This window comes from Clarias gariepinus, chromosome 25 (assembly GCF_024256425.1).
Source record: "Clarias gariepinus isolate MV-2021 ecotype Netherlands chromosome 25, CGAR_prim_01v2, whole genome shotgun sequence".
In the NCBI taxonomy this organism is placed as follows: domain Eukaryota; kingdom Metazoa; phylum Chordata; class Actinopteri; order Siluriformes; family Clariidae; genus Clarias; species Clarias gariepinus.
In genome coordinates, this window is record NC_071124.1 from 20,406,851 (window position 1) to 20,528,092 (window position 121,242).

At 39.9% G+C, this 121,242-nt stretch overlaps 3 protein-coding genes and 1 pseudogene across 5 annotated transcripts; 1 reads left to right on the top strand and 3 right to left on the bottom strand.

Annotated features, from left to right (window-relative positions):
- The first annotated feature begins 4,484 nt into the window (after nucleotides 1–4,484).
- On the top strand, nucleotides 4,485–26,950 carry LOC128512773 (voltage-dependent calcium channel beta subunit-associated regulatory protein). The gene is made up of 10 exons (XM_053486186.1): nucleotides 4,485–4,530; nucleotides 9,203–9,274; nucleotides 14,394–14,539; nucleotides 15,845–15,906; nucleotides 16,073–16,238; nucleotides 17,495–17,660; nucleotides 18,885–19,037; nucleotides 19,863–20,103; nucleotides 21,118–21,337; nucleotides 21,613–26,950. The coding sequence occupies exons 2-10, from the start codon at nucleotides 9,227–9,229 to the stop codon at nucleotides 23,240–23,242; spliced, it is 2,832 nt and encodes a 943-aa protein (XP_053342161.1). The 5' UTR covers nucleotides 4,485–4,530; nucleotides 9,203–9,226; the 3' UTR covers nucleotides 23,243–26,950.
- A 914-nt stretch (nucleotides 26,951–27,864) lies between these two features.
- stk11 (serine/threonine kinase 11) lies at nucleotides 27,865–55,259 on the bottom strand. 2 transcript variants are annotated; one of them, XR_008356350.1, is made up of 11 exons: nucleotides 55,096–55,259; nucleotides 52,800–53,713; nucleotides 45,808–45,891; nucleotides 42,839–42,928; nucleotides 41,853–41,985; nucleotides 40,684–40,820; nucleotides 38,419–38,546; nucleotides 37,342–37,399; nucleotides 31,500–31,696; nucleotides 31,101–31,418; nucleotides 27,865–28,574 (listed from the first exon to the last, which is right to left on the bottom strand). XR_008356350.1 is itself a non-coding variant. In XM_053486700.1 (10 exons), exons 2-10 carry the CDS (start codon nucleotides 53,081–53,083, stop codon nucleotides 31,192–31,194), a joined length of 1,338 nt encoding a protein of 445 aa, XP_053342675.1. In that variant the 5' UTR covers nucleotides 53,084–53,713; nucleotides 55,096–55,259; the 3' UTR covers nucleotides 30,359–31,191. The 2 variants fall into 2 exon arrangements, 1 of the variants encoding a protein (XP_053342675.1); XM_053486700.1 differs by lacking the exon at nucleotides 27,865–28,574 and having other exon boundaries at nucleotides 30,359–31,418.
- Nucleotides 55,260–63,793: 8,534 nt separating this feature from the next.
- On the bottom strand, nucleotides 63,794–86,427 carry LOC128512860 (GTPase IMAP family member 9-like). Of its 2 annotated transcripts, none has more exons than XM_053486332.1 (2): nucleotides 86,321–86,427; nucleotides 63,794–65,606 (listed from the first exon to the last, which is right to left on the bottom strand). In XM_053486332.1, the coding sequence occupies exon 2, from the start codon at nucleotides 65,602–65,604 to the stop codon at nucleotides 64,243–64,245; it is 1,362 nt and encodes a 453-aa protein (XP_053342307.1). In that variant the 5' UTR covers nucleotides 65,605–65,606; nucleotides 86,321–86,427; the 3' UTR covers nucleotides 63,794–64,242. The 2 variants fall into 2 exon arrangements, with proteins under 2 accessions (XP_053342307.1, XP_053342306.1); XM_053486331.1 differs by lacking the exon at nucleotides 86,321–86,427 and adding an exon at nucleotides 69,800–70,298.
- Nucleotides 86,428–105,325: 18,898 nt separating this feature from the next.
- On the bottom strand, nucleotides 105,326–113,966 carry LOC128513465 (uncharacterized; annotated as a pseudogene).
- Nucleotides 113,967–121,242: the final 7,276 nt, after the last annotated feature.

Sequence of the window (121,242 nt, forward strand, 5' to 3'; positions counted from 1 at the left end):
ATTTCAATGGAAGAGAACAGCAAAGGATTTTTAAAATTTGGAATATTCATACAAGTGTGTTTGCTTTCCATTTGTATTTATGTTCCAAACACTGACAGTAATGGTTTAAAAAGGCTTAGCGTAGGGTTTTCGGTGTGTATTTATGGCTTTCTCGGTAATGTAATAAATATGCGATATCTGTCTTATATTGTGAAACTTAAGTAATTCCCGTAATATCTGTTCGCTTTGCATCAGCCCACCTGGTTTTTCTTTTTCCAGACAGTGACAAAGCAACTTTCACGACCTCTTTCTCACCTATGAAAACTGCCTGCCTCTCTCAGTTCCTGCTGAGTTTGAATTTTGGCTGAAATAACAGCAAAAGTCCGGCAAACATCAGAGCACCATGAAAGCAGCTTAGCATCATGCTCAAAAATAGAGGCGAACTAAATAAAAGAGAGAAACAAAACGTTCTTGGATGTCTGCAGTGCTTTTTTTCCTTCTCTTGACCCTTACCATCTGTTCATTGTACAGTGTGTGCGTGTATATGTGTGTCTGTGGGTGATGTGTGAAAGAGACATAAGAAGAGTTACAAGCCTGTGTGTGTGTTCTCAGCCGTAACATCTCATATTAGACAGTACAGTCAGGGTGACATCCAAAATGACTTATCTAAGGAGTCCAAGGCAATGAAAATAAAAAAAAAACTGATAAATAATTTCTGGTCTTTATGATTAAGCCAAACAAACAAATCAATTATATAACCTTGTCCTATAAATATCCACATTACGTTACTGCCCTTTCCTTTTGTTACATAAAAATATTCAAAATCCTGTACAGGTCACTGGCTATACATAAACATGTTTGAAAAATGTGTTATGTGCTCTGTCTTCATGCTTGGAACAGGAAGTTCACAGGAAACAGCCTAATCTAACAGATAGGACAATTTCCTGGAATCATCATATGGCTGACTGATTAACAGAACACACACTGATTAGCACCTGTCATCAGCAAAATGGGTGCACTGTGAGAACGCTATTAAATTCCCACTGGCTAAAGAAGTCATGGACCAAAATCCTAAATCACAAAGTGGAAAAAATTATTCGTCCTAGTTCCAAGGCTACTTCAAAAACTTCCATCCTACACATTCATGACTTCACAGGATAAAAAATATACTAAAAAATATTTCTGTGATGAAAATGATCTTTGTCTAACCACAGTACTAAGAAGCCTTCTTTTGGGGCATAACTATGACTCTAAAACAAAATGCACAGAGTTGTGTTATTTAACCTATAAATATGGCTCATAATTTCCCATTAGTGTAATTTCCCCCTTCAGATCAGAATGAACAGAAATAAACAGGACAAGTTTATGTGGTAAAACACTCATCACTACTCTTCAATATACATATCACTTTATCCTGTACACAATGTCGCTGGGGCCTGGGGCCTATTCAAGGAGACTTAGGGCACGGGGCGGGGTACCTCGGACATGGTGCCAATCCATCACTGGGCACACACGCTCACTCACAGACTATGTCCAATTTGATTTGTGAACGCCAATTAGCCTAACCTGCATATCTTTGGACTGTGGGAGAAAACCGGAGTACCCAGGAGAAAACCCAACAAGATGGGTTTTTGAGACCCAAGGCAAGGATTGAACCCGGACCCTGGAGGTGCAAGGCCACAGTGCTAATCACTAATCCACTGTGCCGCCTATGGTAAAATAATAGCTGATTTATTAACTTATTAATTTAACATGATTTATTTTTACTTATTTTTACAAGTTTCTGCAAGTTTTATTCTTTAAGTTCGTGTAACTGGGAATATATATATATATATATATATAATAACACGAATAATCGTGGAGACACTGCTATCCTTTATAATTTGGCTTATACTGTTTATTATTCTAGCATGTGGGATAATTCAGGGTAAATGGGTGGATGTTATAAAAACGAATGCAACACTGACATCATGTGGTAGGATGAGGTATTACACAGAGAGCTACAAACGTGCTTCATTATAGGTTTGAATGAGTGGTTATTAGGATTTATGCTCTAAATATATATGTAAAATAAAAATCATAATCTTTTAGATATTTTGTTGTTCGGATTGTTTAGAGAAAACAAACATAAAATAATGTAGGCTCTTATAAAGTACATATTATTGTTATTTTTATTATTAATGTTTTTTGTATTATGCTTTATTTGTAACATGAATTATGGAGTAGAAAAAAAATCTGTTAAAAAGTGTAGCAATGTTAAAATAGTATTAAAATTTAAATAGAGCGTTCTTGTTTTTCCTTTAATCCACCACACGATGGCGCAAAGCATCCTTTAGATATCTTAACAGACTTCTCTTACGTAATGTGCATAGCCTATTTTTTTTCCTCATGTCTAAAAATATATCCAGAACGGAAACAAACAATTAGATGTTATCAACTGTTATTATAATAACAACAATAAAAATAATTTTTATTATTATTGTAATATGTAATATATTAAGAGAGAAAGAGAGCGTGTGTTCACACTTGGCTCGTCCATTTGATCTTCCTGATGAAAACATGCATTGCACGGTTCTGTCCTGTTTTTTTTTTTTTCGTGCGTAAAAGGTGACGCACTCTGCACAGCACCGCAGCCTCTCTCCTCTCTGGTAAAGTTTAATCTGTGCACCCTGCATGCAAAACACAGCTCCATTATTATTATTATTATTATTATTATTATTATTATTATTATTATTATTATGTCATAAACATCACATTCCTAGACTAGAACTATAATAACTTCTCAAAGTCACCAAAGTGTGAGTCATCCTCAAACTGCATCCCTCAAATTGACTCGTAACTAAATATACCCAGGTACAGGAAGGAATTCACTACAGCATCAAATTCCTCATTTCCCCCCTTAACTGAATATGTTTAAATTAAGTGTCTAAAATAATAATAATAATAATAATAATGCTTTATTCGATTTTTTTGCTGTGATAATATAATCCTGCAGATCACCTTGAACATGCTATAGTCTATAAATCTATATTTAGTTTACTGGGAAGCAGTTTTCATTCAGACCGATTCTCCTTTTTGAATCAACCCGAACAAAGAGGCGACGGTGTGTGTCATCGTTTGACGAGTGCGGCTCTGCTCTCGCGCTCTGACGCACATGGCGCACCGAGGCTGCGTCCCGAACCGAGCACTAGGGCACTACAGAGTAAACCTTCTCAATACAGCAGCCTGCCTGTTTACCATTAAACTCACTAAGACATGAAGACGGCATGAGGTATAGCGAGCTGTCATGCATCTATCTATCTATCTATCTATCTATCTATCTATCTATCTATCTATCTATCTATCTATCTATCTATCTTCTCCTGAGTAAGGAGTGTAGGGTGGGGGGTATCCCAGGGAAATTAGTGCACAACGCAGAACACACACACACACACACACACACACACACACACACACACACACACACACAGTCTCACACTATGCTTGTTGGGTTTCCTCTGAGTACTTTGGTTTTATTCCACAGTCCACCCAAAATATTCATGGTGTATAAGTGTGTGTGTGTGTGTGTGTGTGTGTCTGCATGCACTTGTTCTCTATTAAATAAACTTATTAATGACTACAAATTAAAATTACTTTGAAACACCATTAATTTTTGCACTATTAGCACCAAAAAGTAATTATATTTACCATGTATGAAAAATAAATCTAAATGTGATGGGTTAATTCGTATTTAATCAAAGGGCAGTGAAATAAAAATTGAATAGTTTACCAACATCAAAATCAAAGCAACTAACTTATATCTAATTGAACAATCAATTAAACAAACAAACAAACAAATAATGAATAGCCTAAATAAATGGGCAAGTGGATGAATCAACAAATAAATATTTCTGCACAGTGTTAGTTAAGTAATAATATAAACGCTGATTTTTAATTTCCTGAAATAGGCTATTAAATTAAAATTAAATATGATGAAAACAAAGTATTAATATTATACATTTCTAGAGTGCATCTATGATTATTATTATTATTATTATTATTATTATTATTATTATAAGTTAGAAAGATAGATAGACTTTATTGATTCTAAAGGAAATTCCATTATTTTATTCCATATTTTATTCATTTTAATTTTGTTCCATATTTTTTTTTAGATTTCATTATATTTATTTCCTATTATTATTATTATTATTATTTTTTTTTTTATTAAATTGTTCAGTAAATTCAGACAATCCTTTCGCTGCAGCACTTCCTTTGTGTTTAAGACCATTAGGTTCATGTTTTAAAGATTGAAGACATTCTGCATTAAATCCTGGTCCATGCGAGCAGAATATTTAAGAAGTGTCGACTTTCATGCGGTTTGGAACACAGCCCGAGTCTTCTGGCGCGGAGGAATCCCGCTGCTCGCGCCGCCTCCCCAGGTCACGTGGTGTCCATCCACAACCGGCTGGTGGGCGTGTCCTAACGAGCCCGAGGTTCATTCATAACTACGTTGAGCTTTGGGAGGAAAATTAAAGGCAGCCAGTGAAGAGCCGCATGAATCCCCGCTAGGTGAGTGATTCCCTCCTCATCTCGGAGCTCAGGTTCTGATCACAGGTCACACGTTTCACTCGCCGTTTACGGGCTGGTTTAAAAACTCGTGCGAGTGTTTGTTAAAGGCTGCATGGACGTCGGATTTGGGAATGGGTCAGACATGTGCATGTGTGAGACAGATGTGTGGTGCTGATGCTGCAGATGTGTTCCAGTGATGCTGATGCTGCGGCCCGATCGCGTGCACGAGGCGTGATTCGGTGCTGATGTTAGGGGGGGGTGGGGGACACACCAGAAGCGGTGTGATGTGAACTATAATAAGGTGGTGATGGGACTGAGTGTGGCGGTGAGAGGCTGGAGCTGGTGCGAGGTTCAGATCATCGCTTTCTCACCCTGTGCGCTGTTATGGCGGGTTTGGGGATGCGCAAGTGCTTCTCTCTGTGAGGAACGGGGATCCTCATCCTCCCTAATCCGGGGCGCGCACACACGCACACGCGCACACACACTCTAGTGACGACGCACACTGACATTTCAGTGTGTATATTACACATAAGATTTCTGCATGTTACTGGATGGTTCGAGCTCACTCCCAGAGACCCATCCAAGACAAGATTATTATGATTTCCTGTGTGTGTGTGTGTGTGTGTGTGTGTGTGAGAGAGAGAGAGAGAGAGAGAGAGAGAGAAAAGTTTCTTAGAATTTAACACATAATCCTTTTCCAGCTCTGATGAATCTATAGGTCTGTATTTTTGCTCCATGTAAGGAGTTCCCAATCAGCAGTGAAACCCTGCGCTCATCACCAAATTCATTCCGGCACTATAGCAATCCCTACTCATTATTTATTTATACAATTATATAAGGAAATCTGTGCCGTGCTGATGGATTGCACTGCTTCAGGGTTGCTGGTTAATCCCGAGCTTTGGTTTAGTGCCAGTGAAGGGGTTACACAAGTTCTCCACATGCCTGCATGTTCATATCTCTGGTTTCTTCACTTCCCAAAAACCTGCTAGTTGATGGATTGATTACAATTAATCTCACCTAGGCAGCATGGTGGCATAGTGGATAACATGTTAACCCTGTGACCTTGCACCTCCAGGGTCCAGGTTCAATCCCCACCTTGAGTTTGTGTGCATGGAGTTTGCATGTTCTCCCTGTGCTTGTTGTGTTTCCTTCAGGTAATCTAGTCCCCTCCCACAGTCCAAAGACGTGCAAGTCCCAAATTGCCGGTAGTGTGTGAATAAGCATGTATGTGATGGATTGGCACCCTGTTTATGATGTACCCTGCCTTGGGACCCAAGTCTCCTGGGATAGGCTAAAGGTGACCCTGTATACAGGATAAAGTGGTATAGATGATGAGTGAGTAATTCTACCTAGGTCTGTATTCCTGTCTCATGCCCAGTGTTCCCAGGATAGGCTCAAAATCCAGAATTATCCTGACCAGAATAAAGCATTTATTAAAAATAAATTAATGAACTTTAATATGAAGATTAATATTAAGAAAGTTAAAAAAATACACTGGCAAAAGGCATAATATGAGACAGATATGAGCGAAAGATTTACCAAAGCTGTTTCAGTTTTATTCATGTTTTCAACACTTGAGCGATACATTAAAAAATATTTCATGTTACTTTATATTTTTTCCAAAGCTTTTAGTGCCTTCTTGAATAATTTGTTGTTTTTTTTTAACTACAGCCGTACCACAAATTCTTTTTATGAATGAGAATTATAAGAATGAAATATGCAGCTTTAGAGAAGAAAACTCTAATAAACAAGTACAACTTGGTTGGACATGAAGACATTACGGAGGATCTCTGACAAGGATCTTGGTGACTTTTCTCTAATCCTGTAAGCATAGACACTTAAACATGACCTTCAGAACCGTAGTCCAATTCCATCCCAGACCCTGGAACACCTTCAGCAGCGACCGCATTTCCCCTCTCATCTGTTTCAACCACTTAACATTCAGCATCACTAGTGTACTAATCACCAGCCTGATCATCTCTCATCATCTGCACCTGTTTCTCACTGGTTCATGCATTTAGTTAGATAGATTAAATGCTTGATTGGCAAGACTTTGAACAGAACCGTATACATATACTCTATACACACAGTAGTTTTTGGAGAGCTAAAAAAAAGTGAGAAAGAGGTGTGTACTTGTGTGTGTGTTTGTGTGTAGGGGAAAGACAGAGAGAGAGAAAGAGAGCAAGAGAGAGAGAGAGAGAGAGAGAGGCCCTGGAGGTACTTTACTGCACCGTAGAGATTTCCTTTCCTCATGAATACACATCGGCCAGAAACAGGCCACTCAAAGTCCGGAGCTGCCGTACATTGCTCATGTTCAGGAGCCATTACGGCTTGGGCTTAATGGAGATTGTATGCACGGGGGTGAGGACGGGGACATGTTAATGCCTGTTAATGGTCTTGCCTGAAAATGAATTGGATGTGTGATGTGAATTGTTTGTTTTGTTGCGTGCGTAAAGTCGTGCAGCTGAATCTGTCTTTTTTTTTCCTTTTCCAGATTGTGACATTATGTAATGTGATATCAAAGCCTTAAATGGCAGAATGAAAGAAAGATGTGTGAGGCGATTATAATCGATACAAAGCAGATTATTATCCATCGTAGTACCAATCTACGGCCTGACAAGATTCCTTCGATTATAACAAACACTGCTTGGTGGTGTGATCCTGCATCATGTTTTTATTTTTTTTTGTATTTTATATTTTTATCTACCATTTTATAGTGTAAATTAAATGACGGACCTTTTACACATTTCCTGAGCTGCAAAGCTCGAATGTATGTACACAAAAGCAGAAAGGCTGTGATATAGATCTGGAAAGGTTACTAGAAAACCACAGAAGGGCTGCTGCCTTTTAGGATTTCCTCAATGACTGGTTTCACAGTAATGGTTAAAACCAGCCAACCAGGAACAGACTTATCATTAGCGATCTCAGAGCACTGCAGCCTGCCTAACATCTCCATGATGATAAGAGAGATGGCAGGGGTGGAAAGACATAAGGCAGAGAAGACAGAAACACAGAGGGGAGAGAGTGCATTTGTGTTTTTGCTAGAGATGAGAAAATGACGACGAGGGCAATCAGGACAGGTGGGCTTTGAAGTACTCTCGGTGGACAGAGCTTTGTTCTTTTCCATTTGCTCCGTGTGTGTGTGTGTGAGCGTGTGAGTGTGCAGACACATTAAACAAACTCCTACACAGAACGAACCCAGCAGATGATTTCAGCGTGTTTGCCGTGGTTGGCGTGTGCACTGCGGTACAGCATGGTAAGCACTGTGAGATGTAGGACTGTCACAGATGCTGTCGCTTACAGCAGGGTCACATTCCCATGAACATCACATGACTATAAAGAGTGTGTCCTTAAACACTTGACTATTCGCTTTCATGATGTACTTTAGAGTTCATAATATTTTGGAAATATCTAACTATTATAGAAATATGACACTGCATACACTAGGTTATTGTCAGGTTTGTATCTGGAGGTTTGTATCCATAGACCCGAGTTTCCTTTGGGTTGTTCGCTTTTCTCTCACCACCTGCTACAGTAGATTAGTGACTTTAGGTAGGAATGAGTGTGTGCACGGCATGCTGTAACTGATATCCCATCCGGAGTGTATTCCTGCGTCAAGACCCGTTCCCAGGATCTTCACAGGATAAAGTTGTTACCAGCAATGGATATTTTTTAATACCTAATTCTGCTCAATTTTATCTTAAAGGTGCAATCTTAAATATTTGAAAATGGTTCTACTTCAGTCTTTTTTTTTTACATTTATTAAAAAAAAAAATTCCTCAGATTTTTTCCCTAATTTAGTCGTTTAAGTGCTAAGTGTCCCCCATCCCACGGCACTGTGAGAGCTCGGCCAATCAGCTCTCTCCAGGCCCTCGCTTGCAGGAGGCTACAGCATCACCTGGGACTCGTACTCAAGATCTCCGGATGATAGGGCGGGCACTTTACCACTGCGCCACTCAAAAAAATGCACCTTGTGCAAAAGAAGTGAAGATTTTCCATTAAAAAGGGAACTCATGCTGAGTTTAAACTAACCGCAGTTCAGTTTTCAGGCAGCAGAGGGCTCTCAAATATACAAATCTCTTCTTTAAGCTTAACCATAATAACCAGATGAAGCCCTTTAAACTTAGAATTTTCGGACATTTCTGACACTACAGGGACATTTGGTCCATAAAGTCAGTAAATAACGTGTCCAAGCACATAGCTGATCACACAGAAAATAAATGATAAGAAGGGAAAGGATTTATCAGACCCTCAAGGTTAAGTCAAATCGCCTCACTGGATGTTTTGTCTTCACCTCTTGGTTATCTTATTTTCCATATAGTTATACCCGCTCTCATTGCCATTACGTTCATGTTTTATCACCACAACTCATTCTGCGCTCAGAAGGCCTTCAGTAGGTGCGTTGTTTAACCAAAGGGGAAACCGTGTAGACCACAAAGCATCGCACGTATATCTCAGATGGTTTGGCACTTTTTCACATCCGTGTCCCTGAAGTGAAGCCAAAACTGGGGGAGCTGAGAGAAAGGAGAGGAAGATGCGAACGTCCGAGCCAGCTCGCTGTAATGCAGCTGCTCGCAGATTAGCCGAGTCAGCAAGACTCTCGGTGGACCTGCTGAATGAAAAGTAGCTGTCTATCTGATTGCCTGTCATGTTTGTGTCTTCTCCGGTCCAGGAAGTGCACACTCTCGCCAGGACCATGAGCGATGAGCCACCTCTGCTGACCACCCTCACAGAGAACGCTACTGTGAGTATCCCCGCCTTCGCACCACACACTGGCTAAATGACTACACGCTCAGGAAAAAAGGAAGCCGTTTAAGTTTTAGTAGAGTTCTGGGTTAAGCATTTTTCTCAATGAGCACCTCCCTATAACCAGGACATTCTATGATCTCAAAATCTGCACTTTCCACACCCTGCCTTATATCAAGAGCCAAAACAGATTTGCAGTCTCAAAAGAAAGTCCATGTTAAGCAGTTTGCATCTGTATTCTGCTCTGCTCTCGGCTTTCAAAACCCTGATGCCGTGTAGTGCTGCATCACTCCGAGGTAGTGTAGCTGAAAGTGCAGAAAAACCGGCCTGGAAGAATTTCTCGCTTGCTGGCTGCTTACTGAAAGTTCCCTCAGAACTGCTCATGATGAGTACAGACTAAATGGTGTAATGGTTTCCATCACGCATTAGATTAATGAGTATTGGAAAGCATTAACATAATGGAAACCATTAGCTCAATTTTCGGTAGTTATAGCGTCTGGCACTGAGAGTTTAAATGCCACCAAGCGTAACGTTATAGTAGAGCTTAAATAAGGACGACACCCAATCTTTTTCTGACCTGATTGGATCAGAAGGAGCTGATTTTTTTTTTTTTACATAGTAGCATCACTGAGGGAACTTCCTGCTGCAGGACGAATGGCAGCTTTATATGAACGCATTATTATTTCTGTAACAATGTGCAGGTTTTGCATCATAGACGCTCCAGATAAATAGATTTTAAACACGTGTGTCAAAAATGTGTGGAGTTGGTGAAGCTTTATGTAAGGAGACGTTGGAAAGGAGTCTCCAGTGTCAGTGTTATTCAACCATCTTCAACAAATCTTTAAGGGCTCTTGCATTTTGAAGTTGCTCCCTGGTGCCCCTAGTGGTAATAAGGCATAAAAAAATATTAATGGTATAATACACACTGCCATAACACGAATTGTGAGCAGCACATGAATTACTTGCACTGATTGTAACTTAAATATCTGTTTTTTAACAAATTATCCCTGGGCACTCTTTAGATAACTGTTGTGTTATCAGAGGAAGAAAAAAACACTTTGTGCTGATAGGAAAATAATAAAAGTATTCACATTGTCTTGTTTTATTCCTTAAAGGGAAAATATTATGAAAAATTTACTTTTTAGTCACGTCTCCAGTGTGCACGAAAAAAAAAGGAAAAACATTTAACATACATTAAATTGTGACCTCATATAAGAAGATACCCCTCCCCCGGCTTGTTGTTCAGCTCTGCTGTTCTCTGGGGGGCGGGGCTTTAGAGACGTTCTTTTATATAAACACTGAAACAGCGTGTTCAGAGAAGGAGTGAAATTAATAGCTTAAAAATCTGTGGGGTATTTCAGCCAGAGCATGAACACAAACTTTCAAGGACCTCTGCACCATACGTTAAAGAAACCTGTTAAAGAAATAGTCAAATATGGGACCTTTAAATATTATAAGGAACTTTTAATTGGTACAGACCAATGACTATATTCAATGTTTTACTATATGGCACTTGTCTAATAGCTGAGTTCCTGCTGCGGATGTGTACGTTCATACTGTATTAAAGGACAGGCGTCCATAGGGAAATACTGTTGCCTGGAGACTATCCCATGTGTTTATGTCGGTAGGTGAATAGAGCAGTTTCTGAGAAGGGATGACGACTTTTTTTTTTTTTTTTCCACTGCAGCACACACACACACACACACACACACACACACACACCCCGACGTCATTTTAAAATCATATTTTATATAATAGAGTCAAAAGCCCATTGAATGCTTCGGTAGCAGGAGAAGAAAAGTAGTCTTGAATATGATGAGAATTCTTAGCATTCTCATTGTTGTGTGAAACAACACTAGATTCGTGCCTAAACAATCTTTTACCGCATAGCAGACAGATTGATATTTTAGTGAGTATATTCACAACCTTAATCATAACAATGTTTCTTTTTTAAGCTTATCATCCAATGAAGTGCTTACACTTCTAGTGATTAAATTTTAAACCTAATCTTCCATGGTGGTGTGGATTTTTCTAAGGTCCTCTAAGATTGTATTATTCTTTTGCAGGATAGTCAAACTTAACAGAGTATAATGCTAAGCGTAATACAGCGAGTCTCTGTAAACGAGCAGACCGCTGCTATCTTATCATTCAAGGCAACCGTTCCACGAATTCCCCTTTTCCAATAGTTTGTGTTTTAAAGATCTTCTAAGAAACACTAACACGAAGTAGAGAATTAGTTGGGATTTTGACGCGGTGAATCCGAGCACAAGACATCTGTGACTTCTTGGCTAATTACGCCCATGTGCACACCCTGAAGTAGGAAAAGAACATTGAGTACTGATGGCTTAAACTATCAGTGACCAGCATCCTTCAGATGAAAGCTTCTAATTCCACAGTTAATATTAAAAGAGCCTCTGCCCTCATTTTCCATTCAGATGAGCTGCGGAATTAAATTTAGTCTGTATTTAGCATTTTGATTATGGACGCTTATGAGCCAGAACTTACTAATCAACAGTCTCATACAAAGTTAATTGTACTTTTTAGTGCTGTCAAGATATGTTGGGCTTCAAGCTCATTAAATATACGACCAAATAACAGTCCTTATAGTAAAAAGGTTCTTATAGGTTTAATCATTCTGGATTTTTCTTTACTACTTAAGGAGCTTTTCGGTTTGACAGAATATGCATGAATATACTTGTTTTCTCCTCTTCTTCTTGCTTGCCATGGCATTATGTTTGAAAAGAAGCACTGTCAACAGCATAGTTGCATTTTTGTTTGTACCTTACTCAGCTCTATGATTAATTACAGACTAGGATCTGTCCACATTGTCGCCAATTTAGTGGCAATTTTGCACTACAATATAAAAAAATACACAACATGAAGAACATCAGTTGCAAATTAGCTACTTGTTATTGTGTAAGCTGTTCCATTGTCTTAGTAACCTCAATTTAAAAAACACCTAAAGTATAGTTTAGAAAGCTTGGAATAGTAGTTGTAATATTTTTTGAGGGATTTAAAAATATTCTTTACCATTTATTTTTTACTTTTGGCCACCTGTCCGCTCCCATGAGAGACCCCAAACGATTTTGCCTCTTTGGCTCCAGCCTATGGATGATGCTCCCAACGTTGGGTTTCAAACTCATAATCTTCCAACAGTGCTGAGTCATGCACTGGCCTTTAAGCAACCATACTACTTCAAGTCGAGAATATAATTTATAAATTCATAAAGAAATGTTAAATATAATTGCTTAGGGGCAGCAATCGGTATATCATTCTATTGTTTGCAACTTAACCTTTGAAATAAAGAAAAGTAAATGATTTCACTGCTGATTAAATCCCTAGGATTTATTTCTTTATTTAGCCACGCTTAAGCTTTTTCGCAATAAGACTTTATCTTCCATAATGACCAAAAGTAACATTTCTTTACACACCCAGGGACCAACTTCATCAACAAGATCATTAGCATTAAGTGCCAGAGTGGGAGATATTCCGAATACTTTTTCTGCTAATTAGGATGATTGGAATGTATACAGCCATGTTTCATGCCCTTGGGATAGGCTAAATACTGAATATACCATCAGATTATATTGTTTAAAAATAATAAAGAATGGTACTGAATTGTGGCGGATTGCTGACCAAACATGGGTAGATTGCCATATAGTTTCTGGGACAGGTCATGGATCCAATTCAACCTTTTAATCTTTTGTGCCCTTGGTATCTATGCTGTACCTGGAAACGTAGATACAGCGTACACTCTCAGCTTTGCTATAAAAGCTAACTCCCTGTTCTTAATACTAATACAGATTCACTTTTGTTTTATACTGTTGAGCAGAGGTGAGACAAATCCTGTACTGGAGTAAAAGTAGAGAATCCCTAGGACAAGTTTTACTCAAGTAAAAGTAGAAATCCTCAGTTTATACTGTATGTGTCATTGAGTAAAAGTATAAAAAACACTTACCTTCAATTTTAATTAAGTATCAAATGTACAGAGCGAACGATTCGGCCCAATGCCTCAAAGGTAACTACTCAGTTCTGTTTCCTGTACATAACCTATGGGGGTTTTGCGATGCTTTGCACATCCAGTAGAACATAAACGAAAGATACTCAGTACACATAATCCTAAATAAAGTTATGTGTACTCACCGAGACTACTCGTTCTTCCGAGTCACATTAAAGACTTGTTCAAAAAGAACGAATCTTTCATGAACGACCCATCACTAGTTCATATGTGTTTGATACTCAAAATCCCTACAACCACATTCCAACATCTAGCTCAAAGCCTTTTTAGAAGATTAGATGCTATTTTAACAGCGAGGGGGAACAAATCTAGAATTGGATGTTCATTAGTAGCACCCCAAGTTGAATTTAGTACACGCTTTCCACCTTAGAAAACTACATAACATGGCATGGAACATCTGCCCAAGCAGATATGATGGCAGCACGACAATGGGTTGGATAAATGGAGGGGATTAGGTTGTTGCCAAAAAGAAGGTTGTTGCCTAAAGTCATGAAAAGTTCAGAAACACCATTGCCTATGCTGCAGGTTTTTACTCACACTTCTCTCTCCAGTTTCAGTTTTTCGTCTGTTTCTGCCTTCTGCCACATGAGCGACTACCTTTAGACCACACAGCTGCTTCTGTCCTCTCCCCTTTCTCTCTTTCACACACACACGTTTGTAAAACTACTCGTATATACAAGTTCCATTGAAATGATTATTAATGCAACCAGTTAGTGCTATGTCTATACCTACATTACATCCAACCCTCACCTTTACCTCAGCTACTGGTGTACCTTAATAAAAGATGAAGTTTTTAAAACTAACCTTGTGGAGACATTTGGTCTCTGGCAAGAAATAAAAACAAGCCCACACACACACCATACCTGGAATGTGTTTCAACACACAGACCGGTGCAATCACAGGATGAGAGTTGAATAGGCGAGAGATTGGCACTGTATTATCATCTGTTCTTTGGTATCAAGGACAGCAGGGGAAATTTGTGCGGAGGTGGCAGAGGGACTTTTATCCTCATCGGGCCTCATTGTGTTCGTATCTCTTTTATGCCATCTAATCTGTCATTTTACAATTCATCACATAAACCATGCACGTACGTGTGTAGGATGTTCCAGTGGCATCAGCAAGGCCGGATAACTATGTGCTGCTGTTGGTGATGCTGTGTGTTTTCGCCGGAGGAACGCTGGTTCTGCTTTCTGTTCTCCTCATCTTCTGCCATCGCTGCTGTCAGAGCGGACGCCGTTACTCCAGGTGAGATCTTCTGATCTTACCATGCGGAGACATTCACACATTTTGTCCGTCCACACTTTACCTAGACAGGTTGTATAACTCAACATAGTCACGAGCACTCCACAAATAGATCCCCTAACCTACGCGGGTACGTGCTTGAAACTCAAGCAGGTGTGCTATTCTGTTGACATCATAAGGCTCTTTTGATGTTCGAGAAATAACCATCAAACACGCACAATGAAAAATAAAGCTGCCTTTCATACAAATGGAGAAATCAAAGCTCAGTTAAAACAAGTCATGAGCGGAACTGGATCACAGACTAGGAGCCCTGTGTATCGCCACTGGCATGAAGAAATCGCAATCCGATTTAGCTCTTATATGGACGAGGCTGATGTGACACTGTGTTTATGATTACCGGAAACCCATCCTGACAGGGAGAGCAAAAATATGACAGTTACATGTATTTCAGTCTAAGCGAAAATAACACATGTCAAAATCATTATGATCAACTGGATTATGTGTACTGTTTGGTGGAATATAAATCTACATCACCCCAGGCTTTTGCTTTATTATGAAAGAGAATCAAATAGTGTACAGTGCCGGCCCGAAGTATTGAGACAAAAGTGAGATTCAATGTTTTAATGACGTCCTTAAATTTTTTAAAACAATGACAATCTAAATAATAAGGATAAATTATTTTTCTGCAATAAAACTGTTGTGATATTTATTTCACATCCAATAGAGCTGTCAATATAAACACATTAACGCATGTAATTAATCTAGAAATTTTAACGCATTATTTTTTTTTTTGTATAAAAAAATTGTAATCATTTGCCCCATAATGACGTTCCATAATTGCAGCATGGTTACCCGGCTGTGTGTGATAATGGCACACTTACCACAAATAATAAGATGCCATCAGGTGTGGTGAACATTAAGTTTCCTTATAAGAAGCTTTTAAATTGTGTGCTCAAGCTGCCTACAAGTGGAACTCTTTTTACGTGAATACATTAAATGTAAAAACACAGAAAAAGGCTATAAAAGTGAGGCAGTTGGTAAAAGCTACTTTTGAAGCTACTGTTTGACTTACTAAAGACCACTGGATATCAGCAAGTAACCATGACTACCTCGGTGTAACAGTACACCTAATTGGTGACAAATGCCAACTGCACTCATTCACTCGCTTCAATAATCATGGGGAGTGCAATCTTTTGCACTCAACCACATATGCACTTATAACACACAGTTAGTCGTGCACTGGTTATGAAACATATTTCTACAGTTTTTCCTACAGTTACTTTTATTTCACATTTTTCAATTTCTTAGGGCCAGCGATGATTTGGAGAAAACCAACACCACATATGTGGAAGAAAGTCAACCTACTCAAGGTAATTAATCAATTAAGTTTTTTAAGTAACTCTTAATGTTTTCAGTGGTATTTAACCTTAATTTCTAAAACATTGGCGAAAGCATTGCTTTTTCTTTTCTAACAAATATGACTGTATATGGACGTGGTAGCTGGTTCTGGAGTAGTGGTTTTATGTTTTTTGACAGACATCAACATTAGGATGGAAAGCACAGAAACACTGTCCACCTCCAGCTGTCAAGGTGATGAGAACACGGAACGCTTCCAGTCCTCGGTGTACACAGGACGGCGGGTCTCCTTTAACGAGACGGCGATCTATGAGCAGAGCAAGAAAAATCAGGAGAAAGGCCGAAGGTCAGGGAATACAGTAGGTGGGGTTGAGTGGACTGGGTTGTTTTCTGTCACAACCTGAAGTCAAAGTAAAATACAATTGGTCCATTTCCACAAACCTGGTCTAGTGTAGCAGGGGTGCCAATGCTGCTGATAAGAAAGTCCTAGCAGGCAGAGATAAAGGAATCTTTAATCACCAAATGTCAATCACACACACAAAAGAACCTAGATTAAAATTCAGTTATTTGTCACATGTACCTTAGCACAGTGAAATGAGTTCCTGTAAGGAACCCGAGGCAAGAGCAAGTGTTCAGCCAGGATACAGCACTCCTGGAGCAGATGGGGTTAAGGACCTTGCTCAGAGACTCAACAGTCGCAACTTGGCGGCATTTGGTATTGAACCCCCGACCTTCTGATCCGTAACCCATAGCTTTAATCATTTGACCCACCACCGCCCTAGCTTATGTCAATAGAAAAGATGGCAATTTTTAACTTCCGAAATAAAACAAAGGCAAAAGGGTACCAAACTGTCTTTTTTTTTTTTTTACCCGGACTAAAAATTAAAAAATCCGACTCATTTGGTTCCTTCTGCATCACAATACTGAGGCTCATGAATATCATCCAGATAAAGCCAACACAAAGCGAAAGCAATTACTACCAGAAGTAACTGCGCATCCTTCATATACTGTATATTTCCATTTCAGTGGATTGTCTTTTGTCTGACTGCTGTTTAAACAGAGAAATCAGAAAAGCAATGTTTTCCACTCATTCTCACATCAGTGTTACATGGGGTCGAAAATGTACAGTATGGCTGGGAACTGTAGAGATTTGAACCTCCAACAAAGCCATGATCATTTCCAGTAGGATGGTTCTCTCTGATTTAATTTCTTTAATTAAGCTATAAATGAAGTAAAACCAAGCGAACATAATCTTATTTTTAAATGTACATATAACCAGCTTGGCTGATGACTTTCAATATGGTACAGTATAGTATAAATAAAAACTCATGCTGTCGGTTGTCATAGGGAATCAAAGTACTTGTCAGCATATGTGCTTAACATATGACTCACAACAGACTTGAGATATATTCATTTCTTGTTAATCATCATGCCAAGTTTGGTTTTTATTTTTTCTTTAATATTCTTTACAATTGGTTTGGCGTGTTGTGACATTTTGCCGATCTTAAAATAGCACTTTAACCTACAACCAGAGATTCAAGTTGAAGTTGAATCCTAAGCAGTTGGCATCTGTTGGACACTCGCTCTCTTTCTCTTTGTCAGGTATACTCTTACAGAGGGTGATTTCCACCACTTGAAGAAGGCCCGTCTAACTAATTTGCACATTGCACCTCCAGCACTGAACATCCTGACCATAATGGAGTGTGACTCACCTGAGAACAGCGTCAGTCTGAGAGAACAGCACAAACCGTCCCTGTCGATATTTCAGGTAATGCAGATACTGTATCGCTCTCAGGTCATGCACATAGAATGCTCTGTTACAAACCATTACAAGTAAAAAAAACATTTAAAATAAAAGATGTTTTGTAAAAGCTTCAAAAGAATCATCGGTAAAGCTTATGTCATGCAAAAGACATTTTAATAAAACAAACAAAGTTGTCGCAGTAAAATTTAGGGTGATTGCGCAATGTCAGCTCCTGCATTAAGAAACACACTAGAGTATATTCCACCTTAAAAGCTTCTGGGAGCCAAGAGAATGCATCGGTCTTGCCAGCTTCTGCTAAGAAACTGAATAGAACTGAGTGAAGCTAATAAATTAGAAGACACACAAAAACATGAACTACTAAACCACCGAGAAATTCAAAATGACAAATAAAAAACAAATCAACCAACACAATAAAAACAAATGACTATTTGCCTGGTCACCATTTCACTGGTTTGCCATTTCCTTAAAATTAAAATCCCTCAATCTCTCAATCTGAACTCAGTGAATAATTATGATCATACAGATGATCATTGACTTTAATAAATTTAACAGCATGTCCTTTTGTTTCTCAAACGGTTGCTCTTTGGATACAGGAATCTTACCCACAACAGACTCTAAAGTTTAATGAAGTCAAAAACTGATCAGCAAGATCTTCCGTCACAATGATCACAAGCAGATCTTCAGTCATTGTGCTAGCAAGCTAACAAAAAGTATCATCTTATTAAACACTGCACACTAACTACAACAACTCCTGCATTGCAATAACAATAATGTAAGAACTCATCTGAGCTACTATATAAACTGGATATTTGGAAGGTGTATTGACATGTCTATCTAATGAATGAATACTTCCCCAATGATCACCAAAATCGGAATGGCCATTTAGTTAATCAAATTTGTGCATTCATTCAGTTACATGGTAAGAGCCTAAGTCCAAGTTCAGCAAGGCGTTAGAGAAAGCCTCTAGAGTTCAGTAACCACATAGCAATAGCAGAGAAAACAGTTTGATTAAATAATTTTTTTCTCACTTCTTCAAGTCCTAAAGACACAGATTTTAAGTTGGATTAACCATGTTTTTAAGTAATAGAACAGATCTCTGAAACCTGGGTACTGGTCTTGCTCCAGCCATGAATGGCCTTTTCTGTAAATCCCCAGACCACTGCGTGTTACATACAGTTTGATTAACCACAAAATACTCAAATCTGGTACGGATCTTTTTGTCCGTAGCTTGGCGAGGGCACCCTGCCTGAATCACAAGTGCCCTGGAGAAGCCAGAGCCCAAGCTGTGCACTGCCTGGAGATACACTAAACTCTGTCCTGGACAACAGATTTATTTCACACAATAATGAAGGAAGCGCTGAACCACCTCGATCAAGGACAGTGAGTAAATCATGAACTCACCAGTACTAGTAGTACAGGAATAGTACAGTGCCTGGCCAATAAAAATGTCACACGCTAATATTTCGTTGGTTCACCTTCTGCTTTGTTTATGACACACATTCGTCAAAGCATCGTTTTGATAAGCTTAGGCAATGTCACAACATTTATTTATTTCCAGAGTCACATTAATTTCTTTCCAAGTTTCCCTCCCATTGATGATGATCCTTTTTCTATTGCTCTTTTATTTATCTATATTCTTTTTTAAGAAATGAGTTAGAGTTAAATAACTTCTTGTTGCTGTCAGCTGAACCATATTATTTATTGTAGTAATTATCCAGTTGACGACTTTCAACCATCTACTTAATTACATCCAGGTGGTGACACAATGTTCAAAAATGGTCTCTTTTTCAAATTCAAACCAGAGGCAATGTTTTTTTTTTTTTTTCTTTTTATATAATAAGTGCGTATAAATGTATTCCCATGAAGTTATAAATCGGCACTTAAGATGCCTACCTATTAAAATCCAGAGCCTTTTCAAACCTCCTGCTTGACACCAAAGACATTATATTACTCATGAGCCATCACTCTCTCAGGGGTTACATTATCACACCCTATCATTGCATGAACTCAGGAAGACCCCAGTGTACATGTTGTATTCTTGTGGTTGACCTGACTTTTCCAACCATATTTTACTAAGACAGAGTGGACCTTCCTAGAAAGCAAATTGAGTTGAAATGGTTAAATGATGGAAAAGCAGCAGCTAAACAATCCTTAGTCATAAAGTCTGCTAAAAAATAAAATCCTGCTTGTTATTTTTTGGCTCAGATTGAGGCAATGGGAAGTGCTGGTGTAAACACGGAAGGTGACTCAGGATCCTCCCAAGTGGCAGGAGCATGTGAAGCGCCTGGAGGAGGAGGAGGTGGCTCAACTTCGGGCCAGGGCACCATGTTACACTTCCTGTCCCGACTCAGGCGGCATGCGAGTCTAGAGGGAGCCAGCCCCTATTTCACCATCAAAAAATGGAAGTTAGACAGCAGTAACAGAGCAGCCAGTCTGGACTTGAGAGGTGAGAAGTTAGCAGAGCTTGTCATTAAATTTATAGATGAAAATTAAATCCATGCTTGGTTTAAAAAGTGATCTTTATGACCTTCCCCCTCTTAGCTTTGAGATATCTGTGCTAGAAGTGGCAATTTATTGCATAGCTGTTTTTGTTATTATTAAATAAGCCAATTATAAATGATAAACAGGCATAAACAAGGAAATTATTAGACCGTGCAAGACATGGTTATCTAGGATTTGATTAGGAAGGAATGAATGGCCAAAGAGCAATCTGAATCCAAGAAAACTTAATTCATGTTGAAGTTCTGCTGGGAACTGGAAGGAGCTAAAAGGTCTAGGGGTCCTTGCTGATTTGTTTAGGTCATGTTGCTCTTAAGCAACACATGTCAGCTACAGGAAAGGCAGCTTTAAGCACCATGTAGGGCTTAATGAACAGGCCGTTGGAGACCAATCAATCATGGATCAATAAATGTGTCGTTAGAGTAGCTGAGTGAAGGCTGACTGTGAGCTTAGAAATGGCTGTAGAAAGAACAGGGGAAGATGAAGAGATTATGCCTGCTAAATTAATGATGTAATAATCGTATTATCCTTCACCTGATGTGAAAGGTCAGCAAGTGTGGAATGTTCATTTCCTCGTAATGAGGCCTAGATCCAATTACATACATTTTTATTGGAGCACAGGAGCATAGCATGACCACAAAGCCTGGACTTAGTGAGTCTTTTGGTACATTGTGCCAATATTTTTTATACCTGTCAGGAAGAAAAGAATTATGGGGCTAAAAAAAAACCTTGTATGTGTTTGGATGTGCCTCCTGTTGGTCATCCCATAGACCAGCTATGCTACAGGCCACTTTATAGCTTCCTGAGGGAGCTTTGTGAACATGAGCAGGAAACGGGGGATGGTCTAAATAAGTAAAAAAAAAAACATTTGAATGTCTAACCCATGTACTTAACCATTAGAGAGCTAAATTTAAATAAAATGAACTAATTATACCTAATACCCAACTTCCTCCTTTCTCAGGTTCTCCACGAAGGCGAGCATTTCAAAGACAGCGAGCAGCAAGTGAGACTCTGGAACAAGGGGACGAGGACCTCCAGCAGTCAGGAGCAAATCAAGAAAATGATTTTTTGTTGCATGTAAAACCCCTTCAGCCACAAGCCGACCCCCCGAGACGACTCTCTGCTGGCTCTTTGGAGTCATCAACTACAGGCTGTCCTCCCCCACCAGCCCCACTCAGGAGGTACAGTACAGTCATCTACTTATTGTGTGTTCACATTGTGAGTCAATTGTTTACTTCAGGTGCCCCAGGTCCTTACTTACGTTACATACCCCCTTACGTTAGCCGCCAATCATGACATTACAAAAGAGTTTATTTCTTATTTATATTTCTTCAGAATAGACATAATGTTTCTGCAATATTATGGTGGAGACAGAAATGTAAAATAGAAGTAAGATGTTTTTGACTAAGACTGTTGTGACTCAGTTCTTATTTTCTTTGACTTTGGTCCCCTATAGGTTGGAAGTAAAGGCCGTTTTGGAAGCAAGACCAAGCGTCGAAGAAAGCATGACTCAAACAGCCGACAGTTTATTAGATTCTATCAGGATTCAAGGGGAGGATGAAGTAGAGGAGAATGACAATGGTGGAGAGATTATACTAGGAGCAATGGGAGGAGAAGGGACTGGCGTTGAGGGAGCCTCTGAAATTGGTTTGGTGAACAGACAGGAAAGCCTGGAGCAGCCCAACATGTACCGGGACATCTGGAGCCTGCGAGCATCACTGGAACAATATGCTTCTTCTGACCTAAGCAGCAATGACAGAGACTCGACGCGCAGTGATGCTGACAGTGTCTGTTCACTAGGGGGCCTTGGTGCATCCAGAACAGGTATGGTCAGTTACCAATCGCAAGACATAGATGATGAGATTGACGGGGATGGTGAGCTTCCATATGATGAAGTGGTCAGGGACGTTAGTGGCAGAAAAAATGGCAGGGACAGTGTGGACTCAGAGAGAGGCAGCGACAGTGAGGCTGGAAGCAGAAAGCTTCTGCAAATGGACAGCGGCTATGCTTCCATTGAGGCTCCATGCAAAGCTCCAGAGGAACTACGTCTGTTTGGAAGCACGTCTGGCAAGACAGCATCAGAACGGCGACGGTTCTTTACAAATGCTGGACGCAAGGGGACTGTGTGTGAGAGTTTTGAGACTCGGCTGTTCAAGGAGGAGTTAGAAGATGAAGCTTCAGAAAGCAGCATTGGCATGGAGCTGGAGGCTTCCAGTACAGTACCCCAGGGGGAACCAAGCATCTCACTCAGTGACGCACCAGAAAAGCAGGCTGAAATCAAACCCAGACCACGCTTTCGTCGCAGAGACTACAGTATCGATGAGAAGACAGAAGCCCTGTTCAACGAATTCCTGCGTCATGATCCACAGTTTGATCAGCAGGGTTCACCCTCTCTACGGCACAGACATCGCTCACGAATCCACCTGCGCAAGCAGTGGCAACGCACCAAGCAGTACAGTGACCCTGGAGCTGCTCGCTACTCACCGTCCCTGGAGAGACAGCGTAGTTATGCACTGCGGAGGGGAGACAGTGCCAACTATCCACTGGACACACGGTACCACAGCACCCTACCACGTATTGCTAGTGCGGCGGACGAGGAGGCCAGTGAAGGAGCAGCCAGTGAAGGCACTGAATCACCCAAAGCACAGGGCTCTGGTCCAGCTCCTGAGGACAACTCTAACAACAGCAGTAACAACAGTAGTCCAGTGGTAAAATCAATTGGGGATCATCCCACCCTGCTGTTTTCCACATCCTCAGTGGACAGCACAATGGGGGACTCTGGCATTCTGGAGGGTTGCGGGAGTGCTGGGGAACCGACAGAGATACGCAGATGGTCAGTTACAGACCCAAGTCCTGAAAAGACAGGTCTATGGAACACAGGTATTCACATTCCAGAGAACAGGTATGACACAGATAAGGACACTATAGACAAAGGTTACATGCATAGTGTATTGGAACCCAGTCCAACTGATAAACTGCTGAGCAGTCTAGATGAACGACTATACACCAACCTGAGGAGGACTCAAGGCAGTCAGGAATGCATGGTGACCATGACCCGCACCTCCCCAGACCTCAGCCAGGACTAAAAGCATGATGAACAGCAGCATTCAAAGAATGCAGAGATCAGGAATACAGACTAAGAGTGAAAAATTTAACGGATTTGTGATGTTGAGGTGTTAATACTACCCAGTTACAGACTATGGCAACCTCAACTATTTTCGGATAAAAAAAAAAATAAATAAATGCATGTCTGCTCCTTAATAATGAAGGGGTAAAGTAGGAGTGGTGCAATCTCAAACTAGGGAAATGTCTGAACATGTAGTAAAATTCCATATGCAGATTAAAGTAAAAAGATCTTTTTCTGAACAGGTTAGTGTTAATACCACTTGCAAATTGCACTGTGAAAACTAGCGAAACTAGGGTGCTTTATGAAACACACATTTACAGGGCAGTTCAGAGTAATAACCATCAGAGTCAACTGCACTTTTATTAATTAGAAATTATGATAAATGATCAGCTTTCTTCTGTCAAAGAAAACAATATACAGAATTCCAGAAGAAGGTATCAGACTCTTGATAATTAAATTATGATCGAATTACTGCCAAATATAGGTCTCTAAATCCTATACTATTTTGGATTTGCAACTCTGTTCTAATCCCAGCACTTCATTCATTTCAATCATGGCTTTCATATAATGATGATTCATAATCCTCTTTCCTCATTCCTGTTTGAGATTAAAGAGAAATTTTAGGTTCATATATTAAGTCAAGTTATTCGCTTAAATTGCATTGTTATGCAAAGTACAATGCCATGATCTTGTGGTTTCAGACAAAAATCTCTAATTTGTAACATAAAAACTGCCCGTTTAAATTCAATTATTATGGCGTAGTTTGCAAGTTTAGCCTTTCATCACATATACATTACTGCACAGTGAAATTCTTCATCCTTCGCATAGGCTGGGGTCAGATCGCAGGGTCAGCCATTATACGGCGCCCCGCTCACTGGCCTGACAGTGGCAACCTGGTGGAGTCGGGACTCGAACCGTCGACGTTCCAATCAGTAATTCATAGCCTTAACGAACCACTGTGCCACTACCACCACCCCATAAACTTACAAACTGCAGCAGAATGTCAGAAACTTTGGATTAAAAGAATGCAATGCTGAAACAATACTCTTTTAAAAAGTGACTTTTCTAATAGAATCACTATTAAAATTGACAATGACAAAGATTTAATTATCGTCAACTCATACAGTGTAGGACAAGACCTCATTTATCACACAATGTAAAGCAGGAAAATTAAAACAGCACGTTTGGTTAAGGGGTACTGCCTTCATTGTTTATTTCTGTTAAATCTGTTCATCTTTCTTTTTCCAGTATTCTTGTTGGCATGATGTATAGGTTGGCATAGGCATCAGTCCTGGGAGATGAGCCAGTGATATCAGACCAAACATCTTTCAGATCTTTGGCTAAGACACTTTATTTTACACCTTAATATTATTTATTGATCCGTTTTCAGTTCTAATTATATTTATCAATGTCATATGCTATATAAAGAGACCTAAGCAGAGGTTAATCATGACTAAGGGGATGGGTAAATGGCCCAGAGCTTGGAGTGTGTTTGTGATATTGATTGTCCAGATCAAAGATGTCTGGCATTAAAAATATCCTTAATCGCATATCTTTAGAAAGTTTGATGACCGAATTAGCTTTGCAAAATTTGCCCAAGAACTAAATTACAATAAAAGTTCATTGACGAGGAAGGCTGTTGTATAACTGATTCCACATGGGCTTCTTAAACATGCCTGTTCATTGCACAGAAGTCCTTGTGGACATAAAACCATCAAAGATCGATGACCACTGCATCTCTTATTTTATTCCTCTTGGAGCTCTTTGTTCTCATATTACATATTGATTAGCAGCAAAGAGAGAGACAGCCCTTAAACAGTAGCGATGAAATAGAGAGTAGCATGTTTTCGCTGCCCTAGGTTAGACCATGCAGTGATAGAAACCTCATAAATTTACATTAAGCGGACCGGAAGCAGTCACGTAATAGCTAATAACAAGATGTATAACATCTCACTGAACGTAGTATCATCAAATATTAAACCTTTTTTTTTTTTGGTTGTTAATCTATTTCAATTCTTTACTCAATTACTGCATATAACTCAAAGTGAAGGTCCAGGCACTATAAATATTCTTGAGCTTAAGTACTATATTACTTGTAGTAGTGTAGTGCTGTGTGTAATATTGAGGTTCGAGGTGAATCTAGGTGCAGCACGCATTTGAACATGAATATACAGTCGATTAAAGTGTCTGTAATATTTGGCGGAGTCAGAAAGGTAGAGATATAAAAGTTTGAAGTATGTAAATACTCCCAACTAGATACTAACTCACAGTGGTCATGCGTACATGTACTTCATTCAACAACTGCAGAGCCGTTTTGCCCTTTTATAATTTCTCCAATAATAATTTTTTAATGTCTTCATCATTCCTCCACGAAAAGATGTCTTTTACCAATTAAATAACATGTTAATCATTTTCAGAAAGTTATTTGATTTTCAACAAGGTTTCTTTGAAGATCATCATGCTCCCAATATACTTTTAAACTGACTCCATCAGATATAAACAGTAAACTTCTTTTTTTGTATAATTATTAGGAATTTATTTTAATTATGAGAAGTTATGTTGAACATTATAGAGTGAATATTGTAATACGCAGAATATTGTATAACTAATATGAATGATTAAGAAAATGTGTCTTTTAAGCATGAGATGTTTAAAGGATTCATATCTTGTAAATTCTTTTAAAGCCGTCAACCCCCCTCCCCTTATATATTAAATATATTTAAATATAAATCTGGAAACCCCACTTCGGAATGGTACCTTTACATACATAATCTGTAAGTGTAACACAAATGGAACCCTAGTTATGCAAATATCTCTCCAAAAGGATAAGTGTAGGATAGTGACAGTAGTCCTTTCCAGTGAAATGTATTTTTTCCTTTCCCAAAATATCCAGATAGAACACTGTCTGATGTAACCTGCCAGCTACAATACAGTCTGCAGTACGGTTTCTGTTTTATTTTTAATTTGAAACTTGATGTTCATTGACATTGTAGGAAATACAACAAATACCCAGGTAGATATTTGAAGCAATACACCATTTATACCATGTGCCCTATCACTGACCACGCCATCCCCCCCCCTCTCTCCTCGTCCTGAATGGAACAAATATCTGATGTCTGTGTGCAAATTCTGACCTGAACCCCATGTAGGAGCTTGAGGACATGTCAGACTAGCAGCTGGTCTTCGTGCACACGGATGACTGAACCCACTGCTGCACTCCTGTGCAGTTCTGCATGTGAGATGAAAGGACACAATGGCATTGAGGTTCTCTGTACTTTCAACGCTTATCAAAAGCATTCTTGATCTCTTTTCATTTTATCAGAATAAATGCTCATTCATTGATCCTTTGGTTGCTTAGAGGGTTTTCTTTAAGACTGATCTCCTAACACTAAGACTCCTAATTTGGTTTGTGAATATGTAGGGTTTTATTTGGTAGGAGGGAATACTTACCATTTCAGAATCTAGTATTTCCAAGGCATCAACTGCTTCTAAATATACTGAGCAAGATATTATAGTGTAATACAAGGGTATTTGCCTAAAAAAAAAATTGGTACAAAACTTTGTTTTATACTTGGTGCCACTAACCACTTTTGACTTATGCCACAGACTCTAAACATTGAGACCCTGGTTCGAACCTTTAGCACAAAATAAATGCTTACTTCCCTGTCAAATCATACTTAAATACTTTACTTACTTTATAATTTTTTTATGCACTTTTCTAATTATATTAAAGGGTTTACAAAATGAAAGTCTGTACAAACTGTCATTTTTCATATACACCCACAATATACATTGCAATGCATGAGATTCATCCCAAAGGATCAGCTCCAGAAGCTGCAAATGTTAATGTTTAAGGACCCTGAACTACGACAATTCGTATATCTTTTCAATCACTGGTTCAGCTACAGTATTTTTGAGTCCTTGGTTCGATCTGTTTAAATACTTTGCTGGTTTAACATCCAGAATGAATTCAATCTGGTAACAACCCAAGCATAAAATTATCAATGAACAGAACGTGTTTAGACTTTAGGGGATAGGGTGGGAAATTAAATATATTGACCGATATTGATGCATCAAAGTATTATGAGGAAAAGACTGTCCTGTACATTTGGATTGCACTAATAAACAGCATATCAAATCCTACAGTGTAGAATAAGGCAGAATATGATAGAGGCTTGTGCATGTATTCTACAAAAACATCAGCAAGCTCATTGCACCGACAAAATTCACTCGGTGCGAATGGCTTAAAATGGAAGTGAGTCACCATGGCCTATAGGCACGAACGGGAATTTTATATAACGCTCAAAACAGCAAAAATGTCTGCTCCTAACAGCATCAGCAACTAAAAAAATACCAGGATCTAAAAATGGAGAGCTGCACAAGAGAAAAGGGGGCTGCCAGAGGCTCCGGAATAAACATTTCCCCAAATAACGCCTTCTGCATTGACTCCAAGCTTGAAAATGGCAGGCTAATTAACCTTTGCTTCCTTCTGTCAGTGCGTGTCAAAATCTCCTCTCAAACCCCTAAAAAATAAATAAATAAAATAAATAAAAAAAACACGACCAGCACATTTGGTTTGGTTGGGAGGTGTTTTATATAAATAATAATTAAAAAATATTTATTGAAAAAAAGAAAAAAAAAAAAGCCTAATGTAAAAGAAAAAAAAAAATTAACCAAACCATCCTGCACTATACAGGCGTCAATACATTTGACTGTACAGATCATACCACTTTTTCCCACCAGAAGCTCTTCACAGCATGCAGTTTTTTTTATTCTTATGGATATATTTATCTTTAGCATTCTCGCCATGGCTTCTATCGAACAATAACTGCTATTTTTAGTCCATTTTGCAAATCTTTAACATAAACTCTATGTGCACCTTAAACTGCAGTTAATTACTGTCAAATTAAAAGATCACCTAAAGAACTAAACATTGAGGTCAGAGTTGATGGGCAGCAAAAGCCCGGCACGAAGGAAGGAAAAATTGGTGGTGATGGGAGATAAACAAAACAGGCTACAAAGCCTTTAGGTGTAGATCGGAAGGGGGGGAAAAAAAGGAGAGGGGTGGGTAGAGACAAAAAGATTGAAAGAAAGGCAGAGAGTTTCCTCTCTTATACAGCATCCCCAAATCAGTCAGTCCTTTCCAGGGAAAGAGCTTGAAAAAATACATCCACACATCCTGCCATCGTTTCCGTTAGGGTTCATAGTCCAGGGTAAAGTGTGTGTCAGCAACTGTGGCATGTTTTCATGGCTGGAAATCCAAAACAGAGGATGGGGGGAAAATAACAAACCTGTACAACAGAGATAATTGATTAATGACACATTTTGGATCCCAGTGTACAGAAAGCAAATTCACTAATCAATCCTCCACACCACTAACAAAACGCTTAAAATTTTTTCTTTTTTTGGATTTTGCTTTGATTTTATGCTATTTTTTATGTTATAAGATTTTCCTTCAGCAAGCGGGAGGCACTGCAACATTACTTATGGAAAAGCCTAAATAAAATCTGCAGTGACCCTGCAGCGCTATTAGACATGATGCTGCTGTGAAAGAGGCATAATTTAAAAAGGGATGGGCTGGCACATTGTCAGGCATTTCGTTTTTTACATATTTTTGCATCACTAAATACCCCAAAGTGGCTAAGACATTGGACTACTGATCCACATGTGTTTACCTCAGGACAACCAGGCTACCACTTTTGGCCTTTAAGAAAGACCCTAAACCCTCAATTGCTCAGACATATAATGAGAAAAATAAATCGCTCTGGATAAAGGCATCAGTAAAGATTTACACTTCCTAAGAACACTGTATCTCCAACTCTCACCTGAATACTGTGGAATTGCTGGTGTATTTATAAAGATTGTCCCGTTGCTCACGCAAATACTCACAATCTACTCAAACTAAAAAGCCTCCTCATAAACTTACAGTACATGTTGGTGAAAGCTTAATGATTTTAATTTGTAGCATCTGATGTCACCCAAAAGAGGATGGGCTGTTTGACTCGTCTCCTGATTTCTTCCTCTTATTAACTCAAAGTCTTTCCTCATCTCCATGAGCTCTGTCTTTCTCATTAATAAAATAATTCTACATCTGGATTCTTAAAGTTGCTTTGTGACGATGCCTATTATTAAAGCACTAAGCCAATAAAACGGAGTTAAACTAATACAGACAAACGACTAGGGTTTTGCTGTTGGTTTTTTTCTTTTGTAACGGCACGGACATTAAAACGAGCTCTGGCCTTAATTCACTCTCTAGCCAAGCAATGAATAAACTGAGCAATTGGAAGACCGTGATTAATCGGACCTTAATAGACAGCGTGATACAAAAATCTAATCGCTCTATATGTGTGTACCTTAATAAAATATATATGGGTGTTATGTTTTTACACTTCATGAATGAGGCATTAATAGTAATAAGAAAAAAAAAATCATTATGCCTTCACTTGTTTGCAGAAGCCCTTGCGCACATGCTGCTTAGAAAACTGCTTCAAACCGGCCAACTCTGTACGGTCCAACAAAATGAAAGCTTTTTTAAAAATTTATTTATTTTTTTACACATTATATTTAGCCTCGCATTTGTGAAGCAGGACCCCGAATGATAAATTCCTGCCTTTGTCCTTTCCGTCTTTCTCTCACTCCCACTCCCAGCACTGTTTATCGCCAAGTGAAGAGTCTGAGTCATCATCAGCAACCACGTAAACGTTAATACTCTGCCTCTCTGCAGGGTGTGTGTGAGGAATCAGAACATCGTCGTCATCATCATCATTTTGCCCCCCCCCCCCCGCCTGCCTAAGGGAGAAACCCCAGGGAAAGACGGGAGAGGCGGAGCTGATTTGACAGATGGAAGGAGATAAGACAAAACAAAAGATGGGTAGAAGAAAGAGGGAGGGAGGGAGGGAGGTAGGGGAAAAGAAAGAGGGTGGAGTGCGAGGAAAGGGAGTGAGTCATAACGACGCACTGCTGTAGCTCGTCAGTGCGAGAGTTGGCATGACACACTCCGCTTCTCATTTAAGCTTGAGTGACACTCTCTCTCAATCACACACAGACACAAACTCTCCCTCACTCACTCTTTCCCCCCACCTCCTCTGGCTGGCTTCATCTATTAAACACTTTCTCTTGCTGGCTTATCAGTGTACAGATGCACACATGCAGGGGCATTTGTGTTGGCATCCCGACGGCAACCGGCTAGGTTTATAGGAAAGGACATGTAGCATGAACAGGCGAGTGTAACAGCAGGACGTTCACCACCTCACCGCCAGCAATGTGATGAGTTCAGTCACAAACATACAAAAATGAGTCACTATAGATGGTGTCGGCTCCTTGAAAAAAAATAAAAATGAATCAAGGTTCATATGGGGAGCAAACTTCTGCTGCATATGCACTGATTGACTGGCGGCTCCACCAGAAGCACCAATTAAACAGTTTGGAATACGAGTATAAATTATTTCACAATAAGTTATTTAACTGAACTTAGTCAGATAGATTGTGTAATTCAGTGAGCTAACAGTTGGGTAGAAAATTGGCTCGCTAACGTAAATAATGATTCTTTAAGTAACTGTATACAATAAAAGCACAATCTAATTCCGGATACTGTTGTTTTTTTCTTATTTTTTAATTGAAACTTTTAAAGAGAGTCCTGGCACATGATCTGCTTTCCCCTTGCTCTTAAATTGGGAAATGCAACACGACTAAAGCGTATTGTTTTATGAACGAAAAGCCGAACAAACAAACGGGTACATGAAGAATTTTTATTCGGACACGTTCTACATCTGATAAAAACAAAAAGTCAAAGAGCAAATCCCCCGTTCTGCGCTCACCTGTACAGAGAGAGAAAGAAAGAGAGAGGGGGGAGGTTGGGGCAGATTTGCAGGGTGGGGTGGGGTGGGGTGGGGGTTGTGTGGTGTGTGGTCATTGCTGTTTGCAGGTGGAGAGTTTGCGAATCTTGCTGGCTGTGGACATGCCCTTGCGGGAGGGGTTGGACGAGGAGCTGGAGCGCCGGTCTGATTTCGGCTTCAGTGCTGCCGGTTCTGTCCCGTTCACACAAACCGGTTTGACTGGGGCGCGGCTTCGCTTTGCGCCACACTCTTCCTCCTGCTCTTCTTCCTCCTCCTCCTCCAACTCCTCTTCTACTTGACCTGTAGACCGGAAGGCAGACGCAGGAAATTAGTCACTTTTCATTTTTATTTATTTGTTTTAGATCTTGTGTGCGTTATTACCTGGCACTGTAAAATCCTGAGTATAAATTATGTCGTCCTCGCCGTCAAACATCTCGTCGTCTTCCTCCTCTTCACCGTAACCATGGAGATCCTCCAGGTAGGGCACCACAGTCATGCTCCTCCAAATGTCACGGGTCTCAGCGCTGGGTGGGATAGGCACGGGGTCCTCCGAAGGTGGGTGTTTCTTCCTCACCCAGCTAAACGCAAATGATAATAATAATAAACAGTTTAACACGAGAACCTAATGTGCTCTGTGGGTTGAAAAACATTTTGGCTTGTAAAATTTTCATTTTTCCCCCCACTTTTCATTCATTTATCTTAGTCAAAGAATTGCCCCACATGCAAGCTAATCAATCGCTGAGAACCTTTAACGAGACAGATTCTCAGCATGCCTAGGCCAAAGGTGCATCATTAGACGTTCTCAACTCAAACCACAAATTGCTCATACTTAACGACCAAGATGAGGGTTTAACATTTGTCAAAGACATACTGGAACAAACCTTTGTAAATGTAGAATTTCGAATGCAAAGCTATTTCTAGAGCAACTTAAATGTTTAACTAAAACAATCTAATGATTTTGTTGTCATTTCAGAACATTCAACACTGCCAATGAATTAATATTTACCAAGGTGCGATTAATAAAATCTTCCCCAAGCTGAGATTTGAATTTCATGTTTGTTTTAGGATTCAGATGTCTTCAGAAAAAAATTGTATTGTTGTCTATAAAAAAAATTTCATTAGCGTTCAAATAATGTTTGTCAATTGCCAGCAACAACGTTAAAAACATGTGGACAACTTGAACTCTGCTCGCTTTGGAAATTTTCTTTATAACGATTTTTTATCAATCTTTAGTGAATCTTCATTTACACGCTGCTGGACTGTAACTAAATGTGAACGGACTGCTTTGTCATACTGGGCTCTCGGTTTGGGTACTGTACACGCCCTCACCTCCGACTGCTGCTAATATTTATTTGGATACAACCCTGTGCTTCATTTTCGCAGTGGTGCTTCACATTACTGCTTTTTGTTATCACCACGGTTTCAGAAACACATGAGACAAACTGGGTTTAAACCTCTGCAGGAAGTTTAAAACTGCAGAATGAATAAACATATGGATAGGTTTTCATACTCTTCTTTTTTTTTTTTGGAGGAGGAAGCCATGCTTTGGAATCGTTTTTGTTTCCTCACCACACTTTGTCCATATCCAGTTAACTATTGCGTTGAGTGACGCGTGCAGCCACACCGAGGTTAAAAGGCGTTAGAGATTAGACTGGCGATTAAAGAAAGCATCAGGCTCTAGATAGAACTGTCACTGTGCGGATCTGCCATTCGGTAATGCCTAGTTTAGTTGCTACTGACTCACCAACATTCATCTACTGGTAACAAAAACTATTGTAACTGCTTAGAAGTAAAAAGAGAAAATAAGGAGAACTTAATTATCTTTTGGTAAAAAAAACAGCACAAATAAATTGATTGACCTTTATTTTTATTTTTTTTGGCCAAATCATCCATTGCTGTTTAATCCGACAAGCTATCTTCAGTGGACAGATTTCTCTAATGTGAAAAACATCTTTCCCTAATTGTTATGCTAAAATATTCAGTAGCAATTTGCTATTTGCCGTGTTCTAGATTTGACCTGGTTTGGACAAACATTTCAGTTAACAGCATTTTTAGTCCTGAAACTTGTCTTAAACATGTTAATACTCCCCTACACTATTTTTCACTCCTTTTATTCCCCTTTTCTCTATTTACTCTCTACTCATTTCTTTTTCGCTCTCTATTCCTTCTCACCTTTTTTCCCCCCCAACTTATTTTCTCACTTCTGTAAAAAGATTTCTGAAGGTCAATCAGCACTGCAGAGCGTGGAGGCCGTTATTAACAATCGTGGAAATCAGAGCTCATGACTTTATTTGAAGCAGTGCGCCGAGCTGCATCTCTCGTCCCTACCTCGCTTATCAAGATGCTTATTTTCCACTTTCTCTGACGCCCGTCGCCCCCCTCACCACCACCTACCTCTTACTCCTTTGCTCCATCTCAAGCCTACATTTTACACACCTACGCCTCTCCTCTTTTAATCTTGACCCATTTTCTCTTTCTATATATTCTTTATTCTGATATCTCTCCTACTCTTCTCGTCTATTCTGACTACAACATTACGTAACTCGCTCTCCCCCCCGGTTTCATCTCCTGCTCTCATTCCTGCATAAAAACGAATGGCGTCACAGTGTGTCTGCTCTGCTCTGCTTACACGTAATCTAATCAGAAACTGTATTTTCCAGTCCATCTCGAGACTACCAGAACGTGCTACTACACGCCTCTACGTACTATCCACTTCAAGCAGATCTTCAGAAGTGTTTAAGTGCTCGTATAGAATTGAATCATATCCACCTCTTTAAATGCTAAGAAATGGGGAGGGGGATCAATTCTTGGAAACATTGGGATTCTCTTTTAAATAGATCTGGGTCTGTTTATGCTTAATTGCCAGTGCCATACAAACATGCCTATTTCAACCATGCAGTTAAGCAGTTTTTTTTATTTATATATTAAAGATTCAATTACTTGTCACATGTACCTTACAGCACAGTGAAATGATTTTTTTTTTTCATATCCAAGTTAATAAGCTGGGGTCAGAGCGCAGGGTCAGCCAGGATACAGCGCACCGGGAGCAGAGAGGGTCAAAGGTCTTGTTCAAGGGCTCAAGAGTGGCAGCTTGGCGGTGCTCAAGCTTGGACCTCCGACCTTCCGGTCAGCCTTAACCAACTGAACCGCCACTATCCAATTATGATTTATGATTCAATCTTAATGCATGTGTTTCTAATTGGTCTGACAGTGTTGATTAATTCTGCATCATTATTTTCTGAACAGACAAATTCACACAATCTAACCCTAACCAGATTTAAAATGCACATGCAAATGCACGTAAGGAAAAGTGTATTACAAGCTTTCTGTTTGGAAAATAGTTAAATAAGATGTAAAATGTCTCCAATATCAGAAATTTCTAACTGCACCCAAAGTGAAGGACATTTTATAGCTCTTGCAACTGTTTATTCATTCATTGTTGCATTTCCTATACCGCTTGTTTACACCGTACAGGGACGCAGGAAGCCTGGAGCTGATCCCAGTAGACTTTGGGATCAGCGTGGTACACCCTGGACAGGATGTTGATTCATTGCATGACACTATAGGGAAATTTGGGAACATCACTTAGCCTAATCTACACATCTTCGGACTGCGAGTGCTGATCACTACGCTACCACGCTACCTTGTACCTGTTTATAGCTGTTGTAAGTGTTATGCAAGTGTTGCTTAAATGTTACATATAACCATAAAGCAGAAAAATAATGACCAGCATTTAGGGGGAAAAAGGCTTAAACTGAAGCAAAAATAAGACTCAATAATAAAGTATAAATAAAGTATAACATTATTTCAAACTGCTTTAATAACGATAAAATGGTAATTATAGCCACTGTAGACATAGAACACCTACTGACATGGTCTGATATCCTTAATATCCTGTAAATGCTTTGGAGTTTATTATTTGTTAACTATTTATTCTTAGATGGCCTTAGAGAAGACAAACCACATCTAGTTAGAATTCGAAACACCACAAACACTAAGCGATACACATTTAAAGGGTTATTGTGAATTCTACTGCTGGATGGTGAACAAATAAAACATCTTTTATCTACACCAAAGATTAAAAAATTCTCTCATACAGGGAAGTATAGGATAAGATGCAATACATCAGATTTGCTTTAATATACCATGGAATAAAAAGGTTATATAAATAAATATCAGAATTAGCTTTACGTGCGAGTTAGGAAAAATAATAAAAATATTATCTGGTAGTCAATTTTCTGCTTTAAGTGCCCCCTAGTGGACCATGTTTACCAAATTGGGGTATGTCCTTACATTCTACAAATTAATAAAGCGCACCAAGTTTGGTGAAATTTTTCTGACATTGTGTCCACAAGATAAAGCTCTTCGGGTCTCTATCTGCCAAGAGGCTTGGCACATCAAGGCTCTTTTAAAAATGTTTGATGAGAATATTTGACAGTGTTTACAGTCTAGAAAGAGTTAGATTTTTTTTTCGTCCCAGAAGTTGAAAACTACGTCCATTTGACAGTCAAACATTTTGAAGTAATGATTTCAGCAGAAACAATCTCTTAACAAATCAATATAATAATCTTTTTAATTATAGCTCATTGAGTTTATGTGCTTGATAATTAGTTATGATAATTATAAGCTGTGAAATTTTGAGTCGGCTGCTGGCAGCCATGACTGTTGATTGGTCAAACCGATACTTTAGCCAGTGGTGTGACGTTCTGCTACACAGGAGATCAACACGTTTAAACATCTTTAGCTCATCAGAAAATTTTAAATGGTGAAAATTTTAACTCAATAGGTGCAGCTGCTTTAAGTCATAGAATATTTAGATAAAAATCTTAAAACCTAAAAAAAAAAAAAAAAAAAAAAAAAAAAAAAAATCGCACCACCGTCAGGAAATCAGGGTCATTTTACTTGTGAGCAGTTGGGGGTATTAAGCATCTGTTTGACAAATTTGTGTGTTTCAGTGCAACAACCCGCAAATAGTAATAATAACAACAATGTCCACATTAGTCCAACCTTTTCCATTGCAAGCATAAACTAGTTACAAAGGCCGTTAACACACGTCGCTTTGTGATCAGACAATCAGTCTCAGATATAAACGATTCTGTATTGAGGACAGGATCTTCCAAATGACGCAACAGGAACACATTTTTATGCTGTTAGATTATCTAACATTGCATGCGTTTAAAGCCTCTGATCTGCCTTTTTCTTCAAACTCTAAGTGAATTTGTCTCAGACTTACATTACACACACTCACACAGGTCTCGAAAAAACAATCCCAAATAGTCGAAAACGTTGCGTACATTAGAAGTCCTATGTGTGGGAGCGCTAGAAGACGTATACACCTCGTGTCCTCAGTCAAGTTGACTTTTGAGACTACGGAGGCATATGAGGAGAAAAAAAAGGCATCCCTTCAAAATCATACAGGTGGTGCACCCTGAATTATTTACACATTTTCATTCCATGTGGCAGGACTAAATTGTTTGCCAAGTTTGTTTAAAAATAATAATTATGGCAGATGACAGCGATACATGCTGTTCAGTTAAAAGTTAAACCTTTTTGATTTCTATTCGAAGTTAGTTTGCATTGTTTAAATGCTGCGATTGGTTATTATGTGAGAAAACTCAAATACTTACTACTATGTAACTAAGGAACGGGCTACATTTAATTTATCATTAAACAAAATTAGGAGAAAAAGTAATGTCGTATCAGGATATTTATACAATAGTGATACTTATAAAATCATAATTTTATTTAGATCGGCACCTAGATATTGTGATAATGCAGGATTGAGACGTGATTCTCATCCCCAAATACGTGAAAGCTTTGTTAAATCAACAAGGTACAAGACATTTAAACTCGGCACAGTTGATATATTTATAAAGATACTATCCATCAAATTAATTTTACACACTCATATTGCCCTAATTTCAAAAAATGGTTTTGGCTCCAGAAGCGAACAGAGCAGGATGTTATAAAATGTATAATAATAATAATAAAAATAATAATAAAAGAAGGTTTGTGGAGCTAAGCTCTTAAGACAACTAATATTAAGCCTAGAGTTTTGATAATGAATATAATTATATGTTTGAAAAGCGGGAGGTAATTATACTGAATGTTGGATGTAATCACCAAAACACAGTTGAATAAAAAGGTATTAAAAGGATGCAGGAATAAAATCAAACAAATTATTCAGCAAGTTGTCATCAGTTTACTAAGCCGGCTCACTTACTTGTGTTGCCTAATTTGCTGTATTGAGAACCTCTTTACTGGATCGTATTCAAGCATTCCTGCAAAAAAAACAAAACAAAAACAAGCAAACAAAGTGAGAGCATTTTCTACCCCAACTCCACAGGAAGGAGTAATTTAATCAGAGACACAGCTGTAGACACTCTGAGTCATTATTAGCCATATGACCAGGTGACTTATGTAGCCTCTGTGGGTCCCGATCAGACTCAGGGGCGAGGGAATGTGGAAGTCAAACACAGTAACAAGGAATGACACACTGAACAGAGAATAAAAAGAGCTTGTCTAAAGTATTAAAAGGTCAGAACGTGTAATAGTAGGCATTATATGCTACGAAAATGTATCTACTGGTGTGAAGGGGAGAGACAGAAAAAGTCTGAAAGAGACAGAGAAACGATTGGAGACAGAGAGAGAAAGAAATAGGGAGAGCTAGGCAGACAGAAAAGAGAGGCAGAAAGTAAAAAAAGTGAGAGAAGGGTGTGTATGTGTGTGTGTGTTGGGGGTGGTGAAGGACACCTTCAGGGCTCCATTCTTAATATAGAGCTGAAAAGGAAATGTGTTAACTCTAACACAGAACAGAAGATAAGGGGGAGAAAAAGGGGTGGGGGGAGAAAGTACCAGAGACAAACTGACGACAGCAAGGGATGTAATTTTTAGTTTTTTTTTTTTGTTTACTCTATTGAACTGACTTCTAAAGATGTCAGTTTTAGATTTTAATATACATATACAGTACATGCTGACTTGATTCCAGATTTCAGTGTTACAAAGTTCCCTCTCCTCAGAGCCAAGCATCAACCAGCAATGAGAACATCTTCCACAGGGAACACGCTCGGGCTCAGCTATGACTCATCGAGGGGAAAATAAAAAATAAAAACTCGTATTGAGTCGTGATGGCAGAGCACCATCTACTGTTCCAATCTATGAAGTGCAGCTTATGACAGAGTCATGCGGTCCTTAAAATTTAGAAAATTATTTCCAGCTAAGGTAAACCATGACAAATGAACCTACTCTACACCTGTGATCAGAAAGAAAGCTGAAGTGGTGACAGGAACTAGCTGTGTACCTTGCAACAGGTCAGTCAGCAGCGGCCCACACTCCTCTGGAATTGTGTAATCCCCCTTCCCAATGTTCTCAAAGAGCTTATAGATGTTATCCCCCTCGAACGGATACAGGCTCGTCGTTATGTTGTATCTGTGAAGGAGTAGTACATGGATTACTGCTATAGACTCAATGGTCACAGAGTAAATCCTTTCTTTTACTATTATTTTTTATATATTAACTGCAATAACAACATTAAATGCAACCATAAATCTGGGCTGCACGGTTAATAAATAATAAATAAACTACGATCGCAATTCATACATACGCGTGATCTTGTTTCTATATTTCCCCCAGTGCAGATCACACGTGCATTCACGTGTTCGCTTATTTTATTTGACAACAATCCCAGATTGCTATATCAGTTACACTCATTGGTCTGACTCACTCAGTGTAAAAACAAAAACACTTAATTCACCAATCAGAGATGAGAGAATCATTTAGTCGTACAATTAGACCTCAATCACTTCTCTCATCTCGCTTTATTAACTACGGCCTGCCAATATTAGCATGTCTTCGATTTCACAATGCTTGCTTAATTTCAGCCAATCAGAGGCTGGAGGAATGACGGTACCAGCCAATCAGAATCTGGACAGCGGTACATAAATGTTTCTCACACACATACACAAAACAACTACAAAAAAGCTAAAATTAAATTAGTGAACAGAGATAGTTCTAACTGGGAAATCCTTTACTGCATTAGTTAAATAAACCTTTTAATTATTATTTTGATATTACTTAATATTATATATTAATATACAATTAATATTGTAATTATACTACAAGTGTGTCAAGGTTGAGCAAAAAAAACCTTTGATAAACATTAAATTCAATAGTAACTTTACAGTTAATTACAAACTACCTAATAAACTCTGAGACATTTACCTCAATGCTGATTAAAAAATAAAAATAAAAAATAAAGAACGCATGTGTTGAAGTGCTGTAGTTGGCCAAGTGTCCAAAACTCACAAGCATTATTCATTTATTTTATTTATTACTGTTAGTTATTATTATAACATTTTACTTACGGTCAACAGCTTTTAAATTTTTATAAGGCTTAAACCGAAGCAAAAATAAATCACTTTCAGGGCTCTAAAATAAGGCAATTATGCAATAAATGCTTTGGTGGAAAAAATGAGAATCATAATCTCAATTCCTATTGAGGAAAAATCAAGATTCACCCTACTGTAAATACAGAGAGGCCCAAAAAGGTAAACACCCATCACTGTATCTACTTTATGCCTTTTTTTTTAAACTTGTTAAATTATGGCATCATTGTGTAGCATTATATTTGCTCTTAAGATGTCAGTAGTTGCACCATCATTGATGCTAATACAACACCATCAGAAGAAAGGCATATATTTTTATGGTAAATGTGTGTAGAATTCGTTAGAAAATCAGGAAAATTAATCAACATTAAAGACACTTAATCAATACTACCAGTCATTAATTAATGTCCAATAAATTGTTTTCTGTATCATGGGATGCATTTTTTTTAATCAGTATACTTTCATTTTACAAAATGTGTATATAATTTATTCTAATCATCTGTTCCAGTCGACCCCCTGGAATTTGCAGGGGTTACATCCCTAGAGCCTATAAATGCCTGTTTTTATAGTTTAAACTCTTAAATATTTTTTCAAAACACTTTAATTTCATTCCAAACTCAGCCTAATACATAACCCTTAAAAAAAAAAAAAAAAAACACCACACACAATGTAAAGGTAAACCTGTATACAGCACTGTACTGCTGTGTCTCCCGTAGTGCTAGAATGTAAAATACAGATGTTACCCCTATATGTACTGTAATACATGCAAGCGCGTTTCTTTGGTATGTGCTGCTGTTCACAGTTCCTCTATAGTTGCTTTGTGTTCTCTCTACAGTATTAAAAAAATGTATGCAGTATTATTTTATATGGAAATTTAGCTGAATTTATGTTAACATTTATGTTACAAAATTAGTAAATTATATTGTTCCTAATAGTTAAGTGTTCTATATTCTCAATAATACAGGCTTGTCGTTATGAACTAATAATTTAGTTCTATATTAAGGCAGGTTAAAAAAAACGACAAAGGCTGCAAACTTTGAACCGCTACTTGGCAGGGGTCGACTGTATTAGTAGATTTATGTGCCATGTCTAAAATTGGAGTACAGGATAATATTGACGTAGGCTTAATTTTAACATCAGACAGTCAACACCAGCTGCCCATGTGTTTGTACGTCACTTACAGTGTGACCCCAGCTGACCATATGTCCACTTTAAACCCTGAAAAGGTGTCCAAGCCGTTGGCGATCTCAGGTGGCTGGAAAGCTGGCGAGCCCTGACTCGTTCGACATGTGTCATCCTCCGCGAATGGGTGGAGAGCCTAAAGCAGGAATTTACAAAAAGGAGTTAACACAAAACACACACACATTCACAGCTCAGATCCAACAACTCAACGTCAATGACATAGCAGCCAAAGCTCAGACGGAAATGATTCATACTAGCGTTAAGAATTTTTGAAGGGGTTTTAGAAGTGCAGCCTGCAATTAACAGTAAATGAACATTCCACTGGTCACATACATTTGGGCACAATGTCAGCTCTTAAGTTCTGTGGCTTTAACAATCATCATTTGGCTCTGTGACTCAAAGGTCACACTGTTACAGACGCAAAGGCTCGACAGGGCTCTCAGCCCAGAATCAGTATCGTATCAGTAAAACAAAACAAAATAGTCTTCTAAATCACTACCACAAGCTTCATCTTTAATTTAACATTTCGGGATCACAGAGATTCTTGAGTAGTGTGGTGCGCCAGTGCATGTTGTGTGGTTAATCTGCTTTTAATTAGCGCTGACATTTTTTTGGTCACAGCAACGCATGAGTGATGGTATTTGAAGAGCTTTTTTTCTTGTTTTGAAATTTCCTGACCAATGAGGTCGCAAGTTGGAAAGGGGCGAAGAAAAAACAAAGATGGAGATCAAAACAGTTTTTTTTTTCAAAGATTTTAATATGTATTTATTTTGGGAAGATAGACATCTATGCAAAGTAGCATCTCATTTATCTGTAGCTGCACACAAACAGTTGCTTCTTAATCTTAAATAAATCTTCATTATTGACTAGTGATATTCATAGTTTATACACTTCGTGAGCCACTCATTTTTTCACCCCTTTATCTTTCAATGATCACAAAACAAACAAATGAAACCAAGACAGGCAAACACAAAGCACTTTTTAACAAATAAATTTAACACATATTTATGGATATTAAATATCTTTCAAACCTTTTTAAGCACTACTCAATAAAATGGACCCATTTATGTTTTTCTACTATTTAACTCACTTGAATTAGTTTTTTACCCTACCTTTGTCTTTAGCCCTGTAATAAGACACAATAATAAAGCAACAGAGTTCCTCTCACCTCTGCTACGCCCAAGTCAGAGATCTTTAAAGCCCCATCTGTAGTCAGCAGCAAATTCCCTGGTTTAATGTCTTTGTGAACGATTCCCTGGCTGTGCAAATATTCAAGGCCATCCAAAAGTTGGCAAAAGTACCTAAGATGAGAAGAACAAGAAAAAAAAAAAAAAAAGGTCTAACACATGGTCTCTTCATAATTCAAGCTCATGCTAAGACATGCGTGCGGACACTCAAGGGGTGTTCAAGTCAAACCGGGACTTTTGATCGTACAGTAATAAGCGTGTTTATTTATTTATTTATTCATATAATCTCCTGCTACACTTATCCCAGCATTACTCTAGTGCTTGGATACGATCAAGGTAGAAAGTTCTCTCAGTACGCCGGAGCTGTGATTGGACTACCTGCTAAATGTCTGAAACGCTGGCCTCCCAAGAGCTCCTGTAACAGCTCAAACATGTTAAAATGTCTTGGATCGAGGCCATGACTGTACGGGGGATGTGGCAACAACTCCCAGACAAGTTTCTGTAATGTGCAAGTGGCGTTTTGAATGATTGTGTGTACTGTTTTCACATACAGATGGGTCTCTTTCGCAAGTTTTAGGCAGTTTAAGAATTAGGCATTTCGCTCGATGAATGCTCAAAAGAATGACTGCAGTGGGCCCTGAGCCAACTCGGCTGGGATCATCATTCTCAGACAAACAGCCTTCTTTAAAACTTTTGCACCGTTCAAATGTTTGTTTTTTTTTCTTCTGCAGCTAAGAAACTCATCACTGTACTGTGCTTGACGTCTTTTGCAAATCAGTTTTACACCTCCATTCAGGAAAAATTTCCATTACAAGTCCCGGTTTGATCTGAACGCTCCTCGTACGCGTTATGAACAACACCAAATGACGAAAAGCATATTAATCAAAATGACAAATCATATCATGCTGAATATGTTTTCTGAAGCAATAGCTTGCTGTATTATCTGAAATATAAACAGAAATCTCACCCGTGAGCTTGAAATACTGGAAACCTTTTCTCAGGAACACTATCCAACATCTCCTGCATGCCACAAACGCAGTACTCCATTACCATATACGTATCAGGGCCGTCAAGGAAGACAAAAGTCCATTACAGATTAAAAAAAAAAAAAAAAAGGTTAACATGTTTTACCTTTACCTCACTTTACTCAAAATATTTTAAGCCTACACCAAAATGTCAGGACACAAAAGAGTTTTGCAGTAAGAAGTGTGGACAAAACAGCCATGGTAAAAATACATAAATAAAATAAATAAAAATGAGTCTCTGCAAAAAGATTATCTTTTATAAGCTGTAGCCTGGATGAAAAAACCCTACTGCAGATCATTTTATAAGGGTAATAAAGTACAGGCTAGAGCATTTACTTAAATCAACTAATTAGATTTACGTAAAGGTACATTTCAGTGCTTTAGTCAGCAGTGAAAGGCTATTAAACGCCTGAAACCACAACGCCTACTGTTTCACTTTTGAAAGTACGTCATTTAAAGAAACTGACTGCGAAAAGGTGCTGTCGAAAGGTTAGAGTAATTTATTAATTCTACAGCATGTAACCATCAAAGAACATGACATCTAATCTACCTGCAGCATAGACATTTAATTCACTGCATGGGCGCTCCCCTTAATTGCTTTTTATGCACTACACTAATAAAGAACAACGACGGACGTCAGCGAAACTGTAAAACAAATACGATGTTTAACTAAAGTCATTTCAAATGTTTTTTTTGTTTTTTTTGCATTTAGGACACATGTGGGAAATGACAAAAGATTGATTTATGCTTCTGTGTCAAGTATATGCAGAAATTGTATTGTACTTGTGCCTTCATGGGTCTGTTTCACTCTGCCATTAAACCGCTAGTTGGCGGTGGAGTTTTTATGTCGCTCTGCCTCGTCTCTTTTACATTTTGGTTAGTTTATTATTGAGACGAGATTGCCACAAATATATTTTGTTAATAATTTGTTAACGTTACTGAATACATACTGAATGTTTTTTCTTCATTTTTGTTTTTTAACATTGTATATTAATACTGAAGGCTCTGAAATTATGACCGAACTAATACGGAATTATATAAACAAAAACATGATAAATAACCCAGAATGTGTTTTATATTGACAGTGTCTTGGAAATTTTCTCAGTCAGCCTCATGAGCATGAGGTCTTCACCTGGAATGGGTTTTTTTCTTATCGTGAAAGAGGTGGCGAGTACTTGTTGGCTACTTCTCCCTTCACCATCCGTTCTAACTCATCTCAAACTAACTCAATTGGACGTAGTTTATCAGGTAATTGTGGAGGCCAGGTCATCTGATGCAGCACTCCATCACTCTGCTTCTTTACATAGACCAGAGGTGTGTTTGGAAAACAAATGATAGTCCCAGTAAGTGCAAACCAGATTGGATGAGATGACATGCCGCTGCAAAATGCATTGGTAGCCGAGTGTGCTCTCAATCATGCATCACAATGTGAACTACCTATTAAGGAACCATCTGTTTACCCTCCCTACCGCTAATAAAGACATGGCAAGTTACAACCAATTAAAAAAAAAAAAAAAAAAAAAAAAAGACTTTTGACTCATCAGATTAAACTATACCAGTTTTTCACTAATCTCATGTTTCTTGGGCCAAGCAAGTCTCTTCTGCTTGTTCTTCTTCCAAAGTAATAGTTTCTTTGCCACAATTTGACCACGAAAGCCTGACTCACACAGTCTCCTCTGAACAGTGGATGATGAAATATGTTTGGCACTCTAACTAATCTAAGGTGCTGTAAATCAGCTGTTCCTGAGACTGGTCATTCTAATAAACCTAACTTCTGCAGCAGAGGTATCTCTTGGTCTTCCTTTCCTTGGTTGGTCCTCATGGGAGCCCCTTTCATCTTGGCAATTGTTGGTTTTGTTGCACTTGGACATACATTCAAAGTTCCTTAAACTAATAATGAACAGGCTTTTCTCTTTGACTATCCGAGTGTTTGTCATAACATAGAACTGTACAAAAGCTGTAGTAACACTAATGGGGCTGTTGACTCCATACCCACCCTTCCTCTGTACAAGACAATTGATGATGGTCTAAAACATATTAAAGCATGAAATGTCACAGATTAATTCTTGACGAGGGACAACTGTGAACTTAAACACAATTCCAGATGACTACCTCGTGAATCTGATAAGAGAATGCAATGAGTATAACAAGCTGTCATCAAAGTTAAATGTAGCCGCTTTAAACCATCTAAAAAAATAAATAAATAAATAAAAAAAAAACATTCTGGGTTGTTAAACACTTTTTTTTGTTTACTACATAAATACATGTTCTTTCATAGTTCGAATAGTCTTCAGTACTAAATGTATAATGTTAAAAAATAATTTTAAGGAGAAGGCATGTCCAAAGTTTTGACAGATGAACTCTGCTAGTGTTTGACACTCCTGGTAAAAATGCATGTCATTCTACGACATAGGGTACACCGTAGGTATTCAGCTATGCAATAACTACAGCACAGAAGCGTGAATCAAGCTTAAATGGTACTGGAGGTGAAAATTACTTAATCCACAAACTCTGTGTATCTTTATTGGGATCTAAATGCAGAATAAAGTAAAGAATGTTATAAATGTACAGTTTAAGAGGTCAGATCATGGTGGAATGGTGTTTATCTATGGGCTGTAAAATTGCCAACTATACAGCCGACTTGTATATCCGTCCATGGATTTCAAACTCTCCAAGTCTTCTTGTTTTACAAACGCTAATATAAGGAGGGATGAGATCAAATATAAAACAAGTACGAAATCAAGTTTACTTTCTGGCACATTCTACACCACAGTGCAGACCATATACAGTATGTACTTCTCAATAATGAAAACAACGTGTGCGTTTTATACTATGCAAGAAAAGCAAAGATCCAGCAAAGATCCAGTGTGATCCAAAAAAAAAAAAGTTTTCACTACACATAAAAGGATATATTTTCTGCTTCTCTTCATTATACAACACATCCACCAACTGGATCACATTTTTATGCTGTAGTCTTCTTAGCAGCTGAATTTCCCTAAAAAGAAACACAACATAAACGTCATCAAAATACTGCTTTGGAAACATGCACTGGAGTTGGACAGACAAATCAAGCTTTCACCAGTGCACTTGAATCAAGCTTTAAGAGGTTTAATCTAATGTCCAGAAAAGCAGCCTTAAGTATGTACTCAGAGAATTAATTCCAATTAGTGTGGTGAGAATTTTAAGCTCATTAATTAATTGATTTGTAAAGCAGGCTGTTTAATTCCTCAGCAAGCATACAGCACAAAATAAATCACTGAAAACTTTCCCTCTGGAAAATAAAACGTTTTAGGCGATTAAATAAATGTGTGTGTATGAAAAGCCAGCAGTACAGCAGTGCTGCAAGAATGTCAGCTTTAATATATACATATACACAAACTGTACTCTTCCTCCTTTAAACTAGGCTTTATGTTTCTTATGCTTTTTGTTTCATAGTAGAAGATCATTTCCTTATATTCCAGATTTTAAAACTACAACCTCACAACCCAATGAGTAAGTACTTAAAATGTTTGTTGTACACCAAGATTTAAATTTTAAACACAGGTAGTATTCAACTTATGTACATTCAAGATACGAATTTCCACAGACACAAAAGGACTGCGGTTCCACAAACGTTTGTAGATGCGAACAAATTAAAAACGTAGCTTATGTGTATTGTACAAAAAAAAATAGATACGGCAGTGTGTAAGTAAATGTATAAAATGTCTGAAGTCCAGTATATTGTATGTATGTGCGTGAGGAGGTGTGGAATAAATGAGTCGGTCTCTCCGAGTTCAATGAATCAGTCCAAGAGCACAATGATAGAAAGTGGCTCTCTAGTAAAGCTGCCCTGATAGTGAATAATCCTTATTTCTTAAAACCCACAACAAAACAGACTTTACAGACCAATACAGTGGGAAAACAGCTCTCAGCCAAAATGGCGTCCGGGATTCCCCTCGCGATTTAAAAGCGCAGAGACAACACTGTTGTTACATTGGACGTGTGAGATTCGTTTGCTTAGGCGCGGTTATGGTTTTGGCCAAACGATGGCAGTTTGGGCAAAGGGGACAGATTTATTGGCAAGCTTCAATTCGAATTGACTGGTATACTTTACATTGTATATTCGTGTCAAAGGCGTATAAGTGCTTTGTCAGACTTACGAGCAAATCCTATTTACAAACATGCTCCCGGAATAGAACTTATTCTGGAATCACCTGTACATTACAAATTTAAAGCATCCATTTAAGACCCTACTGTTTATGGTTTCTTTAACAAGTTAACACAGGTCTCAGAGCTCCCTCAAAGAGTGTTTGTAAACTCTCTTCATCAGATAATGCATGTTCTCAAATGCACTTTATTTCACTTCTCCTCCAAACAAGCTATTGCTGAGCCACGCCTGTGCTTGAGAACAGAAGAGCTCAGAAACAAGCCGGGGGAATGGTTTCCCCCTCACATTTCATCACATTACCTGAAATACAATACAAATATAAATAGAGAACAAAAAACAGGATTTTTCCCCCACCCCACACTCTAGTTTGTACCCTGGAGACAAATTCTCATGTCTAAAAATAACTAAAAAGTGAACATGTCGCCTTTAAGTACAATGAATTCTATTTACAGGTTTATAATATTGTAAAAATTAATCAACACCTTCTGACTGAAAAATTCAGAGCAGGTTTAAGCCATTAGGACAGATGTGTCAAAATCTTTGCTGTGGAATGTGAGAACAGCTTGAGGGCTTAATTACACATACAGACAGGTGAGAAATTAAAAAAAAAGTCAAAATAAAAGCATCTGGATAACCACCAGAACCCCTTAACACAGGTTAAGATTGCTTAATCTTTAGAAGAGCACTAAAGCAATAAGCACCATTCTCCATTAGTTGGTGTTGGAGAGAAGTGTCACTCCTGAATCCATCAAACAGAGAGCTGCAGTAATGAGAATTGATAAAGAGGAGGAGGATAAACACCACAGCTGGTGTCACAGTTGCACCATTTGAACAAAGACTGCTAAAGGAAATGACTCAACACATCTACATTTCATCACTGCATCGCCTTCGCAGTGTCACCTTGGCCAGTCGCAGATGAGTCACAGGACAAGGCAATCAAACCAAAAAAAAAAGAAAAAAAGATATCGTTAAACTAATATTCATTTATATTCCAGTTTCTAGCTTCTTGAAACATGGTTGCAGGTGGCAAGAGGTCATCCGATGCACCTCATTACTGAGTTTGAAGACATTTCTGTGGCATTTAAATTTCTGCCGCACTAAAGAGAAGGCCAGGCTTAACGCCTGAGGTCATCGTGCTGTTCCTGTGTAATCTAATGCAGTGGAAAGTGTATACAAATGAAGCTAACGATATTCCAAACAAGACAAGAACGCAGTGGGATCATAGTGACATTTAACATAATTAAAACAGTCTAGGGCAAATTGCTAGCAAAATAAATGAATGAATAAAATCTCACACACTTAAATCTACAAGGTGATGACCGTACCACTTGTTCGGTAAAACCAGTTTGTTTCTCTTTTTCTGAAACCGTGGTGATAATAAATAACAATGTGAAGCGCCACTAGGAAATACGGGTCATTTGAGCAAACCAAACATATCGCAGCAGTCTGTGGTGAGGGCGTGTAAAACACAGAGAGCGAACTGAGAGCGCAGAATGACAGAGCAACCTTTAACATTCATTTACAGTCCGGGAGCATGTATGTTTAAGGTAGTTAATGAAAATTGTGATACTTCTGAAATGCCAAAGAATTTTTTTTTACAGACAATGACTATAGAGAATCTGAATCCTAAGACAAACATAAAATCCAGACCTCGCCTTTAAGACAATTTTATTAACCAGGCATTATTATATTTTAATTCAGTAGCCCTGCTCTACAAGGCTTTATTATTATTATTATTATTTTTAGCCGACTAACCAGTGGAAAAGCGGTTCTGTGTAGGGACCTGTTGTTGCATCACCTTTCTTTCCTTTAAGCCAACGTGCAGGACAGAAACTTGAGGCTGTTTTCTCCAACGTGGTGGAGGGGGACAAACGCCTGGTGCTGTACACCAGCAGGAAACTGTCTGAGAGACAGGGATCAAGTGTAGCACCATAAAGAGAGTGTCTGGCCACTTTGACTGTTTCACACCATAACAAATATAAACTTTGTTACCACAACATGAAGTACAATACTTCAACTCTTTTGTATTCTTATGTTTCAGCAACTTGGCCAAGAATAGTAAGGGGAAACCAAACTTTTGATCATTTAGACAGTTTTACACCTACTATGTGACACACGCTGTTGTAAGACCTCTCAAAACACAACACACATAAACTCAGTCTTTTGAAAGGCCCTCTTTTCTCCCTCATGACAAGCCATTTTTCGAGAAGAGACAGCACTAATGGAATTCTAGTGGAGTCGAAAAGCATCGTAGTTCACGACCCAGCTCTGTCAGTCCAACATAAGAGGGAGCTATTGATACCAACCCTAAAGATTATCTTGCTAGAACAGCACGTCTCAGTGCTGTATTCCTTCAATACATCACAAGTACGGATAATGAATAAGGTGTTGAACTTTTAAAATCCATTAACAATTGCATTTAACGTTGTGGAAGGTCTGCAAAACAAGGTCCTACTGTTAGTTGTACAAATTCTCCAACAAATCTTCTACAGGTGTCTGCTGTATGAGCCCCTTCAATCAACTTGTTTTTATTAGTTAAGTTTCCTCTACAATCTTCTAGTCCTGTTTTTTGTTTTTAGGACACGTCTCTTGACTGGTACAGCAAGATATGTTAATAATAATAATAATAATAATAATAATTATTATTATTATTATTACTACTACTACTACTACTACAATAAACCGTAGAGTACTGATTCAAGCTGATGTACTGAAGTTATTTCTGAATAAAAGGCTTTCCAGCTACTGACCTCGTGCCTGCACGGCTCCAACTCAACGCTTCTCCAAAACCACATTTCAGAGGCTCTGGGATTGCATAACAGAACCCATTTTCAAATCGCGTTCGCACGTGCGTGCCAGTCAGGGCATGCTGCCTTTGGAAAGCAGGAATGCTAATTGTTGCTGTGAATGAGGAGACTACTACGGCATCCCAGCAATCCATATAAGGCCAAGCATAGCTCATTTCTGCTTCTCTCACTACGCCTTATCCTTTTATTGGCTGCATGATGTTTTCTATTTAAATGTTAGAAACTTACACGCATTAACAGCTATTCAGCTTTCCACAAAACTGATATTTTCAATGCTGCTGAAGATTAAAACCATGTAAGCGTCGCGATTCAACATGGACTCTTCTAATTACCAGATATAATCCGTCTCTTGCTGCACTGAGACACTAACGCAAATGTTTTCTGATCTAGGTCTAAACCCTCAATGCTATTTAAAGAAGCACCCGAGGCTCCAAGCTGCAGCATTTTAATTAAGCCTCATAGTGTGATTAAATGCAGAAAACTCCACTCTAAAGAAGTTTGGCTAAGAACATTTAAAATAAAATAAAAATAAACTAGTGAGGAAGCCAGGAAAGAATTCACCATGTCATGCTGCAAACAAATAAATTGGGGCAAAAAAAAAAAAAAAAACCTGTGAAGCTTCTTTTGGATCCTGCATGGTCAGAAGTTAAAAAGGGAAAGAATGCTTTGTGAGTAAGCTTGAAAGTAAACTCAGGCATATTTCAAATTACTCTAATCTTTATCTCCCGCATCTGTAGCTTGTGTGTGGCGACCACATACAAAAATTCACATCTTTCTATAACAGGGAACAGAAGATGGAAAAACAAGGAAAACTAAAGACTTTTTTGGAATATTTAGGGGGGGAAAAAGTGCTTGTGTTTCAGATCAATCTTGTATAAACATTTTAATGACTGAATATTTAAGCACGAAAATCCATCTAAAATAAACATTTAAGAAAGAAAAAAAAATTTAGCATTCCAAATTCTCACGAATGTTTCAGAAACGGGTAGTTAGTTACAAATAAAGATGGGCTCAGTATAATATCCGAGAAAGAAACATGCCCAGGTTAAAAAAAAATAATAATAAAAAAAATACACTAAAGCATGCAGTAACAGATTTGGCAGCGAAATGACGTGAAGTAGCTTGACACTTTACAGACAAAGAAGAATTTATATATCACAGCAGTTTGAAAGATAGACATCATGCAATTTTATGCACTTCGCATTTATTACCCTTTTCAGCAGGAAATTCTATCGTTAGAAATACCATATTATGAACAAAAACTATTAAATATTTATATTAGGGAGGGGAATCACCAGGGACTACCTGATGCAATATCACGGTACCTCTGTGTCGATTCGATTTGTATTGTGATTCTGTAAGTATCACTAATTCAGTATTAAACTATTTAGATTTAGTTACAACTCTTTTACAAAATTAGCAAATAATTTGCTCCTAGCATACAGGATGCTGTGCTGCCTGCCTACTTTAGAGCAGTAGGATTTTAGAGGAACAGCAACATTGCACCACCTCAAATGCAAACATGTACACGTTAAAATGAATTTAAAAAAAATATATGTCTTGCAAGTCACAGAAAAGCCCTTAATGTCCATATGAAAATCTCAAAAAAACTGACAAGATATGGCAAATACAACTTTAATAAAACAGGTAGGATTTCATGTAATGTTTACTGTCAAGGAAATACTTTGACATTGAATATTTGAGGATTAATCAACCTATATTTGTAGGCCTGATAATTAACATAAAATGCAAAACCTGTTCCTTTATAACAAGACTGTTAAAGTTATTAAAGGAATTTAATATCTGAATTACATGAGGCATATTTTGCTTTGAGTCTAAGTGCATTTATGGTCTGGTGTTCCCTGTGCGTGTTCCAAAGCACAGACTGATAGCTGTTTTTTTCCCTAAATACCCGGACCAATCATGTTGCAAATTGGCTAGTAATTAAGAAAATACAAACTTGAAGTTTAGTAGAGAGAAATAGTGAAAAACATTAATGAATAAAATAAATATATTGTACTCGGGTGACCCGAGTTGAGTCCAAAGTAACTAAAAATACCAGGGTGGTTATTTTTAGGGCCTTCACCCGTATGCAATGTGACATCTCACTTTAATTGCAGATTCATGGAGTTGAGCTGCACATATAATTCAAATTCACCTCATTTTTAATTTTTGAAGGAAAAAAAAACCCACAATAATAATAATAATAATCATTATTTATAAATCTATCCCAGATAAGTTTGGCTTGTAAGTTAGCAGATATTAGTTATGGTTACAATGAGGCACTTTTTTTTTTAGCAGAAATAAATAAAAGCGGTTAATGTTTGTTTAAAAAAAATAATAATAATAATGTCTGTCTCATCACAAGGCCCTTAGTTGATAAAGTTGTAGATGTAAACTTGCATTTTATGACGACATTTTATTGATTTATATATAATAAATTTACCCATGCTGAGGTCAAAATTCTCTTCTGGGAAATAATTCTTTAATTCTTTAAGCATTAATTTCTAAAACCATTAATGTATTCCTTTAACTGTTTTTCATACTAAATCATTCTATTAGCCATATTCTAATAATTTATGCATGTTTATCTCTCAGGGCTATTAAATATAAATTATATTAAATAAATGCCGGTATATCACCACTAGATTTTGTCTAAGCCTCTAAACGGTTTCCAATAAAGTACGCCTCCAAACCTGCTTAAGATTCTGTTGATAATCCTGGTTAAATTATACGGTGAGCATAAAACTGATCAAGATACTGTTATTGTTTCACCTTCAGCCTGCTGTGTTTCTCCAGTGACCGACAGTTACGACTCTGGTGCTGAAACGTGCTTGTGTTTTTTCTCTACTGTCATCAAGAAGCATACTGCAGCAACATGAGCCAGAGAGAGAGAGAGGGAGAGAGAGAGAGAGAGATGGTGGGCATCAAATACAATTAACAACTTACTTTTTCACATTGGCCTCTCCATTAGGGATTCTCCTCAGCTTCTTTTTCTTGAGGATCTTGACAGCTCGCCGACACAGCGTCTCAGAGTCCAGCATCTCCTTCACCTTGCCGTAAGATCCCTCGCCTAGCAGGTCGCCCATCAGGTACTTCCCGATCAGCTTGGCACGCTTGCGCCGCGGCTGGTAGATCACCTCTGTGGAGTCAATGCGGTGGATAAAAGTGTCCATGCCCATGAGCTCGTTCTCTGTCATGTAGCCCGCATGCTGAAGCTCCCCGACACTCATCTTCTTCTGCAGTCTGCCTTTCCTTTCCTTCGCTTACTCCTTAAGCGCTACCAGGAGATGTGCTCTGCAATTCTGATTGGCTTGGAAATGAAAACCCTATTAGCGCAGCATTTGAACTAATTGATACTTGATTGATACTGCAACAAAGGTGCTTCTCTTAGGTGGGCTCAGGTACAACAGGGATGTAAACATCAGGGTAACAATAACTCGTGCAGGGTAAAGGGACAAAGGTCCAGTGCAAATAAAATAAAAATAAAAAAATAAAAAGGAACCAAGGGAAAGGGAAAAAAAAATAAAAAAAATCACCAGGCTTTACTGAGCACTGGCCTTTTGTATCCAAAACACGTTGTCCAATTAATGCCAGACATTAGCCTACATTTGGAATGACTGGACCCCTACCCATCTCTGACAACATGTCCAGTACAAAACAAATCACTTTAAAAAACGAGAAGCTGTCCGTCTTGGGTAGACAGGCTTTTCCTGTCACACAACACAACGTTCTCTAGAGCATCAAGTCGATCATACAGTGATACATCTTCACACTAAATCAAGTAGATCCAGGTTAATAAAAGAAATTCTTTATCCTCTCCCTCCAGCACTGCAAATCCTGGTGCAAGAAAGCAAAAAAACCTGGAGATAAAGAAATAAAAACATGAAATTAAATAAAATATCAGAAATTAAATGAAGTATTTAATGTTATTGTGACATCATGAGTTATACTGCAGCGCTGTTAAATTTTTTAATACTGATTGATTAAAAGGCTGCTTTCAGAGTTTTAGGTTTATATCATTGCACTCGATTTAATACACAGTAACAGCTTGTTTAGGGACATGTACATTGGACACGACACATAATTTACACCATATCAAAAATTAATTAAAATACATTGCGATTTGGTTTAACAAAAATGTAAAGTTACTGATAGGGTTGTGCTTTCTATTGGGAGATGCTTACTTAAAATTAATAAAGTAGTCAGTCAGAACATCCTGGTAACAAGACAAGCTGTGCTTTCTCTATTATTGTTTTTGTCTAATTAGCATAAAAACAATGACAACAGAAGTTTTTGAAGGAAATGCTTTAACGGTGGATATAATAACCGTTAACAGGAACTTATCAGTAAGTCATGCATGTTCTAAAACAATAACGCATGAAATAAATCGAATGTATGAAGTAGATAAAAGCTTGACATGTCACTCAAATAAATAAATAAATAAATAAAATAAAGGCTTTGTGCATTTCTCATTGATTATATTTATTATTTCTTAACTTTAATGACGTTAAGTTAAGTTTGGTCTTTTTGCTTTAAGATTTATATATATATATATATATATATATATATATATATATATATATATATATATTACTACGAAAGAATTACTATTATTTTCTTTTTCGGTGTTCCCGTGCAACTTAATGGTTATAAAAATATGACATTAACAGCAGATTACGTTTAATTTTGATGTTAAGATCGTGGTTAACAATTAAACAACGTTAATAATCAAAAACGGTCCGTTTTTAGCGTGCAAGGTTATCCATCCAATTCTGTAGAGATTTAAACTTAAAAATCATAGATGGCGACAATTTCTAGGCTTATTAGTACTTTCAAACATTTCTCCTGCTTGATGTCGTTTTTTTAAAGCATTTAATTAAAAATTGTTTTAATCTGCATTTCACACGCAGGCCTTATAGGTTCAAAACATTTACACATGTTCAGGTTTTCATTTCTGTCAAGCTGAGGTAACTGCTAGCCTGCTAGCTAGCCGGATAGCTTAACTATACGCCAAACCAAGCCGGGTTAAACTAGTTAACAACCTATTTTAAGACTTTTGTCGATAATATTTTTGGCCAAAAGACAAGAAGTTTAGGCTAGTCCTGTCACCTAGCTATCCGGGGTTCCTAACACACACAGAGAGAGCTAAGAGCTAAGTAGCTAACCGCTAGTCAGTCATTGCACCACAGACACACAGAGTCGCCGCTCCAAAGACAACGCGAATGCCGTGTAAAAGTCTCACCTTGTGCGGTAATACTAATAAGAGCAAATAATGAATGTACTCCGGTTCTCCTGCCTCCTTCGTGCTGTCACCGCAGTCATATATCTCCTCTGCTCAGCTCCTAATGCTGCAGCTGCTTCCAGGTAGCCGCCATCTTGTTTACCTCCCCCCGTCCCTCTCAGCGCGCGCAGCTAAATGCCAACTGGCGTCAACTGCCAAGTGCGCGAGCGTTCTCCCCCAACTTCACTTTCCGTGTAACTCACACTCCCCTTTACACTCATTCCACCCTTCACACCCCTCATGTCTACACCTTTACATTTACTCCCTTCCTCTACGTTACAACTCCCTGTATATTTACACTACATCTGACACTCCCATTCACACCTACTATAGGTTACATTACCTCTTCACACTTCCTCTACATACAGTCCTCTTCATATTCCCAAATATGTGCAGTTCCTCAACATTTTAGATTTACACTTGATACATCTGAACACCCCCATTTACAGCGCATCTAAAAAAGAAATGGACAAAGAAATCTTGGAGAAGTATTTTTCAAGAAACTTCCATATATTCTAGATATATTACATGTTTAATGTTTAATGATTATATCTCACTTATACCGCTTTATCTTACAGTATATACAGGGTCCCAGGGGGCCTGGAACCTTTTATTTGTAATTTATTTATTACCCATTTGTACGATTGTGATATGACCTCCAGTCAACATTCACATGCACATTCACACACTACAGGCAATTTGGGAACCCCAATTTGGGAATGTCTTTGGATGGTGCGTGGAAACTGGAGGAAACCCATCAAGCACGTGGAGAATATACAAACTCCATGCACACAGACGCTAGGAGGAAAATTAACCCAGTGCTAACCACTAAGCCACCATGCCACCTCATAAAAAATCTAAAATCCTCGGCAGATGAACGCCCCACCTTAAGAAGTTTTGCCTTAAGAACTGAAATTTTGCAAGAAATTTGCCTCAGCATACAAGCATATTCGGCATACGAGTGAACGAACCAAACTGACCCAAACGCCGGCTAAGTTGTGCATATGTCCGGGAAACATACTAAAAAACAGTTTTCATTAGTTTAAAGCCAAGAAGCATGTTTACATGTTTGTTTGTGTTTTATTTTTTTTTGTTTTGTTTTTTTTGTTGTTTTTGGCATTTTGTGCTAGAGAAGACATAGCACCATGGGTCTCAAGAATGTTATCAAGGACAGCAGCAAGAAGAAAAGGGAGGCATTTTCAGTTTCAGTTTTAAAAAGGCTGGTGTCAAGAGGAATCATAAATTAATGTTAACAGAGGTTTAACGTATATTAATTTAATATTTTACTTCATTTACATGTCTTTTCTCAATGGTTAGATTGTTTAAATATGCAAAAAAATATGATAATATGATCATAAAATTTAACAGTAGGCATCATCATCATTATCATCATCAGCTTTCACATAATAGTAGGCAGTTCGGAAAGCTGAGGAGAGAAATCTACTGGTGGTGATGCAACCTACAGAACTAGATGCAGATTGGTACTGAAAGGGAAACATATTAAGAGTTTTTATTAAGAGAAAGAGTGTGAGGAAGGTGCAGATAAAGCAGACAAGGGTTTCAAGAACCAGAACAAGTCAAGACAAGATCATGGAAGGATGATAGATGTTTTAAAGTAGGTTGGGGTTGGTCTGGAAAATCGGCATTAAGAGGAGGGTGAGGAAGAATGAGACCTACAATTAGTGGTAATTCAATTAATCCAGTGGATTTCAACCATTGCTAAACAGCAAAAAAGGAGAGGAAGAACAGTAAGCAGCCTGGTTATCAACTTTTATGTCCTCATTTGAGTGTAACAGTAGGCACCACCTCTACGAAAATGGGTATGTCAGGCTTATAGCTACTGAAACCTCACGGGTAACCTCTAGTATTTCAAGTTCAATCATAAAGCATCTACAATACAGAAGTTTACATTTACATTTAGACATTTGGCTGATTTAAGCCAGTCAAACTCCTGCTATTTTAGGAGGCGGGTGGTGGTGGTGATTAACCAAAATATCTAAGAAACAGATAGGTCTTTAGGTCTGAACAAGTATGTTAGTATGTATGTTTAGCCAAATTACTCCATCAATGCGATGGAGGCATGGAGCTAATCAGTGTGTGACACTCTGAGACGTTATTGAAGACCAGGTTGCTTTGATAGCACCCTTTAGCTCATCTGTATTGATTGGTCTGCAGTTTTACATCTACTGTACCTCTTGACAATACTCCATAGATTCTATATGCTATTCAGGTTAGCTGGCCAATCAAACATTTATGAATTAGTTTTGGCATGTGGGCATGCATAGGTAATATACTTCTGACATTGTCTCTGGTTCAGGAGTGGGTTAATGATAGAAATGCTACAGTTGTAGCCCATTTCCTTGAAGGCATCTGCATGTGATGGCTTTTGATGCACTCCAGCCTTACTTTACTTCTTGTGAAGCTTTCCCAAGTTCTTGAATCTGCTTTGCTTGACAATCTTCTCAAGGCTGAGATCATCCCTGTTGTGTGAACACCTTTTTTTTTTTTAACGATAATTTTCCTTTTCAGTCAGCTTTCCATCAATATGCTTCAATACAGCACTCTGTAAACAGGCAGTTCCTTCTGTGATGACCTTTTGTGGCTTACCTCCTTCTGGAGCGTGTCAACGATCATCTTTACCATGATTGTGGTTGTGTGTAATAAACTAGAATAACAGATACAGTATATAGTACCTATACTGTATGAATTGTAATTTATTTGAAATTAAACATTTTAATATTTTGCGCTAGTGAATTTTTTATTTTCATGATCTATAAACCGTGATCTTCGAAATAAAAACAAAAAGGCATGAAATATTTCACTTGACATGTAATGCATCCAGAACATACTGTATAGTAGAAATAAATTGTGAAAAACAATAACTATCTATTATATTCAGCTTTTTTAAGATGCACTAGTATGTGTTATAGGTTACTTTTCTTTTTAAATTGACACTTCCATTTTCTCTACATTACAACCCATTGATATTTACACTTCTTGTACATTTTACACTCACGCTAACACATTCTCCACATTTCACTCCCATTTATATTTACTTTGTATTTTATTCTCTTAATAACCCTCTCTCTATATGTTACCATACCGCCCTCCACATTCCTCACTCATTTCTCTCATACCTTTTAAACTGTTACCTCATTCTTAAAAAAATACATTTACTATATTTTAGACTCTCATTCGCACTTTTTATTTAACACTCCCTATTACATTTACACTAAAACTTACACTCTTATTTCCATATCCTCTTCACTCATCTTTTTACTTTTTCTCTACACAGTACACTTCTATTTGTATTATATATACAGTACACACCCATTTTACACTACTTTCCTCTTAACACTTTCTACAATGTTATACTTCACTTTATGTTTACACTACAATTTACACTCTATTACATTCTATTTTCATTTCACTTAGATCCCATTTATCTTTACACTTGTTTTACATGTTACATATTTACACACTCTGTATTTTACAGTTCAAGGCATTTTTTACATCAATTTCCCATTTAGATTCCCATTTTCATATTACACTTTCTTTAAAAGTGTCATCTATGCTACACTATTCCATGCACAATTCCATTTTTTTTTTTTAATGGTTCTCCTCTACAAGCTACTTTCTATGTTCTGTACTATTAACCATCCTTTGGCAGCACAGACTTAGTGTGTTAGTACCGCCGCCATGCACCTCCACAGTCCGGTTCGTTTCCTGCCTTGGGTCTGTGTAATGTGGAGTTTACATGTTCTCGCCATGCTTGGTAGGTTTCCTCCAGGTACTTCAGTTTCCTCCCAAAGACATGCAGATTAGGCTAATTACTGATAGTGTGTGAATGTTCAAATTCTAATTCAAATTCAAATTTTATTTGTCACATACACAGTCATACACAGTACGATATGCAGTGAAATGCTTGTACGACCGCCGGTGACCTTAAAAATAAAATAAAAACTATATATAAGGAATTAATATTAATAGAAATAAATGAAATACAAAGGAAAATAAATGTAACTAGTAAAATAAACAAACTGTACAAATAAAGGCATGTAAAAATATCACAAAATATAGAAATACAGTATAGGAATATGGGGGGGGGGATATATATATAAAAAATTCTAAATGTTTTAAAATGTTTTAAAGTGTTTTAATGTTGACTGGAGGTCCTACCACAGTCATAAAATGGGTAAGAATGGTAATCACCATTGCTCCCTAGTTGAACTACAGATGTTCCTAGATGGATAGAATGTAAACCCCTTTTTACATTCCTTTACACATTACATTATACTTTGCAACTTCTCTACATGGTGATTTTCTCCTTCTCCTTTAAATCCAAATTAATCAATTAACCGTAGAGGGTTATATTTTTTACTGTATAATACCATTTCTTTACATAGTATCTGTAAGTGTCATTAAAAAAACCCAAATCCTTTGACACTTCAGGTCAAGGTTGCTAAGCCCTGAGTGCAGGTGCCAGCATGGCAAATGCCAGGCTCATCTCTTCTGCTTAGCTGGCTGATCTGGGTTATATTTAACAACTGTAAACCCCTAGGAATGGCAAGCTGGAGCTCCAGTTACAATCCGAAATGCCGAACCTGTGTAAAGCTCAAGACAGTTTGCTGATCGTTTGTCACTGTAATGAGATTATCTTCTGTCAGAAAAACGCACAGAAATTTTTATTAATACATTGTATTACAATATATTATGTATATTACATAAAATACAAATATATTATCAGTAACTACACGTTGGCCTAAACTTAAAAAAAAATATTTCAAAATGTTTGTTTTTATTCAACCAAACACTTTGTCAGTCATAACGCAAAACCTTGAAAAGAATGGAAAAAAAAATGAAAAAAAAGCACAAAGAAGTGATTTAAGATTATATAACCCCAATATTATCATACCTGCACTGGCTACCTGTTCAGTTTAGAATTAATTACAAAATAGTACTACTTACATACAAGGCTTTAAATGGTTTAGCTCCCACATACCTAACCAGTCTTCTAAAACGCAATAATCTACCGTGTTCCTTAAGATCACAAAACTCTGGACTTCTTGTAATTCCCAGAATTTCAAAATCTACAAAAGGGGGTAGGGCTTTTTCATATTTAGCTCCAAAGCTTTGGAATAGCCTTCCAGACAGTTTTCGGGGCTCAGACGCAGTTTCCCAGTTTAAAAGTAGACTCAAGACGCATCTCTTTAATCTGGCATACGCGTAACTCATCCCATAACTTCATACTCCAGTACACCTATCCTGAATGGCAACTACGCTAATTCTCTCCATCTGTTCTGTACTTTTCTATCCATTCTGAGGCATTTGGAGATTGTGCCCGCTTTAGTAGACAAAGGCCAACCCTGCGAGGATCCTGAGGCATCCAGAGAAGGACCAGCTCCAGCTGGATTCTGCTTTATGATGGTTGGAGCTACACATCCTGCTCCTGTGGCTCCCAGTGATCCAGACCCCATCTGCCCTCTGCACCTATTGACTCATCTCTATGCTGAACTGGACTTCATGGTAATTTAAAGAATTTCTTTTATATTGTACTTTCAGCTGCATAAACACATGATGTTACATCATCTCTATCTTTTATCACCCAAATGAGGATGGGTTCGCCGTTGAGTCTGGTTCCTCTCAAGGTTTCTTCCTATTGCCATCTCAGGGAGTTTTTTCTTGCCACTGTCACCGTCACCCTTGGCTTGCTCATCAGAGACATTTCATTCATTCATCTTATTATTATCTAGGCACATTTTTCTCACACATACAAAATTTATTATTATTATTATTATTATTTATTTATTTTTTCAATGAATTTCTTTCATTTTTGTAAAGCTGCTGTAAGACAATGACCATTGTTAAAAGCGCTATATTAATAAAATTGAATTGAATAATACATCAGAAATATTTTACATCAGAAACTGATTGAATGGCTTTTAGGGAGTGGACAGTCTTATTTCTATGAAATGTAGTCCTATAAAAAATTATAATTTCTTTGTTAGTATGTAAGCAAGATAAGAACACATTTACATAGCCCATATAAAAAGGATATAACGTCAAAGAAATACTGTAGAATAAACTACATTGCTCAATACAGTTGATGATGGTGTGGTCACTGATGTTTTTTTTTCTTTTAAAAAAAATCGAGCTGCAGCCAGCCACAAGGGGGCGACAAAATCTTTCAAATGGATTTTTTTTGTGCCATATAAAAATGGCGTCTCAGTTTTAAGTCAGCCTGTCAGTGGCACCACCATTTTAAAGAGGGCATGTCGAGTTGAATTAAGTCTTTATGCGAGAGCTTGCTGACTAGTTTGAGACCAGTAAAAAAAAAAAAAACTACTTTGAGCTTTAGCTTTACATTATTTTGCTAATGTGGTTAATATTTGGAGATATGTGAAGTTTTGTAAGATTAGTGAGTAGATTAAAGTCTACAGGGCTAATAGGATGCAAAGTTAATATAAATATAAATGCATAACCTGTTATTGAGAGTAAACCAGGACTAATCTGCTGTAAAGTGAAAGGACAGGACTAAAGTGCAAGAAGGTAAATGGGTGGGGCTAAATTGTGTAAAGTGAATGGGCGTGGCTAAAGCGCTGTAAGGTAAATAGGTGGAGCTCAAAAGTGAATAGCTGTAAAATAAATGGGTGGGGCTTAAATCATCTAAAGAGTACAGGTGTTAAAAGGCTATAAAGGGAACAGCTGTAAAGTAAACGGGTGGGGCTAAAGTGCTTAAAAGTGAATGGTTGTAAGGTGAATGGGTGGGGCTAAAGTGTTACATAGTGAATGGATGTGAAGTGAATGGGTGGGGCTAAAGTGTTACATAGTGAATGGTTGTGAAGTAAATGGGTGGGGCTAAAGTGTTACATAGTGAATGGTTGTGAAGTGAATGGGTGGGGCTAAAGTTCTCAAAAGTGGATGGCTGTAAGGTAAATGGGTGGGGCTAAAGTGCTATAAATTTAATGGGTAGAGCTAAAGTAATCTAAAGTGAATGGGTGGGGCTAAAGTCATCTAAAGTCAATGCGTGGGTCTAAAGTGCTATGTGGGGCTATAGTGTAAGGACAGGACTAAAGTCAAAGAGAGTAGGTAGCCATATAGGTAGTCAAGTAAATGAACATTCCTAAAGTACTATGAAGCAAATAGGTGGGAATTATGTACTGTAAAGTAAATGACCGAAGATTCTGCAAAGTAAATGCATGAGGTACAGTGCTGTAAAACAAGTATTTATTAATCTGCCTGTTTTCGAAGTGTTAAATAAAAAAAATCCCTAACCTTACCCTGTTTAAAAATTATATATTGTGATAACAACTGAGCCAATGGTTCTTCTCTCTCTCTCTCGTGCTGTGGGATTGTGGGTAATCATCTCCCATGCTCAGTCTCAGTATTATTTATTATTTACTATACCATCGTGATCACATGTGTGTATGTGCATGTAAAGCATAAAAAAAAAAAAAAATTGTGTCCAAGTGTAGTGACTGTTTTTTAGTAACAACAGCCTGCAACAACGGCCTCTGGGAAGAAAAAGTTTAAAAGGCTGTAAAAGTGCGGGAGATGAATCTGATTAACGACAATGCAACATCACATTTCCACGAAATCCTCAAAAGTAGGCAAAAGCAAGTGTGATTAGAGAGGTTCCTTGTGTGTAGTGTGTGATATAAGTATATATATATACTTATATATAGGTCAATAAGTATTTGATCACCCTGTGATTTTGCAAGTTCTCTTACTTAGAAATCATGGAGGGTCTACAGTTTTCAGCATAGGTGCATTTCCACTGTGAGAGACAGAAGGTTCCCCTGCTAAAGTCAGCCCATGTCCAGGCCCGTCTGAAGTTTGCCAGGGACCATCTGGATGATCCAGAGAGGTCCTGTGGTCAGATGAGACCAAAGTATAACTTTTTTTTTTTTTTTTTACATTCGCCGTGTTTGGAGGAAAAAGAATGAGTATCATCCCAATAATACCATACCTACAGTGAAGCATGGGGCTGGAAGCATCATGCTCTGTGATTGTTTTTCTGCACAGGGGACAGGACGACTGTATTAAGGAGAGGATAAAGGGGGCCATGCATTGTGACATATTGGGCAAAAACCTCCTTCCCTCAGTCAGAGCATGAAAGATGGGTCGTGGCTGGGTCTTCCAAAATATCAATGACCCAAAGCACACATCCAGAAAAACCAAGGAGTGGCTTCGTAAGAAGCATATGGACTATTTAAAAGCAAAATAACAGGTCTCTGAGGGTCAGAAATCTGGCTGATAATCAAGTGATCAACTACTTATTTGACACAATAATTTACAAATAAATTGTTAAAAAATCATACAATGTGATTTCCGGATTTTTCTTTTTAGATTCTGTCTCTCACAGTGGAAATGCACCCATGCTGAATCAAAGCAAAATCACAGGGTGATCAAATACTTATTGACCTCACTGTATATACATATGAGCACTTGTATTATGGAAGACAGATGCTGACCCTGCTTGCACCTACTTCTCGACTGGGGTTTTGTTTTTCCAATAAAAAAATAAAAAAATAAAAAAACATTACTCAGAGATTGTACAAGCTTTAAAATAATATGCACTGTTACTTTTCTATTGTGGCAAGAAAATAAATGCACTAAACCCAACAGATCAATATAAATAAAAAGAATTGAGGCACAATTTTAAAATTTTCAACATTTATTGTATTTCTAAGGAATGTAATGTCATTGTTTATAATTGTCTACCAACCATTAGTCTACTATAATATTTTGTTGCATGCAATGTTATAAATCTGATTAACGGAATGTGTACATGCTAGGAATGTATATTAACATGCAGTATTAGAAGTATTACTATAGTTAACATAGTGTTTATCCTGTTAACAGTAAAATGTTTTGTAATAACTGCATAACACAAAGACAGAGCTGCTTTGTGCTAGATTATAAAGAATGCAAGCAATACAAGGCCTAACATTAGTATGTGCAATGAATATGAATATTACAAAGATTATAACTGTAATAAAATACCTTGCTTAGTTTCCTTATACACTACAATCATGTCATAACACAAATTATGACAACAGTATAGATTCTTCTTCCTCAAAGTTATGTGATGTTTTGACTTTTGTGTTACTGAATGGAACAAAAGCCAGTCACTAACGGAGTTACCTTTGCTGCAGCACCCATTATTGGACCTGCTGCTTTTGTCGCTGCACCTATTAAAGGAGCTGCTTTTGCAACTGCTGCCATCACAGAGGCTGCAAGCTCAGGTCCGAGCAACTCTACTGCCAGTCCTACAGGTGCTGCAGTCGTGACAAAAAGTGTAGGCGCCAATAGAAATCCAGCCCCTGCGCCTCCCAAAAATATCACGAGGTACTTCAGAATAGTGAAATATTGTTCATTGTTATACCATTTACTGTCATCCTCATTTAAAGCCTTTTCTCTCTCCTCCTGCTCGATTCTTTGCTCTTCTTTCTTCATCCATTTTTCTATTTCCCTGATCTTTTTTTGAGTTTCCTTTATACTTAACTCCTTCTTTTCCTCCAGCTTTCTAAGGCAGTTTTTTGCATTCTGTAGAGATTCCTGCAGCACCGGCATCCTGTGTTGATCTTCATAAAGGTTTTCATTTTCTTTGGTAATTTCTGCTGTTAAATAAAGAATTTCACCCTGGATCTGACTCCTCTGTCTTTCTATCTCTTGCTCGTCTATCTCCTGGGCTTTAATGATGACGGCTCTTTGCTGTTCTGCTCTCTGCCTTACTTCCTGCTTGGCCTTCTCGATAGATTCAGCAATTTTGTCTTGCTTTTTCTGTTCCAAAATTGCTAGTGCTTTATCTACAGCCTCCGTTTCCTGGTTGGTGAAGTGACGGTACTCGTTCTGTTTCAGCAACTCATCCAGCTTCTTCAGGAGCTCTTTCACTTGGTCCGGGTTCTCTGGGTTCTTGTTGTTAAAAGCCAAGAAATGTCCACCAAATTGTGCAATAATATCCTGGATTTTCTGGCCCTGTTCTGATATAAACTGCTCAATTGACTGTCCTTCCAGCTCGTCTGCACGAGTAAATATGATGATCGTGTGATTACTGATGTTCTCCTCAAAAAACTTTCTAATCATCTCTACAGTCTGCTGCTGCTCCTCTGTGAAGCGAGCGATTGGTATGATGAGCAGAAATGCATGTGGTCCAGGTGAACACATGGCCTGACATCTTAGCACTTCATTTGTTAACTCACTTTGCTGGAGAGAGGTGTCGAACCAGCCAGGAGTGTCAATCAGTGCTAGGCTCCGCCCCTGAACTACTCCACTTTCCTTTTGGCATTTCTTCGTCACTGAGTCCATGCTCAGTTTAGATGGGAAACATTTTTTACCCAAGATGGTGTTTCCTGTGGCACTTTTACCAGAACCTGTTCTGCCCAGCAGCACCAACCGCAGCTGAGTTATTCGGGACTGGGCGGCTTCATGTGGACTTGTGGAGCTCCTGAACTGAGAACGCTGCATTTCTGTTTTGGATAGAAAGGCAAACTTTATGAGCTTTTTTTAATTTACATGTCATTCATTATTTTATCATTAGCAGACTATGAACAATATTTAAATATGACAAAATGTACCCTATTTTTCAGCTGAGGTTTCTTTGCTAGTTAACCAGTTACACTACTTTTAAACCCTTATGTTTGCTGAATCTGTGCTGTCATTATAGTATGTGGATAAAATTTTATCACTGTGGTATAAAAAGCCATAACATTAAAACCACTGATGTTAGGGTTAAACATGATGTTAAAACCACTATGTTACAGTGGCACCTGTCAGGGGGTGGGATGTACTGCATTTGACAGAAGGTAAACAGTCAGATTACAGTGATGTCTTGGACACGGGAAAAATGACCAAGCAGGAGCTTCTGAGCGACTTTGATAAGAACCAAATTGTAATGATGAAACGACAAGGTCAGAGCATTAACATCAGGTCTTGTGGCATGTTCTTGTTATGCAGTGGTTAGTTCCTACCAAAAGTGGTCCAAGAAAGGACAACCAGTAAACCACTGACAGGGTCAGTGTTACTGGTTAAGGTTACTGGTGGCTATGATGGACCAGCGTGCCCAAGCTGACCAGGGTCCACTGTTAAAAGCACCTACAATGGGAATGTGAACATCAGAACCGGACCCAAAGCAATGGAAGAAGGTGGCCTGGTCTGATGAATCGTTTTCTCGTACAGTGGAACTTTGCAAGTAATGCGGTTTGCCAGTGTTACGCAGTGTTACTGGTATAATTAACATCCGTGCATGTGTGTACTGTTTACTATAACACTGTGACCACGTATGAGCGCGTAAAACATATTTTATTTTGTGTTTGTAAGCGTGTGTACAGCATCATGTACTGTTTATTATAACACACGTTTTTGCACGCGTGTAGAGCAAAAGCAAGTCTCATTAGAGGTTAAAGCTCCATTTTTTCTCTCCCTCTCTGTATCAGCGTTAGTCGTTATGTGTGTGCGCGCGCGTAATTTGACACCGTGCTCCTTCACACACACACACACACACCCACACACACACACACACACACACACACACACTCTCGCCTTTACGGACCCCCTCCCACCCCCTCCTCTTCTCGGCTTCCCACACACATACAGACGCACACTCTCTCCGCCTTACACAGAAACTCTACTCTGTCGCAATTCTTTTCGAAGGTAAAGTGCAGGTACATTTTTTTTTTTACAGCAGTGATTCCGTTAGTATGCGCTCATGCGAGTGTCATTAGCGATGTTCCTTGCTAATTTTTCCGATAAAACAGTCTTTTCGTTAATGTGTGTGTGTGCGTGTGTGTCTGCACGCACATTACACACACACACACACACACACACGCACAGCCTGCGTGCATAAACAGAAACACTTATCTGTCAGGATTTATTTTTACTTTTTTTTAAAGGTGGTAAAGTGCAGGTTAATTTGTTTTATTTTTATTCATATTTTGTATTAATTATTTCTATGTTTTTATTTTTGGGGGCTGTGGAACGAATAATTTGAGTTTTCATTATTTCTTATGGTAAAATTAAATTTGGTTTACAAATGTTTTGGAATACGAGCCTGCTTTCGGAACGAATTATGCTCGTAATCCAAGGTTCCACTGTATATCATGTGGGTGTGTATGCACTATGGGAAGAAGGCAAGTTTTTTGAAGACAGTGTAATGCTCTTGGCAATGTTCTGTTTTGAAACTATAGGTCTTGCCATTCATTCGGTTGCACTTACACATTAGTGATCATTGTTCATGACAACTATATTCCTTAACTGCAGTGACCTTTTTCAGCAAGATAATGCACCCTGCCTCACTGCAAAAATGGTTCAGGAATGTTTTTAGGAACATGACAATGTGTTCAAGGTGTTGCCTCCAAATTCTCCTAATTTCAAATCAATTTAGCATCTTTTGAATGAGCTGGAAAAACAAATCCAACTCATGCAGACCAACTGTGTAACTGACAAACTGAAGGAATCTGCTACTAAGGTCTTTGTACCAGATACCACAGAACACCTTCAGAGGTCTTGTGGAGTGAATGCCTCGACAAATCAGAAGAAACCGACACAATATTAGACAGATGGATTTAATGTTATGGCTGATTGCTGTTTAAGTATAGTATGTCATAACACATTAATGTATATATGGATGAACAACATGGTGTTATTTACTCCTATTGTGTGGTTTTAAAGCCTAAACGTGGTTTGTCTCAAAGGGGCCGATTGGCTGCCCAACACCGTCATGGAGTAACTGTCTCCTACTTATTTGTTCTTTTTGTCAAACCCCTTGAATTAAAGCTGAAAGTTTCAAGTAGGGATAACTGCAGGCTGGAGCAATAAGGCGTGCTGAAAGGTCGGGGCGTGCCGAAGGGTAGAGAGCATGTCGAAAGAAACTGGTGGGTGAATGGAGCTTCTGCGTTGGCCAATCAGCGTGCCGAAAGGTAGGGGGCGTGCCGAAAGGTAGGGGGCGTGTCGAAAGGTAGGGGCGTGTCGAAAGATTTCTCATTGGTGAAAGGAGCTTCTGCGTTGGCCAATCAGCGGTAATCCATGTAAGTCCCTTTATTTTAGCGTGGAAGAACATGGCGGCGGTAAGGCTTGGTGTGGTTAGTCAATATAAATAAATTTTTTCTTTGTTTTTGTCACTTAATTGTTCGTTTAATTGTTGTCGACAGACACACATTACTGTGCGACGAAACACAGACACTTTTCCCCTCGAAGTAAGGGTTGGCTGTTTGTATCGGTGTCCGTTTTGCGCTAACGATGTTTTTAGGCCTCATGAAAGACACAAGACACTTGCTCATTTACAAGGCCATAGACTTCGGGCAGTTCATCATGGACGTAAGTATAAGTTAATTCATGGTTACGACAATTTCTTATGGTGATAAATAATCAATAATGAATGGCGATGTCATGTTTAAAAAGTTAAAGTTAACGTTATATGAAGGACCGGAGTTATCTGTTATCGTGACATAGTCAAAATACTCCAGCAAAGACACGTGTAAGTGGACAACTGCAATTATCATTAATTTAGAGCGAACTTATTTAGATGAATGTAAAAGTTAATTTATAATTTGTCAAATCCAATTTGATTTCTACGATGTAATTTGTTCCTGTTACGATTTGTCACAAATGCAAATTGCAGATATTTATAAATAAAGATATTTATACAGTAGTCAACATTTGAAGTGGATAAAAAAAAAGTTCATCAAACGTGTCCTAAGACAAGAATGGGTATTGTTTTGGTTTTGTGACAACTTTTATGAAAGGTTTGGATCCTCTTCAAATGTTGACTACTGTAGATCTCTGCAATCTACCCTTGTGACTAGGACAAATTGCAATACAGATATCCTAAATAAAAACGTTTTTTCAAATTACCCCTTATCTAATCCCCAGCTTTTATTTGCCAGCCAATACTGAGATGTCATTTCAAAACATCAGTCAGACAAAACACAATTTAGGTGTCTTAAGATGTAATTGTGACAAGTTGAAATTGAATCAGAGATATCATTATTTACCTGTGAGTATGAGTTACATGTTAATTTCAGATATATACAGTATATGATGTTATTTCAGAGATCCTAAATGAAGTTTTGATATCTTTAATTATAATGTTGACTATTCAAATTGTAATTGTCTTTTCAAAATACAGTTGTAACTGTCAAATTAAAAAAGATTTGATAGTAAAACCAAAGTTTTAAATCCGAAAGACATCCTAGTTAATAGAGATTAAACATGTGTAAATACCCGTGTATACGACTCAGCAGCAGCAGCGTCATTACTACTAGCTAGTTGAACTGCTTCACCTGCTGAGAAATGACATGTAGCTTTTCAGTTTGCAAATACAAGAGAATAGGAGAAAGCATGATTTCCATGCATTAAAGTGGAAGACCTGGAAATAGTTTGTCGTTGTTGTTGGAGACAGCTCATAGTTTATCATAAATATTATATATTTATACATGTGTGCCTAGAATACATATGTGTAAATCTGGCCCTGATCATGTCAGACAATTAAGTCAAACATAGTTTATTTTATGTTTGTTTTACTAGTTGAAATGGTGTCTGTTGTTCTGCTCTCTTATAGATTTCATAATTTTTTGACTGTCACTTGGAGTGCCGACAAAGTAGGCATCTTCACTGCTGCTATTGCCCCAAAACAATAATCAATACATCAGATTTTAACAAGCACCTGACTGTGTGCAAATCAGCAACACTGACGAACCAGAGTGCTGTTCAATGCAGCAAGGTGGCTCGGAAAGTAATTCAGACATCTCCTGTTGCTACTCAGTGCAGCAGGACTGCTCCAGAAGTAAATCAGGAAGGAAATCAGACAGCTCCTCTTGCCAGTCAGTGCAGCAAGTCTGCTATAAACCACTTGAAACGCATTCGAAGAAAGCAAGAGCAAAAGTTAAATTGTCCGCACTGTCATCTATGCGTTTTAAAGAACAATCTCAAAAAACATAAACAAAGGGCACATTCAGGTGTTGACCATGATGTCACTGCACAGTCTCACCTTCAAAGTCAGTGCATTGACCCAAACAATCGGGTTTTTGCTGTGGCAAAATCTTCTAAAGGACCTTGCATTCCTATTCATGCCATTAAAAAGACATGGGGCAGTTCACACAAGGTGATTTGTGAACTTGAGGTCTGCAATGGTGTAATGGATTTTAAAAGACGAAGTGGCATGCGATCTTGTCAGTGTAGTCACCTTAAATCTGTGGAGTATTGCAGATCTGATTCTGAACACGTTGTCTTGCATGAAGAGGTTTTAGGCGAAATGGTTCAACAGAAATGGTTCTCAGAGGAGCGAAAAAAATAATGTTTAAGCATTCAGAAAAAAGCTACAGAACAAGATGTGTGCTTGGCAACCTACATAAATCTTGGTGTTCCATCTTTTATGCACTATGTGTCAGTTTTTGAGCCAAAAGTTTTATAATCGACTTGGCAGAATCATGGTGGCTTACAATGCCAAAACCAATACATGGCATTGTCCATGTGCAAGACCAAGGAATTCTTGCCTACACAAGGCAGTGTCGAAGTGGTATCTTTTTCAGACAAACAGAAAAATGTTTTGCAGAGTGAAAAGCACAGAAGTTGAGCTGAGCTGCAAGACTTTGCCAGGGGACACTTGTTTTTCTAATTTTCAAGAAGATGATGCCGAGAAAACCATCTACCCTCCAAGAAATGAAGACCTGAAGAAAATGGTGCAATATATATTAAAAAATAAAACGTTACCATCTTCCCTACCCATTACTGCAACCAATATAAATAAAAAGGAATTCCCAAAAGTTTTGATTCCAAATGAAATGCATTGCTCATCATGTTCTGAACATGTACCCCTCAGTGATCCTTTGCTCATCTCGAATAAAGCTAAAATTGTCACAACAATTGGAATCATTGAAGGTTGGTATTTTAATTTTTTGTTGTAGTAAATTAGTTAAATAAAGTGTTTAGTAATAACTGCATATTTGTTTGTTTTTAGGTGTTGAAACTTATTGCAAGAAATGCCCAGTGTGTGGTCTTGCATATCGCTATCAAGAATGGAGTGCTGGTCCATGATGACCTGTCATACTCAGTTTGAAATTTTGTCTTCTGCTTCGAAGTTTTCTGCAGGTATTGTATTATATTGTAGCGTTTTTACGCCGGGAAGAATGCTGGAGAGACGAGTGAGCTTATTTGCTACCCAATGCAATGGCTGGGAGTACTTTATTAAGCACACAGCATGTAAGGCATGAGCAGCACCTTCACTCAGGAGCCTACATCCAATTCAGCACTAGCTTGAACTGGAGCACATTTCACACGTCACACACCCCTCACACAAACAGGGCCGAAGCCACCAACCCAAACACCTTTCCCCAACATGGTGAACACACACCGACATCCCCGCAAGGCATGCTGGTCGTCAGCCGCCGCCCCGCCCACGCCACACTGCCCCCACCCGAGCTGTGACCGTCCCTGGTCACCATGAAGGACTTTATTTCGGAGGCGTGGAGGCGGTCGGCGCTGGCGGTGGGAACGCCGGCGTCCTTTGGCAGGTGAGGGATAAACGCGAACATAGTCCTGAGGCGGTCCGGCCTCCACAGAGTTCGATGGTTACCCGGCGTGCGGCTGTGGAGGCGCAAGACGGTCCCGGTGGGGCAAAACTCGTGCCCGCCCTGCCAACCGCACCCGGTAGATGACATCGGAGAGCCGAGCTGGCTGTGAGTGTCCACGCCCATTCGCCCCTTCTGCCAAAGGACGCCGGCGTTCCCACCGCCAGCGCCGACCGCCTCCACGCCTCCGAAATAAAGTCCTTCATGGTGACCAGGGACGGTCACAGCTCGGGTGGGGGCAGTGTGGCGTGGGCGGGGCGGCGGCTGACGACCAGCATGCCTTGCGGGGATGTCGGTGTGTGTTCACCATGTTGGGGAAAGGTGTTTGGGTTGGTGGCTTCGGCCCTGTTTGTGTGAGGGGTGTGTGACATGTGAAATGTGCTCCAGTTTAAGCTAGTGCTGAATTGGATGTAGGCTCCTGAGTGAAGGTGCTGCTCATGCCTTACATGCTGTGTGCTTAATAAAGTACTCCCAGCCATTGCATTGGGTAGCAAATAAGCTCACTCGTCTCTCCAGCATTCTTCCCGGTGTAAAAACGCTACAATATTATCTTTATACCTGGGGTGTCCAAACTTTGAGGGCTGCTCGTGTTGCAAGTCCTAAACTAAAGTCCAATCGTGTTGCAAGTTCTAAACTTTACACTTAAAAGTCATTAGGGCTCTTTGCCCAAATTTTTGCTTTATGATTTACCAGGGCTGGGGCAACAAATCGATGCCTTGTGATTTGAGTAATTGTTCTGCATCGAGAGAATGGTTTTGAATAGCAGGTAGCACTGCAAAATCAGTCATACTCTGGTTGCTTCCAGTTCTACACACACACACACACACACACACACACACGCACACCACTTGAATATGAAATAGTCAGTTATACAGTTGGAAAATGTTGAAGTATGTATAATTAAGGCAGGTTTGGACACCCCTGCTTTATAGTGTCATTGTTACAAAAATGTCTAATCACATTTTTCCTCTTTAGTCTCACACTGCGGTTGAAAGAGTTTGTAAAGCTCTTTCGGCATCCACTGGAATGGTTTACCCAAGCAGTAAAACTGTGCTTTGTGCTTATCTCCACTTTGAAGCATTAACTGATCACAATTACCAATTTTCTTGCTTTAATTGTGGATTCCATCCATCAGTTATCATGGATGCTCATCGCAAAGGAGTTTTTAGCATGCCAGGTATAGTACAAATCTAATCAGAATTGGACGTGCATGTGACCCTGCATTTAACCTTGCTCTGCATGTAATTTGTTAGAATTAAGGACAAAGGTTTTGAAGTCGGAAATTTTACTTTGCTATAATGTTCTTTTACAGTGATACTTCTGGGTGCCACAGCAAATTATTGCAATAATTCATCAATGTTAAATCTTTGTACTGTGTATATATTTGTAATTTTGTGTTGTTTAATAAGTGAAATCGAAGAACCCCCTGCAGACTTTGATGGACAAGTAAATGTGGAGACTTTTTGGAATTCCTGAGACTGGAAATCTTTGCAAGAGGTCTTGTGCAGGGTAAGTTTGTATTTATTTTATTCATTTGGTTCTATGTACTGTACATTGTGTCTGTAAATATTGTGCAGATCAGTATTTTGGTCATTATTTTTACAAGCACATTTGATCAATTTCAAACCACATCAATCTTAGTAACTATTAATTTAACTTAAACCTTGCTTGACCTGTCTGAATACTCAATTGTGATTGGCTGGCAGGTATGCATTGAAACTGTTTAATGCACAGGAAGTCAGTTCAAGGGAGAACAAAAAATTTACTTCTTTTTCTTTCTCACCTAATGGCATCATCTGTTAAAAGTTTTACGTTTAAATTTAGAAAATTGTGGGGTTTTGTAATGCTTAAAATGAACACTTAATATTGTAATTATTTTTATTTTATTTATTTATTTGTAGGTGGAAGCTGCAATCCTTTTGCTGTCAAACCAAGTTTCCACCATTGGGCAGCCTGGATTGGACAAAATACTAGAAAATGTGACTTTATCTTAAATACAGAATGGGAGAAAGTACATTTGTCAAATCCTAATCCTGCATCTGAACTTCCAATAACTGAGGAAAGGCTTATTGATGAGCTAATGAAAGTGAAGGTAAAGTGTTCTTTTGTTTGCCGCCTTGTAGCAGTACTACTGTAGCTTTATTCTTGTTATTACTAATGAATTTTAAATGTTTTTTTCCCATTAAACACAATTTAAAAGGTGGCTGCTGTCCGACGGTTATGTGGATCTTGTGGCTTAAACACCAAGGGATCAAAGATGGACCTCATAATGAGATTGAGGAGTGAAATGCAAAGCAGGTCATCTTATGACAAAATTTTCCAAAAAGTTTGGCATGCCTCAGGTTAGTACACACTGATATAATTTATAATCGCAACATGAGCAGTCGATATTTCATTAATTTTATTTAAAGGGGTCATGAACTTCATTTCATTTTGTACCGTTCTCTAAGGTCCACTTATAATATCTTTAAGAATTTTAGATCAAAAACATAATTTATGATGTTTTTACAGTATAGTGACCCCTCTTATGCCAAAAGATCAAAAGAGTTTTTTTTTTTAGTTCATGGCCCCTTTAATAAAAAGACAAAGTGGTTGAAACATTAAAATGTTAAATATTTTGTTATTGTTTAGGTGGTTGGGCAGTTGTCATGTGCCCCTGCGGTGTTGTTTACAGCATTAAATTCCTGATGAGAGCTGAAAGTCTATGAGACTTCACTGACATTTTGATGTCCTGGAAAAACCTTCCCAACATAACAATTTATGACTTTGCAAGAAGTCTGGCCTCTCATGCGAATCTCCGTTATTCAAACACGATTCCTTTCAGCTCACATGAGGGTCGGCTTTTGGAGCCAAGTAATGCCAATATTACAGCAGCGGAACAGGGAAGACTCAAAGTATCACTGAAATGGCTGAAGGAGAAAAAGATGCATCCAGATGTGAATGGGCATCCATTGACCAGCTTATCCGAACACTATGTTCTTTATGACAGATTTCACGAAAACAATACAAAAGACTCTCACGATAAACTTCGCAAAATACAGCTTGTTCCTGAGTTGGTTGGAAGAATAAATTCCCAGTGTGCTGAGGAGTTGTTTTCTCAAATGAGAAAAAACAACTACTTTCTAAATGTTATGAAGCCAACAAACCATGTGTTCCTCATGCGAAACCTGTTGCACCACTACAATGTTGCAATAAATAAGAGGTTTGCTGAACAACTTACTGTAGCAAGCATGTTGGATGCACTGAGGTTGTCCTGGACAAGCATGGGCAAGCACTATCAGGTAAAGATTTTTTTGGCTTAATGTTAACATTGTTTAGCACAATTTGCTGACATGGTTTATTTGTAAGGACTTTATATGGAAAGACAATTAAAATGGATGATGAGCCAAGTACACAAAAGGTAGCTGTGAGAAAGCTAAAGGATGTTTTGATAAACAAGAACTGCTGGAAACGACCATTAGGTGAAGCGATGGAAGAAAAGGTGAGTGCTCCTTGAAGGTAGAAATAGTTTATGAATGAGTAGCTTCAAACTTGTTATAGTTGAATTTTTATTTTTTGTTTTTATAAATAGCTCACATGTGTGTTAGACACATTGAAAAGTCAGGATGAACATGTGGCACGTGTTTATTTAACCACCCTGATGCGAGAAGATTTTCAGACACTGGGATTGCAATGCAATATTGAGGCAACAGTTAGGATCTTTATTTATTATTATTATTTATAATCAATTATTTATGTATGTGTTTTTGTTTTTTTCTGTTTTAATGTTTAAAGTTGTTATGTTAACAGATTCTGAATTGCTGTTTCAAGTTAATTGAAGACGTCAGTGAATTGCAGGTAGTTTGTGTGTGTGTGTATGTGAGACTTGCAAAACTGCAGAAATGGCAAAAGTTTTTATGATGAAATTTATGTACATTTCTGTTGTTAGGGGATCCAAGTCTGGACATCTAATTCCTATGTGAATGCAACTTTGATTCCCCCACTTTGTGCAGATCCCATGTTACATATTACTGTAAGCATTTCTACTTTAACAGTGTAACATTTTGGCTGTAATTAGTTGGCCTTTATCATGTTGGCATTTTATTGATGCTTTTTGAGTTGTTGTTGTACTAAATTTGATGTTGCAAAGAAAATGTAGTAAGCATTCTCTCAGAGCAGTGGTCATAAAGATCTCACAACAAGAAATGTGTTGTACACAATTTAATTTTAGTATTTATTTTTTGTGACAGGTTGATGCTTCTGCAAAAGACTGGATTCTGTTTCCGTCATGGAGCAAGTCGCACTGGATGCTTTGTGTAAGCCGTCACTAGGACTTTTTTTTTTTTTTTAAAGACTTGTCAAATGGATGTCAGTATTTTGTGTTTTGTATTTTTCTTTACAACCTTTTTCAGATTTTGCGCCCAAAGTTGAAACAGGTTTTTTTCCTTGATTCGCTATGCAAGAGTGGTCTAAGTGATGGCCGCTACTGTCAAGTGTACAGGTCTTTTACATACAAGTTCGGTAGTTCATGTTCAGAAGTACCAGATGACCAGTTCTCGTTCAAATGTTCTTAACTGCTGTTTGGGGGTTCTGTTCCAAACCATTCAGCGTTATACTTTTTCATTTTTAACTTGTTCACCGATAACATGTACTATATTACGGATACTACTTTAAGTGAATCGCTTACTTTTGTGTATTTGGGTACATTTAATAGGAGGGTTGCTCAGACCATTTCTCCTGGACATTGGACTGAGTTGTCCTGTGAAGACCTTCCAGTAAGTTTTTGAATCATTGCGTGTTGTACTGGCATATTGTTTGATTTTTATTTATTGATTTATTGCTTGCTTGCAAACATTACCCAGGGCATTCCAATGCAGGGTTCCTCCAATAACTGTGCCGTCTTTGTGCTCATGGTGAGTTTATTGGACAATTTACATCAGTTCTGTTGTATTAAAAAAACAAACATTTAAAGGGTCTAAACAGTGTTTGACTTTCAGTATGCCCTGTACATACCACTTGGAGTGGAGTTTGACTTCTCAGAGGTATGTCTATACATCTATGCTGAACACTTTTTTGCAAGCCAGTATAAAAGCTAAATTTTTTATATTATAATAATCTTTTTTTTTTTTTTTTTTAAACAGGCTAATATGCCAAGTATAAGGAAATGGTGGTGTTCACTCTTACTTGAACGCTCAGGGTAAATTTTAAGTCTTATATAAACTTAGAGATGACATTTAGCACTTTGTAAATCTTGCTTTTCTTTTTTTATTTTTTAAGGCCTCCTTCAAAAGAAAGAAGGCACAAAAAAAGTTGTGTCTGCTTGGTTAAAGGCACATCAAGGCTCAGTGGAAGGTAAACATCTTAAACAATTTATAATATAAAATATAGTATAACGTAAAAGTCTATTCAAAACATTGCCAGTGAAAATTATAATTGTATAACTTCGTATAGATGTACAATTTTTGTTTTACACAATGTTGCAAATATGCATGTATTTTCACAACTACTTGTAATTGTATTTAACATCTTTTAATTGTATTTAAAAACCTTTATGTAATTGTAAATCCATTAGTACAAATTACTAATTGTCATGTACTTTTTAACATGGTTTTGGTTTGTTTTTGTTCTTCAGCCATGGGCCCAAAAAAAACCTTGCTGCTGTATGATTGAATATTGTGAAGTATTTACACTACACTTAACACTACCTAGTTTTTCTGTAATTTCGCATTATTTTTTTTCTTTTATTCAGCTACTATCAGAGCTGATACAACAGGTTCTGCTAGAGGTTGTCTATGAAGAAGGAGATAGGGCCTTTCTCTCACTGTCACTAGTGTGCAGAAAGTTTTATGATATTGTAAACCAGCAGACTTTTCGAAGAAAAGCTCACCTTGCCTGGCTAGACAGTATGTATATTTATTACTTTTATAAAATTATTGCACTTTTTCAGAGGTCTTTTTTGTTTCTCTCTCTCTCTCTCTCTCTCTCTCTATATATATATATATATATATATATATATATTTTTTTTTTTTTTTTTTTGCTGTTTAAAAAAATTTTTTTTACTCTTTTTTTTTGTTGTTGTTTGTTTCCCCCCTCTTGTGTAGGTATCGTTGACTGGAAGTCTGTCTGTCCTGAAGTGAGGAAAAACTACAGAGTGGAGTTTAAACTCACCAGGTGTGATGGGTGTGGATGCATCTACAAAAACACAGTTGGATACTGTGGCATTGGACAGAAAGGAGTGTTCACAGCATTTTATTCTGACCAAGACTTCGAAGGATTCTGTTTCATGGACTGCTACTACAGCAAAAATAAATGAATGAGCAGATTAAGTGTACAGGTTGGGTGGTGTACACTCTTAAACGGAGCAGCTCTGCCTTTAAATAAAATGTTTTATTAGCTAAAATTGTGTCTGTTTACTGAATAAGTACCACTTCAAAGGTTACTAAACTGTACTCCTTCTCCTCTTTATTGTGGTGTTTTATGAACCATATTTGTCCTTATCAGGCAATGTCAAAGTCAACGTTGTCAATTCTGCTACATGTACAGTACATACGTATAAAGAATTGAAATTACGTTTCTCTCAACCCTTGTTACAAATAACACTTAAAGTTGGAGAACAACAGAGGTAAGATAATTGAGTTACTGTTCTGCAAAAAGAGACAGTTTACAACACAGAAGGCTGAGATGGTGAAAAATGGAACAGTGCAATAAGAATAGTGCAAGTGTGCTTATTTTAGTTGATTAAAGTGACATTATAAAGAGCAATATAAAACAGTATAAACAAGAATGTTTTTAGTTTTTATGCACTTTTAGTAAAACTACAGAAAAACAACTGTCAGTTCAAAACATTCTAAATTACTAATTCTGTAACTTTTTTTGGTCTTGTTTAACCAATAGAAAGTTAATAGTATTCCAAAAATATTAAAATTACATTATTTTTATGAACAGCGTTTTGTACTACTATTTTTTTCAAATAATTGTAATTTGATTTTGATTCGGGGTTCAATACAGTTAAGGCTAGAAGGAATACAGCTCAAGCTCTATTGGGCATGCGCACATCATTCTAACGTTTTTTCTCTCACTATACAACAATAAAACTTTTTGTATTACAGAAATTATTCATTTCATCGCTAGTTTTCAGTTGGAGCTATATATTCCTTTTAGCCACGACCGTGACTCAAACGCGCGAGGATGACGTCAGTAACCCGTGGCAACACAGTAGAATGTTTAGAAAGGAATATTTGTAATATCGATATTTTACAGAAAAAGAATGGAATTTTTATATAGAGGATTATGTTGGCTGCATTACTTAAACGCATTAGAAAGAACAAAAGCGTTTAATATTAGCCTTTAAACAGACAACTTGTGCAACCAATCATGAAGAGCTTTCGACACGCCCCCTACCTTTCGGCACGCCCCAACCTTTCGACACGCCCATTACTCCGAGCTGCAGCTACCCCTGTCTCGAAAGTTTTGACTGAGTGTTTCATTTTAAACGTGATGGTGTACAGAAGTATATGAGGCGCCATATAGGGCTTAAATCAAACTTTACTCATGCACACACATATGAAACACTTGCATACACATATATGAAACACTCACACATACATATATACTACAAACTGCTCAAACAACTACATATGAAACACTTGCATACACATATATGAAACACTCACACATACATATATACTACTAACTGCTCAAACAACTACATATGAAATGCGCGCGCACATACATACATACTTTCCGCGCATATACATACATACTTTCCGCGCATATACATACATACTTTCCGCGCACACGCACGCACACACACACATACATACTTTCTGTGCACGCGCACAAAGCCAACTGTAGCGGTGTAGGGAACGAGTGAACAACGGATCTTTAGCTTAGCGGAAAAGGGAATGGATAATTTCCTATAAGTCATTACATATCGCTGGAGTGTGAAAAAATTTTACTCGAAAAATAATTTATATTTTTATTATAATTATTATCGAGGCGAGGACATCATATAAATAGGACACAATAATTTACATTTTGATTTAAAAAAGAAACCATTCGTATTATATAGGGTAGTAATTGTAACATCCTTGCCAACTCAGCCCGGGAGGGTAAGATCTGGGTCACCGGATTACTGAGCCGCTCCTTTGTCTCCCCCTAGTGTGTCTGTGTGTATATGTCGCCCTGGTTTGTGATGAGCACCAAATTATGATCACCTGTCCATCCTTACGTGTCTCTATTTATAGCCCAGCCGAACTCTCTTCACGTTGTCTGTTCACTGACGTGCACCTCTGTCTGTCGTGGCTTAAATATTTTAATGTGTGTATGTGTTTTTCCAGGACTGAGCGGAGTCTGCAGGGAAGGGTCCAGGCCGAGGTTTTCTAGCTGCCGCCGTCACGGTCAAGGTCAAGGCTAAGTGACTCTCAGCACGCCGGGGTTTTCGGCCTCGCCACTGCGGCTTGATTTGTTTATGTTCTTTTGTTCGTTTCTACTTTCAACCCGACCCACCTGCAGACCCCCAGTTTTCCAAGTTGCCATTGTTGAGATTCTTGTTTTGCATATAGTGTACTGAGTAATAATCTCAGAGAAAAGAAAAAAAGAATAAAACTTGTCACGAACTAATCCTGCTTTTTGCGTCCACTTACTTCACCTACAGACATGACAGATGAACAGACCCTCCCGGACGCAGCAGGAATACCGCTGCCGGATGAGACCGCCCCAGCACTCGACTACATGATCCGGCAGCAGGGACAAATTGACGGCTTGGCACGAGCCGTCAATAATATGGCCACCAGCCTAGAAAGGCTGGCGTTTAAATGGGCCCAATCCCCACCTCCTAGGCCCCGCTCTGCACACTCACCACCATGAGCCGCCACACCAGAACGCTATGCGGGGAATCCTGAGGGCTGCAAAAGGTTTCTTCTGGCCTGTGAGCTGTACCTGGCGGAATATCCCGAACTGACGGATGCCAAGAAAGTCAGCTTCATAACGCAGCAGCTCACGGGTCCTGCTATGGACTGGGCGGCGGCGGTGTGGAGCAACGACGGGACAGTGACGACCGACTACAACATCTTTCTCAGAGACTTTCGCGCGGTGTTCGACCACCCAGATCACGGGAAATCGGGGGAACAACAGCTGCTGAGGCTAAAACAGGGGAGTCAGACCGTCTCGGAGTACGCGGTGAAATTCCGCATTCTAGCCGCGGAGAGTGGCTGGTGCGATAAAAGCTTGCTGGCCAGGTTCCGTGACGGCCTCCAACCTGAACTACAACTCGAACTAGCATGTCGTGATGCCGGGCTGTCACTGGACGACAGTATCAACCTGGCCATCAAGTTGGATCAGCACCTCTGCGGCCAGCGCCGGCACCTCCCACCTCGAAGCGCAGCAGGAAGGGCCGAGCAAAGCCACCGCTATAGCCTCAGCAAACCCCCCACCGAATCGCGTGAAAGCAATCAACCTGAGCCGATGGAGATCGGCACGTCCCACCTTTCGGCCCAGGAGCGCCGACGACGCCTAACGGCGGGGTTATGTTTGTACTGTGGGGGGGGATCCCATCGAGTAAACACCTGTCCGCTGTTAAACGTAACCACATACACCCCACCTCGTACTCATCACTCTTTTTGTTTACAGGCTACTTTGTCTTACAATAATCACACTGTGTCTGTCTTTCCCCTTATAGATTCGGGTTCGGCTGGGAATTTTGTCTCCTCTACTCTTCTTTCCAAGCTCCGAGCTCCCGTGTCGAAGCTTCCCTTCCCGATCCCAGTAAAGGCTCTAGATGGTCAACATCTAAAACAATCGCCCCTTGAACATCTTTCCGTGCCACTTCGATTAACTTTCCCAGGTCACACCGAGGAGCTAAAATTCTTTGTGCTCCCGCAGGCGGATCAGTCGGTCGTGCTAGGTCTCCCATGGCTTAGCTATCACAACCCGAATTTTAATTGGGCACAGTCTCGTATCATATCTTGGGCCCCAAGATGCGCGAAATTTTGTAAACTATCCTCATTGATGGTCCAAACCACTACCATTGAAAGTCCTCGCGCCCAACTATCAACCACTGTGCCATCTGAGTACCGAGCATTTCAAGATGTGTTTAGTGTTAAGGCTGCCGCACGACTTCCCCCCCACCGTCCGTGGGACTGCGCGATTGAGCTCCTGCCGGGGAAAGCACCGCCTTGCGCGCGCATTTATCCATTGTCTGTGGTGGAAACACAGGCCATGGAGGAATACGTGAGTGAGACTCTCCAGCAGGGGCTCATCAGCAGGTCCACGTCCCCAGCGTCGGCGGGATTTTTTTTTATTGAAAAAAAAGGCGGGGGTCTTAGACCCTGCATAGATTATCGTGGTCTAAACGCTATTACAGTAAAGTATAAGCACCCACTGCCCCTGGTGCCGGCCGCGATCGACCAACTCCGAGGCGCTTCTATCTTTACTAAACTCGATCTCCGTAGCGCATACAATCTGGTACGTGTTCGCAAGGGCGATGAATGGAAAACGGCGTTTAGCACCACATCCGGACATTACCAGTATAACGTGATGGCGTATGGGCTGGTAAACGCACCTGCGGTGTTTCAGGGGTTCATGAACGACGTGTTTCGACATATGTTAAACCGCTATGTTATAGTATACTTAGATGATATTCTGGTGTACTCGCGGTCATATGCGGAACACGTCGTGCATGTAACCGGAGTCCTTCATCGTCTACGCGAGCATGGACTCTATGCGAAGGCAGAGAAATGCGACTTTCATCAAAAGGAAATAGCATTTCTCGGCTATCGCATAGGACCCCAGGGAGTCGAGATGGAAGCGACCAAGGTTGAGGCGGTACAACAATGGCCGGAACCCAAGTCAGTTAAAGCGCTACAGAGCTTCCTTGGGTTTGCCAATTTCTATAGGCGATTTATTCGGGGCTTCAGTACAGTGGCGGCACCGCTCACAAGTTTATTAAGGGGCAAACCACAGCGCCTGCGCGAGTTCTCGCTGGAAGCGCGCGCAGCTTTCCAGCGACTCAAACATGCTTTCACTTCTGCGCCCATTCTTAAACTGCCGGACCCGGAGAAGCCATTCATAGTTGAGGTCGATGCGTCGGAAGTGGGGCTGGGGGCGGTGCTGTCACAACGCCATGGCAACCCAGCGAAACTCCACCCTTGTGCTTTCTTTTCACGAAAACTAAGTCCTGCCGAACGCAACTATGATATTGGTAATAGAGAACTGCTAGCAGTAAAAGCGGCGTTAGAGGAGTGGCGACACTGGCTGGAGGGAGCTAAACATCCTTTTACTGTACTCACCGACCATCGGAATCTTGAGTACATCCAACAAGCAAAAAGATTGAACTCTCGCCAAGCCCGATGGGCGCTGTTCTTCACGCGTTTTCATTTTATTATCACGTATCGACCGGGCTCTCGCAATAAAAAAGCAGACGCGCTATCTCGATTTTATCCGGCGCCGGATCACAACAACGATCCGAAATCCATCTTGCCATCGTCACTCGTGGTGGCTCCGATCGTGTGGGACATCGATTCGGAGATAGCCCAGCTGGCGCGGTCCCACCCCGCGCCCAAGGGATGTCCTCCGAATCGAACGTACGTTCCGGAGCCTCTACGCGAACGAGTGACGATCGCGGCGCATACAAGCCTTGCATCAGGTCACCCCGGCGTGTCACGAACCATCCACCTATTAGAACCTAAGTTCTGGTGGCCAAAATTGCGGGAAACCGTGAGAACAGTCGTTTTATCTTGTGCAACATGTGCCGCAACCAAAAACCCCCGTAGGTTGCCAGTTGGTAAATTAATGCCCCTACCTACACCTAACAGACCGTGGTCCCATATCGCCGTGGACTTTGTCACGGATTTGCCGGTGTCAAAGGGGTACACAACTATTCTTGTGGTGGTGGATCGATTCTCGAAGGGAAGTCGTTTCCTTCCGTTTAGTTCTCTCCCGTCAGCCTTCCAGGTAGCAGAAAGCTTATTCGATTCCGTGTTTCGTTACTACGGTATCCCGGAGGATATTGTTGCGGATCGTGGTCCCCAATTCATCGCACGGGTCTGGAAAGCTTTTTTCCAGAAATTGGGAACCACAGTTAGCCTGACGTCAGGCTACCACCCTGAGTCAAATGGACAAGCAGAGCGGACTGTCCAAGAACTCGGAAGGTTCCTCCGAGCATATTGTAGTAGTCGACAACATGAATGGGCAGACTGTTTAATCTGGGCGGAATATGCGCAGAATTCGTTACGTCACTCCTCGACCGGCATGACACCGTTTCAGTGTGTGCTAGGGCATCAACCACCGCTCTGTCCCTGGGATGCCACTCCCACCAATATCCCTATGGTGGATCAGTGGTTTCAACGAGCGGAAAAAGTATGGGAGGAAGCACACACCAAGATCTCCCAAGCAGTTCGTAGATTTAAAAGAACTGCCGATAGACGGCGGAGGGAAAGTCCGCCGCTCCAGGTAGGGGATCGAGTATGGCTCTCCACACGGGACCTCCACCTGCACCTCCCATGTCGAAAACTCACTCCCAGATACATCGGTCCATTTCCCATCCTTGCACAAGTAAACCCGGTCACTTTTAAGTTACAGCTACCTCACCACATGAGAATTCACCCTGTGTTTCACATTTCTCTTCTCAGGCCAGTGATTCCGGGACCCCTAGACGGAGGCGTCGCAGAGCCTTCGATCCCCGGGGCTGTGGAAATAGCGGGCGCCCCGGCGTATCGAGTAAAAGAGTTGTTGGACTCTCGGAGGAGAGGGGGCTCCCTCCAGTATTTGGTGGATTGGGAGGGGTACGGCCCGGAGGAAAGGAGCTGGGTCCCGGCTCGGGACATTATGAGTAGAGAACTCATAACCGATTTCCATCGAGCCCGGCCGGATCGCCCAGCACCACGACCCCCGGGTCGACCCGCCCGCCGGCAATTCCATCAGGCCGGTAGGTCCTCACTCCCTCCGATCACACGGAAAGGGCGCTCGCACCCCCCTGGGAATGCCGGTCCTAAGGGGGGGGGGTACTGTAACATCCTTGCCAACTCAGCCCGGGAGGGTAAGATCTGGGTCACCGGATTACTGAGCCGCTCCTTTGTCTCCCCCTAGTGTGTCTGTGTGTATATGTCGCCCTGGTTTGTGATGAGCACCAAATTATGATCACCTGTCCATCCTTACGTGTCTCTATTTATAGCCCAGCCGAACTCTCTTCACGTTGTCTGTTCACTGACGTGCACCTCTGTCTGTCGTGGCTTAAATATTTTAATGTGTGTATGTGTTTTTCCAGGACTGAGCGGAGTCTGCAGGGAAGGGTCCAGGCCGAGGTTTTCTAGCTGCCGCCGTCACGGTCAAGGTCAAGGCTAAGTGACTCTCAGCACGCCGGGGTTTTCGGCCTCGCCACTGCGGCTTGATTTGTTTGTTATGTTCTTTTGTTCGTTTCTACTTTCAACCCGACCCACCTGCAGACCCCCAGTTTTCCAAGTTGCCATTGTTGAGATTCTTGTTTTGCATATAGTGTACTGAGTAATAATCTCAGAGAAAAGAAAAGAAGAATAAAACTTGTCACGAACTAATCCTGCTTTTTGCGTCCACTTACTTCACCTACAGACATGACAGTAATCTGTAAAAATAAATAAATAAATAATATGTTTAATATATTTTTTTATGGTATCAGTTTTTGTTTCAATAAATAATTTATATTTAATGTCCGTAGCGTGAAATTTCCACAGCAGCAGCGACAGGTATCCGAGGTGCTTGTGTTACCATGGTAACGCAAGGAGGAAGTGACGTTGCATGGTGTTCTGAATGGTGGAATTTTGTAGAGTGAAGTTCCCTTTTCAGACATTTCCTGCGCAGGGAGTAGGGTGTAGGGAGTAGTAATTTCAATGTATATGAACTTCATTCTCCCTGATTAGTAGTAGCGTTTCTTAAATAGACCGTTAATGGACAGTTTAGAAGACAACGAGTGATTTATTTATCACCACAAAAGTGGGTGATATGGGGGGTCGGAACAATGTTTGTCCCGCAGGATTCCGATGAGTTATTGTTCATATTAGCGAAGGCGAGGAAACACATTTCACAAAACAGTATTTCTTTCTGTTGTAGGATCCGACATATTAGCCACAGATTCCGTGCTTCAATTTTCTTTTTGCAAATCATCACCTGCGTTTTCTGCCGCTGAAATATTCAGACATTATGTGGATAGTTCTGAATACGCCATGTGATTGAGCAGTGATGATACAAACCAGTACTACCATTCAGGGAGAATAAAGCGACAAGTCCGTCTACACTGAAATGCCTTCCTTTTACACTGAAATGGCTTCAGGTTACACTGAGAATCTCATAGGTGAATGTGCGAGAAGAGTTTGTATGTGTGTGCGCGGAAAGTATGTATGTGTGTGCGCGGAAAGTATGTATGTGTGTGCGCGGAAAGTATGTATGTGTGTGCGGAAAGTATGTATGTATGTGCGTGGAAAGTATGTATGTATGTGCGCGCGCATTTCATACAGTATGTAGTTGTTTGAGCAGTTAGTAGTATATATGTATGTGTGAGTGTTTCATATATGTGTATGCAAGTGTTTCATATGTGTGTGCATGAGTAAAGTTTGATTTATTTTAGCCCTATACGGCGCCTCATAGAAGTAAATTCATAAATTACTTACTTTTTTCACGGGAAATAAACTTCTCTGAACACGTATCTCTCTCTCTCTTTGTCTCTCTCTCTCTCTTCTTTTAAGTTTCGTTTTCTCGCAAATAAATAACGGTGCTAAACTGTGGAGAGCCATTGGGGACAAAAGGAGAGATTTATAATACCAGTGCCACTATAATCAATTCTTCTTTTTTTTCTTATTGTTATTGCAAAAAAAAAAACCTTCCTTTACATTTGAATATAATTTTTATTATTAAAATATAACTTACATAACACTGGCAGTTAATCTCAGTTAGTTGGCAGTTAATCTCAGTTCTAAAAATAATGCTGAAGATTTCTGCATAAATTGTTTATCAAACATCACAAACGAGGAAAAGTGCATAAATTACTTACTTTTTTACAGGAAATAAACCTTTCTCTGAATACGGTGCTCTCTCTCTCTCTCTTCTTTTAAGTTTCGTTTCCTCGCAAATAAATAACGGTGCTAAACTGTGGAGAGCCATTGGGGACAAAAGGAGAGTTTTATAATACCAGTGCCAATATAATCAATTCTTCTTCTTTTTCTTATTGTTATTGCAAAAAAAAAACCTTCCTTTACATTTGAATATAATTTTTATTATTAAAACATAACTTACATAACACTGGCAGTTAATCTCAGTTAGTTGGCAGTTAATCTCAGTTCTAAAAATAATGCTGAAGATTTCTGCATAAATTATATAATCTTTATTACAGGCTCCAGGCCCAATAACAGAACATACAACATATACAAGGGAAAAAAGAAAAAATCTACATAAACATATAAAAAATACACCCTTTTTCACAAGAGTCTTAAAAGGCACTCATACCAATGCTTCCATAGATGTGATTGATACCGGACCGAGCTACACATAGGACTTGTGAGCCTTACTATAATACAGTTTTCTGACTCATCAAGTCGACACATAAACTTAAACATTAGGTTCCTCAAAAGGGCCTGTAAACAACTTAGCCTCACGTCACAAAAAAGCTTACTTGCACTGCTACTCCTAGGCTTCTTCAACAATATTCTCAGACAATCATTATATGCTACCTGCAGTTTGCGCATAGTCTTCTTTTTATAGTTGACCCATAATGGGGCTGCATACATAGGGGTGCAATAAGCACAAAACAAGTGCACCTTCACATCATCAGAGCAGTAATAAAATTTCCTGACCAACAAGTTCGCTTGGATATACAACATTCGTCTCTGCCTATACATGTCAGCATCATCTTCCATCTTGTCAGTAATAATATGCCCAAGATATTTTGTACAGTTAGATACACAGATACAATGTCCCGACAGGTAAAACATAGGGAAGTGCACCTTCTGATCCTCCTTAGTCCTACAAATCAACACAACACTCTTCTTTGCATTGTACTGTACATCAAACTCAGCCCCATACTTGGAACATATATCCAACAACTGCTGGAACCCAACAGTGCTGGGGGACATAATAACTAAATCGTCTGCATACATCAGGTGGTTTAACAGAGTATTCCCTATTACACAACCCGTCTTACATTTCCCCAACTGTTTTGAAAGGTTGTCCATATATAAGTTAAACAGGGCTGGAGACAAAATCCCCCCCTGCCGTACTCCATTACTTACACTGAAGGGTGCCGATAGGCTATTTCCCCATTTAACCTGCATGCTTTGTTGGGCATACCAGTAAACCAGTATACGTATAATGCATCCCGGCACACCCCTAAGCATGAGTTTAGTAAAAAGCTTATGATGATTTACTCTGTCAAATGCCTTGGACGCATCAATAAACCCAATAAACATTGTAGAGCCCTGCCTTCTGTAGGATTCAACAGCTTCTTTCAAGGCATAGATACATAGATCAGTACTATGCTGAGACTTAAAGCCAAATTGATTTTCTGTAGTGCAAATGAGCCCACTCAGTCTATCTAGTAGCAACTTTTCTAACACCTTTGAAAGAATGCTAGCTAGAGCAATGGGTCTATAATTGTCAAGACTCCCTATTTTCCCTGCCTTATCCTTGATGACGGGCACTAATGTGACGGTCAACATGGTGTCTGGCAGTATACCATGAGTCATCAGCCCTGTGAAGCAAATGGATAACAGGGCTGCCACTCTAGGGCTGGCTAACTTGAGATGCTCTGCAGTGATGTTATCTTTGCCACTAGCTTTGTTATCAGCTAGTTGCTCTATAGCATTATAGATCTCATTTGGAGTAAAGTGAATTAAATCCTCATTTAACTCACCCACACAATAGGGCTCACTTTTAATACAATTAAACAGAGTTGCATAGTGCTGTCTCCACAGCTCTGCTATATTTTCTGCACCAGATACACCCTCGATATGGCAAGGCAATATTGTCTTGGCCCTATTTGTAGCTTTCACCTCCTTCCAGAACTCAGTGACATTGTTGCCAATCAAGTTTCCCGCCATATAGTGAGCTCTTAAGGCTTCCTCATGTTTTTCAATAAAGCGCACTGCATATTTATATTTAGCCCTGGTATGTTTTTTATGTTCTAACTCTGGCCCCTGTCTGGGTCTACCAGCTATAACCCAGGACCTATGAGCCGTCTTAGCGGCTTCTTGGTAGTCAACTACATACTCATTCCAACCAGGCTTAATATTCTTAGCCTTTCTGGAATGTGTATATAGTGGGCGACTAGCATCATGTATAGCACTCACTATACCATAGTACATTTCACATAAATCATTACAGTGAGTGACATCATCACAATTAATATTTGAACACAAAATAGCACCCATGGGTAGCTGTATTTTCCTTAGGAGAGCATCCGTCCTCCCACAATAGTACAAGACATCCTTTCTATGTAGTTTATCCCAATTCACTTTACCCATGTTGGCACCATCTTCTGTCAAACTACTGCAGTCAGGCAAGTTATCGACATTTATAATCATAGAGACAGGTAAGTGATCAGTTGTAGTCAAATCATACAGAATTTCAACTTTTTCCAGACTTTCATGAGCATCAGCTGTACAAATTACATGATCCAGCCAAGATATAGTGTTCCATGCTTCACTGATGTAAGTATAGCTACCGGCAGGGAGAAAATTCATACTGGAAAGAACCAGTTTACTATCATGACAGAACTGTAACAAGTGCTGACCAAAAAGAGATTTGTCATCAGAGATATCTGCATTCAAATCACCCATCACAAATATATTTGCATATGCACATTCCCTAATATAAGAGTTCAAAAAAGCCAATCTATTCATATATTCATCTTCATTTTTATAACAATCATATGGGGTATAGACATTTAAAATAATAAAAACATTCATAGAATGCACAACTTTAATTGCAATGCACCAGTCCACCTCTAATCTGATAATACTAATCATTGGATCATATTTCTTACGCCACAAAATGGCCACGCCTCCAGGTATTCTACCACGCACCATTTTGGCGCTTAAATCTGTTGTGGATTCTCCTGCTCCATGAAAATCACTGTGGACAGAATTAAGTTTATCAAGGTCCTGTTTGGCTAAAAATGTCTCTTGCAGGCAGAGAATATCTGTGGTCTCCAGTAGCTGGTCAACCACAATCCGATGTGCTCTGTCCCCAGCACTCTGTCCTAGGCGCAAGCCTCGTGAGTTGTATGACACCACTTTGAGCACCATCACTATTGCTAGTACTAGGCATGAGGTACCCCTGATCCCATTACAGGCACATTCATCACTGATATTGACATAGCTGTAGATTTAGGTTTGCGTGCCTCATAGAATCGCCGCACAAAAGTGCCCTCAGGCCACAGCTCAATAAAAATTGTTTATCAAACATCACAAACGAGGAAAAGTGCATAAATTACTTACTTTTTTACAGGAAATAAACCTTTCTCTGAATACGGTGCTCTCTCTCTCTCTCTCTCTCTCTCTCATAGCACCCTTCTATTTAAGGTTCCTTTACTGTGCAAAGCCATTGGGGCCAAAATGAGAGACGCGTTACAGTACACCTGGTACAGGGGGTTTGTTTAGTTGCTCTCGCAATATCTACATTTTAAAGTTAATGTCTGCAAGTATATAATGTTTTTTACTTTCTGTCACTTATGATGTTTTCCATCAGTAAATTAGGTTTTAAGCATTGAGGTAGACGTGGTGTCTTTCAGTGGAGCTGGAATGAAACGTTTTATTTTTCATTGAACGTAAGTATTTTTATAAATTTTTTTTTACAATCACTTATACTGTAACTCTTTGAATAGCCACTGTTTAAAATGCTTCACTTTTTTTTTAGAGAGATACACACGAAAGATAAAGCTGTAGTTCGCTAAGTCATTCTATCGCATGCATGTTTTTTAACTGGTACTGACGGCGTCTCTGCCACCTTAGATCCCTGCTTAGGAACTAACTCCTGTACCATAAGGAGCATCCTGATGGGAAAATCACAACCTGGTTTGGGAACAGCACTATGCAGGGCAGACGAACTCGACAGGGGGTGGTGTGATCAGCTGAGCGTATCATTCACACCAAGATCTCTCACCTGCACTCAATCTACAGCACAGCAAGCAGTGCTGGAACAAGGCAAAGAAGACAGTGAAAGACCTCAACCACCCCAACAATGGACTGTTCGCTGTTCTGCTCCCTAAAAGCCAACACAGAGAGACTGAGGAGGAACTTCTTCCTGCAGGCTATTCAGGAGCTCAACCAGAACACCACATAGGACTGATTAGATTGGCTTTGTTTCCTGCACACCTTACAGTATCATCTCCCCTGCTCGGTCTTAGCGTCTCTTACTGGTATAATCAACATCCGTGCTTGCATGTACTGTTTACTATAACACTGTGACCACGTGTGTACGTGTAAAGTATCTTTTATTTTGTGTTTGTGTGTGTGTGTGTGTGTGTGTAAAAGTCGTCCTTTACGTGCGAATGTACTGTTATTGTAAAGCAAAAGCAAGTCTCATGGGAGAGGTTAAAGATCCATTTTGTGTGTGTGTGTGTGTGTGTGTGTTTGTGTTTGTGTGTGAAGACGAGAGGAGAAGGAGAAGGTCACGGTGTCTAATGTTGCGCACACACACAAACAGTGCAGGCTTTAAGAAAGAGAGAGAAAGAAAATGGATCTTTAACCTCTCTAACACACACACATACATACTGTCATGTCTTGCATACTGAAGGAGACGAACGCAGGTGCAAGTTAGATGAGAAAACACAGGTTTATTATCTTCTTCGTATTAAATAAACTTAACAGCACAAAACTAAAACAGAACAAAACCAAATGAAAACTGAACGGCTCAGCAACCGTGTCCCAGGCTGGGTCTGCAGGGGGCTGTGTAATGCGCACTTGAGAATGCGAGTACTCCCTTCTTGCACGGGAGATAACTAATAGGTGGACTGACGTTCCACAAACATACGTATAACCTTAGTGAAAGTCCTTTAAGATCCACCGCCACCTCCTGCAGACGCCACTCAGTCCTAGGAGAGAGAACATACAAAGGGTGAGAAACAAACTTAACGTGCATATCAGTGACCAGACGAGGTGGTATGGGTTCGGCTGGGTTAAATAGAGTGACACAGGAGGTAGACACAGGTGATATTTGTTTGGTGTTTGATTAAATCAAATGGGGGAACAATACCGACACAGACACACTAGGGGGAGACAAAAGCCACAGCTCAGTAATCCGGTGAGCCTGATCTTACTCCCCAGGACTGAGGTGGCCCAGATGTGACAGTACCCCCCCCCCAGGACCGGCTTCCCGAGGGAGGTGGGGGCGCGCTCTCTGCGGTTCCCGCGGGAGTCTGGACCCACCGGCCTGCTGGGATGGCCGGCGGGCGGGTCGGCCCGGAGGTCGCGGAGCTGGGCGATCCGGCCGCTCTCAATGGAATTCTGATATGAGTTCTGGGCTCAGGATGTCTCTGGCCGGGACCCAACTGCGCTCCTCGGGTCCGTACCCCTCCCAATCAACGAGATATTGAAGGGAGCCTCCTCTCCTCCGGGAGTCCAGAAGTCGTTGGACTCGGAATGCAGGGGCGCCCGCTATTTCCACAGCCCCAGGGAGCGACGGGTTGGTGATACCCCCGTCTAGGGGCCCCCGGACCACTGGCCTGAGAAGAGAAACATGGAAGACAGGGTTAATACGCAGGTGATTGGGTAGTTTTAACTTAAATGAAACGGGGTTGACTTGTGCTATAATAGGGAAAGGACCGATGTATTTAGGGGATAACTTACGACAGGGGAGATTAAGGGAGAGATCCTTTGTCGAGAGCCAAACTCGATCTCCTACCTGGAGCGGAGGACTATCTCCTCGCCGTCTATCAGCGAATTTTTTGAATCGTTGAACTGCTTGGGAGATGTTAGTATGAGCATCCTCCCATACTTTCTCCGCCCTGTTGAACCACTGATCCACCACGGGGATATCAGTGGGAGTGGCATCCCAGGGACAGAGCGGAGGTTGGTGTCCGAGTGTGCATTGAAACGGCGTTAAGCCGGTCGAGGAGTGTTGAAGTGAACAGTCTGCCCATTCATGCTGTCGACTACTACAGTATGCGCGGAGGTACCTCCCGAGGTCCTGGACAGTCCGCTCTGCCTGCCCATTAGACTCGGGGTGATAGCCCGACGTTAGGCTAACAGTGGTCCCCAACTTCTGGAAAAAAGCTTTCCAGACTTTTGCGATAAATTGGGGACCACGATCTGAAACAATGTCCTCCGGGATGCCATAGTAGCGAAACACTTTAGTGAATAGGGTTTCTGCCACCTGGAGGGCGGTTGGGAGGGAGCGAAATGGAATGAACCGGCAACCTTTAGAAAAACGATCCACTACTACCAGGACCGTTGTGTACCCTCGTGATACCGGCAGGTCCGTCACAAAGTCCACCGCCAGTTGTGACCACGGCCTGTTCGGTATCGGAAGGGGCATTAATTTACCAACAGGTAGATTTCTAGGGGTTTTAGTTTGTGCACAAACTGCGCAAGACGAAACTACTGTTTTCACGGATTTCCACATATTCGGCCACCAGAATTTCGGTTTTAATAGTTTCCCTGTTTTTAATATACCGGGGTGACCGGAAGCTAAGTTGGTATGTGCTTCGATGATGACGCGTTCTCGTAATGTCTCCGGTACGTATGTCCGACCCGGAGGGCAGCCAGGCGGCACCTGTTGGGACCGTGTAGCCTGCGCGATCTCCGAGTCGATATCCCATCCGATCGGAGACACTACGAGTGACGAGGGCAGTATCGGCTCCGGATCGTGGTCTCGGTCCGGTGTGGGAAAACAGCGGGAAAGTGCGTCCGCTTTTTTATTCTTAGAGCCGGGGCGATAAGTGATGATGAAGTGGAAACGCGTGAAAAACAGCGCCCATCGGGCTTGACGAGAGTTTTTGCTTGTTGGAGGTACTCTAGGTTCCGGTAATCTGTAAGCACCGTGAACGGGTGTTCGGCTCCCTCCAACCAATGCCTCCACTCCTCTAACGCCGCTTTTATTGCTAACAGTTCACGATTGCCGATATCATAATTGCGCTCGGCAGGTGTTAGTTTACGAGAAAAGAAGGCGCAGGGGTGGAGTTTCTCTGGGTGGCCCTGACGCTGTGACAGCACCGCTCCGAGTCCTACCTCTGACGCATCGACCTCCACTACGAAAGGCTTGGCGGGGTCAGGCAGTTTTAAGATAGGCGCAGAGGAAAAAGCTCGTTTTAAGCGCTGGAATGCCGTGCGCGCTTCAGGCGTGAACGCACCTAGCCTTTGGGGTTTTCCCCTTAACAAATTTGTGAGCGGCGCTGCCAGCATACTAAAGCCCCTAATGAAGCGCCGATAAAAATTGGCAAACCCAAGGAAACTCTGTAGCGCCTTCACTGTTGTGGGTTCCGGCCATGATTGCACCGCCGTTACCTTGGCGACGTCCATTTCGACCCCCTGTGGTCCTATGCGATAGCCGAGAAATGCGATCTCCGTTTTTTGGAATTCACATTTCTCCGCCTTCGCATAGAGCCCATGTTCGCGCAGTCGACGTAGAACGGCGATTACATGATGGACGTGTTCCTCATATGACCGAGAATATACTAAGATATCATCCAAGTATACTATGACAAACCGGTTTAACATATGACGGAACACGTCATTCATGAACCCCTGAAACACCGCAGGTGCGTTTACCAGTCCATAAGCCATTACGTTATATTGGTAATGACCTGATGTCGTGCTAAACGCAGTCTTCCACTCATCGCCCTTGCGAACACGAACGAGGTTATAAGCGCTGCGGAGGTCGAGTTTCGTGAAGATGGACGCGCCGCGGAGCTGGTCGATAGCGGCCGGTACCAAGGGCAGTGGGTGCTTATATTTTACTGTAATAGTATTGAGTCCCCTATAATCAATACAAGGTCGAAGACCCCCCCCCTTTTTTCTCGATAAAGAAAAAACCTGCCGACGCCGGAGATGTGGACCTGCTGATGAGTCCCTGCTGGAGAGCTTCACTCACGTATTCCTCCATTGCCCGTGTTTCTGCTACAGACAATGGATAAATGCGCGAGCAAGGCGGTGTTTTCCCCGGCAGAAGCTCAATCGCGCATTCCCACGGACGGTGAGGAGGGAGTCGTGCGGCTGCCCTAATACTAAACACGTCACTGAAACTTTCGTACTCAGATGGCACTGTAGTAGACATTAGGGCGATAGGGCTTTCAATGGTGGTAGTTTGGACCTTCAACGTGGAAGGTTTACAGAATTTTTTGCATCTGGGGGACCAAGAAATGATGCGTGAACCTGCCCAATCAAAATTTGGATTGTGGGAGCTTAGCCATGGGAGACCCAGCACGACGGCTTGGTCCATCCGTGAAATTACAAAGAATTTTAATTCCTCGGAGTGACCGGGGAATGTTAACCGCAGGGGCACGGACAGAAGTTTAACTGGCGATTGTTTTAATGGTTTGCCATCTAGAGCTTTGATCTGAATCGGGTTTGGAAGCTTCGACACAGGAGCTCGCAGCGCGGAAAGAAGAGAGGAGGATATGATATTCCCAGCCGAACCGGAATCTATTAAGGGGAAAACAGAAACAGATTGGTTAAGGTATGAAAGTGATGCATGTAAACAAAAAGTATGATGTGTGCGTGGGGGTGTGTGTGCCGTTATTTGAATTAAAGGACAGTTCGTAAGAAGATGCGTGCCCCCTCCGCAGTAAAGACAAAGTCCCGACGAAATTCTCCTGCGTCTCTCCTGGGCCGACAGGCGAGAGGTGCTCACGTCCATGGGTTCGACCTCATTCCCCTGGCGTGGTTCGACGGGGGTTTTATTGAGGCTGTCTCTGTGCGAAAAGTCGGATTTTCCCCCTACACTTTTAGAAAGGGGGGGGCGCCGTCGTCCGCGGAGGTGCTGGTCCAGTTTGATTGTAAGTTCGATGGTTTCATCCAGGTCGAGGTCCGCGTCTCGGCAGGCTAATTCTAGCTGGAGTTCTGGCTGCAACCCGTCCCGGAATCGCGCGAGTAAACTTTTCTCGCACCAGCCACTCTCCGCGGCGAGAATTCTGAACTTGACGGCGTAATCCGCCACCGCGAGGTGTCCTTGTTTAATCCTCAATAGCTGTTGTTCCCCCGTCTTGCCATGATCTGGATGTTGAAACACCGTGCGAAAGGCGTGGAGGAACCGGCCGTAGTGAGACGTCACCATCCCACCTGCGCTCCACACGGCGGTGGCCCAGTCCATCGCTGGTCCGGTGAGCTGTTGTATGACGAAACTGATTTTCTTCTGATCCGGCAGGTCGGGGTAATCAGCGAGGTACAGCTCACATGCCATGAGGAACTTTTTGCACCCCTCCGGATCTCCGGCATATCGTTCCGTAGGGGTGGCTCTAGGTGGTGATGGTGTGGAGCGCTGTGGAGGAGAGGCAGGGGCAGGGCGGTTGACTGAGATGTCGCGCACGCTGCGAGCCAGGTCGCTTACAGCCCTGGCCAAACTGTCCATCTGCCCCTGTTGCCGGCGGATGTAATCAAGGATGGGGACTTCATCTTCTGGGAGGGGGGTCCTTGCTGCGTTCTGTAGGGTCTGGTCATCTGTCATGTCTTGCATACTGAAGGAGACGAACGCAGGTGCAAGTTAGATGAGAAAACACAGGTTTATTATCTTCTTCGTATTAAATAAACTTAACAGCACAAAACTAAAACAGAACAAAACCAAATGAAAACTGAACGGCTCAGCAACCGTGTCCCAGGCTGGGTCTGCAGGGGGCTGTGTAATGCGCACTTGAGAATGCAAGTACTCCCTTCTTGCACGGGAGATAACTAATAGGTGGACTGACGTTCCACAAACATACGTATAACCTTAATGAAAGTCCTTTAAGATCCACCGCCACCTCCTGCAGACGCCACTCAGTCCTGGGAGAGAGAGAGAGAACATACAAAGGGTGAGAAACAAACTTAACGTGCATATCAGTGACCAGACGAGGTGGTATGGGTTCGGCTGGGTTAAATAGAGTGACACAGGAGGTAGACACAGGTGATATTTGTTTGGTGTTTGATTAAATCAAATGGGGGAACAATACCGACACAGACACACTAGGGGGAGACAAAAGCCACAGCTCAGTAATCCGGTGAGCCTGATCTTACTCCCCAGGACTGAGGTGGCCCAGATGTGACACATACACAGCGCGTGCGCGCACAAACACTAATGGAAACACTTATCTGTCGGGATTTTTAAAAACTTTTTTCAAAGATAAAGTGCAGGTTAATTTGTTTTATTTTTACTTTAGAATTTTTGTATTATGTATTTTTACATATAATTTTTTTGGGTTGTGGAACAAATAAACTGAATCTAAATCTGAATCATTATTTCTTATGGGGGAAATTGCCTTAGATTTATGAGTGTTTTGATATATGAGCCTGCTTCTGGAATGAATTATGCTCATAATCCAAGGTTCCTGGCCGGAATCGCCTTTCCTTCATTCATGGACCTACAGTATGGCCTTCTTTAAAATGTTTGCTCTATTTAAATGTTTTATTGCGACTAAGAGTCTTATCACCATATTGTGCTCTGTGAATGTCAGTCTTTTTATGTACTCATTCACCAAAAAGTTTATCACAAGTCCTTGTTTGTTATCTGACTTTTCGAACTTGTACCAATTCCATATCTCTAAAGTCATAGTTAATTTTTTTTTTGTAACAACTCCTCAATGACGTGCTGCCTGTTTTATTAATTTGGATTAAATAAGTTTGTGGAAGGCGGCTTAATGCTTAGCAATGTCGCCTTACACCTCCAGGGCCCACGTTTGATTGCCAGCCAGGTTCGAGTCCCGTCTCTATGTGCAGTGTTTTCCCCATGCTTAGGGGGTTTCCTCCGGGTACTCCAGTTTCCTCCCATAGTCCAAAGTCATGCAGAATAGGCTAAGTGGAGTTCCCAAAAATGCCCATAGTTTGTGAATGAGTATGGGACTGTGTTAAGGCATGCGGTGTTCAGATGGGGGGGTTTGATCCATCTCAATCTCAGCTTATTCCATAGAATTTTAAGCATTACATACTTAAAGATTGATTCAGACTATACAACACATACAACTTTACATAATAAATAAGAGGAATATTCATTAAAATAAGTGATACTATTGTTGTCTTGAGCTTGCAGATTTATCCATAAAACATAATTTTTGAAAATTGTTTTGTGCAGCCTGTACTTTTAGTATGCTAATTAATTACAACCTCCATGGCACTGAGATCATGTGACCTGAGACCTCATTATAATTTTCTTCAAAACAATTATCATATGTATGGTCTTTAATCTTTAATATCTCTCAAAACAAAATTCTCTAGCTGATAACTGGAGTTGTCTGGCACCTGCGCTTTTGACCACGGAAAGTCTGACAGAGTAACTGCACAGTTCGAACCATCCCTTGCTTCCACTGTGACAGCTATGTTAAGAAAAGCAGCTGGTGAAGGTGCAGATCACCTGGCGAATGGCTTTTGCTCCATTCAGTAACCCAAAAGAATATCATATATCTAATCATATATCTGTCTGATCATACAGGTTTTTAAGAGTGTGAAATACTTCCTTCCGTAGTCTATGAATGCTAAATCTGTCTCAATTTTTGCAGTTATCTCATTTATAATCACTGCATATACTAATATCACATACATACTAATGTGGATGTCATTTATCACCATACAAAAACTAAGCTAAACATATAATTCAGAATAATTTTATATTTAATTTAACTCAATTAAATTCTATTTGTATAGCATTTCTAATAATAGATATTGCCACAAATCAGTTTTGTAGAAATTAGAAATTCTTGTTATACATTTAAAATTTTAAAATGGGGGTGCAATTTTTTTCCTTTCCTCGTTGTATTATTTGTATTATTTTTCATTTTTATTCATTTATTTTTTACTCAGTAGCGAATATGATTTAAAATGCAGTGAAGTACAATACTTTAAACAAAACATACTTAAGTAAAAGTAAAATTACAGATTTTAAAAACTACTTTAATGCGAGTAAATGTAATTCATTACTTTCCACCTCTGCCTACCACAACGGTCTTCTTATATTTCCAAAAATAGGAGCGGCTCTAGTGTTTTACATTGACGTCATCGAATACAAATGGCAAGCAAAGAAGTCACTCATGAACAAACAGCTACATTTCAGCAACAATTTACAAATAGACAAGTAAAGCCTGCTGTAAAATAATTCAGGTACAATGTCATTTTAAATAGCACAATTTATGTTGGCTGTAATTTAATGAAAGTAATATCTCTCCAAGCAGTGATATGGCATAGTGGCTGAAAACGCCCTAATAGTAAAGGACAAAACACAAAAACACTGTTATTCTGCCACAATTTTCACGTTTCACATTTGGTGATCGGTTTTGTCATTACAATGGCAGATCATTACAGATAATGCAGTGCAACCACCTGCCCAAATTTGTTGTGATAGCATCATCCTTAGACATCCTGAATAAAAAATACTAAATGGGAGATCTAGATTAGCTTCATAGGGAGAGCGTGTGGTTTTTCAGTGGGAGATTTGGTTCCTCTTGAACTAACTATTTAACAATTATTAAACATTAATTAGGTAATATCTTTCTTAAAAAATAAAACCTCACCTACTGATAACTGTAGCTGCCAAAACATGTTAAAGTATTCTGATTCTCCTGGAAGTATCTCACATAAAAATACTGTACATCAGAGATACATTTGGTAAAGGTATCAGTAAAAAAAAAACCCAATGAAAACAAGAAAAAAACATGAAAAAGTATTTGAACTTGTATCATATAAAATATATCATTGCAGCCATAAGTGGGACTAACCTGTTGTGAAATGTGATGTACTGTTGGCACACTGTTTTTTCATTTTATATATATATATATATATATATATATATATATATATATATATATATATATATATATGAGACACACATGGAAACATTTAACATTTATTTTATTTTTAAAGATAAATTCGTATCTGATTACTAGAATGTTTACCTGCTAGTAGAATATCAGCATATAAGCATTTAGAATTACAGTTTTAGTCATTGTATTGCTTTTCCTGTTAATAGTTAAATGATTTTTTGTAAAAAAATGCAGTATGATTACTACATTAAAGTAAACATAAAGACCATAAGACACGTTATAAGAAATATAAAGACTTTAGTTTAAAATGTACACAAATTGCTTGTGTCTTCTTATTGTCGTAACATTATTTTACTTTCAGAAACATTACTCTATATCCCAAATGCTCACAGAAAAAACAGTGCACGTGAAAGCAGGAAAAAAAGAGACATACAGTATTGACATCTGGTCAACATTCCCACACTATGGGCAATTTAGGAATGCCAATTATCCCAATCTGCATGTCTTTGGAATGTGGGAGAACCCAGGGGAAACCCACCAAGCACAGGGAGAACATGCAAATTCCATACACACAGACCCAAGGTAGGAATTGAACCCGGATCCTGGAGGTGCAAGGTGACAGTGCTAATCGCTATACTACCATGCTGCCCAATTGCTTTCATCCTCTTTTTAATACTATTCTCCCTTGCTCCCCTTGCTCTCTTCCCTGTTCCTTTTCCTTGATCCACCTTTCAAGTTCTTGCTTCTCTTCTTCACTGTCCTCTATCCTCATCTGCTTCTCTTCCTCCAGATGTTTTAGAGTGTCATTGTCTCACTGCAGATATCTGTTTATATGTTGCAACCTGCATGAATCTGCATGCTTGTTTTCAGTTTCCTTTTTTAGGCCAATTTTTAATTGATCGATTTTGCCTTGGCTGTACTTCCTGCACCTTTCTATCTCTTGATCTCCTTTTCCAGGTCTTTACTGATGTCAGCCTCTCAACGTTCAGAAATCTTCATTACTTCCTGCTTGACCTTCTTAATTGGTTCAGCTAGTTTTTCTTGCCTTTTTACATTTACATTTAGGCATTTGGGTGACATTCTTATCCAGAGCGACTTACAAAAAGTGCTTTGAAGTGTCCGTCACTGCATATATACTTACACTGGGTTACTAGGTTACAAACTAAGTGGCATCAGTTAAACACAATTGAGAAGAGTTTTTAAATATAATTACGCATGGGCGCATGGACGATTAGTCCAAGTTTTGAAGAAACATTCGTCTTGAATCGTCGTTTAAAGATTGTAGGAGCCAGAACAGAAACAAGTCTGGATGAATGTCTTCCTTGATCCCTTAAAGATGGTGGAACAAGGCAAACAGTGCTGGAGGATCAGAGGAAACGTGGTGCAGTGCGTTTTGTGATTAGAGCAGTGGGTGCTGGGCCATTTTTAGATTTGTAGGCAAGCATAAGGGTTTTGAATTTGATGTGGGCAGCTACAGGAAGCCTGTCGGGTTACTTTGCTGTAACCCTGTTTCCTGAAAAGGCGGGAACGAGATGCTGCGCTCCAATGCCGCACTGCTCACGTGACCGGACGTCCCTTCAGACAAAATCAATCTGAGGAATGTTTCCGGTTTACTCCTATTTATAACCTGCAGGTGCGTCTCATCAGACGACGTCACCTGACCGAGGTTATATAAGACAAAATTTGGCGTGTTTGATACACACATGCATCACAACCGGCAACATGAAAAGATGTTCCCATAGCGTTTTCACGCAGCATCTCGTTCCCACCTTTTCAGGGAACAGGGTTACAGCAAAGTAACCCGAGACGTTCTGCCCGCTCCGTGACAAAAATAAAAACACTTTCCAAAAAGGTATCTGTAATCAACCTTTACATTTACCTTTTTATAGTCTGCTTTTGCTGGCAATTTAAATTATGCTGTTAAACAATGATGTTGTCACTCATGCACAAATAAGGATTTGTGCATGAGTGACAACATCATGACAACATGACAACAGGAGTACTATCTTTTAAACATTGACATTGACTGGACAATCATGGACACATTCGTGCAATACATATTTACATATCTGAAACCATTGCACGTCACTTTTCATAAGTCACTTTATACAATACATGTTTATATATATCTGCCATTGCACATGACACTTTGCCACTTTAAAACATTTTAAAATTTTTATATATATATTCCCCCCCATATTCCTATATTTCTATATTTTGTAATATTTTTATTATGCCCTTATTTGTACAGTTTGTTTATTTTACTAGTTACATTTATTTTCTTTTGTATTTCATTTCTTTTTATTAATATTTATTCCTTATATATAGTTTTTATTTTCTTTTTAAGGTCACCGGCGGTCGTACAAGCATTTCACTGCATATCGTACTGTGTATGACTGTGTATGTGACAAATAAAATTTGAATTTGAATTTGATTTGATTTTAGCTACAATTTACAAATAGTCAAGTAAAGCAAACTGAAAAATAATTTTGGTACAATGTCATTTTAAAAAGCAAGATGTATGTTGCCTGTAATTTGTTTTTAAGAATGAACAGCCTGTTTAAGCAGCATGCCAAAGCATCTCAATCAGATTTATGTCCGGACTTTGACTAGGCCACTCCAAAAACCATAATCAAGAGTATTCAGAGGAGAACTTGCTGGTATGTTTCAGATCATTGTTCTGCTGCTTAACCCAAGTGTGCTTAAGCTTTGAGGTCACAAACTGATGGATGTTCATGATTCCATCAATTATAGTAAGTCGTCCAGGTCCTAGACCATAACACTACCACCATCATGTTTGACTGTTGGTATGATGTTCTTTCTTTGAAATGCTGTGTTAGTTTTACACTAGAAGTAACAAGATGCACACCTTCCAAATTGTTTAACTTTTGCCTCATCAGTCCACACAATATTTGCCTAAAAGTCATTGGCAAATGTGAGATGAGCCTTTGTGTTCCTTTTGGTCAGCAGTGGCTTTCACCCTGGAACTCTCATGGATGCCATTTTTGCCCAGTCTCTTTCTTATTGTTAAGACCTGAACTTGACTAAGGCAAGTAAAGTCTGCAGTTCTTTAGATGTTGCTCTGGGTTCTTTTATGAACTCCTAGATGTGTCGTTGTTGTGCTCTTGGACCACTGTTTTCTCCATTTGTGGATAATGATTTTTACTGTGGTTTGTTGGAGTCCCAAAGGCTTATAAATGGCGTTTTAACCCTTTCCAGGCTGATACATGTTAAGTAGTTAGTTTTTCTTCTGTTCTTGAATTTTTTTTAATCGTATCATGATGTGTTTGTTTTTGAGACCTTTTGAAACCCTTCACTTTGTCAGACAGTTTCTATTAAAGTTATTTCTTGATTCAACAGGTCTGGCAGTAATCAACACTGGGTGTGGCATGTGGATTTTAACTCAGCTCTCCAGAAAATGTGTTTTAATCACATTTTAATTCCATGAGGGGAACTTTTCCTTAACAAATGAAATAATTTAAAACTGAATTTTGTTTGTACCGTTTCTTTTACGTGTGACAAATTTTTCTAAAAACATAAAACAAAATCAGGAAGGGGAAAATACTTTTTCACAGCATTGTATGTGCATATTTCAGATAAATAAAACAATATACACATACAGTGGAACCTCGGATTACGAGCATAATTTGTTCCGGAAGCAGGCTCGTATTCCAAAACACTCGTAAATCAAAGCACATGACCAATAAGTGTTTCCATTTATGCGCACAGGCGCTGTGTGTGTGTTTTTCTTCCTCCTGCACTGCTGAGTGTGTGTTATGTGTGTGCGCGAGCGTAATTTCACTCACACACACACACACACACACACATTAAAGGCGAGAGAAAGAGAGAGAGAGGGAGAGTGTGAACTGGCACGGTGTCAAATTATGCGCGCACACACACATAACACACACACTCAAAAACTGACACACACTAACGACGAGAGAGTGTGTGTGCGAACCTGCGCGGTGTCGAATTACACGCGCACACAAAACACACACACTCTGTAGCGCAAGAGAAAGAAAAACACACACACACACATAACACACACACTCAAACACTGACACACAGTAAAGGCGAGAGAGAAAGAGAGCGTGTGTGTGTTTGAACAGGTACTGTGTCAAATTATGCGCACACACATAACACACACACACACACTCTACAGCGCTTTCTCCCAAGAGAAAGAAAAACACACACACTCAAACACTGACACACAGTAAAGGCGAGAGAGAAAGAGAGCGTGACACTCTGCAACGCAAGAGAAAGAAACACACACACACGGATTGACCCAGCAGGGGAGATGAATACCTGCAGCGCCAGAGAGAGAAAAACGAATGGTTATGACTATAACCTCTGTTCCCTGAAGGTGAGGAACGAGGTACAACACATATTGTATGGGATATCACGCCCTCTCGTGTCCTGGCTGAAGCCACCTTTATTCGTGCCGTAAAGGCAGGCAAACCTGTGGTGACGTAGGTGTAGCCCCACCTACACCTATAAACCATCGTCGCCACAGTTGACCCTCAGTTCGATAGCCGCTCTTCGCCGAGCGTAACTATAAGGCGGGGCAGCAATGTGTTGTACCTCGTTCCTAACAGAGGTTATAGTCATAACCATTCGTTCCCTTTCAGTCAATTCACTCGGTACAACACATATTGTATGGGACATATATTTACGCCCCGCCGAGCATCTACCAAAGTTAGCCACAAAAACCCTGATAGCTACTCTACTGCATCATGGACCCCGCAGAGAGGACACAATGAGCCACCGAGGGGGCCGTTATATCAAGTCCGGACAAACCGGACAAAAGTGTGCGGTAAGGACCAACTGGCTGCCGCGCAAATATCACCCACGGACATTCCTTTGAACAGCGCCCATGATGTTGCCATAGCTCTCGTTGAATGTGCTTTCACACCCAGAGGCAATGGGACACCCTTACTGCTATAAGCTAGTGTAATAGCCTCCACAATCCAATGGGAAAGCCGCTGTTTAGACAGCGCTTTACCCTTTACTGGACTGGCAAAGCAGATAAACAGTTGATCACATAAGCGCATATTTACTGTACGGTCCATGTACACCCGTAGTGCACGTACGGGACACAGATTATGCAATTTTCCCTGCTTATCAGAAGCAAAAGGAGGAGGACAAAAGCTATAAATGTCAAAGACCATAGAGCTATAATCAGTACCTTTGGTACATAGGCCGCGTTTGGCCGTAGAGTAACCTTTAACCCATTAGCAGCAAACTGCGTACAAGATGGATGCACGGACAAAGCGTGGAGATCACCCACTCGTTTAGCAGACGCTAAAGCAAGAAGAAGTGCCGTCCTATATGAAAGAATTTTCATATCTATAGACTCAACTAGCTCAAAAAGAGGACCACAGAGGGCCTTAAGCACTAACAATAAATCCCAAGACGGAACACTGGACCTCGCAGTGGGTCGCAGACGTCGCACTCCTTTTAAAAATCTTACTGCCAGAGGATGAGCCCCTGGTGACACTCCGTCAAAACCAACATGACAGGCCGATATAGCCGCCAAATATACTTTAATATTAGAGAAGGAAAGGACTTTCTCTAATAGTTCTTGTAGAAAAGACAAAATTTCCACCATGGAGCACTGAAATGGAAGAACATTATGTTCTTGACACCATTGCTCAAATGCTCGCCACTTGTAAGCATATAAACCTCTAGTAGACGAGGCCCGAGCACTTTTAAATTGTCTCGATCACATTCGAGGGAAGCCCTTTTGCTAACAGATTGGACCTTTTAACAGGTAAGCGTGCAAGTTCCACAGCTCGGGACGCGGGTGCACTACCTCTTCCCCTGCCTGAGACTGAAGGTCCCTGAGGAGAGGAAGTTTCCATGGTTCTGCTGCTAGCAGGCTGACTATCTCTGCATACCACAACCTTGCCGGCCATTGAGGTGCCACCAGGATTAGGGACAGGCCCTGCTGACGTACCCTCTCTGTGACAGGCAGAATCAGTTCTACTAGAGGGAAAGCATACAATAGAGCTGGGGGCCATGAGTGTGCCAGCGCATCGATCCCCCAGTGGGGCATTGCGATCTGTTATGGAGAAGAATAGTGGGCAGTGAGCATTCTCTTTGGATGCAAAAAGATCCACTGCTGCCCTGCCGAAGCGCTCCCAGATCTGAGCTACCACCCATGGGTGTAACCTCCATTCCCTCACAAGCGGGCCCCCTCTGGATAGAAGGTCCGCCCCCAGATTCAGGTGCCCTGGAATGTGAGTGGCCCTGAGTGACAGAAGATGAACACTGGACCATAGCAATAGAGAATGAGATAGTTTCAGCAGAGGAAGTGAACGAGTCCCCCCTTGTCTGTTTATATATGACACCACTGTTGTGTTGTCTGTCCTGATCAGAACATGATGGCCTGTCAGAGCCAGACAAAAATGTCTCAGGGCTGAAAACACTGCTAACAGCTCCAAATAGTTGATGTGAAGCCTGCATTGTTCCTGTGACCACGCCCCCCTGACCGCAGAGCCGTCGCACAGAGCGTCCCAGCCGCTAAGGGAGGCATTTGTTGACACCACTTTGCGAAACGACACCCTGCCTATCGGAGAGCCCTGACGTAACAGCCTGGGTTCCCTTCCAGGGCAGAAGGGCTGACATGCATGACGGTGTCACTGTCAGCCTCCTGTTGAGGTGGCGCGCCGCACATAGGCGGTGAGAGCGCACCCAGCGCTGAAACGCACGCATGTTCAACAGCCCGAGAGGCACCACAGCGATCATAGACGCCATCATTTCCATTAGCTGTAAAAACACTCAGAAACGAAGTTTGTGTTGCAACTGAAACAGAGCAAGGCAGCGCTGAAACGTGGCTATTCTGTGCTCTGAGAGACGTGCTCGGCTGGTAACAGAGCATATCTCCAGACCCAGGAATGAAAACTGTTGACTCGGAGTCAGCGAGCTTTTCTGCATATTTACTGAGAACCCTAAAGTCTGAATGTGAGACAGAACTAGTGCTGTCTGTTTCTCTGCCTGCTCGCTTGAGCTCGCTATTAGCGCCCAGTCGTCTAAATAGGCTAATATGCGAGACAGCGCCGCCTCGGCGCACTTCGTGAACGTTCAGGGAGCTAGTGACAGGCCGAACGGCAGCACTAGGTACTCGTAGGCCACGCCCTCGAATGCAAACCTCAGAAACCTTCTGTGGCGCGGAAAGATCGCTATATGAAAGTAAGCATCTGTGAGATCGATCGTAGTGAACCAATCTCCCGGACCTATTGCATTTAGCAGTTGCCTCAGGGTAAGCATTTTGAACTTGTACGTTCTTAGAAACGTGTTCAATATTCTCAGATCCAAAATAGGACGCAGTCCTCCCCCCCTCTTCGGAACGACAAAATACCGGCTGTACCAACCTGAGTTCGCTTCCGAAGGAGGCACCACTTGAATCGCCCCTTTGCTCAGAAGAGAATTTATCTCTTCCCGAAGCACCGCTGCGGCGGCGTCCGACACCACGGTGTTGACTACGGAAGAGAAGCGCGGTGGCTTTATGCGAAACTGTAGTCGGTATCCCATAGCGACTGTGTTTTGCACCCATGTCAAGACTGCTCGAGAACGTGGGACGCCAACCGGCTCACATTGATCTCTGAAAGGGGGCTGCTGCCCCCTGGCGTTCCGCCAGAGTGCAGCCTCATTGATGGCACTGGGCTTTTTTGTTTTGCAACATTGTAAACAGGAAAACTCTTTATTGGTTTTAATAATGCAACATTCACATGGCTTACAAAAGGCAAAATGTTTGGGGCAATCAAACTGTAAACATCGAGGGCAGCTTCCGGTTTGGCGATGTAAGAAAGAGCAGCAGAGACGAGGAGCTCCCAACCACTTTACTTTTAAACATATAAAAGCGTCTTTTTTCCCCAACATAACTACCTCACGAAACAAAATATAAGTTTCATACTTAGTTCAAAAGAGAAATGAGCAACTCCAAACAGAAGCAAGGTACTGCGCCAGCAACGCGTTCAGGTGCTACTTTAGCGGGAAAACTAGCAGCTATCGCGGGGAACGATACCGCTAACAGTAAAGATACACCTAAAACAGTCAACACGGATAACTTGTCAATGAGTTAACTAGTCTCCGAATTGGCAAAACACCGGGCCATTTTAAAAGAGGACATGGCAAATTTAATTCAAGATTCAGTCAAGCCGCTACAAGCCTCTCTCGATACGCTACGTGAGACTGTAAGCTCGTTCCAACACCGACTCACGTCCACTGAGGCACTGGCCGGCGAAAACTTCGAAAGACTCGTCTCCGCGGAGGCGACGATTAAATCTTTAAAGGCACAAAATTCATCTCTTCTTGACCAAATTGATGATCTGGAGAACAGATCCAGAAGGTCTAACCTGCGGATTATCAACGTTCCGGAAGGCAGCGAGGATGGAAAAGACCCCGTCGGATTCGTTTCTGAGTTGCTTAAAAGCACCATGGACAACGTGTTTGACAGCCCTCCTGAACTTGAGCGTGCACACCGTGCGCTTCGCCCAAAACCTGGACCAGGGCAATCTCCAAGACCATTCATTGTCTGCTTCCACCGTTTCCAAGAAAAGGAAAAGGCACTTCACTGGGCCAGGCGACATGATGTTAAATTTAACGGAGTGTCATTGCGGTTATACCCGGATATGAGCACATCCTTAGCGAAGAAACGAGCCGGATTCAAAGAAGTCAAACAGTCCCTCTATCAGAAAGGAATAAAGTTCCAACTCCTATATCCTGCTCGTCTCCGTGTGAAATTCGGCGAGGAAAATCACACTTTTGATTCACCTGAGGCTGCCGAGGTTTTCTACAAACAACGCATTCTTGCACAACACTAAAGACTTAAATTGGTTATAACACTCTTGTATAGGTATTTGCCATTGACTGTGTCAGTATACTGAAAGCAAAGAGGTAAATATTTCTTCCATATATATTTCATAGACATACCTCAAGATAAGACGAAATGTTTTTTTTTTTTTTTTTTTTCTCAGTGGTTACCTTTATGTGTACAGTATGTGTAACCATGCATAATAATGACGCTATGCTATACTCTGTGAATACATAGTGGTTTGGGATCCTCAAGAAGGTTGAGTTAAAAAGACTGAATAATCGGGAGACAAGTAAGTTAAATAGGGTTCTGCGGCCTGTTTCAGTTGGGGAAACAGGCATTGGGATAATGTGGGGAAGTTGGGATTTTTGTTATGTTTACCAAGGTATTGGTGGTAAAATTTTGTTTTATGTTATAACTTTAGAAGTACTTAATAGTGAAGAAACACGTATGCTGTTGATTGTACCTTTGTTCTGTGACTACATGTTTAAATCTAGATCTATCCATGTCTAACAAGACTGATTTTTCTGGGGGTTCGAAGGTTAGATTTGTTAGCTGGAATGTTAAAGGCCTAAATGGACCAACCAAAAGAGGGAAAATATTTGCACATTTAAAAAAATTAAAATCTGAAATAATATTTCTACAAGAAACCCACTTATGTAGTAGTGATCATCTTAGGCTTAAGAAATCATGGGTGGGTCAAATCTTTCACTCCAATTTCAACTCTAAAGCAAGGGGCACTGCCATTCTGATAACCAAAAGCATTCAATTTATGTCCTCCTCTGTCATCGCAGATCCTCAAGGAAGATACATTATTGTCTCTGGGAGTTTATATCATGTCCCTGTTTTATTCGTCAACGTATACGCCCCTAACTGGGATGATGTGAGTTTTATTAATAAGCTCATTTCTCTTTTGCCAGACCTTAACTCCCATCTCCTGATCTTTGGTGGTGATATAAATTGTGTTATGGATCCATCCCTTGACCGCTCTAACCCAAAGTCTTTATCCAATTCTAAGATGGCCCAAGCTTTATCTACATTCATGGATCAAGTGGGGTCTGTTGATCCTTTGCGATTTCTGTTTCCACACAGCAAAGTATATTCCTATTTCTCACAAGTTCACCACTCCTATTCAAGAATTGATTATTTTTTTATAGATAAATCTCTTCTTCCTTTTGTTGAACAAATTGATTATCTACCTATTGTTGAATCAGACCATGCTCCTGTGCAGTTAGATCTTATTTGCAATTTGAGGTATAATGAAAGACCACAATGGAGGCTAAATACATCCTTATTATCGGATCCGGCATTTTGTACATTAGTAAATGTAGCTATTGATAATTTCTTATTGTACAATAAGTCAGACTCTGTATCACCATCCACACTGTGGGAGACACTTAAAGTAGTTATTAGGGGAGAAATAATTTCATACACTTCCACTCTCAATAAAAAACGCAAACAAAAACTAGACGATTTAATAGATTCTATTAGAAGATTGGATTGCCAATATTCCATATCTCCATCACCCGAACTTTATAAGGAAAGGTTGAACCTTCAAGTTCAGTACAATCTGTTATCAACAAATAAAATGGAATGGTGTTTATTACGTTCCAAAGGGTATATATATGAACATGGTGAAAAAGCAGGTAGACTTTTAGCCCACCAATTGAAATCTAAAGCTGCCTCTCAAATTATACCCCAAATTAAAAATAGTAACAATGACTTAATAGTCAATCCTATTGAAATTAATAATATTTTTAAGAACTACTTTTATAATTTGTATACTTCCGAAAGCCCGGAATCCGACTCTGAAATGTTTGAATTTCTAGACAATTTAGATATACCCACCCTTAATCCGGTGCAGAAAACCTGTTTAGACGAGCACATACAAATAGATGAAATTTTAAATGCAATTTCAACAATGCAGAATAAAAAAACCCCTGGCCCTGATGGTTACCCGATAGATTTTTATAAGAAATTCGCAGATAAATTAGCCCCTATTCTTCTTGATATGTTTACAGATTCTTTGGAAAGGGGTAGCTTGCCACAAACTTTAAGCGAAGCAAACATTATCCTTTTGTTAAAACCTGGTAAAGATCCTGTAAAATGTAACTCCTATAGGCCAATTTCTCTCCTAAACTCCGATATTAAAATCCTGGCAAAAATTCTTGCTTTACGATTAGATAAAGTAATAGAAAATTTGATTTCAAAAGACCAAACAGGTTTTGTCAGTGGCCGACATTCTTTTAGTAATATCCGGAGATTGCTAGGGGTAATCCACTCATCTAAACTTTCCCATGATTCTGTCCCTCACGTAGTCATTTCACTAGACGCTGAAAAAGCATTCGACAGGGTGGAGTGGAAATATTTATTCTCTGCATTGGAAAGATTCGGTTTTGGCACACAGTTTCTCTCATTGATTAAATTATTATACTTCTCCCCTAAGGCGTCAGTAATCACAAATAGAGTACGTTCAAAATCATTTCCCCTATCGAGGGGTACAAGGCAAGGATGCCCTCTTAGCCCTTTACTCTTTACTTTAGCCATTGAGCCCCTATCCATAGCTTTAAGATGCTCACAGCATTTCACAGGTATCAACAGTAGGGGCATAGAGAACAGAGTATCCTTATATGCCGATGATATGCTGTTGTACCTTTCGGATCCGATTATAGGTATTCCACATGTAGTTAAGATACTAAATCAATTTGGAAATTTCTCAGGTTATAAGTTAAACTATTCAAAAAGTGTCTGTTTTCCCACAAACAATAAGGGCCTCCAAATCTCCAAAAAGGACATACCTTTCAAATTGTCTCTATCAGGTTTTAAGTACTTAGGGATAAATATCACACAGGGATTCACTAACCTTTACAAAGAGAACTTTGCCCCTTTAATTGAAAAACTAAAACTAGACCTCAAAAAATGGAACTTGTTGTTTCTTTCCCTTGCAGGAAGAATTAACTGCGTAAAAATGAACATTTTACCAAGATTTCTGTACTTGTTCCAATGTATCCCAATTTTTCTATCTAGATCTTTCTTTCAGAATTTAGACAAACTGATCTCATCATTTATATGGGGTGGAAAAACACCTAGAATTCGGAAGGAATTTCTCCAAAGACCAAAAACTCAAGGTGGATTAGCACTTCCTAATTTCAGGTATTACTATTGGGCCGCAAATATCTCAAAAGTACTTTATTGGCTTGGGAACCACAAGGATGTCTGGTGTATTTCAGAGTCGAACTCTTGTACTTCCTCATCTCTACCTGCTTTAGCTTTATCCAAATTACCCCTTTGTATCTCACTCTACACTCAATGCCCAGTTGTAGTAAATACCCTTAAGATTTGGTTCCAATTTAGACAATCTTTTGGTTTTAAAGATTTTTCCATAGCTAGCCCTATATGCAAAAATCACTTATTTCTTCCCGGTCAGTTGGACTCAGTCTTCAGTCAGTGGCAACAGGCAGGCCTTGTTAAATTCAGTGATCTCTTTATTGATGATGTCTTCGCCCCATTCTCCACTCTCTCATCAAAATACACGTTGCCAAGATCACATTTGTTTAGATATTTTCAAATTCGACATCTAATCCAAAACTATTGTCCCACATATCCCTTCATTCCTCCTAGTACAAGATTGGATACGGTTTTAAATATTCCCTCACATTTGAAGGGAGTAATTTCTAATATATATAACACTTTAATGTCAATAAAAAATATTAATCTAGATAAAATTCATGCAGAATGGTCAAAGGACTTGGGAGTGGACATATCAGAGGAAACCTGGAACGATGCATTATCGAGAGTAAATGGAACAACCTCCTGTACCCGTTTAGGTTTAATTCAATTCAAGGTCCTCCACAGACTTTATTACAGCAAGGTTAGACTTTCCAAGATATACACCAATGTAAGTGACATATGCGAGCGTTGCCATTTTGCTAAAGCAGATCTGGCTCATATGTTCTGGGCATGCCCCAGACTGTTTGATTACTGGACAACTATATTTAAGACTCTGTCCAAGGCATATAATAAAGATATCAATCCTAGTTTTGAAATGGCTGTTTTTGGAGTACTTGAGCAAGGCACAGTCATGTCCAATAATCTCCAAGATGCTTGTGCCTTTGCGTGCCTTTTGGCTCGGAGAAGAATACTGCTTGATTGGAAATCAAGTAAACCACCTTTAGTTTCACTATGGCTTAGTGATATGATGCTGTTTTTAAGATTGGAAAAAATTAAATATTCTCTTAGAGGATCCACTAAACGTTTTTATACAATATGGAATCCAATGATCTCATACTTTGAAAAAGGCAGAACACTTCCCCCAAACTAAAATTAATAGTTAAATTAAAAGGTATATGTTTAAAAGGTTAAAGTATCCAGACTCAATGGGCATTCATTGTTGTTAAGTATTCCTTCACTGTACTATCAAACTTTGTGATTATGGAAATTTTTTTTTTTTTTTTTTGTCTTTTGTGTGTGTAAGGGAGGGTGGTTGTTCATGGGGGAAAAGTAAAAAAGTAAGTGGAGTTTTGTCAAATCCTTGTAAGTGCATTGTTGCCCTGTTCTTTCTCCAATAAAAACAATGGAAAAAAAAAAAAAAAAAACATCGAGGGCACTTGCTGTAAGTCCCTGAGAATTTTTTAACACACCCACACTGGGGTTCATAACTCGAACATAAACACTTGTGTGTGTGTGTGGGGGGGGGGTTGTGCTTGGGAGACTGTGTTAGGGAAGTGCAGCGCCGTTTGGGACTAATTTCCTGAACATAACATAGCGGCCTCTTGGGCGGCATTGAGAGAGGAGAAACAGTGTCTCCCTGCTGCCAGAGCTCCTCTCCCTTTAAAATCCCTCTCCCGAGGGAAAGAGCCGCACAACTAAACATTCGCAAAATGTAGTCTGTCGCGGTCCTGACCTCATTAAGCAGCGCACAGAACGGGCTCTCCTGTGGCCCCAGTGAACCGAGCTCTGCCAAACACATTGCCTGATATGTTTGAAGCAGCGTAGCGGAGTTGAGCGCACGAGCAGTGCCCGCTTGAGCACGGTAAATCTTCTCCAGCTGGGCAGTAGGGCCAGACACTCCATGATTATGCAAGGGTGCCAAATAAGCAGCCAAAGATGGCTCCATTGGCGGTGGGCTAACTAGTCCTACTTTCTCAGCTCCGTCTAATTCCAAATACTGTTCGTAACCGGGCACTAATACACCGGTCGACAGCAGCTTGCTCCATGACAACGTTAACTCGCCGACAAAGTCGGGAAACAAGCAGTTTTTAACGGTTGTCGGTTCAGGAGGAAGAAAAATCCCGCGAACCTTGACGGTTTTTGAGTCGGCTGCGGGGAGGGCCACTCCACCTCCAGCTTCTCGGCGGTAGAGAGCAAGAAATGAAGTGTCGTCCCGAGCGGCTAACGCAGTAGCAGCAGAGCTCTAAACGGGCGGCAAAATTTCATGCTCGTCCTCCGACAAGCCATGCATCTCAATGCCGATGTCGAGCACGTCATCATCCTCCAAAGCATGCTGCTCGGTGCCTGGCTGCTGGCCAGCGCTGAAGGAGAGCCCACGGTCCTCCGACCCCTTGAGATACATCATCTGGTCCGCCCAGCTAAGTGCGGGGACTTCTGACGGAAATTCCTCGTCAGCAGACACAGGCGAACCTGGGACTGCTAATTCGGAAAGGAGGGGGTCCTGCTGAGCGACTGTATTTCTCCCCAGGATCCTTTCCACGAACGTGACCCGTCTTTCCAGCGTTAAACGCCGAAGCTGGCGACAAAGCGCACATGACTCGGGCTCAGCTAGAGCTCTACTAGCATGGAGAATTCCCAGACAGACAGGGCACGCTTCGTGCTAGTCCTTCTCGTGCAAGGAGAAACCGCACTCCTGAGGACAGGGGCGAACAGCGAGCCTCTTCTTTGCTACATTAGCTTCCATGCTCATGCCAGCTAGCGCTGTTAGCACAGCTAAACAGAAGCCAACTAAACTGAGATGTCGCTAATGTTCTGACTGACAGTGAACTTAAAAGTCAGCGCTCCGCGGGTAGACGACTCACCAAAATGAGGCTGTTGTCGCTAACGCCAACAAGAGCAGTTAAGCTGATTTTAAGCGCAGTCTTGTAAAGAAAAATGTAGAGGTAACTAGCAGCACCTAGAAAACTCTACGGAAAAGGTGTTCACAGCGAGGTGAAGAGCATAAGAACTGAGGGTCAAACGTGGTGACGATGGTTTATAGGTGTAGGCGGGGCTACACCTACATCACCACAGGTTTGCCTGCCTTTACAGCGTGAATAAAGGTGGCTTCAGCCAGGACATGAGAGGGCGTGATATCCCATACAATATGTGTTGTACCGAGTGAATTGACTGAAAGGGAACCGTTGGCTCAGTTGTAATGACGCAACGCTCGGTGTCAAAACAAGAAGCGCATGCGTTATACATGATACTCGGAGCTCGTAAACCACGACAACGCTCGTTTTTTAAGTCAAAGTCATCCGAGTTCCACTGTGTATATATATATATATATATATATATATATATATATATATATATATATATATATATATAAGATTAACATTTTATCTATAATAAAATCTAATTGGCATTCCCAAATCACCCGTAGTGTGTGAATGTGAGTGTGTGTGTATGTGTGCCCTGCGATGTATTGGCACCCTGTCCTTTCACTAACCCTGTTAGTTTTAACAGTCCACAAAACATTTTGCCAATACCTCTGTGGAGTGTCAATGTGCTCTTTCGCAAACTTTAGCCATGCAGCAATGTACTATTTAGTAAGTCCCAAAGTGTCTCCATTTGCCTAACTGTAGACTGGTGTATTTCTAAAGTCCTTCTTGAAATCACTTTGTTACCCTTTCCATCCTTATATCAACAATTGTTGATCATAGATTCTCTGAAAGCTCTTTTTGAGTCATGGATCACTAAGCATATGTCTGTCTTCATTTCAGGCTACTGTACAAAGCAACAAAATATGATTATTTTAAAGGGGGAGTAATTTTTTTCTATACCCCCTGAAATATTTGGACATTTTTAATTCTCATATTTTCTGTCCAGAGGTTATTATTATATACTTTTTTATTGTACTTCATTCTATCTATTTATCTATCTATATACAGTGTTTATCTATCTATATATTACAAAGTGAGTTTAAAATACACAGTATCAAATTGAGACACTGAATGTACAGTGTGACAGTGCTAATCACCATGCTGCCTACATTTACACACTCTAATAAAAGATCTCCTAATATTTTTAGTTAAACTTAATTAGGTCTGGGCTCCTGACTTGGATTTTGTTTCCACCATTGATCACGGTTGAAATTATGTTTTCATGATCATATACAGTGCCCTTTTTACGCCAGATGTACTTTGGTGCTACATCCTCTTTCCAAATAGTTCAATCTTAGTTTCATCAGTCCACAAAACATTTTGCCAATACCTCTGTGGAGTGTCAATGTGCTCTTTCACAATCTTCAGCCATGCAGTAATGTTCTAAGCAGTGGCTTCCTTTGTGGTGTCCTGCCATGGACACCCTATTGGTTCAATGTTTTACAAATTGTAGACTCCTGAACACAGATGTTAGCTACTTCCAATGATGCCTTCAAATCTTTGGCTGTCACTCGGTTGTTTCTTTACCTCATTGATGAGTCTTCACTGTGCATTTTGGTAGAGTAGCCACAGTCCCAAAGTATCTCCAAAGTATCTCCATTTGCTTAACTGTACACTGGTGAATTTCCAAAGTCTTTAAAATCACCTTGTAACCCTTTCCAGATTTATAGAAATCAACAATTCTTGATCATAGAGCATATGAAAGCTCTTTTTGCTGAGACATGGCTCACATACTGAAAGTGTATTCTTTTTGTTCTGAGCAAACTCAAAAAGTTTAAGTGCTTTTTTTAAATCAGTCAGAGTAGCTCAAAAACCTTTAAACTCATTTTCTTAACAAGTCTCCTAACCCTTGACCCCAATTAGCTTTTTTGAGGTTTTCCATTAACTCAAGGATTCACATACTTTTCCCAATAGCATTATGAGGTTTTTATGATTGTTCTCAATAAAGACATGAAAGATTAGATTTTTTTTGTTATTATTTTAGGTAAATATATATAATAAATATAAATATATTATTTATATTTGTGTTTATAATTTTAATTTGTCAATACTCTTGACTTAGATGAAGATCAGATGACATATTTTGCTGAATGCAGTGTTTTAAAAGTGTACTGATTATAAATGTATATTAAAATGCAGTATTAGCAGTATTACTATAATTAACATATTCCTATTCTTTTTAACAGTAAAATGTTTTGAAATTATTCTATCTAAATTATATAGCTGTTTCTTTTGTTGCTGCACCTACAGTAGTTGATCAATTGGAATGGTTATTACCGTCGCGCTCACCGCCGCGTAAAAACGTCAGCGGCCAAAATAAATCAGTTGCATTTCAAAGTAATTCGTAAAATGGCCGCCAGGTGGCGCAAAGTGACATTTTTGCTCGTTGCCGTAAATACAACAGTGACCGTTATACAGCATATCTCTGTATCGGTTTATTGTTATTTAAGTTCTGGATTATTTCAGGTACTTTAAACACATTGTTGGGTTGCTCATGTTGGCTCATATGTAGTTTACAAATGAACACCTGGTTGGGTTATTTTGACCCAACAACTGGTTTATTCATTATTCTTTCCTTTCTCCAAATATCAGCCTGCAGAATGTTTGAAATATTACTGTTTATTGTGTTACAGGTGTAGTTTTTAGAGTTGTTTAGGCAGGAATGCGTGTGTATACAGCTCAAAACCTCCATCAGTTATTAAAGATAGCGGCTATTTAGAAAACATGCCCAGTGATTTCTGAGCTTCAGGAAATCTCCCGGCGCTCTGCGCATAACACCGGGCCAACTCATGTCAGAAAGAATTTATAAACGGTTTCTAAACATGGGCTATTGTTTTTTTACTTATAATATTTGTTAATTTAATTTAAATCAGGTTTGGGCTCAGGACTTCGATTCGGCATCGTAATTCTCCTCTTTAATTTACTCCATAGTTTTAATCAGCGCTCAGCCGCATGCAGGGAGTTTTCCAGAGCGCACCGGCAGGAGTAGACTAATGATTATGAACGCGTCGGGAAAACAGCAAGCAGACTGACTCTGACCATTTAAAAAAACGTTTGCGTTCATTTTCTGACGCGCTCAAGTTCACCAAAAACAATACAGAACAGCGCAGCTTACAACACTTACAAAATCACAACACTTACAAAATCACAACGTTTTTTCGTTATTGTGAGTGCGCTTAAATAAAAGTTGAGTCTTATAAAGGCATGTAGTCTTATATAGTTTTATTATATAGTTTTTGCACATTAATCTGACACAGTTTTTTCAGCCTGTCACGGCGTGCGCCCAAATCAATATCGCTCCTCGCTCACTAGTTAGGCGGCCTCCCCTTCAGACATGCGAAGCAGCGGGACCGCAGAATTACACATGACTGGTGAGCTATTGTTGCTATCGATGCCTGGGCTTGCACCCTGCGCTATAAAATACTCGGGGTTTGTTGGGTTAAAGTGGATTTTACTACGCGCTGTGTATGCAGCGCGCGTGCAACAACGCGGAAGTGCGGCATGCAAGCAGGGCAAATGGAACGTGCCCCAGGGACTTCAAAGGAGCGAGAGTGGGAGGGGGGCGGTACGGCCATCCGCGGAGAGCAGAGTCAGCGCGAGCAGACGGATGGCCATTGCACTCACACCGCGTAGTAAAATCCACTGTAACCCAACAAACCCCAATCATCACCAGCCGTGCCTTATTCCGTCATGTCATGTGGGCATTATAAGCTTTGTATTGAAAACTTCTAACTAAAAAGTGGCAGCTGGCACGCCTAAAAATAGACGCAGGTTATTTTTTTAATAGCCTAAATAAAAACCCTCCGATTTAATTTCCTATAGTCTAACCAGCGCTCAACCGCACGCATAGTTTTCCCGAGCGCAAGGAATTTTTTTGTGCTAAATAATGTTAATGCAGTATAAGAATTCCTATTAATCCTGGGTTGTTCTTTTAGTGTCACTATAGTGCTTTACAATGCCAGACAACATTCAAATACAAATTATTCACCCTCCCCAAGTGTGAATCGGCTGTTCTCACCTATACATTCAGAGGAACTGAAATGCACTTCTCCCCTTTAAAAACATCTTGAATCTGAGGCTCTTCTGGAGACTTTCAGTGATTTCAATTTGTGTAATTTTAATCTCCTGGATTATAGATTCTAAAGTTGACATTGTTACCTTTTTTAATCATTGGAATGGAAGAACTTGTTATTTTCCTTATGATAGCATAAATTGCATTGTTTTTAATCAGTCTAAACACAATAATATTATTTGGTATTTATTTATTTATTTATTTTTTAAACGGGTATGGGGGCTATCTTGGTTCAATAATCTCCGTGCCTGGTTTAGGTTTAGTATTCAGTGCGCATCTGTTATATTACAACTATCATAACACTCAAATACCTTTTATTGGGGGTTAAGTGACTAATGTGCCTAACATTTTTCAGCTGAGCCTTTGTTTCACTGAAAACGACCGCGACACCCCCTCTCTCTCTCTCTCTCACACACACACACACACACACACAGAGCCGACAAAATCATTAGCACCTCCCTCCCCCAAACAGCACAGACTTTTACTTTCTATCCATTTACTTACACCTGAACTGAGTTTTTTGAGTAACATGGGTCGAACCCGTTACAAATCATAACAGTCTACTGCATTTCATTCTTATAATAACGCAAAAACACAAGCGGGGCTGAAAGACATCTGCTGCCGCAGTAGAACGTCCTAACACTGTTTTAATTTTATGGTAATTTATTTCAGTTAATAAATCTACTATAAATTTAAAGAACACAAGAAATAAGATGACACAAATCCATACACGCTTTTTTTCTAATTACAAGTGATAAAATCAAAAGGCTCACTGTGTTAACATTTATTGTGCTTAAATTTGATCCTAATAAGATTTGATTTAATTTGAATTTTAGAACAGTGGCAGCTGGAACACCTAAAACAGATGCAGGATTATATTTTTATAATCTAAATAAAAATGCTTTTTTAAACGTGGGCTATTGTTATTTACATGCAATATTTGTTAATTTAATTTAAATTGGGTTTGGTCTCCGGAATGTTGAGCATCAGGATCCTCTTCTTTACTTTCCTACGTAGAATCAGCGCTTAATCGCACGCATTAAGTTTTGTAAATTCGTTTAATGTTTAATAGTAAATTATGACCCCCGTTGCGCTGTACCACCGCTCGGAAAACCTTATGAAATACAAGTTTAGGACAATTATTATGATCTGCCACGGCGTGCGCGTGTGATGGGTGTACGCCCAAATCTACTATAACTACTCCCTCACTCCGTAGGCTCCCTGAATAGGCAGCCTATTTGTGCCGGCTGGCGATAATTAACGTTAATATGATCTCGGGCTTGCTCCGCATTATAAAAGCAAGGCGCGGAGTTTTGTCTGAGGTCTGGGAAGTACGTGATGTGATGGAGAATATAAAAAAAAAAGCATGTCAGTGGGGAGATGTGACGCGGCCCAGGCGCTTTAAACAAGGACACTAGAATTCCGCCCTTTGATCTCCGCGCTGAGGACAGCGCGAGAAAGAGCTGCGCGAGCTCCCGCAGCATCTACACTCCCGCACCGTGTCCGCCCTCGCAGCCCCGCTGCCGAAGAGGAAAAGTGTGGTTAGGTTTTTGCGTCAGCGAGAACTCGCGCCGGCCATCGACAGCGGGAGAAGCGCCGTCACGAGGGAGCGGCAGGAGCGCTGCCTCCGCGTGCTCAGTTCTGCCACTCCGTGCACCAACACTTAGCATCAGCTGTGTGCCCGCATGCCAGTGTGGCACAGCCCCCGGAACTGCACATGCACAACCGTTATCCCATTCTTTCCATTCTCCCTTCTTTAACACTTTCCTTCCCCATTTTACCTAAATAAATTACCCTTTTCCCGTAAGACCTCGCCTCGTGTCCGTGCTTTATGGTGCAGCCCGTGCAACATGGGTCGAATCCGTTACAGATCATAACAGTCTACTGCATTTCATTCTTATAATAACGCAAAAACACAAGCGGGGCTGAATGACCAACATCAGCTGACGCAGTAGAACGTCCTGACACTGTTTTAATTTTATGGTCATTTATTTTAGTTAATAAATCTACTATAAATTTAAAGAACACAAGATATAAGACGACATAAAACCCTACACGCGTCTTTTCTAATTACACGTGATAAAATTTAAAGGCTCACTGTGTTAACATTTATTTGGTTTAAATTTGATCCTAATAAGATTTAATTTAATTTAAATTCTACATTTGTATCGTCATTTTAGTTCTGTGATTATAAATTTGTTTAACTACAATGTTTTACTTGATTTTATCCGCTACTACCTGCAGTTCTAAAACTCTGTCTCATTAATCCAGCAGAGAATGAACTAAGGCATGAGGCGTCAGCCTGTAGTTATATAGCGCCACTCAACGGTAAAAGCCAGCAAACGCACAAAGCCAAACGGTACCGCCGAGCGCGGCGACGGTAGGACCTACATTCCGATTGATTAACCACTGTATAAAGGGCCAGTGTTTATTTACAGACTTTTCTAAATCACTTAATAATAAGCCTAATATTGTCAATATTTAAATATGACCAGTTGCCACCTATTACCTTTATAAATAACCTTTTATCTCCAAACCACCTATAATCAACATACTGGAGAAAATGGGAAAGACTTTACTGCTAAGTGTCTTATTATAGCAGAACACGCAAGTCTTTGCAACGGAACTTATTGGATATTATAATGTAACCAAGCTTATGGGGTCTGTTATGTTATGTGGTT

Excerpts from the sequence above, each read along its gene's own strand:
- LOC128512773 (XM_053486186.1), top strand. The coding sequence starts at position 9,227 with ATGAGCGATGAGCCACCTCTGCTGACCACCCTCACAGAGAACGCTACT. Across the intron at positions 19,038-19,862 it reads AACCACCTCGATCAAGGACA|ATTGAGGCAATGGGAAGTGC; the intron begins GTGAGTAAATCA and ends TTTTTGGCTCAG. Across the intron at positions 20,104-21,117 it reads AGCCAGTCTGGACTTGAGAG|GTTCTCCACGAAGGCGAGCA; the intron begins GTGAGAAGTTAG and ends CTCCTTTCTCAG.
- stk11 (XM_053486700.1), bottom strand. The coding sequence starts at position 53,083 with ATGAGTGTCGGGGAGCTTCAGCATGCGGGCTACATGACAGAGAACGAG. Across the intron at positions 42,929-45,807 it reads AATGAAGAGAAGCAGAAAAT|GTATATGGTAATGGAGTACT; the intron begins ATATCCTTTTAT and ends CGGCCCTGATAC. Across the intron at positions 40,821-41,852 it reads CTGACTTGGGCGTAGCAGAG|GCTCTCCACCCATTCGCGGA; the intron begins GTGAGAGGAACT and ends TTCCTGCTTTAG.
- LOC128512860 (XM_053486331.1), bottom strand. The coding sequence starts at position 69,881 with ATGTCTGAATTACTTTCCGAGCCACCTTGCTGCATTGAACAGCACTCT. Across the intron at positions 65,607-69,799 it reads GCTGATTTGCACACAGTCAG|AAATGCAGCGTTCTCAGTTC; the intron begins GTGCTTGTTAAA and ends TATCCAAAACAG.